This window comes from Sarcophilus harrisii, chromosome 5 (assembly GCF_902635505.1).
Source record: "Sarcophilus harrisii chromosome 5, mSarHar1.11, whole genome shotgun sequence".
In the NCBI taxonomy this organism is placed as follows: Eukaryota; Metazoa; Chordata; class Mammalia; order Dasyuromorphia; family Dasyuridae; genus Sarcophilus; species Sarcophilus harrisii.
Window position 1 is genome coordinate 199,805,106 of NC_045430.1, and position 144,179 is coordinate 199,949,284.

General features: G+C 37.9%; 4 protein-coding genes across 13 annotated transcripts; 3 read left to right on the plus strand and 1 right to left on the minus strand.

The window, feature by feature from the left end:
- Positions 1–12,497: 12,497 nt before the first annotated feature.
- ZNF775 (zinc finger protein 775) lies at positions 12,498–23,130 on the plus strand. Of its 3 annotated transcripts, none has more exons than XM_031939382.1 (4): positions 12,517–12,644; positions 13,928–14,081; positions 19,052–19,166; positions 20,695–23,130. In XM_031939382.1, exons 2-4 carry the CDS (start codon positions 14,049–14,051, stop codon positions 22,389–22,391), a joined length of 1,845 nt encoding a protein of 614 aa, XP_031795242.1. In that variant the 5' UTR covers positions 12,517–12,644; positions 13,928–14,048; the 3' UTR covers positions 22,392–23,130. The 3 variants fall into 3 exon arrangements, with proteins under 3 accessions (XP_023360745.1, XP_031795242.1, XP_023360744.1); XM_023504976.2 differs by having other exon boundaries at positions 12,518–12,644; positions 20,692–23,130; XM_023504977.2 differs by lacking the exon at positions 13,928–14,081 and having other exon boundaries at positions 12,498–12,644; positions 20,692–23,130.
- Positions 23,131–36,588: 13,458 nt separating this feature from the next.
- LOC111721136 (zinc finger protein 22-like) lies at positions 36,589–42,956 on the plus strand. Of its 6 annotated transcripts, XM_023504983.2 has the most exons (3): positions 38,185–38,273; positions 39,543–39,598; positions 41,815–42,956. In XM_023504983.2, exon 3 carries the CDS (start codon positions 41,829–41,831, stop codon positions 42,354–42,356), a length of 528 nt encoding a protein of 175 aa, XP_023360751.1. In that variant the 5' UTR covers positions 38,185–38,273; positions 39,543–39,598; positions 41,815–41,828; the 3' UTR covers positions 42,357–42,956. The 6 variants fall into 6 exon arrangements, with proteins under 6 accessions (XP_031795246.1, XP_031795245.1, XP_023360751.1 ...); XM_031939386.1 differs by lacking the exons at positions 38,185–38,273; positions 39,543–39,598 and adding an exon at positions 36,589–37,531; XM_031939385.1 differs by lacking the exon at positions 39,543–39,598 and having other exon boundaries at positions 37,652–38,273.
- Positions 42,957–43,447: 491 nt separating this feature from the next.
- Positions 43,448–78,284, minus strand: LOC100934201. 2 transcript variants are annotated; one of them, XM_023504980.2, is made up of 9 exons: positions 78,110–78,284; positions 73,445–73,507; positions 62,923–63,021; positions 59,703–59,780; positions 58,469–58,609; positions 55,962–56,042; positions 54,306–54,368; positions 54,049–54,156; positions 43,448–43,469 (listed from the first exon to the last, which is right to left on the minus strand). In XM_023504980.2, exons 1-8 carry the CDS (start codon positions 78,221–78,223, stop codon positions 54,049–54,051), a joined length of 747 nt encoding a protein of 248 aa, XP_023360748.1. In that variant the 5' UTR covers positions 78,224–78,284; the 3' UTR covers positions 43,448–43,469. The 2 variants fall into 2 exon arrangements, with proteins under 2 accessions (XP_023360748.1, XP_012406583.2); XM_012551129.3 differs by lacking the exon at positions 43,448–43,469 and adding an exon at positions 49,813–49,843.
- Positions 78,285–97,394: 19,110 nt separating this feature from the next.
- LOC100934456 (GTPase IMAP family member 1) lies at positions 97,395–116,788 on the plus strand. 2 transcript variants are annotated; one of them, XM_012551136.3, is made up of 4 exons: positions 97,395–97,496; positions 99,458–99,513; positions 110,455–110,512; positions 111,454–116,788. In XM_012551136.3, exons 2-4 carry the CDS (start codon positions 99,484–99,486, stop codon positions 112,350–112,352), a joined length of 987 nt encoding a protein of 328 aa, XP_012406590.2. In that variant the 5' UTR covers positions 97,395–97,496; positions 99,458–99,483; the 3' UTR covers positions 112,353–116,788. The 2 variants fall into 2 exon arrangements, with proteins under 2 accessions (XP_012406590.2, XP_003771804.2); XM_003771756.4 differs by lacking the exon at positions 99,458–99,513 and having other exon boundaries at positions 97,396–97,496.
- Positions 116,789–144,179: the final 27,391 nt, after the last annotated feature.

Here is a 144,179-nt window from a genome sequence, read left to right on the forward strand (position 1 = left end):
ATAATACTTGTGTGTGGCTGAGATAGGGTAGAGGAATAACTTGTGGGAGATGAGTAGGTTTAAGAATTGAGTGGTTAGGGTATTTGAGATTCAAAGTTTGTTTGAAAACCTCCCTAGTATGAGAACAGGAGTTGGGGAAGAAAGGAAAATTATAAATTATATATCCAATTTATTGAAGAAGGGAGAATGTCCTGATAGTCTGTAGACAAAAGCTACTAGCATTTTGATTGGATGGTAGACATGAATAACATGAACCTCAAAAGAAAGGAGGTTGTTGATTGGTGGAGGAGAACCTGAAAAAAGGCACTGGAAAGCAAGGAATATTCCAACTCTGCCTTGACTAGGAAGCTGAGGAGAATAATTGAAGGTTCAGCCAGTATTGGAGTGGCCAAGGAGGCTATGACATTAGAGGAAAGCCTAGTTTCTGTAAGAACTAGTAGATAAAAGGAATGGAAATTCCAGAGGGCACAGGGTAAGGGCTGGATGGTATTAGGTTGGGATGATAAAGATTCTAGAATATTAGAATTGTGCAAAACTAATTAATGGTAGGATCTAATAGACAATAGATCTAATGCCTTTTCAGTTATACCATGCTTTGTCCCAGGAATCAATAGACAACTTAAATTTTTTTGCTAATTAATAATAAGGCATCTGTGCCCCAGTTTTCTCATTTATAAAATGATAAGACTAATTTAAATGAGTAAGGTCCCTTATAGATCTAAATCCTGTGATGCCCTGTTCCCTTTTCTTCCTAAAGCCTTAGCTCCCCTGATCCTCCCTGAACTTTAAGGAACTGTTTTATTGACACTTATTGTTTGCATCTATGCTGACCCTTATGATGTTTTTAGTGATTACAAAATCTTTTAGTTAGGAGGCATGCTGTGGCTAATGTTTCTGTTGAAACACTAGAGTGAGGTTCTGGCTACTCCCAAACTCTGTTAACAGATTGCATAAGATCTGACTGCCTACTTAACAGTTTTTCATATCAAAAATCATAGGTTCTTTTTTGTCCTGTTTCTCTTCACCTTTTAGAATCTGGAGAAAGTTAACACTTAATTTACAAATCAAGAAAGTGTTTCTGTCACACCCTTCAACATTACTTACTTTAAAAACTTTTACAATGTTAATATACATTTTAAAAAATTAATGAAATCTCAAACTAATTGCATTTAAGGTTGTGATATAAAAATCCTGATCAGAGTCTTAAAAAAAATGATTTTGCAGTTTTAAATACATTGCCCAAGGTCTCCCACTGCATCCAGGCCATCTGCAGTCGTCCTGATCTATATCTGGTCTTGGACCCAGAAGATTCTGGAGGGGAAAGTGAGGCAGGTGACCTTGTACAGCCTTCCCTCACTTCAATTCACTTGCATGTTATAGTGTTGAAGTTTGGGGTCACAAACCTGTGTCACAAGGTGTCTCAAAAGAATTTGCAGGCTTGAACCCGTTTGCTCCGTCAAGGAGCAAAGTTTATTGTAATTGTACTGCCATTACAAAGCTGGTTGAATTCCAAAATAAATTAGCAAGTAAACAGAAGCAGAGAGACATATTTATCCAGTTTTCCATCACTGACATGCTAATTCTATGATCTAGAGGAGTTTTCTCTGGAATTTTGTTATCACTGCCCAGATTATCGGTTAGCAATGATTTGAGGAGTGGTGCATTCAGAATCAGACAGATTGAACCTGGGAGTTTCCAGAGACAGACTCCAAAACCAAGAAGATTTAGGATTTAGTGACTTATTGTTTGAATAGAAGCCTCCCCCTAAAACCAGGGGACCACAAAATCACAGTATGTCAATATCAACATCTCCCTGATGGCACCGTCCTCTGGGAAAAGGACAGAAGAACCACTAACAAGAAAGGAAAATGTGTAAATGCCCTGAACTTTCTGCTTCTCCTTCCTTCTCACACATTCACTTTAAAAGTAACTTTAAGCTACTGCTCTCTTGAAATGCTTTCTCAAAAGTCACTAGTGAACTCTCTTGCCAAAAACAGTCTTGATATGATGGAAAGGGCAGAGGCCTTGGAGCAACGAGGCTCTGAAGTGTTTGAACGTGGACAAACTGCTTAATGTCTCTGGGCCTTAGTTTCCCTAGACTTTTCTGTCAAGAGTCTTACTCTATATAAAGTTTGGGAGATTAACTATGCAATAAGGTAGGTGGTGCCTGGGATCAACCACTGACCCAAGGGAACAAAGGGTCCCTGAGGAGGGATAGGGCATCTTCATCTTAGGGGAATCAAAAACAACCTTGGGGAGGGCTCTTTGAAGTGGAGGGAAAGAAAGGTGCAGTGAGGATCCTTGAGTCCCACACTCTCGTGTTTGATAAGCGGAGTCTGAGGCCATGGAAATGAAACCCTGCACTCGGGCTGTGGGGAGTGAAAACCCATAAAATGGGTGGGTGTGAAGGGGAGCATCAGGGACCTGAGCTCGGCCTTCTTCAGGAACCTGGGGTGCCAGCCGAGGCTTCGCTGTTTTATTCCGGGGCGGGGCGGGGCACCACTTAGGGCCAGTCCCGTGGGATGGGGAGCGGCTAGGAGCGTCTGCGGGAGGCTGGCTGAGAGGATGCCACTAAATGTGGAGCGGGTACCGGACAACAAGGTCTGGCCCGGGGGCGCACTAGGAGTCTAGGCCTAGCCGACTGGAATGCGGCGGGTAGTAAAGGTGAATCTGGGTTAGAGGAGAGGATTCGTGGCTGAGGGCCCCCAGAAGGTGCCCGGCGGCTTCCTTTCGGCAAACCCTCCCTCCATTCCATTTTTAACAATGACTTTGTTTTGCCCGGGCATCCAGGGGCTTAAAGCCCGAGCCGCGGGGCCCCGCCCCGCCCCGCCCCTCCTCCCAGACCGGCTTCCCGGGGGCCGTAGGCGTTTGAGAACAAAGAGGATTGGCCTCTCTGGCCTTCTCCCATAGGGCCGCCCAGGCCGCCTGAGAGGGATCGCCAATAGCAGCGCGGTCGCCTGGGCCGCTCCGCCCCCCTGCCAATCAGCGCCGCGGGCCGGTGCTTCCCGCCCGCTACTCGGCCCGGCCCGGAGCGGCTGCGGGCTCACTTAAGCTGCCCAAGGCCGCGAGGAGGAGGCTGTGGCGGGCCCCGACGCCCGGCCCCGCTCCCACCCCTTCTCTCTGTCCGCGTCGGAGGGAGGGCGGACGGACTCCCCGCCTCCGGCACGTCCGCCCCTTTAATACCCAGGCAGACGTCCTCCTCTGCGGGGTGCGCTTGGGGGGCTTCTGAAAGCCCTCCCGGGAGAAGATGGGCGAGACCCGGGAGAAGATGGGCGAGACCCGGGAGAAGATGGGCGAGACCCGGGAGACCGGGAGGTGGAGGGCCCGTGGTTGGGCCTGGAGAATCTGGGGAGGTCCGGCCCGAGCAGGGGCCGGGTGGGGAGGCCATGGGGGCCGTACAGCAGAAAGAGGAGAGAGCGGGGCCCTGACTTCTGGAGGCTGCGCTTTCGGGGCTCTCTCCGGGAGAGAGGCCTTGTGGTCTTCCCTCTCCCCCAGAGTTCTTTTGGCGGTGCGTCTGAAGGGACCGGGACTTTTTAGCGTGCGAACTGGTGGAGTGGGAACGGGTCTGCACGGACTCATTCCTCATTGCTGTCCCGTACTGCCTGGGAGGCCTCGCACAAGTCCTTTCCCCACTGTAAGGGGGCATACTGACGTCCCTTCTTCCCCGCTTTCTTGTGTTGGCCTAGAGCACCTCAGAACTTAGCTTCTCGTCTAGTAAAATGCGTCTGGATTAGACATTTTAAAAGCAAATTTTTTTTTTAAGAAAATATTTTTTCTTCTCACTTCCTCCTGCCCCGTTAAAGAAAAAGAAAGAAAAACGCCCACAAAAATCGTTGTAACAAGTCATTCAAAACAAATTCCAGTTTAAAAAAATGTGCATCTTGTTCTGCACCCTGAGTCCATCCCCCTGTCCCTCAGAAGGTGATTTCTGAGGACCTGCTAATGCTGGAGTCTTTGATTTTCCACATCTTTGAGGAGGAAACTCAGGCTTGAAGAACCTTTAGAAAAAAATGTCAATTGGTGCAAATTTTTTATTATAAAATTGTTTTGAAATGAAAATTTTCACCCTATCTTTGCCTTGCAAATTTTTTTTTTAAAGTGTAGTGCAATTCTGTCTTGTGATTATTTTAAAATTCTTGTTCTTCTAGTGTTGAGTGATTTGCCTGACACTAGTACCAAAGCACAGGTTTTCTTACAACACTTATCTTTCAAAAGGGAAGGAAGTAGTGATTCTTCTTTATGAAAGGGAAAATATGTTTGTGCAAGTTCTCAGGAGATAGAATATGAGATGATGGAAGTACAAATTATGATGCGGGTGTGTATGGGGAGGAATGGTTATTACCTGAACTTGTCCCCTTAACTTCAGGTAAAAAATAGGAAGGGTGATGTCAGTGTTTGTTCTGCCTTTGGGAGTGGGGCATCCCTTGCCTCCCTAAAAGAGAAAGAAAAACACTTCTTTATGCCCTAGGACTAACTAAACTAAGAAAGTCAGTATCCTGAAGTTATCTTGAGAAAGGAAGGGGAAGTGAGCAGAATGAATTTTCAAGGATCTGAAGCTTATTAAAACTAGGGCAGAAGACAATCTAAAAAGAGATAGACGATTCCAGGATCTGGATTTGGAGCTAAGGGCTGGCATGCTGGGAGACTTCAAAATGGGCAAGGAATGAAGAGGTTAAAGTAGTTGACTCAGTAACAATTTGAAAATAGTTCCCCAGGGATTTCTGGGAATGGAAGGCCTCTTCCATGAGGGTAAATAACTTAACCTCCCTTCAAGATCTTACAGTACAGTTCTTACAGGGCAGGAAGGCAGGATATATGATAGTGCTAATAAGAATTATGGATGTGTACAATGCTTTTAATTTCTGCTTTTCTGTTCTTGGCTGGTTTTCACGTTATCACTGTGAGTGAGGTAGGAGGTTAGTTTTACTGTCAAGAAATGAAACCAAGGTCATGCAACTAAGAAACATTAGGACTAGAACTTTGTACTTAGTCTTTCTGTGGACAATATAGCCTCTCTTTTGAGATTTACCTTTGACCTTCCCCCATTCCTTTCCCCCAGGATTTGAGAGTTTAGCATTTGGCAGTCAGAAAAGACAGAAGGGATGGATTGGATATATAAAAGGAAGGAAAGGGGCGCCAGAAGAGTGGAGTAGGGTAGAATCTGGAGCATGTTGAGTGAGTTGGGTCTGGGAGAGTGGAAACCAGAATAATTCTATCTAGAGGATTCAAGAGGAAGGAATTACTGTTGGGCTAGGTTATCTTAGAAAGCGTGAAGAGATAGGAGGGATGAGGTAATATAATAAATCAATATATATAGCACTTTAAAGTTTACAAAGTTCTTTGCTTTACAAAATGTAGGGTAGAGCACATTTTATCCCCACTTTACAGATGAGGAAACTGAAACCTTATAGGGCTAAAGTGACTTGCCAAGTGACATAAGGGCTGGAGTCCCAGAGAGAGAAGAGAGAAGAAAATAGGCATTTAAATAGTGCCAAAATGTGCCAGGCACATTACAAAAGGTAGGTAACTATAATCTTCATTTTATAATTGAGGAAAGTGAGGCAAATAGAAACTAAGCGAATTGCCCCAAGCCACAGCCCCTAAGTCTGAATTTGAACTCACTTCTTGCCCAGCCCTTTATCCGTTGTGCAACCTAGCTGTCAACACTCTTTTCATAGTGCCTTTGGTATAGGGAGACTCGTGATCCAGTAGGAAAAAAGAGAGTTGTAGATAGCAGAGATCATTGGGACAGCTGGGTTGAGTATGTGAAGAATGTCTTTGTTCTACTTGTTAGTAAGGAATGTTACCATCTGGTAGAGAAACAAATACCCACAAATAGTCACTAAGCGCTTGGTTCTAAGGCCAGCCCTTCCAGTATAATCGTAAGATTTAAAAGTAAAAGGAATCAGAGACCTCACTGAGGATAACTTCCTTCTTTTGCAGATGAGAAAACAGAAACCTGAAGAAATGAAGGGATTGGCATTAGATTCCATGGGTTGGATAGTTAATAGCAGAGGAGGAATTTGAATGAAAGTGTCCAATCCCAATTCTTAGCTTTTTCTACTAGCCGATATTTTCTATGGGAAATGTTTTACACCATAAGCCTGTAAGGCTATGCCTTAGACCAAATCTGTCTGCAACTTGTTTTTATATCATATTGAGCTAGGAATGATTTTTACATCTGTAAGTAGTTTTGACAGGTGGAATGTGGTCCTTGCCAAAGTTTGCCAACTCCTGCCTTAGACTATGGGGCATAATTAGCCCAGAACTGAGGGAGCTCAATTTGCAGTTATCCAAGGGTTCAGGCTATCCTGATTGCCAACTGGTCCTCTGCCCTTATTTTTTAGGACCAACAAGAAAATCTTCCCATTAGCACAGATTAGAATTATTAGGGAATAAGCAAGGCTGAGCAGTCAGTGGAGTGAGGCTGGTGAACACTATTAACAGGTAAGTACAGAAAGCTTAAACAAGACTAAGTGTTTGAGTAGATGACATATGGGTCTAAACTGAGTTTATGTAGTGAGAACAAATCTTACATGCCTAGTGTTTTTTCTTTTGGACCTGAGTTAATTTCTAAGGTCTTTTCCAGATGAACAAGAACAATAAAATATCTCACACTTATATTTCCCTTTAAAGTTCTGAGTCTTGAGCTGGTGTTTATTTAGGTGGGGAAGGACTGATAAAGGCTTCTTGCAAAAGGTGGCATTTTGGTTCAGACTTGAAAGAAACTAGGAGGGAGGCAATTACAGGCATGGGAGACAGCCAGTGGAAATGTAGTTTGGAGAGACATGTCTTCTAGTAAGAATAAAAATAAGGCCAGTGTCGCTGGATCTTGAGGTTAAATTATGAGAAGCTTTAAAAGCCAAAAAGATTTTATATTTCATCCTGCATATAATAGCCACTGAAATTTATTGAATATAAAGGGACTTAAATGGTCAGACCTGTGCTTTACAATATCATTTTGGCAGCTGAGTGGGAAGAAATTCAAGGTGTTAAGAACAGGTAATGAGGGCCTTCATTATTAGAGTGTGGGCAGTGTCAGAAGAGGTGTTACAAAGGTAGAATTGGCAACAGTTTGCTTATGGAATATGAGAGAGTTAAGGATAGTGGTGTCCTTGACAGTAACCGGGAAATTAAGAAAGATGAAAGGTTTTGTGGGATGACTAATAAGTTCAGTTTTGGACATGGTGCATTCAAGATGTTTATGAGATATACAGTTTTAGATGTTCAATAATCAGTTGGAGATATGGGATTCTAGGTCAGTAGAGAAGTTAGGTCTAAATAAGTAGATCTGAAAATCATCTGCATACATATGATAGTTAAAACCACCTTTACTCTTGAGATCTCACCAAATTAAATTGTATACAGTGCAAAGAAAAGAGGGCCTAGGATAGAGCCTTGGGAACCACCAGGGGTTAGTAATCTGAAGAGTCAATGAAGGAAACAAAGAAGGCGCAGTCTTATAGCTAGGAGGAGAACCGGAAAGAGCAGTATCATAAAAACCAAGGGAATTCAATTTAATAAAAACCTACTTTATACCAGACATTGTCCCAAGTTGAAGAGTATATGAAGGAGAAAAAGTAATTGACTTTGTCAAAGGCTTATAGAGAGGTCAAGAAGGGGAAAGACTGAAAAATGACTATTATATTTGAATTAAGAGATCATGGATAACTTTGCATTTTTAAGTAGCATTTTATTTTTTTTCCAATAAAGATGATGTAAAGATGCAAAAGATGATTTTTAACAATTTTTAAAAATTTTGAGTTCCAAACTTTTCTTCCTTCCTCTTCTCCCCATTCCCAACAGTAAGCAATTTGATATAGGTTATGTGCAATCATGTAAAACATATTTCCATATTAGTCATGTTGTGAAAAAAAGAAACATCACAAAAAACCACACACACACAAAAGTAAAAACAGTATGTTTTAATCTTCCTTCAGACTTCATTAGTTCTTTCTCTGGATGTGGATAATATTTTACATAATGAGTTCTTTAGAATTGTCTTGGGTCATTATATTGCTGAGAAGAACAGTCATTCATAGTTGATCACCTCACAGTGTTGTCGATACTGTGTACAAAGTTCTCCTGGTTCTGCTTATTTCAGTTTGTACCATCAATTCATATATAAGTCTTTTCATGTTTTTCTGAAATCATTCCTTGTAGCACAATATTATATTACATTCACATACCACAATTTTTCCTTTTTTACTATCTCTTTAGGATACAGACCTAGTAGTGGTATTTCTGGGTCTAAAGGTATATGCACAGTTTGATTACCCTTTTGATATAGTTCCAAATTGCTCTCCAGAATGACTGGATCACTTTATTACTCCACGAACAGTGCATTAGTGTCCCAGTTTTCTCACATCCTGGTAACTTTGGATAAAGGGAAACAAGGGAAAAGGCTTAGTAGCTCTCCTCAGCAGACTTTCACTCTTGTTGGGGAAAAGCCTGAATACTTCACACAGTTTTGCACAATCAGTAGAATCCTGACTCTGTTGTTGCCAATTGTGTAAACTTAAAACAGACACTTAGCTTCTTTGGCCTCTGTATGTAAAAGGCATTTGAACTAAGTGCTTTCTCACCATAATTGGGCTCAATTCAAAGGAACTTTGGGAATAATTTGGTCCAATCTTGACAGGATCTGGAATCCCGTTTTCACCATCCATGGTGATAAGCCATTTTCTGCTAGAAGACCTCCAATGATGGAACCCTATGACTATCTCAGGTCGTGTAGGACACTTGGGGACAGCTCTAATTGTTAGGAAGTCCTTCTTTATGTTAAATTGAGATCTACCTTTCTGTAGATTCTATCTGTTGCTTCTAATTGTGGCCTCTGGGGATAAGCAGTAGTACCTGACTGAGAAAACAAAACTTAAACATGACCCAGTGTAACAGAAAGTCTGGGGAAATCATGCCTCTTTTCTTGTGTGCTTCACTAGTGTGTTAAGAGGGCATCCCTCATCAAAAGATGGTAACTCCAGGTTATCAGAACTGCTTATCAGCTGCCTTCATGAAGATAGATAAAATCACTAAGTGACTCACTAAGGCTCCATTTGGGGCCTGTGGATGATAGCCTCCATCAATGAGCTGTTTAGAATCTGAGGCTTCCTACAAGGAGCCCTGGACATAGCAGTATTGAAAATGCTAATGGGAGGAGGAACTCCATCACTGATGCTGTCATTGATGTTGGAAAGGTTCTGAAAAGATTATCTTCATATCCCAAGAGTCTGAGGGGAAGACCATGAAAGATGGCTCAGTTCTCAAGAATTCTGGGCTCTAATATCCAAGTGGCAAAACTTTGAGGTTCTGAGAATGACCAAAATAGAGATGGAGAATGGTTTCTTAAGATCATTCCCCCACTTGCTATTGTTCAAAGCTTAGAAACCATGTTCTAATGACAGTTTCATACTGTTCTCTTAGATACATGATAGCAAATATCATATTGCTGCAAATATAGACTACATGAGATCTTCAAAGGATAAAAAAAAAAAACCCATATATCTACACGGTGAAAATAACACTGATTACAGTCTTCTCTCAAGTTTTATATATAAGCTAGATTTGGTAGGAAAGCATAGTCTATTTTTGGCTCAAACAGAAGTAGTTATAAAATGTTGCAAGTGGAAAGGACTTTAAAAATCACCTTGTTTCCATCCTTTCCTAGGTTATTATTACAGAGAGGTGAATACTATATGTTATTCTAATTGGCCCCTCTACCTGTTCTGTTCCACCAGGAGAACGATTCAGTTTCATGGCACTTTGTATAGATGTGGCCCAAACAATATTATCCACCCACTAGAAAACTGTGAAGCAATGAAGTTTGTCTCTGGAACCTTTCCAGTTACCCTTTACAGCATGTTTCCATTCCCCCCCCCCTCCCCCCATCAGGAATCATTGCTCTCTTCACCTCCTATTTTGTTCTCAGAAGAATAGATATGTTAGTTGGCAAGAACCTACCCCTCCCAGGAGTACTTTGTCAAATTACAGCATTTTAGAATCGGAAAGGGTTTTAAGAGAGCATCTTGTCTAATCTCTTCAGGCCAAAGTCACTGGGCAAGTGATTAGGAGTCAGATTAGTTTACCCTGAGGTGGATTCTAATGGCAAAATTAGATCCAGGGTTTCCTAACTTCTAGTCCAGTGATCTTGTCATTCTGCTAAAAAGTTGCTTATTATTATTATTTTGAAAAAGCTTTGAGGTACAAAGTTTTGTATCTCAAAGAATCAAGATTAAGTGAATCTCGGGAGGGAAGGAGAGAGAAAGGGGGGAGAGGGAAAGAGAGACAGAGACACAGAGAGAAAATCAATATAGAAGGAAATCTGGAGCACTTTGAAGAGACTGGACTGATTGGAAGGTTTGTATTTGATATTGATGGGAACTCAAGTCATTTTGTCCTCTCCTTAAGGAGAAAATTCCTTAATCCACTTGAGAGGCTATCTCCCCAACTCCTCCCAAATTCCTTAAATACATCCTTTATTTCCCCAATTCTTTTCTGGTTTCTTCTTCCTTTTTTCTGTGTGTAAAAATATTTCCCAAAATCATATTTGGATTTTGTCTGTGATCTTTTCTTGTCAAAAAATGCCTTTCAACAGGGAATTGTAAATTTGTCATAATTTCCGTGACTTGTGTTTTGAATAGCTGTTGTCCTGAACCTAATCATCATGAGTGAAACTTAGAGATAACATTGTAAAGGTAAGTTTGGCCCAGATTGTGGAGTTCCTTGAATGCCATTGCCAATATACATTTGTAATCATAGCTGACATTTATATAACACTACTATAATTTACAAAGCAATTTGTGTACATTATCTCATTTGGTTCTCACCATAATACTGTGATGTATGTGTTATATATGAAATATGATTATTTTCATTTTCTATAAAAAGAAAATCAGGCTCAGAAAGTTTAAATGTTTGGTTTGAAGTGTCATTTGATAATACTGAGGAATTTAAACTCAGATCTTCTTCATGAAAGGTCATCTTTCTATGACATGAAATTGTCCACTTGTGGACTTTGGACTTTATCTTATAGGAAATGGGAAACCTTTAAAGGTTTCTAATTGGAATAGTGACCTGATAAAGTGATGTTTGTAGGGAAATTAATCTGTTACTACAGGTCTGTCTGTGAAGGACAAGCAAAGAGTTAAGTGTGGTAAAGGGTCAGCACTAGATTGGCTTTAGTGTGAATATTTGGGCCCCAGCAAGTCATTAAAGTTTTGTTGATGTCTTTTATTTTTATTTCACATTTATTTATAAATATATCTTTCTCTTCTTCTTTCTTTTCAGAATGAGCTTTCCCTTTTAATTAAGATTAAAAAACCCAAAGCAAATGGAATTCATAGCATCTGACAATATACTCAACATTCTACTTCCATAGGCCCCCCATCCTTCCACCTAAAGGAAGTGGCAAGCTTGGGTCATAATTATGCAACTTTTGGTTTTATTTTAATCCTTTCCATTTACATTGTTATATATATTTTTCTTCCATCTGCTTACTTTATATTCTGTATCAATTCACGTTAGTCTTCTCATGTTTCTTTGAATAGCTCATTTGTTGCTTTTGATGGCCAAAATATTCCATTAAATTCATGTGCTACAATTTTTTTAGCTATTCTCTAATTTGTAGATGTCCACTTTTTTTTTTTTTTTTACTGTTCTTAGACTTTCTAAGTTACAGAAGTCTTGTGAACCGTTATCTATGGAGAGAGTACTACTTTGGTGAAATTGCTGACCACTAATCTAGGAGCGCAAAATTTTTTTTGGGGGGGGGGGGTGCGATAGGGATGGAGGGGTATGAGTTTAGGAACTTAGATAATGTAGATATCGTTTGTTTTCAGACAGATTTGGTCCCCGACATTCATAAGAAGCATCCGTACTCTATGTCTGTGCAACACTTTGGAATATTGTCATAAAAGATACCTCATTTGATCCTTAGAGTGTTATTTATCTTCATCTATCGAGACAATTATTTAGGAGAGTCGACAAGACATCTCCCTAACACTGACACCTACTATGTGCTCGGCACACTGCTCAGAGTTAGGGATACAAAAAGAGGCAAAAGAAAAGCTCCTACTATGAAGGCACTTAAGCCCCTAATGAGGAAGACCACATACAACCAGATATCTCAGTCTTGGAGGGCTTGCGACTCCTAAAAGCCCTCCAACTACTGCTCTCCGGAGGGACCTTCCCAGAGGTAAGCCTGGGTAAAGGGGCGGGAGGGGAGCAATCCATCCCCATCCCAAGCTTTGGAAACAACCGAAGGGCTCCCGACAACCTTGACTAAGCCCTCCCCATCCATAGCCTGGATGCAGCCAAAGTTCCCAATGGGAAAGTTGGTCGGGGGATAAGGGTGGGGGCGAGGGGGGCGCTCTCCCAGCTGGCTCTGGGTGGAGCCGACTCTCTCGAAGCCAGCCAATAAGCTGGCGGGGGTGGGCCGTGGCCCAGCCTGCCGCTCTGTCATAGGTCAGGCCCCCGGGCCGGGGTGGGCAGCCCCGGGAGGCAGCCAATCCCGGCTCCTGCAGCGCGGGGAGGAGCCTGCTTCTCTCGGGGGCTTCATTCCACGGCTGCAGCTTCTCCCCTCGAACGAGCCTCGGCGGCCTCGCCCTCCCTCCCCCGCCGGCGCTGGCCTGACCGGTTGGGATCAGGTAACAGCACTGCCCGCCCCCCGACCCGCCCGGTCACTTCGTGTGCACGTGACCGCGGGGGCCTCCCCAGGGACTCGCTGTGGGGCGTGCACGCGCGCGTGGACCGATCTGCGTGTGTCTGGTGCTCGTGCGTGCTTGTGTGAGCCTTCGGGGCCGCGGGAGCCGTGGCCCTGTTTGTTTTCGCGCGTCTGCCCCTCGGCGTGGAATGGTGTCAAGTGCCCAGAGCCCCGACGTGGAGTTCCCGGGCTCCCAGCAGTCGGGGCTGGCGGCGTCCAGGAGGAGCGCTCGAGTCCGGCCCGGCCAGCGGCGGCTTTAGCGTGACCTTGACGCGCCCCTCCCCCTCCCCGGGCCTCAGTTTCCTGAGCTGTAAAGTGAGACGGTGGGAGCCGGCCTTCAGCTAGGCCACTTCCGACCCTGGTCCCACCACCCTGTGGGTGTATGGGGGCTGTGTTGATGTCTGTGAGCGTGTGTTCCGTGTGTGTGTGTGAGTGACACGAGATTCTGACGGGGCCAGAGTTTCCCCAGAGTGAGCGCCCCGAGGCAGCCGTGGGGGTGGCGGTGGGGGTGGGAGGGACAGGTCAGAGCTCCGGGGCTAAGCGCTTGCGCATGAGAGCGCACACACACACACACACACACACACTCGTGCACACGCACACACACGCACGCAGGCAGCCCGCGGTCACCAACAACAAAGATAAGGGTGATGGGGTGGCACCTAGTCACCGTGATGCCAGCCCAGGTCCCCATTCCTCAATGGCCAAATGCACATCTTCTCCTTCCCCCATGAGGGGGGTGGGCCGAAGGGGCGGGGCAGAAGTAGCCTTTAATCCCTCTCGCATCTTCTCAGTTCTTAGCCCTTGCACTTGGGGAATTTAGGATCCAGTTGGGTATTTAAGACCCAAAGATGTGGTTCACTTAGTGGTTTTTCCTATGGGCCCATTCTTATGCTTTCCCCCCCAGTAAGTGCTGAAAGGCAAGGCGAGGAATCAAGATCCTCCCCTGGAGGAGGTGAGACGAGCTAGATCTTGTGGAAAGATGTCTTCAGTTTTAGATTGACTGAGAAAGGGGAGCGTGCTGGATGCAGGGAAGATCTGGAGGGAGGAGTACAGGTGTGTCGGGAGGCATGGAGGAACTAGAGAAAAGTTCACCTTCTGTGGTAGTTTCCTCAGGGAAGGATGGCGGAACAAAAATGTGGGTGTGGGGTCTGAAAATAGGAGGGGTCTTTTTTGTGGGGAATAACAGCTTTTTTTTTTTTTTTTTTTTTTTTTTTTTTTTTTTTTAAGTTTGAGGGTACCGTTGGAGAGTAAAAGCTGACATTAAATCTAATATCCCATCCTATCTGTTGGCTTGGTTGGTGGCCTGCACCTTGGCAGGACAGAAAGAAGGGGTCGGCTCTAAGGAAGGATGTGGTCCAATCAGAGAAACAAGCTCAGAAAGGTGGGTGTGACTGAGTCAAGACTTCCTGCCTCATCCATTTCATTTCCTTGTACCTTTGGGGCCTGTAATGACCAGTCTAGGAGATGTAGCCTTTCTTTGCCCCACTCCCAACCCCATGCCCTCGTGCCACGCTCCAGCAGCCCTCACTGCTCTAGCGTGTGCCTGGCCCTTGCCATCTCTTCTGAAAATAAAGCCCCTTTGTTTCCTCTTCATCTCCCAGACCTCTCCTTGGTGTACAGTGCCTGCCACAGTCCCTTTGTGATCTTTCCAGGCGTTTCCATGGCAGCTGCCTTGGAGCTGGCCCCTGGGCTGAGGCCGCCTCCCAAAGGGGGAAAGGGGCGGGAGCAATGGAATGGGGTGGGAGGTTGGGACTGTAGTCTGAGGAGCTGGGTTTGGCTTGGGTGCTGGGATAGTATGCCTAGGGAGATCATGAATAATGCTCTGTGGGCCTGGCCCTCTAAAAAGATTCTATGAATGGTGGGGAAGGATGTGGGAGTAGAGGAGGTTTAAGCTGGGGTGGAGTGTGGGGCTAATGCTAAAAAGAGATTCAGATGCCCGGTGGGTGATTACTATGAACTATCTCACTTTCTTGATTTGAGGACATTTTATCTGGAAAACCAGAGTTCTGGTAGCCTCATTCCGTGATTTTTGGCCTGATCCAGCCTACTGGGTTGCATTTAGCTTCAGCTGTTAACAGGTTCAGGACAGTCACTGGGGGTTAGTCATCTGTGTTGGGAGCATTTGGGATTCTTTCCTTTTGTTACCTATCTCCAGGAGAGTATAAGATATTGATGGAGATCAGGATAGTGGTAGTGGTAGGCCTGATGGAGGATGCTGTTAGATGTGCAGGGAAAAGGTAGAAGAACAAGAGAATGGGAACCACCAAACTATCAGGGACGAAGTATATGAATAGTTAAGGCTGGTTCAGGGAGCAAGGTCTTGATTTTGACCATTCCTCAGATTTCCTGTTTTCAACAAGGCTCACACACAAATCTTCCTTTTCTCCACTTCTGTAGATATGGTATTTAGAATTCCTAATAACTCCCCATCCCTTTTTATTCTTCCTACTGTTACCTCTACCTTGAGTATGGTATTCCTTTATCCTTTTCTCTTTTGCTTCCTAGTTCTACTATTTATATCAGAACAAAATTAGTTCTCTGAAAGATCAGTTCCTATGGGTAAGGATTCTGTCCATGGGGCCAGACATCAAATTTCACAAATGTCTTCATGGGTTAAGAGTAGGTCTTGAAAACATGTAGCATTTCTTTGAATATTCAACTTAGGCATCTGTTATCTAGGAATGCAAACTCTTCTTGGGCCTTTTTGTTTCTTTACACACTGTAACCTCCTTCCTTCTCTGTTTTTGTCTGTTTCTGTCTCTGCCTCTGTGTGTGTGTCTCTTCCAATAATTCAACCTTCTGATGAATAAAGTAGAGCTTCCTTTGGGTTGTCTGAAACTTTGAAGACTTTGAAGATTTGGGAGGTTTAGTGAATGAGTTAATCTTTCTTTATATCCCTATCTTAATATTCATAGGATCTTAGAAATGAAAAGAAGCATTTTATTTTGTTTTTATTCTGAACTTAAGCATCAAATAAAATGAACATTTTCATATTTAAAATAGAAAAGAAAAAGAGTCTAGTTTCTAAAACAGAATTTCCATTCCATATATCTTTTTCTCTCCCCTTTTAAGTAAATAATAATTTAGCTTGTAACTTTCAAAGCTACCCTTGCCTGTATTTCCTTCTGACCTTCCTGTGTATGTGTGTGTGTGTGTGTGTATTTTAAAAACTTGCTTCAATGACCTTTTTAATCTTTTTTGAACCTTAGTGCTAGTTGTCCTCCTTTCCTCCCTCAATTAAAATTTTCCAAAATTGTAGAATTTTCCATATTGTAGAAAGATAGAGAAGGAAAAAGGAAGGAAGAGAAATATTAACTTTTATAAAAAATATGTAGTCAAAACAAATTCCCAATTGCATGTATCTGAAAATGTATGTCTCATTCTGTACTTTGATTCCATAATCTCTTTGTCAGGAAGTAGATTTCATTCTTCTTTATCTGGCCTCCGAAATTGTGGTTGGTCATTCCATTCAGAGTTCTTAAGTCAAAAGTTGTTTTTGTTTGACAGTAATATTTTTTTAAAGTTGTTGTTCTAATTCTGCTTACTTTACTCAGTATGAATTTATATAAATTTTCCAAGGTTTCTATGAAACTGTCTCTTTCATTTCTAAAAATGCAGGAATACTCCATTACATTCATACATAATATCTTCAGCCATTCTCCAACTGATGTACACATCTTTTATTTTCTAATTCTTTGCTCTAACAAAAAGAGCTGATATATGTATGGATCCTTTTCCCCTCTTTATACCTAGCATATAGGCCAAATAGTGCTATCTCTTCAAAGGGCATAAACCATTTAGGACCTTTTCAGGAATAGCTTCATTCTTGCAGAATGAAAGATTTAAAGCAACTTCTGTGTGGGAAAATGAAGAAATGCATATAGTTCTCAATATTTTTACAAAAACTATAGCCATGTATTAATGCACAAAAAAGTTATAAGTTAATAAGAATTATTATTAATAAGAAAAATTAAAGATGCTAAACATATCATTTACAGATAACAAAATTAAAATGGTGATTAATGCAGGGAACACAAACAATTTATACAAACCTAAGTAAAGACATACATAATATACATACATAACATCCTAAATAATGAATAGGTTAAGGAAAAAATAAAAATAACTTTATGAAAGAGAATGATAATGATGTGATATCTTGCACCATAATTTCTGGGATTTGGCTAAAGCAACATAGAAGATAAAATAAATTTCTAAAAATATATATATATGCAAAATAGAAAAACAGAAAACTCATGAACTGCAAAATTTTAAATTCAACAAACTCAAAATAAGTATGAAAGAGAGAAATTTGAAAATTAAAGTAGAAATAGAAACATAGGAAAACCAAACCAAACCAAAAAAAAAAAAAAAACCTCCTGAAACTATAAAATTGATATATAGTAAACAATAATTCTTTAAAAAGACTAACAAAAATGATAAAACTTTAGCTAACCCGATTAGAAGAAAGAAAATGAAATCAACATTATAAAAATATGAACAAGATGAAGTCACAACAAGCAGAAGAAATAAAATTATCAGTATTTTTATCCAGACAAACTGAAAAATTTAAAAGAGGAATTAACACCAAAAGGTTCAAAACACCCCAATTAACAAAATATCAGATTGAGATCTTAATTCTACTTCAGAAAAGAAAATTGAAGTAGTTCAAAATTAACTTCCAAAGAAAAAGATGCATTTATAGGCAAAATTCCCTCAAACTCTTGAATAATTAATATCCATACTATATTAATTAGTCTCAAAATTTGAGAGAGAAAAAACATTTATCAAACTCATTTTATAAGATAAATGTAGCTCTAATGCATAAACTAGGCAAACTTAAAGTAAAAACTATAGATCAATATTGTTAATGAATACATATTCAAAAGTTTCAGTTAAAATCTGGCAGAAAAGACTACAGCAATAAATCCCCCAAAACATTTACTAAAATCAAATTGGTTTTATTCTCGGGATTCAATAAATCATTCAACATTAGGAAACACAGCAAGACATCCAAAATAATATGATTAGATCAGTAGATGCAAGTGAAAAGGGAAAAAGAAAACTTTAACAAAGAACAACACTCATTTATACTAAAAAAAAAAAAAAAAAAAAAAAAAAAAAAAAATGCAAAGCATAGCCACATAGCACCTATTCCTATTTCCTATCTTATCCTTATCAAAAACTACAATCTGTATGGAACTGAAAATTTCTGGCTTTCATAGTAAATAAAAAGAGTAAAGCAAGAATGCCCCTTTCTCTACTGTTATTTGACATAGTTTTAGATGTGCTTAAAAGAGCAGAGATAAAAAGATAACTCAAGGCAAAAAGACAAGCAAAGAGGAGACCACAATAATCCTATTTGCTGGTGACATTGTTTACTCAAGAAGTCATAATTAGCCAAGAAATTAATTGAAATAATTGTTGACTTTAGAAAAGCAGCAGAAGCTCTGATGTTTTTATTGATACCTTTTGTTTTTATATCATATTTATTTCAAAATATATCATTCCTCATCTCCCCTACAAATTGAGCAAAGATTAGAAAAGGAAAAGAAAAACATGTTCAGCAAAACTAACCAGTGCATTGCTGTGTCTAATACTGTATGTCAGTACTAGTTCAGTTATTTGAAACCATTTTATTTTGTCCTCCTGAAATCTTCTCCTTAGGATAAATGTCCTCATTTTCTTCATTTGATCTTCGAAGCCATTTGCCATCTTGACTGTCCTTCCCTGGACATTCTTTACTACCAATTTCTTAAAATATGGCACTCTGAACTGCATATGGTATTCTAAAATTTGTATGAACTAGGACAAAATACAGTAGAACTTTCACTTGTTCTGGATAACCTACTTCTATTGGTATAGCCAAGGGCTATACCTTTGGGCTCTCCTTTGGGCTGCTTTGTCACACTATTGATTCTTACTGAGTCACTGAGAAGACCCCAGGTTTTTTCAAATATGTCACAACTTCCCAATTTGTACTTCTGAATTCGTTCTGAACCAAAGCATAAAACTTTACATTTGTCTTGGTTAAATTTCATTTTATTAGATTTAGCCTGACTTTCTAGCTTAACTTTATGAAAATTTCTTTGGATCCTAAGTTTTTTCCAATTTATTAACTGTTCTTCCTGACTTTGAGTCATTTGTAAATTTGGTAGTCATGTATGATTGTCTTGTTGTTCATGAGTTCTATGATATTTACAAAGATAATGAACTGTTATTAAACTTTGATCAAGAGGAATACAGGGGTTTGAAAACCTCTTGGAAAGGATCAAATGATAAATTATGTACATCTTAGATGTTATTATGTTGGTAAGTTTTAAAATCCATCATTTCTTTCCTGTCTCATAGGCCATCCAATTTTCCCAGTCCTCTGACCTATATGTTAAAGGACAGGGGTCAGAATTTGTGGTAATGACTCAAGAAGCATCTACAGACAGAGATTTCCCTCTGAGTTCTTGTTCAGGTAAGTAAGGGAATAAGCAAAGACTAGGACCTTGGCACCTTACCCAAATTCATTTCTCTCATTGTCTCTCTTAGTCCTCTGTTTCTTAACTCTACATTCACCTCTCAGCCTCTTTCAGCTAGATGCTTGCTATGTTGTCTGGATCTTTCCTTACCCAGAGGGTGGGAGAATGATAGGATTTAAAAAAAAAAACAACTCATTTTAAAACACACTTCTTCCATTTTCTATTATTCTGTTTTAGGTTTTCAGTAGAATCTATGTCCTGTATTTGATATAGGCACCTGGGCAAATTCATCTGGAGAAGTTTGACTCTAGTCATAGCATTGCCATTAACAACCATGAGACGTTGAACAAATCACTTCAACCCCCTGTATCTCAATTTTTGCTTATTTGGAGAACAGGGATAATAAAACTTTATGAGGGGTTACCACAGCAGAATCATAAAATAGATTCCCAGAGTGTCAGAGTTGGAAGAAACCTTCAATAGAACCCTACCCTGAAATAGGAATCCTCTCTCTGTCATTCTGAAAAGTGAACCTCATCTCTGCTGAAGCATAGCCAATGATAGAGAATGTATGACCCACCAATTGCCTCAATTTCCAGTTCTGAGTTGCCAGTTTTATCCCCAAAACAATGATTCCTTAAAAAGGTGTTAAACCAGTTCCCTGAAGGCCTTCACAGTAGGTATATCATTGACAGGTGGAGACAGGGCTGCCAAAAACCTGTCTCCCTACCTACCTAGTTCTCAGCTATGCAGCATTGCATCTATGCAGATGCAAAGGGGTATACACAGAATACAGCTGAAAAACAAGAAAGAATTCAAGAAAGCACCCAGAGGAATGAAGAAGGACGGCCCTTTATGAAATGATACAAAACAAAGGAAATAGCCTCTGGAAAACAATTATACAATAACACCTGTCTGAATCTGGCCTATTTTCCCTGGTGATGACAGGAAGCCAGTATAGGAAATTTGCTGAGAAGTGGTGTTTTGTTTTTGTGGTGGTTGTTAAACTTTTTCCTGGCCCACCAGCATGGGCTGTATTTTTTAAAGGTCTGTGTGTCCTTTCTGGGACCCTCCTTGGCCTGCTCAGACCCATAAAGTGAGCAGTGAGGTAGAACAGGCAAGAGATCCACTCTCCCTCTGCAGGACATGGTTTCAAATGCAGGGCCCAAATTTAACTTTTCTTTCTGTCTTTCTAGGCTTCAGTTTTCTTTCTCCTTTCCCCTTTCTCTCTACTTTTCCTTTCCATGCTCTTCTCCCTTTTGTCCTCTTCTTCATTCCTCCATGCCTCCTCATTCTCATCTTTTTATTTCCATCTTCCTTTCAGTTTTCTCTCTTCTCATTTTCTCCTCCACGTTCATAGTTCTCTCCTTTTTCCCCCTCCCATTCACCAGTCTTTCTCTGCTATCTTTCTTTCTCATTCCTATGCGCTTTTTATTCTTCCCCTCTTTCTACTTCATGCGTTCTGTTTTCTATTCGAGAATCAATTACTGAGAATCATTTCTGTCCATCTCCCCTTTTTAGCAGGTGACAGCAGCATCATGGTGAAGATCAAATGGGAGAAGCAGGAGTGGCTTCCCCAGGCCCTGGAGGCTCCTGCGATTCTGCCAGAGAAGGACAAGGAGAACATCTTCCAGCATGCTCTGGGTCATCCAGTTCGCCAGGCTTTGGGGAAATCTCGAGCCCCAGGAGGGTGGGAGGAGGCCCAAGGCCCTGGCCGAATTCCCAGTGCTCAGTGGTTGGGAGGGTCAGCTGGCCGTGGGTCCACAGCAGCCCCCACACCTCTTGGCCCACAGTTTCCAGTAGGGGAGGGACACTTTACATGTCCAGACTGTGGGAAGAGGTTTAGTTGGTGGTCTTCACTCAATATCCACCAACGTACTCATACAGGAGAGAAGCCTTATCACTGTGGCAAGTGTGGCAAGAGTTTCAGCCAGAAGCCAAACCTAGTTCGGCACCAGAGACACCACACTGGTGAACGTCCCTTCCACTGCTCTGAGTGCGAGAGGCGCTTTAGCCAGAAACAACATCTGCTCAAACACCAGAAGACGCACTCCCGCCCTGCAATTCATTCCTGCCCTGAGTGTGAGCGACGCTTCCGCCACAAAGTTGCCCTGCGTGTCCACCAGAGGACCCATGCCCGTGACCGTCAGCTGGCCCGCGCTGAGCTGCAGAAGCTGCTCAGAGACAAGGTTACCCGGAAGCCCCGCCGGCCTCCCTCAGCATCACGAGAACTGCCAGGGTGTCCCTGGGTGGAAGCTGGTGGAGGGTGGAGGCTGGGATCACCTGCTAAGGCTCGGACCTCTGCTGCTGGGTCCGGGGAGCAGCGCCAGTTCATCTGTAATGAGTGTGGGAAGAGTTTCACGTGGTGGTCATCTCTGAACATTCACCAACGGATCCATACAGGGGAGCAGCCGTATGCTTGCCCAGAGTGTGGGCGGCGCTTTAGCCAGAAGCCCAATCTGACTCGGCACCTCCGTAACCACACGGGCGAACGACCCCACCTGTGCCCTGATTGCGGCAGGGGCTTTCGTCAAAAGCAGCATCTGCTCAAACACCAGCGCACACACCGAGTTGGGGAGAAGGCTTCCCTGTGCCCTGGTTGTGGGGAGAGCTGCCCTAGCCGGGCAGCCCTGCGAGCCCACCAGAGGGCCCATGCTGCTGCCGAGCTGCTCCACGGGGCAGCCCTCCGGGGCCGGATGGTGGTGGCCGTGGCCAGTGTGGAACCAGGGTCAGGCTTAATGCCGGCTTCGGAGTATACCCTGGGCTTCCCTCTGCAGCCACCGCCAGCTTCCCAGGCCCTGCAAGGGAACGAGCTTGTCTTGCTGGACGGAGAGCCACGCTGGGGCCGGGGCCGGGGCCGGGGCCCAGTAGGCATGTCCCAGGCAGCAGGAGGAGCCCCTTCATCTGGCACTGCTGAGCAGCGTCAGTTCATCTGCAACGAGTGTGGCAAGAGCTTCACCTGGTGGTCTGCGCTCACCATCCACCAGCGGATTCACACGGGGGAGCGGCCCTACCCTTGCCCAGATTGTGGGCGTTGCTTCAGCCAAAAGCCCAACTTGACTCGGCACCAGCGGAACCATACAGGCGAGCGGCCTTATCTATGTGCTGATTGTGGCAAGGGCTTCAGCCAGAAGCAGCACTTGCTTAAACACCATCGTGTCCATAGAGCAAGGGGCCAGGTGGTGCTTGCTGCTGCGCACAGCATCAAGGAGGAACCTTAACGGATGGGGCTGAGACTCAGGAAGTCTCTGTACCAGGGGATTGTGTGCATGTGTGTGTAGGGGAGGGGGGGGATGGGCAGGGGTTATAGTTGACCTACTTGCTTGGACAGAAGACCCTTGAGAGCAGTAACTTTCCTGGTTTCTTCCTGACCCTAACTCAAGAGGCAGAGTTTTCTTCAATGCTTAGAAACTCATCCTCTAAACAGCAGGTGGATGAGTCCTGAAATGACCTGGTAACTTGAGTACAGTGGGGTTGGGGTAGGCCAGGTAACATTAACTCCAGTGATTGACTTCTCCCTGTTTTTCTTCCCATCCTTTTTTTTTCAGGGGACACACAGTGACTCTAGATGGAGGTAGCATCCTAGGGAGGAACGTTCACAAATACTTGTAGAAGTTCAAAGGCATGGGAAGCCTAGGATGAAGGCCAAATTGGTTTTAGCCAGGTACTAATGTGGACCATCCTGCTCTTTACTGGCCTAGAGAATGGGTACTCCAAAGAGAAGGAGTCTCCAAAGCTACACTAAGATGCATCATTAATATTGGAAGTCAGAAGTCTTCTAATGATACAGATGGGAAGAGGGATCTGTCCTAGCCTGTCCCACATAGACCTGTTGGAAGGCCTGGTCCAAGAGCAGTGAGGAGGTGCCTGATTGGGGTTTGATACTATAGAGCAGGGGTCCTCAAACTTTTAAAATAGAGGGCCAGTTCACTGTCCCTCAGACTGTTGGAGGCCCGGACAATAGTAAAAACAAAAACTTTGTTTTGTGGGCCTTTAAATAAAGAAACTTCATAGCCCTGGGTGAGGGGGATAAATGTCCTCAGCTGCCACATCTGGCCTGCGGGCCGTAGTTTGAGGACCCCTGCTATAGAGGTTCCAGAAGAATAGCAGTGTCACATATCATTTAGAGAACAAAATGGTACCCGAGGGAGGGTGAAGATAACTTACTTGGTTCTTTATCAAGAATGTTTCAGAACAGAATAATGAAGGATTGAATACTTCAAATGGTCTGAGTGCTCATTTCCTTTTCTCTCCCTTACCTCTACTTGCTAAATCTTCAGGACTCTTGAACTTATTTGTTTTCTTCCAAGAAGCTCCCCAAGAGAATTCTCTTTTTTTTTCTGCATATCATACATATACTCAGTGGGAAGCAATAATCCCTCTTCTTCCTTATTCCTGGCGAAAGGGACCAAAAATCCAGTTTACTCTTAACCATCTCAAGTCAAAGGCTGAAGATGCTGAGATATGCTGGTTGAGATGTTCTTTGATTTAGTGGCTGTCAGGCAGTGAGAGGGCAATCTAGGGGAAAGTAGGTGATTGGGGTTGGGTTTTAGTGGAATTCTTAATGGTCCTAGCTACTATTTGGGATTGGGAGTGGAGTAGAGGTGGAGTTGGCATTAGGTTAATAGAGATTGTTGGTACAACTTGCCCCAAGGGAGGATGCATGATCTTATGTTGTTGTTGTTGTTGTTTTGGGGGAGGGGGGTAGGGAGTTGGCCATAAATGGGTGGGACCTGTGGCTTCATTTTTATACTAAACTCCACAATATGGAACAATTTTCCACTGATATAGATTAGTAACTCATCTATAATGTAGTATCTTGAGGATTTGCCTGAACACCAAGAGATTAAATGACTTGCCCTGTATCCAACAGCCATTATGGACAAAAGCAAGATTTAAACGAATTTCCTAGCTCCAAAGTTTGTCTTCTATCCACTCTACTGTGATGCCCTTTAATTATGTTAATCTTTTACTAGTCATTTTCTCATTTCTCTTTTTTAATCAAGTTTATTGGCAAGTATTCTCACGAGAAAATGTGACCTTCCATATTGACCTCTGGCCCCAAGAATTCCACAATCCCAAACACTTTGGGGTATTGCAGATCTACTTCAGAGAGGATCTAGTTACGTTCTCTTCAGCGATGGGTGCTTGTCAGTTGGGCGGCTGGCACATTATACAGGAATTGGTGAGGGCCACTGGCTGCTGGTCAGTCTGGCATATAGTGATCCCTCAGGGTGAGTTCTCACTGCTCCTGACTGTGGCCAGAGCTATGGTAAGTAGGCGTCACAGAGGACAAAACCAAAGTGTTGGAGTCACTAGGTCCTATTAAGCAGTTTTATTTGCTAAAACCTCACAGGTATCAGTCCAAGATGAGAAAGATTCATTATTGGCATCATAGGGTGTTCCATGTAGGGAGTGAGGCAGTGGAGCAGAACAGATTGAGAAGAATTTTTCCTTGCTGAAATATAGCAAATGTTTTGTCAGTCAGGTACTGACCCATTTCTAATGACAATTTTTTTTTTCTTAAAGGGTGACGTAGATTACAGTGGTCATGATAGCTGGGCATGGTGGTTTTTGATCCATTGGTTACTTTGATCTGCCTGGACAAAGTCAATCTTCTGGTACTTCTGGTTCCATGTCTAAGAACAATTGGGCCTTGTTTAACTTGAAATTCACCTAGTCACAGTATCCTCATAAGGATCAGTCATGTTCCTACACTTCTTGTTTCTATCTCTTGACATGAGCATGTTAACAAGCCGTACAAATGGATTAAGTTTTTCCTTTGGAATACTCTTAAATATTTAGGGCAGGAAGTCTTAGCCTATGGAATAATGTTTATAAATGCCTACATTAAAATAAATTGTAGAAGAAAACAGTTATATTAAAATATAGTTGTGACCAGAAACAAAAACAACACAACAAAAAAAACCCTTCATATACGTAAAGGTTGAGAACCTTTGGGACTAGGGAAAACACATTCCTCTCATTCTCCAGCATCACATCCCTGAACAGAATTCTCTGATCTGGATTAGGGCATTGCTTCTCCTTGAGATTTGGAACCTTACCTTCAGAACTCTCTTCATACCTACTTTTCAGATTCTCAGTAAAACTCCTTCAAGCATGGTTCTCAAGCATGTCTCAGAGGACAGCCATGGAAATGTTCATAGGAAAGTCTTTCATTTTCTCTTCACAAGCTCCCTGTGAGGAAAATACAGTAGTTAGTTCCATTGAGGACCAGAGAAATGGGTTTTCTGGAGTCACAAAATGACCATGTGTGATTGTTAGCAATGGTAGCCTCCTACTTCCTCTAACTGGGAGACAAGGCTGGGATGCTCTTGATTCAGAAAATAATAGAATTGAATGCTAAGCAGCCTGAGGTTTTAGATCCATAAGGGCTGGAAGCTTCATGTAAGGGGCAGGATCTGAGTTGGAATTTGAAGGATGGATAGGTTTTGGACAGAGTAGACTATATAAAGGGATGAGGACATAATGCCCGAGTTATGTTTGGGAAGTCAGTGAATCACAGAATTATAGATGCTTGGAATTGGAAGGAATCTTAGAGGTTATTTATTGCCTTCACATGAATCCCCTTTTTGCTGCTCTTGATTGCTCAGACTTCTAGTTGCAGAGAATTCATGTCTCCCAGGTCTGGTTCTATTTCTTACATGACAACTTTTCAGATAACTGAAGGTTGTGACTGCATTCCCTCTTCAATTGTTTTGGTTCCTTGAACCTGTATATCCCATGGTTTCAAGGACCATTGCCATTCTGGTCACCAAACTCCATAGAGCCCAATTTTTAAAATGTCCTTTTTAAAATGTGCTCGGGATTAAAACACAATTTCTAGCTCCAAATACCATGGGACTAGTGTCTTTCTTATTTTGAATCATATAGATTCATTCAGAAAATACAGGCCAGTCTAACTGACTTTATTTTTTTTGATAGGTTTTGACAGTAGAAAAAGTATCTGCCAAACAAATGAACCAACCAACCAAGTACTAGGTTAAATATATCAAATTGTATGTTTTTATATTTTATATTTGATAAAGAAGTCTGTTCCAGGGGTAGTGAGCAAAGAAGTACTGACTCTTAGCAAAGCAGGCAAGCTTCATGGAGGAGATGAGATTTCAGAGGGTTTTTTTGGTTTATTTTTTTAATCAAAGGTAGTTTTACAGAATAGATGATTTTAAGCTGTTTGTCAAAGGGTCTACTCCACCCCTCCTACCCCACCCCACACCTCCTGCTAATTTTTACAAAACAGGCCCCTGTACTTATCTACTATCTATGAAAACAGAATTAAGATCTCCAGTACTTTAGAAAAAGAAGAGAGATGCTATAAATTGTTGGCTGCTGTGGTGATGGCAGTCACTACGAAAACCAACATTGGGGGATGATACTTTGCAACAGAAGCATCCGTATTCAGTGGGAAGGTCTGGTAAAACACTTGGCATTTATAATGATTTTGACATGGAGCAGAGAGGGGGACCCATTAAGACTTGGCAGGATGGAATTAGGCAAGCTCTTTTAAGAGCGCATCCTTCTTAAATACCGAGTTCACTAAAGATAAAAGTCCTCATGCTGTTTAAGGAGGGAGGATTGGAAAAACAAAATTGTATCAAAAATGTCCCACAGAACTGGGACAGAAAAGAAAGTACTGAATTATATTGCTCAGGAGATTTAGGTTTGGGTTTTGGGATTGGTAGTGAGGGGGACTGGGACTGGGAATGTCCTGGAATGATTTTCTTTCTACCAGTGGCAATTTGGATATCTCAAAGTATCCTCATCTTCCACTTTCTCATATTCTCCTCATCCAAGAATGCTGGTAGGATCACTTCTGCTGAGGAGGTTGGGAGGATGGTAGATACCTCTTCCCTCTGACAGCCAAAGAGAAGCAGCTGTCAAAGGAGCAAATGGCAAAAGTGAGGAGCTGAATAGACTTATGCTCATGTCAGATTGCAGTGGTGTCAAACTCAAATAGAAACACACTGAAAGTGGTGTATTGACTCAGAAAACCACAAATTACCATTACCCATGTTTTATATTTGTATTTATTTTGCTAAATATTTCCAGATTACAGTTAAATCTGGTTCTGAAAGCAGTGTGTTGTTTTGATGTTTGTGACCGACTGAATTCACTTAGACTTGACCCTAGAAGTAAGCTCCATGAGGGCTGGAGTGGGCAATTTGAACTTCCTGTTGCCTCCAGCTCTGAATGTGGTATCCTGCACATAGGAAGTCATAGAGATTTGTTTTCATCACCGACTCCCTCAGACAAAATATAAGAGGTCTTTAGGAATCACAAAATTGATATCCATATCCCCTACTCTGCTAGGATTAATCAGGTGGTGTTTATGTTTATGGATAAAGAGAATGAAGGACAGCTCTTAAAGTATAAAACATAGGACTTAGATTAGATGCTTGCTAAGATTCCAGCTCTGATTCTCTGATCCCTGGCTCTGACTTCTGCTTGCTTTCCACTGACTGTGGTGTTCTCTGGGAGCAGGTTTCTTGGGGAGGTTTCTGGAGGCAGCCCTAGTTTCGGTTCAAAGTAATAATCACCTCAAATGCAGCCAGCTGATAAAATCCAAACGTTTATTTTTCTCCTTCCCAGTCTTATCTCTTTCCTCGGCCCGTTAGCTTTCTTAGAAGACTCTTCCCCCTCCTTAGTTCCAAGAGCTCTTGCAGCTTGTCCTTTGTCACCTCCAGCTCCCTCTGAATCTTGGTTCTGAATCTTCACAACTATCGCCTCCACTCACTCCGGGCTCTCAGTCTCCCAGAGTGCTCTTTGGCCCTGAGAGCTTCTTGTTTATATGCTGTACACTGAGTACACACCAATCATTATTTCACTGGGAAACCATTATATGTTGTAAGATTAAATCAATTCTAAACTAGATTTAAACATAGTCTCCTCAATTCCACTTAGTACCTTGTTTCAAGTTCTGGCCCATAACATCTCCTTGTAGGATCAGATCAATCATACTGAACCATGCTAAATTAGATAATTATTGTCTCTATCAACTCTAATGACTTAACACTTTGTAAGGATTCCAACAACTGACCGGTGTATTCTCCTGTCCCTCTCTAGGTCCTGAAATGTTACCTGCCAGTAAGCTGTGACTCACTTTGTATCAGCAATTGAATGTTGCAAGTTAGGGGACTCAGCTGAACAGATACCCTATGTCAATGCCATGTTTCATTGGCTTTTTGTCAAGGGCTCTGAGAGCTTGTCAGGATGAGTGTTCAGATAAAACCCTACCTACAGTTTGGTAGATGACCTCACACTATTGCTGACATTAAAAAAGGGGGAAAAAAAATGGATCACTTGTGGCCAGTGTAGTATTGACCTCAGAATTTAGTTGGACTGAAATTCAGATTTCAAAAACAGAGTCCATCACTGGGCCTGTCCTCTCAGCCTTTCCTACTTGGTAGTATTTGCCAGAGCTTGTGCTTTACTGACATGCTTTTTGAAAACCCAGGGACTACCTTCAAGTCACTGGGAGGTATCAAAATTGGACTTCTGTGAAGGAGAAACTCAGATATTCCCCTATAAAACTTCCTACTAGACTAGTATCCCTTGAGGACTAGCAAAGGTTACCCATCCACATTCACTCCCCCAGGACAATTTCTTTCTCCTCAATGTTTGTCTCTTGGAGGCCCTTTAACTTCGGGCCCCAGACTCCCACAAGGGTGTGCTAGGTAGCTCCACCTTGCTCTTGCTCAGATCTCTGCCACCTGATGAGCTGGGCACCAGGAGCTTTCTCATTCAGCTCTGAAGGAACCCATGTTTAACTTGTGATTCCTTGAAACTGGTGGCCACTTTTTTTTCCCTTTTCAGCCAGATAATCTATGGAAACAGGTCAGGGTTAAACTCTACCTTGTGGATATGATCCCCAGGCAGAACATCTGGTGCTTGCAGGGACCATGCTGGGGGAGATCCTGCTCCTTTGTGACTGGGATCTGGGTCTCCAAGATGGGACCAGGCAGCCTGACTTAAAAGGCTGGTCTGCTCATAAAGTCCCTACAGACTAAACAAGCAAGAGAACCCTCTCTCTTGTCCATACTATTCTCAGTTTGCCTTTCAGGAATTATCTTCTCTTTGAAGGCTTCCCTCAGTGTATATCTTGACACATGAGCTCCTACATAAATATGCTGGTAGAGAACAGAGAGGGAACACAGTATGTTTTTTCCTGGACCCACCCTCCACACCTTCAGCAAAGGTGCCGAGTCACAGGGTAGCTGCCTGGCTGAGCTAGGTTTAGAATCCAAGACTTTCCTGCCCTCTTTCCATCAATTATGAGGCTTCAATATTATTATCTCAATATTCCCTTCCCCCGACAATCATCCATCTCTCTTTTATTTTTGGTATAAACTATTCTGAAAAGGGCTAAAAATATAGATGACGTCCTTGGGTATGCTGCTGTTTGTTCTTTTAAAAACCTTGTCAGTGAAGTGCCCTCCTTTTCACAGGATGAGAGATATCAGAACTGGAAATGAGCTTAGAGATTATCTGGTTCAACTCCCTCCTTGTATCAGGTGAAAGATTAGACGTCCCCAAGAAGGAAAACAATTACCCAAGATCTTCTAGAAAGTTCACATTAGAGTGACTTTAGAATCCACACCCCAGGGGCCCAAGGCTCCTTGTGCTATAACTGTGGTTCTGATCCCTGCCAAACCTCTTAACTGAAGATGAAAGATGTCAACGGACACCCCATCTATGCTTCAGCCTCTCCAAGCCCAAGAGAGGTTTTTGACTGGCCTTGTGCCTTAACACAGATCAGGAGGGAGGGTATCCTCACAAGAAGTGCTCCACAGACCTACTTTAAAGGTCACTGACTTTAACCTCCTTCCTAATGCAGAAATTTCATATATCATAAGCCAGACAGCCTCTGCTTGCACACTTCAAATGATGGAGAACTCCCTCTCCCCAGATGACCTATTTTAAGTCAGCAATGCTCTGGGAAGAATGATATCAGAAAGACACCCTCCCCCACTCCCATTTAAAATCCTCTTACTGATTTTTGAGGTTCCATATTAGAGATTCGATCATCAGGGTTAAGCTTTGCCCTTTCCTTGAAGATATCTTTTCAAAATATAATACCCTGAAGATAGGCTTTGGGGGAAGGACCACAAACTCCTAAGACTGAGCACTGATTTTGTAATCTAAGGGACTGGTTTCAAATCCTGACTCTGCAATTATAATGTGACCTTAAGCAAATCATTGACCCCTTCAGGGCCTGTAAAGTAAGATTCTGAAATCCCCCATGGACACTCTCCATCTATGAATGAACTTAGAAAAGGAAGGGAAGGGAACTCCAGCAGATAATGGGAGTCATTGAAGACTTTCGCTGAAGCTTTACAATTTTGTTGTAGGCTGATCCTGCTGGGTATGGATACACACACTATACCCATATAAACACATATGTGTGTGTGTGTGTGTGTGTGTGTTTATGTGTGAATCCTATATAATATACATGTGAAATACATGTATAGGTTCCCTGCTCAGTGTGTAAACTTTAGAGATGATCCCTAAGGATCTAGAAAGAAGGCAAGGAAATAATTTTCCCATCATGGGGATCATTCTTGAACAATTTAAGTGCCTGAGTCTCTTTTAACTATGCTATTGAGCTGAGAGGTCACATTCATCCGCATTTGAGAGAGACTATTGATGATATTTGAACTCTAGTTCTTTTTTTTTTTTTTTTTTTTCAAAATTATGACTTTTTATTGACAGAGCCTATGCCTGGGGAATTTTTTACAACATTATCCTTTGCACTCACTTCTGTTCCGACTTTTTCCCTCCCTCCCTCCACCCCCTCCCCCAGATGGCAAGCAGTCTTATACATGTTAAATATGTCGCAGTATATCCTAGATACAATATATGTGTGCAGAACCGAACAGTTCTCTTGTTGCACAGGAAGAATTGGATTCAGAAGGTAAAAAATAACCCGGGAAGAAAAACAAAAATGCAAACAGTTTATATTCATTCCCACAGCTTTGGGTGTAGCTGCTTCTGTCCATCATTGATCAATTGAAACTGAATTAGATCTCTTTGTCAAAGAAATCCACTTCCATCAGAATACATCCTCATACAGTATTGTTGTTGAGGTATATAATGATCTCCTGGTTCTGTTCATTTCACTTAGCATCAGTTCATGTAAGTCTCTCCAAGCTTCTCTGTATTCATCCTGCTGGTTATTTCTTACAGAACAATAATATTCCATAACATTCATATACCACAATTTACCCCACCGTTCTCCAATTGATGGGCATCCATTTATTTTCCAGTTCCTAGCCACTACAAACAGGGCTGCCACAAACATTTTGGTACATACAGATTCCTTTCCCTTCTTCAGTATCTCTTTGGAGTATAAGCCCAGTAGTAGCATTGCTGGATCAAAGGGTATGCACAGTTTGACAACTTTTTGAACATTGAACTCTAGTTCTTAAACCCAAACAGGACTAGATCATGAAAGTCCAATGTAGCTTTCCCATTCTGTGAATTTGTATCAGGTCCCTTTTTCAGGATTTCCATACTGCCAAAGGGCACAATAACCATAGCATAACTTACTGACTTGAATTCAACAATTTGACAAAAGTTAATAAGCATCGACAGTGTGCAGAGAACACTATGCTAGGCCCTTGGCTTGAGGATACCGACTTAAACTCCATGGAATGTTGGTGCTGGGAGGGTATTTCATAACAGTTTAACTCCTTTGTTTCTTGAATTAAAAATGTTTTTATTGATATATTTTGTTTTTATATTACCTTTATTTCTGAACATATTCCTCCCTTCCCCATACCATCTTTTCTTTTCTTTTCCTTTCTCTTCTTCTCACTTCCCAGACACTCAATTCTTATAACAAAGAATAAGAGAAAAAAAATTGTTCTGCAAAACTAATCCACAGATTAACCACTTCTGACATATGCAATATTCCAAATCCAGAGTTTCCCACCTCTGTAAAGAAGGAAAGAAGGTGTATTTTCTTACCTCTTTTGGGGGTAAGATTTGGCCATTATACTTATAGTGTTATGGGGCTTTTTGTTATTCTTTTTGTTTACACTGTAGAAGTCATACAGTACATATTGTTTTCCTGGTTCTGCTTATTATAGTTCAGATTCTATTCCACTGCAACTAACTATCACAATTTATTTAACTGTTTCCCAATCAATGGACAGCTATTTTGTTTTCAGACCATTTCATTTTTTAAAAAAAGTTTTATGCTTTTTTTAAACACTATAATCATTTCCCAACATACTTTCTCATCCTCCTTTGTTATAAAGAAAAAGTTAAGCAAAACCCAATTAACAGCATCTAAATTTGATATAGTGTGCAACATTGTACATCTTTAGTTTCCTACCTCTACTGAGAGAAAGGAAATTTCGTCCTGTGTTTTCAAGGATCAAGACCAGTCAATTCATCTGAGTTTGACAACATTTTAGTATGCCTTGATCCATCCATCCTTTCTTTTCATAGATGAGAAAACAAGCATACAGGATTTAAGTGACAGCTAATTTTGAAACTAGGTTTCAAGTCCCTTGATTTCCATTCCAATACTCTTTCCACTGAGACTCCCCACTTGGTGCTACTGAGACCAATATCTTTATATAAGTATCAGCTTTCAGGGTTCCAGAGCAAAGATATTCAGTTGACACTGCTAACAGCTAGATGGCACTTTCAGAGTAAAGCTAGTAGGAAGGCTTCCCCAGCGAATGCATCATAAGCCTGATCCTGATGTAAACATATTCAGCAAGTAGAATCCCAAGTTGATTTTGCCCCTAGAGCGAGGTCAACCCTAAGTTTCTTCTACCCAGAGCTTTAAAGGATTGTTAAATGGTGCAGTGGGTTGAGTACTAGGCCTGGCATTAGGAAGACTCATTTTTCTAAGTTCAAATCCAGCCTCTGATGTTTACTGTTTGTGTGACCCTGGACAGGTCACTTATCCCTGGAGAAGGAACTGGAGAAGGAAATGGTAAACCATACCACTCTTTGGCAAGAAAATCACAAATGGGGTCATGAAGGGTTGGACATCTGAAAAATGATTGAACAACAACATAAATAGCCATATTCAATATAGGAAGAAAGCCTGATTCACCTAAAGCTATATGGTTCTTATTCTTGGGGGAGTTTCCAGTCTATTGAGGTAGGGGGAAGCTGTGATACAAGTATGAATACAACAAACATAACATATGTAGGGCACTAAACAGAAGCGGCAAGGTCAACTTAACAAGATTTGAGAATGAGACCTTTGTCCTGGTCCTAGTAACCTATCCAAGATATGGACATTCCTGTTGACATTGAATTTAATACTCTGATGATGTCTTTATGAAGCATGAAGAATTCCTCTTGTACTGAGGTACTCTTGGTCTTTTGAAGAAGACTGCTTCATGGATATACTATAGGCAGCTGGCACAGTACAAAGAATATTGGCTTTAGAGTCAGGACCTAGGTTCAAACTCTTGATATCCTGTGTGATTTTGAACTTCACTTTAACTCATCTCTAAAGTGAAAGGCTCAAAAGTAAATGACCACTCATGTTTCTTCAAGCCCTGAATATATGATCTTATGATACTTTTAACTTCTGCAAGTTGATTAGAATCTGAATTCCTAGTAATATTCAGCTCGTAACCTAAACTGACATAAACTCAGAGACTTAACAAGGAAATGAGCCTGTAATTAGGTATAGAAAGGTGAAAGGTTGTACAGCTGCTCAATTACCCTGCCTGATGTTAGATCACTTTTGGTGCTATCTTCACTCACCAGGTTCTGTTCTCCTGCCCTATATTACAATCTTATTGTAGATGTGAGGTACATCTTTGAACTTGATCTTTAAAAAAGTTCAAGCAGATTCAGTACCCTTTTTGTCTATTGAGTCCTCCTCAGGGCACTTAAGAGTATTGTAAACAGTGCTGTTAGTGTTCTAAGGGGAAGGAAAAAAAAAATCAAAGGACTGAAGAAAGAAGAAACAAAATATAAGATAACAGCTTTCAATAATGACTGACCTGGAATAGAGGTCAAGGAGAAATATTTTAAGAATCTTTGGACTTCATGAAAACCAATTTTTTTTAAAGGATGGATACTATATTTCAAGAAATCAGAAATGAAAATTGTCTAAATATATCAGAACCAGAAAGCAGAGTAAAGATGGAGAGAAACCATTAATTACTTCTTCTAAAAACAAAACCAAAAGGAAAAGTCCTGGGAATATCATATCAAATCTAGCGTCCCCATATCAAAGAAAAAAAAATACTGCAAGAATCTAGAAAAGAGCAGTTCAAGGAAAAAGAAACCACAATCAAGATTTCTCATAACTGGTATATATGAGGACAAATATGGATCATGATGATCAAACAGATATCAGATGAACTTTATTCTTATCTGAAATAGACAAAAGAAGGCTGAACACATCATAGTCAACCAGGAAAGATTCAGGTATGGGGAGAGAAATGGTTGAGAGAGGATAATACATATAATAATAAAGGGAATAACTTCAAGAAAATAAATTTTTTGATTCTGAAGAGAGGGCAGAGAGCAGAAGCAAAGAACTAGAATCTAGGGGGAATGGACAAGCAAAAAGTTGTATAAGAATGCAATGGGAACATTATTATACTGTAAGAAATTAGGATACTATTTCAGAGAAAACTATCAGAATAGAAGGATTTATGAGATACATGGAAAAGGTGAGAACTGGAAGTGGGATGATTGTAGAATGAATATAAAATATGCTCACAAGAAAGATGATTTTGAGGCAATTTACTTATGTGACTTTTTTTCACAAATTTGGAGCTGAAAGGCATCCCAGAGACTTAAGTTGAATTCCTTTAATCATACAGAGGAAACTGAGGTCCAGAGAAACAGGCTTAAAGTCATGCAGATAGTATGTGAAAAAGTCAAAATTTGAACCTAAGTCCTCTAAAACCTCATTACACGTTATTTCCTCTGTACCATACTACTTCTTGGTATGTCCTTAGAAATGGAAAATTTAAGAGAAGGGTCATATTTCTGAGAGAAGAAAAAGAATTCACATGTAGACTTCTTGAATTCAAGTTTTATATTATAGACATCCAGATAAAGATATCTGATGGGGAATTGAAAATATTGGGCCAGAGATTAGGAGAAAGATTGAAGGGGAAGATAAAGGTTTGGGATTCATCTTCAAATGTTAACTGAAGCTACAGGAGTAGATGAGAACATAGTGAAAGAAAAGATAGCAGCCAAGGATGGAACCTTGGAGGAGTCTTACTTTTAAAGTGCAGGAGAAAGATGAATTGCCAGTGAAAGAAACAGGAAAAACATAGGTAAAGTAGGAAGTAGAATATCATATTATCAAATCAAGGGGGAAAGAAAGTATCTGGAAGGACAAAGTAGTCTCTGGTAGATTGATAGATACCAGAGTAAATATGAGAGATAAGGGAGAAGAAGGGAGTTGAAGGTAATCCTGTATTGGTGGGAATGGGAGATTGGATGGATGGATGTTATCACCAGAGCTAGGAATGGTGAAATCAGAAGAAAGAGGAGGATTAGGGAGAACGATAATAGATTTGGCTTGAACTATAGTATAGACTTTGGGGTTTATTCTCCCATCCATTCTCACATCGACAGATCGAGTTTTCAAAGAGTAGCTGCTTCTGCTCCTCTCAGGGTCCTAGCAGGGAACACTAGGGTTTGGAGTATTTAATACTAATGTTTATAAGCCCCCATTTGATAAGTTTCCCCACCAGTTAACATCTCTCCAATATTAATTAATTAACAGGTAACATTAACTAATTTTTACAAAGAACTATTTGCTATGAAAATATAGCAGGAAAGGGGCAGCTAGGTGGTGCAGTAGATAGAGCACCAGCCTTGAAGTCAGGAGGACTTGAGTTCAAATGTGACCTCAGACACTTCCCAGATGTGTGACCGTGGGCAAGTCACTTAACGCCAACTTACCTCAGCAAAAAAGAAAAAGAAAATATAGCAGGAAGTGAAAGACAAAACTCTCAAAAGTTATCACTTTGGTCCTTAGGAAGAGTTGGCTCCAATTTAAAGTGGTAGCTACTAAACACTCCTTCCCCATAAAGTTCACTTCTAAATGGTCATAACCAATAAATTTCTCCCTTGCTTGTAGGACCCAGGCAAACAGCCTTGGCTTCTGGATCAATCTACCTCTGGAATGAATCTATTTATAAACTCCCTTTTTGGGAAACTTTCTGGTGGCTTTCAAAATTCTCAAGGTCATAACCTTGTCCTTTCTGTCTCCATTACTCCTTTACCAAGATTAGATAAGAAGGAACACAACTGAGACAAATAATAGAGAGTACCATGTGTTCAAGGTTATGTATTGTTACTTCCTGTGATTTCCAGGAGGCTCACCATATTTCTTATCTCACTAACATACCACTAGAGAAAGAAAGTTTGGTTATCAGCTTTTTAAAGATACTCAGTTGCTGCTCAGTAGCCACTTAAAAGATTTGTTTTGGGTTTTTTTTGTCTCCACTTGGTAAATCAACAGGAAAGAAACAGCACCTTTATATGCTCTGAAGTGAGTTGGGGGGTGGGGTAAAAAGGCTCTTCTATCCAGCATTTCCAAAAGCAGGTTCATCAAATCACCACATAGATATTATGGAAGTTCTAAGGATATATCCCTCACTAACTGGTCTCCCATTACAGAACATTTTGAGTTTGAATTGCCTAAAGGACATCTGGGTAGAGAAATCTTATAAACAATTGACGATGCAGGTCTGGAGCTCAGAAAACAAAGGGACTGGTGATTTAATTTTAGGATCATCTGCACAGGGAATCTGCACAAGAATGAAATTTCCAAGGGAGAGTGTAGAGAGCAGAGGCGTTGAAAGAGTCTCTCCCTTCCTCCCTTCTTTTCTTGTCTTTCTCTCTCCTTCCTCTGTCCACATAGGGTATCATACCCCTACTACTGCATCTTTTCCCTCTTTTTTCACCTCTGAAGCCTCCCAAGGTATCTTGGAGTTGTTTGGACAGATTTCTTTCTTAAGCATATAGGCCTTAAACCAAAACCAAGTTGATTTTCATTGGCTACCAAGCGGTCTTAGGCCAAGCCCCATTTTGTCATTGTTTGGGTCCTGATTGACACAAACTGAATGTAAATTGAAATCCTTTCTACTTTGTCCAGGAACCCTGAAGGTCTTCCCCTCCCATATTTATTTATTTATTTAGATTGAGGATTTTGTTTGTTTGTTTTGAGTAGGTCCTTGCCTCCAATGATATCAAGATTTAATCACTAAATGGGTGCGGCCTCAGTTAAAATGAGATCTGTGAAAGATCTTAGCTTAAAAAGGCCAAGGTCTCCTGTTGCATCCAGTGCCATCTGCTGATCTACATCCTGCCACTGGACCCAGAAAGTGAGGTAGGTGATTTTGCACAGCTCTCCCCGAATATCAAGGTATCCTTTTTCTGATATATCATGATTCTCTTTCAGAATGAAGGACAAACAATAACGAGGTATATAGATGAAAGATCATTAGCAGTAATAAGGCTATTAGTGGACTTAAAGAGACAATTTATAAACCATACTGCAAAGTGCTGAAAAATATAAACTCCCATTTCTAGGAGTTTGGCAGCAAAGAGAAGAGATAGGAGCAAAAGCTAAAAAAAGTAGTGGGGTCAAGGGACAATTTTCTTTTGGAGTGTATTTGTAAGCTGAAAAAGGAGCCTGCAGAGAAGGAATTATTCGAGTATTCATGAGAGAGAGGAATATTAATGAAGCAAGGGCAGGAAGCCAAAGCTGACTTATCAGAGGAGGGACCTATGGGGTAGAAAGAAAAAATGAGAATTGGAATTTCGGTGATAGTAGGATACACTCTTGGCAATTGATTGGATGAGAGAGAGAAAGTTTTAAGATAAGTGAAGTGTTGAGGTTTAGATGAAGTTAGTTAGTTTTTGGGAAATTGGAGACATTGCTTTTTTTTCCCTCTTAGGCTGGAGGGAAGAAGAGGACATTTAATGCCAGGAAGGAAAGCTAGTTCAGATTTATGAAGCTTTATGTCTCTAGTTTAGGGATCATTTTAGAGAATAGTGAAGGATGAAAGCCCTGAGACTGAAGGACAGGCCCTCTGGATTCACTCCAAGCAGGGAATCTAGTGTCACTGGTGAGTAAATCCTAAAAGCCCAGATCTGGTGCCTTCATTGAATTCCTCTAAATTCTGGCCTGATACGAGATGAACCAGGAAGCTGGCTTTATAAAATGGAGATGAGAATTTGACCTAGCTGGTAAGGAATTTGGGTGCATATGTGTGTGGGGGTGGGGGAAGGGGAATTTTGAAACAAAAATGGAAAGGAAAAATCCTTTCTACTCTGAGTGGGCAGAGGAGGTTTGAGTGCCCATAAGTACGTAATGGCAGGATTTCTCTGAAGTTAAGAATTCGTTAGGGTTAAGGATTTTAGGCTGTCACCTGAGGTTTCTCCACAATTTATTTTGGCCCCAACGGGAGAATGACCTTGGGAGTTCCAGCTCTCCCTCCGGGGGACTATTGGTCCAATCTGTTGTACCATAAAGCGTTTTAGATTTTGAGAAAGAAGACTTCTTTTCTCATCTGTGTGACCTTGGTCACTAACTTTTATGGCCTCAGTTTCTCCATCTGTTAAAACAAGATGCACTAAATGACTCTTCCGCTGGAAATAATATGATTTCTGGATCCCAGGGATCCCTTTCTCCCAGTAATCCCCCGCTTTGGGATGCTGGTCGCCCCTCCCCCGTCGCCAGCTCTCCTCCCTTCTGCGGTCCAGCTTTTGGGGCCAGCTAGACCTCTGGGCGGTTGGGGCTGTCGGGTAGGCGTGCGTCGGGGGGAGAGCCCCGGACTCGGCCCACGGACGGCAGAATCACGTAAGTCCCAGCTCCAGCCGGGGACCGCTGCGGTAGTTACCGTATTTACCAAGGATGCGCCGAGGAGGGGGTGGGTGGACTGAGGCTGTCACTGCGGAAGCCTTACCGTATTTGCCGAGAGTCGCGCGGAGAGCCTCCCTAGCCCTGAAGAGCCGAGGGGGCTTTTGCAGCAGGAGATTCCCTTATCTACCTAAAGCTGCCTGAGGTCGCTGCGGGTGGGTTACCGTAATTATTGAGTGCAGCGCTGGGGCCTGGGGCCTGGGCTTGAGAGGGCGGCTCGTAGCACGGCTACAGCCTCCTTTTTTTGCTGGAGGCTTGCTGCTGAGGGTGGGGTGCCGTGGGTGGGCCAGCGGTCCTACGGAGCTGCAAGTCAAAGGCAGGGCAGGCCCGCGTACCTGGAGAAGGGTGCCTGCGGGAGGGCTATTGTATTAAAAAGGAAAGCTTAGCTGGAGGTTTACCGTATTTACCGCAAATTTACCTTGAAGCGGTGGGAACCAGCTCTGGCTCCTAAAGTTACCGTATTTCCCGCACGCAGCGCAGCTTCTCGTGGGGTCGGAACCAGGAGGAGGAGCTGGGACACAATCCAGACTTGTGAGTTTGGGACGGAGGGACGGGCACAGGAGTTGGGGGCAGAAGTCGGGAATCGCCGCCAGCTCTTCCTCGGACGAACGCCGAGAGAGAAGACCATCCTCGGGCTGCAGGGGTTGGGGTGGGAGGAGACATGATAGGGAGATCTAAATGGTGCAGGAACTGATGCAACGGAAGGACTGGGGACCTTTCAAAGGAGCTGTCTGCTCCCAAAATTTGGGTTCGTGCCTGGGAGAGGCCTCCTGGGTCTCTGTCCCGCCGACGCTCCCAATATCCCGGCTCATCTCTGCTTCCCTCCCTTCTCCCCCACTTTACACATGGGAAGATGGAGAAGGGAAGAATATATAGCAGTGGTTATGGGGGATGAAAAATCCAGGACTCTTTAATCCCAAACTCTGGAGTCTGACCTTCAAGATTAAACCGCAGAATTTTGGGAAGCGAAGCGGGTATGGCCGGTAGTGTCGGGTACATAATAAATGCTTGTTGACGAATTCCAGGAAAGGCTGGAGAGCGAGAGTATAGGGGAAAGCTTGGGACCGGAGCTGGATCTTCTACCTTGAACAAGTGATTTTTGTCTTGTATCACCAGGGCTTAGCACACAGTAGGCACTTAATAAGTGTTTACTGAATTGAATTTGTTGAATTGAACTCAGTTTTCTTATTTGGAAAATGGGAATAAATAACCCCTGCGTGCTTTGAAGTAGGAAAGAAAATACAATGCTAAAAGAAGTACAAAGGACCTTTTTGTAACTGTCATAATTGTAATGATAACTAGAATTTATACAATGCTGTATATACCTGAACTCATTCAATTCTTGCAACAGCCCTGTGAAGGTAGATGCTATTGTTAACCCCATTCACAATTGAGGAAACTGAGCCCTGCAAGGTTAAATGACTTGGTTAGTATCATACAGTTAATACATGTCTGAGGCAGGGTTCTAACTTGAACTTAGAACTTGAATCTTCTTAACTCCAACTCCCACACTCTTGCTACTGCCCATGATAATAAAAAAATTTTAATATTTTTACTATACTGGAGTACATACCCTGTGGGAGAGAGGGCCTTTGAGACTTCAAACTGATAAATGAAGGAATCCCAAGGATTAATTTGAGTTAATCTATAAATATTTATTGACTCCTCTAATGAATGCTCACTTCTGGTAGCATTGAGGGTACTAAGAAACACAAGGCATCATCACTTCATCTTCAGGGATAACAATGGAGTCTTTAGTTGTAACGGACATAATATGAAGAGTTACTTTACAAATAGTATAATGCAATGGAGGGAGTTTGGCCTTGAAGCTAGGAGGCAATCAGTCCACAAGCAGTGTTGGGCACTATGCAAGATGCTTGAGGATATGCATTTAAGCTCTGCTTAATACAAATCTATTATACTTTCCCTATGACTTTGGACAAGTCAGTTAACCATGATATACTTCAGAAACCCTTTTTTGTAGTTTATTTGTTGAAATTGTTTTATATTCAACCAAAAAAATTTACTTTCTTTTTTCCTCCTTTCTCATCATTAGTTTTTTAAAAAGGAAAAAATCCTATGCACAAAAAATATGCATAGTCAAGCAAAACATTCCTTCATTGGCCACATCCAAAAATATAGGTTTCATGTAAACTCATTCGAAGGCCATCCATCATCTCCCTGTCAAAAGCTGGGCAGCATGCTTCATCTCTCCTCTGGATTCATGAGTGGTCCTTGAATTGAAAGATTTTCTAAGAATAGAATCTAGAGATGAATTGTTATCCTGCATTAGGTAGGGAGATTCTTCACAAGGAGTTCCCATGATAATTGGAATCACAAGCCCAGATCATCAACAACAACTACTACAATACACATTCTCTCTGGTTCTTTCTTTCTTTACCTGTAAAATGATGGCCTTAATCTAGACCAGGAAAAGGAACCCTGTGGGATCACTGACTTAGAAAACCACAAATTAACATTATCTTGCAGTATATTTTAATTCTATTAAACATTTCCAAATTAGATTTAATCTGCGACTGGGGATATTTAGGGTGAGGTCGACAACTGTATTGTAGACAATATAAAGTCTGTTCTAGAATCAACTGGTATGATTTCATATGTAAAATATTAATAGCTTCTTTAGGAAACGTAAGCAGGGAAATTTTCCTGGTCTGGACTAGTCAGAAGCCAGAGGAAGAGAGGAACCATTCCATTTTCCTAAACCCTTTCTCTCTGTGTCTCCCCAGAAGTTGGTGACTTAATGAATGGAACCCTTGAACTGTTGGAAGTGCCCATGTCGGACCTGTCCCCCCTAGGAGGAGAGCCTCCCGAGGCTGATGAGGAGAGTCCCAGTGATGATCAGGGGCTCGTTATCCACCACCCAGCAGAGGAACAGGCCTACCGATGTCTCTTGTGTGGGCAGACCTTCCCTCAGCAGTCTAGCCTAGTTCGGCACCATAAGGCTCACACTGGAATGAATGGAGCAGGGAGGGCTTTGTATGTTTGCCCTGAGTGTGGCAAGGCCTTCAGCATCCAGCACAACCTCTCTGTCCACCAACGCATCCACACAGGTGAGCGTCCTTTCTCGTGTCCTGAGTGTGGACGGCGATTCAGCCTCAAACAGAATCTGCTCACCCATCGGCGCATCCATAGTGGCAAGAAACCTTACCAGTGTGCTCAGTGCAGGCGCTGTTTCCGAGAGGCCCGCTTCCTCCTTAACCATCAGCGTACCCATGCCAGAATGTCCCCTACCCCACCCCAATGCTCTGAGGTCTCTGAGCAGCAGTGATGTTACTTCAACCCTTGCTGGAGCTGGAGCTTTGCCCAAGAAGGCTCTCTCCAGACTTATGCATTCAACGATGGCTGTGGAACTGAGGGGCACCTAAACTAAGCTCAGTGTTCCTCCACCTAGAATATCCTCTGTAATAAGACCATACAAAGACGGTTTACTGGATTCACATCTGCTGTGTTCTGCTTTCCAACCCCTAACTATAGGAAAAGATGAGAGAGTAGGTCCATGATGGTGGTGAGAAGTCCAAGAGAGTGGAAGGACTGGATCTTGTAGGTGTATATGGGCTATCTAGTGGCTGCTATTCCCTGGAATTCCTTGGTGTCCCAAGCCTTTGAAGATTCCCATCTTACTGAGCATAGCTGCTTTGGTCAGAACTATTACTCCTGCTATTATCATCTCATTTGTAGCAAATGTGGGAACAAAGAGGTCTGAGACTTGAGACTCTGGGGTATAGAGCTTCAATCTGTGGTGTCATGTGGGAGGAGGGCTGAGAGATGGAAGTTCAAATCGGTATAATTCACTTCACTTTTATAGAATATATTTTTCAGTGTGCTTAAAGATTGTACAAATAAAGGATTACTGTACTTTGCCCCTCCATTTATAACTCATTTTCCTTCATTTTTCTCCCTTCCCACTTAATTTGGTTGTGCCACTTATTTCCTGTGTGAGCTTGGGGAAATAATTTGTTTCTAAATATCTCCAATATCCCCATCAACTCTTAAATCATAAAAACTTGGCACTATGAGCCTTTCCCTTTCCTATTCCCAACTCCATGCATCCTGGTCCCACTGCCCACTGGGATGGGGGATAAAAATTCTATTCGGAATTACCATTAAGAATTATTCATGTGCAGGGTATAATTGTACAATAATTGTATAATGGTAACAGATGAAAGGTTTGTACAATTATACCCTGCATCTGTTACCAGGAAAGACTGAGACTGGGGGTTCAACTGAATTGTAGCATTCTAAGATGCATCAGGGCTAAAACTTAACCAGGTATAAATCTGCTCCCATTATGTAGACTGCTAAGGAGGGGCCCAGGTCAGAAATGGAAAAGGTCAAAGCTTTCATGTAGATCAGTAGTTGGGTTGGTCCTTGTTCTTCCAGCCTACAAGAAATATGGAAATAGCCTTTAATTGATGTATGTATGGATATACTATATATGCATATATATACATATACATGGAATAATAAAGACATGTGAGGTATTGACATTAATGTGAGGACATGCAAGAGATGCAAATGCTAATAGTACCAAGGCATCCCTTCCTTCCTTTCTTCCTTTGTTCATGTAACCAAAAATTTTTTTTCTTCCTAGATATAGGAGCTTAGTCTTTCCTAAAGGGGTATTGGTCATAGTGGATATGGCTTGTTATCAATTTACAATCATAGTCAAAGTGATTACTGCAATAAACTTTTCTTTTTCATATTCAGAATGTTTTGGCATCCTGGGACCTTATAAATCTTGGGATTTAGAGAGATCAGGGTTTATTATAAATGTTTATGAATATAACCCTGCCTTTGATCTTACCCAGAAGTGTTACCTTGGAAACCTGAGGTACTGAAAGGGTTTGTTTATAGGCAGACAGACATTTCCCAGAGTTCTTAAAGTACTTGTAATTTTGAACATGATAGTTCTGAGAAGGATGGTGACTATGCTGGAGATTTGGATGATATTTCTGGGATGGTCTGAGCTAGGAACTTTATAATGGCTGCTGGCCTTCCACCAGTAGACAGATTTGAATGGAGATTATAGAAACTGATTATGGATGAGAGTAGAGTGGGAACTAAACTAGACTATATTAAATTGAGTGGAACCAAGAAATTATGGAAAGATTAGTTCAGATGGGCACACTTTGTCCTTAACACTTTATTTTACTATCTTCTTCTTGCTGCTTAGGTAGGCTGCTCTCCATTTACCAATCTAATCTGTTATTCTTTCAACTCCATTGTTGAAGGGAAGGGGGCAATAAGAGGAGAAAGGACAATTTTTTTCCTTATTGGTTTTGATCAATGCATCTATCTTTTAGACATTTGGTCCCCCAGTTGCTAACTTTTATCCTTCATGCTTTTTGAAATAGTTATCAAAAAACTTAATGGACATTGGCCCAAGCTGGTTTAGTTATTGGATGTGTATAACTAAGGAGTGAGAAAGGGGAACCTGTTTTTTAAAAGGAAGGGCAGGATATTTTTTTTTTCCATTAGGAGGAGATCAGAAGAGGACATGGAAAGAGTATAATATTTTTATTACTGTTCAAAACATATATGAATTCTGATCATGGGATCAGTGGGAGAGAGAAGAAAGAAGAAAAGAGTGATTGGGGGGGGGGGGTAGAGAAAGAGACACAGTGAGATAGAAAGAATTACATCTGATTTCTGAGAGGCTTACTCTTTCCATTAAACAAATTTTATCTCCTTTGTTTTCTATCTCTGGCTTTGAGGTAAGGGCCAGTCTCCCTGCTGAGGATTATACCTGTGACTGAAGTTAGAGATAGTAGAAATGGCAGCTGGCTATTAAGGAACCAGCCTGGGAAATCCAGTGGATTGACCTATCCAATTAGAGACTTTGTCCTGTGAGGAAGTAGACCAATCTAGCCACTAATGGAGTGACTTGCTTGAGAACTCAAAAGAGGAGTCCCAGGAATTGTGAATCACTCTTTATTACGTGTGTATTATATATGGGCTATCTTCGTACTTCTCCCACTGTAGTCTTGTAATGGGAAGGAAAGCCCTAGCTACATTAATGCACCAAAAGCTAGCAGGGGGCTCATCAGGAAATGATTTAAGTATAGGTTTGGGGTTGGACATATCGCTTGTGTGCAATTTGAGGCTCACCCTCGGTAAATTCAGAGGCTCATTATCCAAAGGTTAGCCACTAGGTGATAACCTTTTTTGAACACAATGATTTATAAACTATTGAGGCCTAAAAGGTTGACATCAGCAATAGTATAGAGTACTGACATGAATGAAATCATGTATTTCCATTACACAAGGGAAGTTGAGAAAGGATTTGTGTGTAGTGATACTACCCAGCTAATGAAGAAGAGGAAGGAAAGGAGGGAAAAAAAGTAATAAATGGCCTAATTAATCCATAAGTTGGATATAGTAGTGCCATAAATAGACATTATATATATATATATATATATAGCCATAAATAGAAGCACTCCTGCCTTACCTGGACACATGAAGTAAAGCTAATATACTGGCCATGTGATAAAGTGGATTGAGATTAGGGAAGTACTTAGAGTGTAAGTTTTTTAAAGGTAAGAACCACTTTGATTTTGTCTATTTCAACTGCTTACCTAATGCCCAACATTAAGTAGATAATTAATGAATGTCTTTTGATTGGTTGACTAACTTGCCACAGGATCAGAATTAGCATCCTTATATCTCCTGGGCCCTGTTTTCTCTTTGGCAAGAGGGCTTTATAGATCAGTCTAACATAATAAATAAAGGAACTCTGGGGATCAGAAAGCTCCGAGTTTGTCATGCTTCTGAGATATACTGATTATCAGTGAGAAAGTCAATCTCCCAGCCTTTAGGCAGTTCTCACAGATATATATAAAGTTGGACTATAAAGTATAGAACAGAAGCAGATCTGCATTGGATATGGGAGGTTCCTTACCTCAAGTTACTTATACCAAAGAACACACACACCTGAAAAAAAAAATCTTTTGTTTTATTTTATTCAAGGAGGTGTTGTCAGGATCTAATAGTTGTTTGTCCTGTATTCTTGAAGAGGACCAAGACATCTGGGAGATGATGTAATGACATGCAGATGAATTGGATTTGAGTGAGGGAGAGCTATGCAAGGTCATCAGCCTCACTTTTCCCTCCAGAGCCATCCGGATTCTGTGGTCCAGATAAAGATCTGGTAACTGAAGATGGTTCTGGATGCAGTGGGAGACCTTGGCCTTTTTAAGCTAAGATCTCTAACAAGTAGTTTGACTGAGGCCACAGCCATTCAGTGAATTAAGCTTGGAAGCAATTGAGGCAGAGAGTGGCTTCTTTCACGTAGTTAAAAAAAAATCCAAATAAATCATCCAAATTTTTAAAATCCCCTTTTTTTGGGAGGGGAGGGGAAGGGAAGGGAAGACCCTCTGGCCAAAACAGAAATGATTGTTATTTACATTCATTCTGAGTCAATCAGGACCCAAATGATTAAATGGGGCTTGGCCCAGAACCTTATTGATGGCCAATCAATGAGAATCAGATTGGTTTTGGTTTAAGGCTTTAGCCCTTAAGAAATCTAGCCAGTAAAGCCAAAGATATCTTTTGAATTTTCAGCATTTTAAAGTTTGCAAAATACTTAACATTTGCTATCTCACTTAGTTCTTCTTGAAGTAAAGTGTGAACTCATTGTGCACACAAAAGAATGGATGAATTCTGTCTCCTGGCGGCTGTCAAGTGAGTAAGAAGAAATGCTGTAAGCTTCCAGGTGGAGGGAGACAGCAGCAGTAGCAGTAGCCTGTTTTTCTTAGCTCAAACTGGCATTTTTTGGCAGAATCCAGGTCTCCACTAGCTTGTTGTAAAAGTGTTAATGGACGATAATAGTAATGGATTCACCTCTCCACAGAATCTAAGAATTGGAGATTTGAAATGGATTGTAGAAGTCAGAGTCCAACCTGAACTTAAACCAGAATTCTTCATACAACAACCTTGACCATTAGTTAATGATTAAGGCTAGGCAACAATTGAGGCAAAAATTTCTCCTTTCACCTAGTTAAAAAAATTCAAATAAATCAATAAATCTGGGAGGGGAAGACCTCAGAGTTTCTGACCAAAGCTGGCTGCCACTGACCATGACTTCCCTTCACCGGCTCAGATGGCTAGCTGATTCGTTCGCCAGCTCCTCATTCCTCAGGGGGAATGAGCAGGGAGGCTGGTGTTCTTTCCTTTGGTCCTGAGTCAAGGTCAGAGTCAGGGATCAAGGTCGGACTCTTTTCCTGGCTGGGGACCAAGGAAACTTGGAGGAGGCTGGAGGTAGGCACTCCAGAAATTTGAATCCGGGACAAACTCGGAATCCAAGGGAGCGCGGTTCTGGCATCCAGGAAACCCAAGGCTAGACAATTCTCCCCAAATCCTGCCTGGAGTCCGTTTCGACTGCAGTTCCGAGCCAGAGCAAGGGAACCGCATATCCCCAAGAGCTTTTTCTAAGCCCAGCCTAAAAGGGACTTCGCCCCATCTCCTGTTTGCCCCTCTGCTTGGCCTCCAAAAGGGAGGAGGGATACTACAACTCTCGGCATCCCCGTCCGAACCTGCCTTTCATCCGACTGTTGGGGAAGGGGTTTTGGCCATCCATTTGCCTGTGCGTGGTCGTGGTCAACCTTTACCGAAGGGCCGCTGCAGTTGCCAGGAGCTATCCAATTAGAGAGCCCCCGGGCTTTCCCGGGACAATCCCGAATACAGAGCAGGTCCCATCCGCCCTCTGGTGGCCTCCTTCCGTCACAGTCTAGGTCCAGCCTCCCTTTTCAGATAATTACTCGCCTCCACACACTTTATTGCACAGTCTGTCAGTGATCTACTTGTTGATCTTCATACACGGCTCCCTGCCCCTCCCCCGTCTCATTTCCTATCTCCCCATCTTTTGCACCTTTGCAGAGACTATCGTCCCCCGATCCGAAATGCATCACCTCCCCTTCCCCCCCCCCCCCCCCCCCCCCCCCCCCCCCCCCCCCCCGCCTTTTTTTTTTGTTTGATGAACAATCCTATCTTTCATCAAATCTAAGCTCTAGTGATAATCCCTGCTCAAAACTTTCTTGCTCCCTCCCCTGTACCTGCAAGATTCTCTTTCCCCTCATTATTTTGCGTTTTAGATTGCACAGTATCTACTGCTATATGCACATGTAACTTCCCTATAAAGAATATAAACTTGAGGATGGGAACTAAATCAAGTGAGACGTAAAGTGACTTTGCAAAATTTAAAGCGCTATCTATTTAAATGCTATTATTATTATCATTCATTCATTCATCTATCTACTTATTTATTTTCTGTTATCTCCCCATCCCCCAACCCTGCTCATTGGAGATTTATTGATTGCTTGGTTGATTCTTTAGCTCAGGGGTTCTTAAACTTTTTCCACTTGCCACACCTTTTTTTCCACTACCAAGAAAATTTTTCCACCAGTTTGGGTATGTAGGTATAAAAAATAGTTATCCAAATCAAATATTTATTAATAATAAATCATAATTTTGCCACCTCACATTCTATGAACCAAACCCACATCTTAAGAAGCTTTGCTCTGGTCTCATAAAGAAAAGAAATTGCTCACACACCTCAGCTGAGGTTCCCAGCACGCCTCTGCTACTTAGAGCCACTCTTTTGATCAGCCCTTGGTTAGGTCCTGACCGACTCAGACTGAAGTAAATAGCAATCATTTCTCTTCTGGCCAGAAACCTTGAGGGTCTTCCCCTCCCAGATTCATTCATCCATTTAGATTTATTATTATTATTATTTTTGGAACTAGGTAAAAGAAGATTCTTGCCTTAATTACTGCCTTGCCTTAATCACTGAACGTGTGCTGCCTTAGTCAAACTGAGACCTGTTGAAGACTTTTACTTAAAAAGACCAAGGTCTCCCATTTTATCTAGAGCCATTTCCAGTCATCTTGATCTATATGCTGCCACTGAACCCAGATGGCTCTGGAGGGGAAAGTGAGGCAAGTTACCTTGCACAGCCCTCCCTCGCTTAAATCCAATTCCCTTGCATGTCATGGCATCACCTCCCTGATGTCATGGTCCTCTTGCAGAATGAAGGACAAACAATGAGGTTGAAAAGGAAGCAGCTAGTCTTAAACCTTCCACTTAGCAGACTTTATGATTGAAAGGGACCTTGGAGATTTTTTAATTCAAATTCCCCCTTCCCTCTTTTTTTTTTTTTTTTTTTTTTAAAGAGTAGATAGTTAAGCTCATAGAGATTTAGAAATTTTTCATGTCCAATTTTTCATAGATAATAAGACAGAATCAGATTAACATTTAGGTTTTCCAATCCAAATTCACTCTTCTTTCCATTACATCAAGAAGTATATTGGAGTCAGCTCCTCCAGGCTCTGAAAGCTGATGGTTAAATTTTCAGTATGAATATTTCTCCTTCAGAAACGACTTTGGTGATTGTCCACACTTAAGAAAATGTTAATAATGCAGATTAAATTTAAACGCATAGTACACACTTTTTTTTTTGTTGAGGGGGTAAAGAGCCTCTTTTTAAACATTTGTCATTGTACATCCTGCTAAGACCACATTATCTTTTCTAAGGTCTGTCTTCTTCAGCTTTAATATAACAGAATCTTGAAGTTGGAAGAGAATTTAAGAAGTCAATCCATGACCCAATGAAGTACCTCTGGCTTTTGTTATGACTCACCAAGAACAGAATTACAAACAGCAATGAATAGATGATAGGGAAGATTTTTTTTTTGGTGGGGAAGTTGGGATTGCAAATTGAAGGCTTTTTGATGTCATTGCTCTGCCTGTTTAGATGTTACCCTGAACAAACAAAGACATAAGGAAAGAATTTTAGTTATTTTAGATAAGTCATGGGAATGGTAGTTTACCCCCTCTCCCTCCAAATCTTAGAGTATATTGAGAAAAGCATGTCTAGAGCCAAGGAGGTCATGTTTCATTGTTAGATCAGTTGTGAGGCCATATTTTTGAAGAGTATTTGCATACCAGGGCAAGAGATCTTAGATTTGGACTGAGAGGTGCCTTACAATTCCCTGAATTTATAAGTGTCTTTCACAAACATGTACATTGGAGGACAATCAGGATAGTGGAGGTGTTTGAAATTATATCATATTAGGATGGATTGGATGAACAGAGGATTTTTAACCTGAATAAGAGAATGTTATGGATAATACCTACTTCACAAAGTTGTTATGAGGATTAAATGAGATTACATATACATATGTATATAATCAAGGCTTTCCCCACATGCAGCATGGGATTATCATGTGCTTCTCTAAGTAGGACTTTAATTCTTTCCAGGAAGGAAAGCAGGAACTTGGGGTTTTTCTCTCCTCAGAGAGAAGTTGTAATGGGCTAGAATTATATCTATTTGCTCTCTTAAATATTATTTGTCTAGGGATATGGCTTTAAGGTCCACACTAAATATTGATCTGTTTCATTAATGTTGAAAACAGAAGAAGGAAAGAATGTTCTCTTCTCCCCCTATCACTGATTTACTTGAGAGTTGGAGAAAGGCTGACAAGACACTCTGGTATTATCAACAAAATTGTATGGGGGTAGTGGAAACAATAAAATACTACCTGGGTTATTTGCTCCCTCTGTGACCTTAATCATGTAACTTTGCCTGTTTAGAGTTCAGATTCTTCCTATGTAAAATGGAGGGAGTTGGACTACCTAACTTAGGGGTCTTTCCAGCTTTAAATTCTGATCTACTGTAATCTGCAAAATTTAAAATATTATACATACAATTAGCAAGAGTATCTATTAGTAATTAGAGGATGGCCACTAGAAGGGAAATCATAGTCTCAACTTAAGAACATATTACTACATAATTCAGAATGAAGGAGCTCTCCATTTCTTTCTTCAGCTCACTCTACAGATAAAGAAACTTTTGCCAGGTTCACACAACTAGTAAGTGTGTCTGGTGCCAGATTTGAATTCAGGAAGATGAATCTCCCTTTCTCCAGGCTTGGCATTCTATTCACTGCCACCTAGCTGCTCCATGCAATTCTTAGAGGATGATAAAAACTAACACCAAATCTATAACATTACCAAAAAGCTTGGGTATTTTGGAACCTTATTCCTAATAACAAATCTCCCTTGAGTCTCCCTTGGAGGCATCTTGCCTCTTGCAGACAAAGGATGAACTTGTGAAAATATAGGCCTTTTGGATGGGGAGAAGCAGTTTGGATTCAATAGAAAGACAAATAAAAAGTTTTAAGAATTTTCCCTTTTTCTTTCTGCATGAGATGAAAACCCAAGTTTCTGTTGCTCTGTGCTGAATATATTTCCATTAGATTGAAAATTGCCAGCAGGGAAAAATTGAGGCTTTTTAAAGGAAGCTGGTAAAGAGTCACGTCCATGTGGTCTCTTAAAATTATTTGATGATTTGTTGACCAGTAGTCTTCAAATTCTGTTCGCCTCATTTGAAAACTTTATCATAAGTTATTCCCATGACCTAAGTCAATTTGGTCAATTGCCTGTTCGACTTGACTTAATTTCCTAGAGAAATGAGTGAAGTATCTCACCCATGAAAATTCTAACACATTCAATTCAATTTGATTCAATTCCGTTTAAGAAACACCAGTTAAATAGTTGTTATTTTCATTGCACTGTTTTTCTGCTGATACAAATGCCATAGGCGTGAGTTGTTAGGAGTTGAAGCAACTCATTTTCCCCCTTTCTTTCTCCAGCAATTTATAGGGAATTTGCACAAGGGAGAATGAAACTTCCAGGTTAGTGATCTTAAGCTGGGGAGAGAAGTCTAAGGCCACGAAGTAAAAGAAGGACTTGTTTTTTGGGTGAAAGAAATAAGGTGCCCAGAATGGAGAAATATGCTGAGAAAAGGCAGAAGTAAGGATGGTTGTGGACTGGAAAGAAAGGCCCATTGCAGGCCAAAGGAACTGTGTAAAGAAGGAGGTAAGTGGGGGATATAGGCTTTGGAAATGTAACTATATCATAGATGCTACAAAGATCATCAGATCTGTGATTTCAATTAAGAAGCAAGTCCTTCACTAAATGAATTGGGTTTGTGGGATTGGGACTCAAACCTCTAGAGAGGGAAACAGAATTTACCAGTAGGGCTCTCTATTATTACTTAATCAAGAATTCAGAGATGAGTTCTTTCTGTGTTAAACCAATCTGTTCTATGTTTAATACATTTATTAGTTCATGGATTTTCAGGGTAGTTGAAGACACTTTGAGAAACATAAGCCAGATTTTGATGTTCCTAGGGATTATTATTGTTGAGAGACCCTCAAGTTTGAACTGATCTGGCTTCTGTTTACACAAAGACAAAATCAAAATAGTGCTTTCCCTAGAGTAGTTAATAGTCAATTGGAATGTGGCCTGGTCTTCTGGGAGTTTCTCATTCTTTTCTGGGGAAGTTATATGACCCTGTTTTGTGAGGGTGATCAAGAAAAGGGAGATCTTTTTTTTTTTTTATGAACTAAAAGAGGTAGTAAAACTCAGGAATGGTGCAAAGAAACTGAAAGTAAGGAGAGAGAAATCAAGAACCTTTTTTTCTTCCTAATCCAATTGTATCATCTTAACTTCATTGTAGATAGTGATTAATTAAAGTATATAAGGTATTTAAGAAAGATTATGCACCTCTGCTGAGCTCTTTTTAGGAATGTTCATCCATATTTGATGTCTACCTCTTACCCAACTCTCATCTGAGGTTCCAAGAAGCTATAGTGTGCACAGAGGCCACACCTTAATAAAACCATCTTGGTAGATGGGCTAAACCAGACTGAGGGTCACTGATGAGTCTCAAACTCTTCAGACTTGTGAAGACTTTCCCAGCACTGAGTAGATGAGAACACTTTGTTCCAAAAGCCATGAAGGTGGCTAAAGCAATCACTGTGGAGCACTTAGAACCTGGTCTGCCATCAAAGATGCTGCATCCCAATCCATCCCCAGTTACCCTGACTTTTTTCTTGACATTGGACTTTAATGACTCAGGAAGAGAGAACAAGGCTAACAATTTTATGCAATTTTGCCTCACTTCAATCCAATTCATGCACTAGTCAAGACATTACCATATGATGTCATTAGTCCTCTGAAAATGAAGCACAAACAAGAACATATGGTGACTGGTTCCTGCTGCTATCCAGAGGGAACAGAACATAGGATTTTTTATTTCCCACCTATATGCTTCAGTTTAAGTAAAATATTTCTTGTAGTGGTGCTCTGTTCCTGCTGGGCATTGTATTAGGTCTGAAAGTAAAAGTAGAGTTCAGTGGGATATCCACCAGGCAGTAACTTCCCTTTGCTTGGCCATCAAGTCGTTGCTCAATCTGGCATCAAGACTCTATCTGTCTATCTTTGGTTCTGACCTAGAATTTTATCTGTGGTATGGAAACTTTTTCTGAAGGGAGAGATTCAGACTAGGTATTATCTGTAGTTTAAGAGTCTTAAAGTTGCCTTGTAATACCAACGGGTCAAATGACTTGTCCATACTCACATAACTAAGACTTGAATCCAAGTGTCCTTGACTCTAAACTGTCTCATTTCTCCTCATCAAATGTGCAAACATTATTATAATCAGGTTGTTTTTCTCACTATTTCTATTCCACACTCCTCCCACTCTTTGGAATTCTAAACCAATTGTCATGGCCATTTTAGGCATTTTCAGAATGTTTCAAAAGTTGAGACTCCTTTGGCTCTTGCTTAAATAGTATATAATGTTCTCTGTTTCAGAGTTGTAGTGCCTTAGCTCCCCATGTAGACTGCAAGCTGCTTGAAGGCAGGGACTACATTGTATTACCCACAGGACTTAAAATATGGCTAGGAAGCTTGTTATCTTCAAGGTAGGGGCCTAGATTGGAAACCTGTTTGACTTGTGGGGGAGACAGGAAAGGTTTCTATAGGGAATTTATTAAGTCTGAGAGCAAGCTGCCCTCTGGTTTCACAGGAAACTGCAGAAAGGTGAGTACATTTCATCTCTCTGGAACCAGGGTTCCTTAGGACTTGATCACAATGATCAGTGCTGCTAGATTTCTTACTCATGAAGGAGACGCTTCTCCAACTTCTCCCTCTCTTCTCTCAAGGGCCTGGAGGGTTTCATCCTCTTCACAGCATATAGAACACCACCCTCCTCTGAGGTCCCCAGCCTGGTGGAAGAAGAGAGGACAAGGGAAGAATTTCAGGCAGGTTAGACTACTTGGCTTTCATAGGCCCTCCCACATGCCGGCCAGTTGTCAAAGCTCCTTCAGAAAACCCAGTTATTCTCACTTTAGCGCTTAGGAAAAGATGTCCATACCTGTTGTGTGACTTCCTTAGCTTGAGAGCCACTATGAGTGTCATTATGAAACATCATCATCACCTGAAGAGAATGGACAATAATTTTCTTGAGGATTTGAGAAGAAGCAGAGAACTAAGCAGAAAGAAAGTTAGGAAGCACACAAAATCATCACCTCCCCCCCCCCCCCCCCCCCCACCTTGGTGCTCCATCTGAGCAGTGGTACAATGGATAGAGTACTGAGCTTAAAGTTGGGAAGATTAATTTTCCTGAGTTCAAATCTGGTCACAGATATTTACTAGCTGGGTGATCTTGGGCAAGTCTTGTTTCAGTTTCCTCATCTGTAAAATGAGGTGGAGAATGAAATGGTGAACTTCTCTAGTATCTTTGCCAAGAAAAAAACCAAAAAGAGTTATTAAGAATTGGACATGACTGAACAACAAATATGTTCTGAAAGAAGGGAATAAGGAGAGATTTATGGAATATAGATTTGTAGATTTGGAGTTTGAGAATCCTGACTCTTTTGTGTGAACATGACTGGGTCACTCCTCTCCTGGAGATCTCAGTTTTTTCATTTGTAAAATGAGGAGGTTGATTAATATGATCTTGAGCATTCCTCTCAACTGTGTAATTGTGATTCTGAGGAAGTTACCCTTTTGGGTTGGGGCTGATGTTTGCAGAGTCCCTTATATCATAGCATGGCAGTGGCCGACAATTCTACTTATAAGATAAGTGTAAGTATAAGGATATGTCCATATTTCTCCTCCAATTCCCTTTAGAACTCAGACAAACCAAAGTACCAAACTCATGCAAGCAGCCAGAAAGGGTTTGCAAATCACCAAATCAAATGGTCTATATTGTTTCAGACTCTAGCTTTGAAGCACTGCAGAGATATGACCCCAAGTCCTTCCTACCCCAAGATTTCCCTCCCTCTTCCTTGCCCAAATCCTTCCTCCTTAAGCCTGCCTCCTCCTTTTCCAGTCCCAACCTCTTTGGCCAGATCTTCTTCTATTGGTTCTGCTGCATATCCTATTCCAGAGATCTCATTACCCTTGACTTGGGAAACAGTAATGACCCCTTGCTACATAGGCTGCCTAACTTCAGGTTCCCTTCCCCTTTCTCCCCACTTCCCCATTAGCTCCCCCAGATCCCCTACCCTCCCATTTCCTTTTCAGATTCTTTAGGAGAGCTAGGTGGTATACTAGGTAGACCTGAGTTCAAATGTAGCCTCAGATGCTTAACACCTATGTGACTGGGCAAGTCATTTAATTTTTCCTTGCCTCATTTTCCTTATCTGTAAAGTGAGGGTAATAAATAAAACTTAATTTGGAGAGTTTTTCTGATCCATTACATTCACGTAATATAATTTGTTTAGCCATCCCAACTAGGAGGCTGACCCTTAGTTTCTAGTTTGAGGCTACTCCAAAAAGAGTTGCTATAAATATTTTTGTACGTATAGATCCTTTTCTCTCCTTTGATTTCTTGGAATTATAGACCTAGTAGTGGTATAGAGTTTGACAAATTTAGTAACTTTCTGGGGATAGTTCCATGGCACTTAGCTACACAGCTGTGGGTGGGCAACTATCCCACAGGGAAAGTAAATTGGAGCCCTTCTTTTTCCTTAGGATTCATCTTTCCCCTTTATTTTTCCTTTCATTACTGCTAATTCCTCCTTACCACATTGATGGAACTGTTTTCAGGTGGGGGAGCCAGCCTACCAAGAATTGTCCACCGACCAGGTTTTCTCTTCCTGAGAAGCTGTAATTCAAATCAGTCAAAACTTACTGAACATTTTGCCTTCGTAAGCCCAAAGAAGATGTAGAAAAGTAGAAGGTCCTATCTTGATTTCCCAATAAGATGGGAAGGCAGCATGTGCCTACCCCCAAACAGGGGATGATTAAAGATTAAATTGTGTGCTACAGGACCTCGGTGAAGGAGAGACCATTATGGACTGGAGTGAACTTTGAGCTGGAGCGTGAGTCCTGCTAGCAATTGGGATTGAGTTGGACAAACAGACAAATGTTTGAGAGATAGAGGAACAAGGACAATCTAAGTGTAGAATTATTCCTGGGATACTTTGGAGTCTTGTTTTGTCAAGACAGAATGAGGAAGGGATTGGTTAGGAGATCCATGAGCATAATGGATAGAATGCTGGGCTTCGAGCCAGCAAGACCTGAGTTTGAATCCTGTCTCAGACATTTACTAGTTATGTAAACTTGGACAAATAGCTCAACATGTCTGAGTTTCATTTTCCCATCTGTAAAATAGGGATAATGAGAGCAACTACTTTGAAGAGTTGTTTTGAGATTTAAATGTTGGCAAACCTTAAAACTATATAAATGCTAGTGATTATTCATATTATTATAGGAACATGGGGGGAAGGGGAAAATATCTGAGATGAACTTTGATGCCCTGAGGGAAAGAGACTGCTACTGAAGGAAAAGAGAGCAGGGATAGGAGCTAAAGGAGGGAACCTAGACCGGTGGAAAAAGAAAGAACAGGAGAGAATGTCCTTGCTGATGTCAGACTATTCAGCTCCTCTGATCACTAAAGGGATTACAGCCTCTGGTTACTCTCATCCAGCCATATATCCTGGGACCTGAATTTCAGGTACCTCTCCTTCCCACCCTCATCCCCAAAGTCCTCCACCCTCTCATTTTTCTCTTGGGACTTTTCAGGATGACTGATACAGTGGACAGAACATTCTGCCTCAAGTCATGAAGACCTGAGTTTAAATCCAAATTCAGACACTTTCTTAATGTGACTCTGGTTAAGTCATTAAACTTGTGATCATTTACCATTGACGCATGACTCTAATTATTTATAAATTTGACATAGTTTCCTTTATATTTGAGAAATGAGGCTTTATCAGAGAAACTTGCTTCAAAATTCTTTTTACAATTACTATTGCTAACTGTATTTCCCCCTATTTATTCTATTCTCTCTTTCCTTTCACCCTGTCCCTCCTCAAAAGTGTTTTGCTATTGATCACTCCCTCCCCCAATATGCCCTCTTTTCTATCACCCTCTCTCCCTTCTGTATTGCATCCCTCTCCTATTTTCTTGCAGAATAAAATAGATTTCTATACCCATATTGAGTGTTTGTTATTTCCTCTTTGAGACATTTTTGATGAGAATAAGGTTCACTCACTCCTCCTTTCCTCCCTCTCTACCTCTCCACTGTAAAAGCTTTTTCTTACTTCTTTTTATGGCAGACAATTTACACCATTCCACTTCTTCTTTTCTCTTTCTCCTTGGATAAATCATTTAACCTCTCAGTTGCCTCATCTGTAAAATGCTGATAATAATAGCAGTGCTATTGTAAGGATCAAGTGCTTAACACAGTGTCCGGCACACAGTAGGCAGTAAATGGATATTAGTTATAATGAATCTGGTGTTGTGCTCCTGTGTTCTCTGGCCATGTTTTGGTATAGCATTATTTCCTTCTTTGCCCATTAATGTGGAGTGGTAGTGTGTATGGAAAGAACCTTTGAAGTCTCCTGAATTATCTCTAAAATCAAACCTGGGAAAATACAGGACTAGATTTGGATTCTAGCTCCCATAATTACTAGTTCTGTGTTTTTGGCAAGTGTTTCACTCCTCAAGGGTTTTGTAAAATGAGGGAATTGGACTATATAATCCCAGTCAAACAAATAATCAATTAGTTATCCAATCAACAGGCAGCTATTACATGCAAGTTGCTGATGTTTGCCTCTAGGGAATCAAAGGCTTAAATATATAACAATTTCTGATCTCAAGAAGCTTACATTCTATCAGGGAGATGACATGTGCATAGCAGATGCAGAAAGAAAGATACATAAAATTCACACAAAATAAATATGAAGGACAAATATAAGATAGGGAGAAAAAACATTAGAAGTTGTGACTTTACATGTATACTTATTGTGTATCTAATTTATATTTTAATATATTTAACATCTACTGGTCATCCTGCCATCTAGGGGAGGGGGTAGGGGGGTAAGAGGTGAAAAATTGGAACAAGAGGTTTGGCAATTGTTAATGCTGTAAAGTTACCCATGCATATATCCTGTAAATAAAAGGCTATTTAAAAAAAAAAAAAAAAAGAAGTTGTGACTTTAGCATTCTGATTCTCTGCTCTCTTGCCTCACTTCCCTTTCCCTCCCAACAATCCTCTGAAATAATTGTTTTTGAGGTTATTCTTACCTTGGATGTTTCTCTTGATTGGCTGCTTAGATTTGGCTTCTCTTTCTTGCTCTCTTCACAGCAGCCATCACAGAGATCTCTGATAATGCTGGCATTTAGATTCCAATTGATGAAATCCATTTCTGAGCTCCTATTCATAGTCTGTACATTGAAAGAAGACAGTTAAAAAGAGTTTGGTTGAGGTTTCCCTTCATGGGCAGAAGCATATCAATCCTGCAGGTCACTAGTTCCACCACTGTTGTCAAACATGCTCTGTTCTGTTCTCCTATTCAGTCCATTTAGAGCCATGCCATTTTCTAGATATTATTATAAAGTCCATAGAAGCAGGGAAATTCCTTAAGTACTGTAATTTAGTTTGCCATGTTGATATTAAAAGAAGAGGGAGGAAGTAGGTCTGCCCTCTTGCATTTCTTCTTTCTTTTCTGCCTTCCTCCTCTTTTATTTTCTTTGCTTCTCCCTCTTAGTAGGAGATCAGGTCCAAACTGGGAGTATCTTAACATATTGGATATATCTGGATTTTCTCTTTATTGGCTTCCTGGCTGTCTTTCAGAGTGTCTCTTTACAACTTTCTCCTCCTTCTTTCAATTCCCTGGATATCATTTATCCTCCTGCATAGAATCATGTATTTAGATCTGAGAGGGAACCATTATTAGAAACCATTATTCTACAGATGAGAATCTCAGACACAAAGGGACTGATTTATCCAGAGTCACATAGCTCATGTTGAAAGTAGGATTTGACCCATAAGTCCAGTACCCCTGATATTCTGCCATGATACCTCTCAGTGAAGTAGTACTGTGGTTATGACTCCTTAAGACCAGATTTTCCAACTAACTGTGCCCAGCAAACAAAAGACATATCCAGAGGTAGTTTAGGCTTTATGTAGCTAGCTAGTCAGGTGTGCACATGAATGAAAATGGAATGATAGTGGTCATGTCTAACTATGACGAGGGACTATAAAGAAATAGGATAGGAGAGGACTTCATTGAGTTTAACCTCTTTGGTTTATAGGTGACAAGGCAATTTAAGTTCTTTCCTTAAGGTCACAAAATTAGTAAATTTGGAGGTAAAAGAGCCTTTCTGCTGGGTTCCTTGACTGCTTGTGATTGTTCCAGGAGTCCTGGCAGGAATCACTGGGCCACTTTCCCTTTCAAGTCATGGAGTTTGGGGTATTTCTGCCTAAGCCTGGTTTGTGGGCCACAGCTTGAGCTGAGATGGCTAGGGAGTCCCTTACCTCTGTCTGGTTAAGCAACTGGAGGAGGATGGTTCTTGGAAGGTTCAGAGTACTCAGAGGCTTTTTGTAGGGATCAGTCTGTTAAAGGGAAAGCAAGAGGGAAATGTTAGGAGGCCATGGTACTGAGGCAGTATTTTTTACGGACAGGAAGTGAGAGTATATTACTTTATTATCTTATTTTCCTATCCCATTTCCTCTAGCACATCCTGATCACAACTTTTATTATCAACTCATTCTTCCTCAAATAGTGAATGATGTGCATACATACTCTTATACTTATGTTTTATCTGCTTATTAGTATAATGCTGTCTACCCTGATAGATTGTAAATTCTCTGAGGTCTTGGACTGCTTCATTTTTTTACTTTGCATCCCCAGCACCTATGCTTGTTGGTTGATTGTACAGATACTTTCTTATCTTTCTTTCCATACAAACACATATTATATATACATGTGTATACCCATGTATTATATAAGTGCAATGTGCTTTAAGAGATAGAATCTCAAAATGTCTAGAGAAAGGCCTTTACCGCTTGGAGTGGGTCCTGTATGGGTGATTGATGGGAGGGCATGGACAAAAGGTTGCTCATGATGAGAATGCATAGATGGATAACGACCCAAACCACAAGGAAGGAATGTCCACCATTATGTGGACACAAATCTAATGATATAAAAGCTTTCATGAACACAAACATTTTCGCATATTTCATTTAATACTGAGATACTTCTTAGCAATTCAGTGAAGCAGATAATCTGGATTGCATGGATGAGAAAATTCAGGCTCAGGCTAAAGTCACACATAGCTCCAGATCTTTTGTTCCCAAATCCAACACTATTTCTATTAGTCTTCTTTTGTAACTCCCTGGGAAGAGAATCTTTAGGTACTAATAAGAAGAGAGCGATAGGGGTGGATAGTGTTTTGGGGTAAGAGAAGATTGAGAATTCTCAGGTCACAATTCCTACCCTTCTCTAACTTACTGGATGTTTCCACTGCGAAGTTGAAAGGTTATTCTTAGCACTTAGCACAGTGCTTAACTAATAAATGCTTACTTATTGATTGACTATTCCCTAGAAATAACTCACATTTTAATTTCTGCAATGTCCAAAAATTAGGTTATTTCTGCTTTCAACAAGGCCTCGTTAATGTTTCAGACAAAGCTGGGGTGCACAGAATCATAGAATTTGATGGCTTGCTCATACACATAAAGAATTTCCACTGTAACATATCCAACAATCCTTCTCCTTCCTTCTCTAAAGCCCAAGGTTAGGATGGTGGAAGCCAGTCACTTTGTTTTCCTGAGACCCAAGTTCTAAGATGTTTGGTCCTTGGTTTCCCTTTGCATTAGCAAAAATGACAGAGTGGAAGAAAGCAGTACAGGCATAGCTCTTTCATACAATTGTTCTATAAAAACCTAAAACACATCAGATTAAATACTAATCAAGAAACCTGAGAAAAAGTCATAGTGATGTCCAGCTCCAATGTGTTACAAAGGGTGTGTGAAGCAGAGAGCCAGGCGGAAGATTGACTTATACAGTCTTCAAATTTATTGGTCAGAGAGACAAATATATATATGTATGTATATATTTATATATGTATACATATATACATATATATATTTCCAAAGAGTGTATACATAATACACTCTTTGATATTCTGTATCAACTTTAACAAACCTAATCCCCTGAAATGCAAATAGTTAGAGGAGGATTTTGGCTACTTAGAATTGTAAATAGTTGTGATACATACACATCAGGACAAAATATCAATGTCTTCAATACATTTCTTCTAAATGTCTTTTATCTCCATTGTGGAATGCCTTTTCCTGTGCTAAGTTCAAAGGTATGTTTTTGAGTTTGCATTTTGTTCCATTCACAGGCATTCTTTAATCAATGTATTAAACAAGTCTGTCTCTGCAAATGTTTATTGGAAAGGGAATCAGTGAACCAAGTTACTGTTGGTTTCAAAACCTGAAATGGACTCTTACTTCCTGGTCCTTTACAGGTTGTTTCTCCAGCTCAGGTCAGCATAAGGAGATAAAAACATTAGAAAACACTGAGATGGAGTCTAGCTAGGAGGGCTCATGTGGAATCTTCTAGCATAACAACTGGCCCTATGAAATGGAGCAAAAGAAATCTTAGATTTAGGACAAAAGGGTTTGATGTTTAGGACCTGGTTTTGTTTATGGTTCAGGAACAAAGACCAACTGGTTGCTCTGTAGATTACATCCCAGAATTGGATTAAAGAAATGAGAAGTCGTGGGATTGAGTTTGCCTACTGGACAAAGAGCAAGAACAGAAGTGAGAAATGGCTGTGTGGCTCTGACCCCAGTAACTGGGATTAAATCCAACTCCCAGGCTAATGTGAAGCCTACAGGGGAATAACAAGGTGGGGAGTTTAAGTGAGGATCTTACAGTTCTGAACACGTAGGACTTTTTAGCTAGCTGATAGTGGCTTAGTCTGGTAGTAATTTATTGGAATTTTAACCAGAAGTTCTCAGTTGTATTTCTTATACCTAAACCCAGAACAGGAGCTAGCAAAGTTTAGTTCAGAATTCACCCTGGATTATACTACTTTGGAAACACTAAAACCTTGTAGATCCCCAACTTGATTTAATTCTGATATCCTTGAAGAATACAGCAGTGAAGCAGAGAAAGTTGAAACTAGGTACAAAAGAATACAAAATAGAACCAAGTGAGACCGAAAAATTCCCTCCAAAAGTTCAATATTCCCAGCAAAGCAATCTGGAAAATAAAGATAGAAGAATGAGTAAACAAACAAACAAAAAGAATCCCACCCATCATCAATAAATCCCTGTATTATGGAAATAGATGTCTAAGGCAAAAACTCAGAAGATGACTTCAAAACAGCTTCAAAAAAATCCTATTGTAAAAACTCGAGCAATTCAATTAGAATTCCTATCAAGAGTTGAAAAATGATTCTTATAAATGAAAGCAAAGTGCTAATGGAAACAAAAAATTGGCAAAGAAATGAGAGCTATGAAGGAAACACTTGGAAAGAGAATAACATAGCACACGTGGCATAAAATCTTACTCAGGTAACAGATTTATTGAAAATTACAATAGGCCAAAATTAATGACTCCATGAAACAATAAAAAATATTAAAGTCAAAAGATTGAAAAAAAGAAGAAAACGTAATATATTTTGTATTTAAAAAACTGAAATGGAAAACATATCAGAGAAATAATTTTCAGCTTTCTTACCTCTCTTTGTCTTTTTTCTTCTCTTCCTTTCTTAGAGCTATTCAAATGGTGCATCGTAGGTTTACTTGAAACTATAAAAACTTGACTAGTATTAGTCCCCTGAGAACCAAGAAGACAAGTTCAATGTTAGATTTGGGGAGATGAGTCAGCCCTTATTATTAGCAGAATGTCAGAAGTTCTGACTTGAAGGGGATTTCTGTTTTTGATGTGGGGAAATTCTAAGAATCAAAGCTGTTGTCAAAAAGCAAGATGTTTCCCTTAGTGTATGTGAGATCCCAAACAAATAGTGATAATTTTAAGGGAGGGAGAAGAAGGGTTGGTGAAAAATTGGGTCTTGTATTGTTATGCCCCAGTTTTCTTTTATTATCCTGAGTCATTTACTTCATTACTGCTGGTCTTAAGCAAAATTTATTGAGTAATGCAGAGGCATATTGGTAAATATTTAAAAACTTGGATGCTCTGAAAAAAAAATGGGAACACACATTTTTAAGCTTAATTTGCATCATTAATACTTTGTTAAACCTAGAAAATCAACAAAACAACAAATTAGGCTTTTATCTATCATGATTGACAATTTTTTGTAAATATGTAAATGCTTTCACTAAAAATTTAACAGTAGGCACAAGCTGATCAGAGTTAGTTCCAGCACATTTCTATGTAACTCTGACTCACTCCTGGCAACAACAGAAGCACAATGCTTCCTTCTCTCAGAACTAAATAAATCTAACCATAAAATGAACAAAAAAGAAGTTCAGGAGGTGAACAGAATTTTAGAAAAGTTAGGTATTATAGACCTCTGAAGAAAATTGAATGGTATAGAAAGACATATTCCTTTTTTCAGCTGTACCTGGTATCTACATAAAAATTGACCTTAATATTAGGATATAAAAACCTTAATATGAAATGCATAAAGATAGAAATATTAAATGCACCTTTTTCAAATCATGATGAAATAAAAATTATGTGTAACAAAGGTCCATGGAAAAATAGACTAAAAATTAATTGGAAACTAAATAATCTAATTTTAAAAAATAAAAGGGTCAAACAAGAAATCACAGAAGCACAATGCTGTCTTTTGGACTCACAGAGACAGAAGAAAAAAATTTCCTATCTCTACAAAATAATTTTTTGGGAATTTAATTGGTATAGTACTCAGTAGGCCAATCAATTTAGTTAGTAGTGCTATCTTAATTATATATTGGCTCAGCCTATCCATGGACAATTAATTCTTTCCCAAGTATTTTGTTTTATATTTATTTATACAAAGTGTTTTATAGTTAAATTCATATAGTTCCTATGTAAATCTTGGTAGATACACTCCCCAATATTTTTTTAGATTTTGTAGTTATTTTGACTGGAGTTTCTCTTTCTAGTTTTCCCTCCTGGGTTTATTCGGTAATACTACTGATGCTTTATGTAGATTTACATTATGTCCTGCAACTTTGCTGAAGTTATTATTTAAATTAATTTTTAGTTGACTCTCTGTGGCTAATTTTTAATTAACTACGTACTATATCATATCAATAACACAAAGTAATAATTTTGTTTTCTCGTTATATTTATTTCATCAATTTCCTTTCCTTTTCTTATTATGGTAACTAGCATTCCCAGTACTGGATCAAAAGGTCATTTACTTTCATGGAATTTTCTGTAAATTGTTTTTTGACTCACTTATTCTTTAGAATTATGTTCTTTAATTTCTAATTACTTGTTAATTCTTTAAGGACCTTTTGTCAATTATAATTTTACTGCATTGTTATTAGCAAGCTATGTTTATCATTTCTGCTTTTCTACAATAACTTTTTGGTGAACTTTTGAAAATTGATTCTTTTATTTTAGCATTTTATTTTTCCCCAGTTACATGTAAAAACAATTTTCAACTTTTTTTGGTTTTTTGCTGAGGCAATTGAGGATAAATGACTTGCCTAGGGTCACACAGATAGGAAATATTAAGTGTCTGAGGTTAGATTTAAACCCAGGTCCTCTCCACTTCAGGGCTGGTGTTTTAGCTGTCGTTTAGCATTTCTTTTCAAAACTTCAGGTTCCAATTTTTTTCCCTTCCTCCTTCTCTACCCCCATTTCCATTAAGAAAGCAAGCAATTCCATATAGATTATACATTTGTAGTCATGCAAAACATTTCCATAATAGCCATGTTGTAAAAGAAAACATGGACCAAAAACTCTCCCAAACCCTTTGAGAAAAATAAAGTTTAAAAAAGGGTGCTTCCATCTGCATTTAGATATTAGCAGTTCTTTCTCTGGAGTGTGGATAGCATTTTTCAGAGTTGTCTTAGATCATAGTATTGTTGAGAATAGCTAAATCATTCACCCTGATCATCATAGAACATTGTTGTTACTTTGTGCACATTATATTTCACTTTGTATCAGCTCCTGTAAGTCTTTCAAGGTATTTCTGAAAGCATCCTGCACATATCTGATCCCAATGCTGGTCAATTTTTGTAAAGATACTATATAATACTTCCAGGTATTACCATTCAGCAATCATCTGGAACTAATTACATATAATTTTTCTAAAATTCTATTTAGGTCCTTTTGAAAAATTTTAAAAATTATATTTGTATGGGTCAAAAAGGGGTATAGTAGGGTACCTTACTATTTATTTTCTTATCTATTTTTCCTCTTTTTCTATGGACTTTTCCTTTAAGTATTTATATGCTATGTTATTACATACATGTGTTAAATATTGATATTGATTTATTATGTATAGTATATTTAAGCATAATGTGTTTACTCTGCTTATTTCTTTTTGTTTTATTTAGACTTCAATCCCTGCTTTTTTGAGATCATCTGAAGCATAATAGATTTGTTTCAGCTTCCCTTTCAGATTCTACTTTCTAATCCATTCTATTATTTTTCTCCCTATATGGTGGCTGAGTTCATCCCATTTTCATTTAGACTCATTATTGCTAATTGTGTGTTCTCCTCCATCTTAGTCCTTTAAATTTTTGCTTCTTTTTTGTACATACTACCCTTTCAACAAATAAGAGACGACAGAAGAGAGGGAATTTGCCTGACATTTGCAATCTTAAATGTAAAACAATCTATTTTTTTCTCTGTTGCATCTTTTCTCCTAACCTCACCTTTCTTTCAGAAAAGCCAGGGAGGAAAGAATGACAAGGAAAACTGACACCTTAGAATACAAGGTGAAAAACCCTCTTCAAGTATTGAGAAATTTTTACTCTTTCTTCTTTTAATTTGAATTCTTCTTTCATATCCCTTATTTCAATATTCAAATTTGTTTTGCTTATGATTATTCTCTTCTCTATCCTGTTCTACCTCTAAAATTCCTCTCCAAAAATATTCCTCTCAACCATTCCTCTGTTCCTTACCTTTCATCTTTTTGAGTTTAAAGTATTTCTATATAGAGATATAGGTGTAAAATTGCATTCAATTTTCCTTTAACTCAGAGGTATTGAACAACACCAGGCATCTTGAGCCAGATTAAAACATAATTGGGACACATTTAACAAAATAAGCAAAAATAGAAAAAGACAGAGATAACATTACATTTTAAAATTAAGTTAATGTGTGGTTCCATTTCTATTTGAGTTTAATACCATTACTCCAAATGATTCAGATGAAAGTAAGGATCATAGGATGTTTACATCCCCCACTCCTACTTCCATGATGATAAAGTTTTTGTATGATGTACTTGTATCATACAACAGTGATTTCCCTTTTCCTTTTATCTTTATTTTAGTCTCTCCTTTCTCCTAAGACTAATAAAATGGAACAAAACCATCCACAGACCCTCTGTCATCTTAACCTCTCTTTTTCATCTTTAAAGATAATAGTATTATTAGAAGGCATTTGCTTTTTATCCTTTTATTGTTATGTAAATGACTCATACACTTTTTTAAATTAAACAAAATATGTACCTTTCTATATTTTTCATATATATATTTCCATTTCTAAACTCTTATGTTCTACATCTTTTGTTTCATTTACTTTGGGCTCTCATAATCTTTGTGTTCAGGTCACTTTTTCCTCTTAGAATTTACCTGGATTTGTGGGGGCACTATTCTTTTTGTTGTTGTTGTTGTTATTTATTTATTTATTTATTTATTTTTAAAATTTTAAAAGCCTTTTATTTACAGGTTATATGTATGGGTAACTTTACAGCATTGACAATTGCCAAACCTCTTGTTCCAATTTTTCCCCTCCTTCCCCCCTCCATCCTCCCCCAGATGGCAGGATGACCAGTAGATGTTAAATATATTAAAATATAAATTAGATACACAATAAGTATACATGACCAAACCGTTATTTTGCTGTACAAAAAGAATCAGACTCTGAAATATTGTACAATTAGCTTGTGAAGGAAATCAAAAATGCAGGTGGGCATAAATATAGGGATTGGGAATTCAATGCATTGGTTTTTAGTCATCTCCCAGAATTCTTTTGCTGGGTGTAGCTGGTTCAGTTCATTACTGCTCCATTGGAACTGATTTGGTTCATCTCATTGCTGAGAATGGCCAGGTCCATCAGAATTGGTCATCATATTGTTGTTGAAGTATATAATGATCTCTTGGCCCTGCTCGTTTCACTCAGCATCAGTTCGTGTAAGTTTCTCCAGGCCTTTCTGAAATCATCCTGTTGGTCATTTCTTTTTTTATTTTATTTTATTTTTTTTATTATTATTTTTTTATGAAATAACTTTTTATTGACAGAACCCATGCCCGGGTAATTTTTTACAACATTATCCCTTGCACTCACTTCTGTTCCGATTTTTCCCCTCCCTTCCTTCACCCTCTCCCCAAGATGGCAAGCAGTCCTATACATGTTAGATTACAGTAGATCTTGGATACAATATATGTGTGCAGAACCGAACAGTTTTCTTGTTGCTCAGGGAGAATTGGATTTAGAAGGTATAAATAACCTGGGAAGAACACAAATGCAAGCAGTTTACATTCATTTCCTAGTGTTCTTTCTTTGGGTGTAGCTGCTTCTGTCCATCCTTGATCAATTGAAACTAAGTTAGATCTTGTCTTTGTTGAAGAAATCCACTTCCTTCAGAATACATCCTCATACAGTATCGTTGTTGAGGTATATATGATTTCCTGGTTCTGCTCATTTCGCTTAGCATCAGTTCACGTAAGTCTCGCCAATCCTCTCTGTATTCGTCCTGCTGGTCATTTCTTAACGAACAATAATATTCCATAATATTAATATACCACAATTTATTCAGCCATTCTCCAATTGATGGGCATCCACTCAGTTTCCAGTTTCTGGCCACTACAAAGAGGGCTGGGGGACACTATTCTTGAAAGAAGAAAGTAAACCTTGAAGAAGTTTACTTTCTTTGGTGACTCTCAAATCAAGGTGTTTCCTCTCAGTGCTCAGAGTTATCCTTGATTTGCTCATTGGGAAAGGGCTGTGTTTGGGTTGTTGTGGAGGCCACCTAGTCTTTAGTATAATAGACCAATTAAGCACCTAATTCAAAGTACAACAAGGCTACTTTGGTACTAAGGTTCTGTCTGGGAGCTTCCTCTTGTGACACACAAGGCTCTGGGATCTTTCCTTATTATAGATTCTGCCTGGAGTTGATCCCTGCTGCTCCTGTTATTGAGCTCAGGGATCACTCTAATGCTGGGATCACAGAACATGTTTCAGGGACTATTTAATTGGATTTTTTCAGGGACCTTTCTTCCACAGCTTAGCTTTGGCCACAGATAGCCTACTGGACCTGCTTGGAATGACTTGTCTGGTTCTCTCTGCTAAACTAGGGTTGAATTCAGGCCTGTTGAGACTGGAAAGACCTCAGGCTCTGTTTTTCTTAGATCAGAAGTGCAGGTCCAGACTCCTCCTATGGACTGGAAAGTCTTGAGATTGCTGCGCTCTTTTCATACTGGGCTCAGACATATAGCCACAGATTTAGGAAAGGCTCTAGTGCTGTTTGGCTTAGACAGGGAATTCCCAGAATTCCTCAAAGTTTCTCTCCTGCAGCAGTGGCCAAGGGAGCAGGTTCAAATTTAGCTGGGCCTGGGCTTTAAGGAGTTAAGTCAAGAAGTGTTGAAACTGCCAAGAAGACTTCAGAATCCTTTTGTGCTCTACCTTTGATCTGTGCCACTGGTCTATCCCAGGATCTCTGTCAGACTCCTGAGGTCAGTGTCCACTTAGTTTAGTAGAGTGGTACATTACTAATCCTGCATGGAATTTTTTAAGGGATCAGAGTCTTCCTACAATCTTACCTGGTTATTTATGTTTTATTATTTTCTCATATCTCAGTGCAGTACATATCTATTTCTGATCATACATTTCCTGAGCAATATCTTTTCTAACATTTATGTGGCATAAGCTATTTTCAGAAATATGATCATCTCTCATTGCCTTTTGAATCACCTGAATTTCTTTTTCTTTTTGAGATTTTGGTGTTCCAATATTCATAATCTTGTAGCAACATCAGAAGAACATTTGTGTTGAAAAGTGGGCCTTTGCACCCAATTTTAACTCATCCTGTTTTCTCCTTTCTTAATTCTGGGCCCACCTAATTTTCCATCTTTGTTGCCTCTCCTCAATATATGTGCTGATCTACTAACTAAATGGATTTTCTATCAAACTATATAATATAATCTGAGCAAAAGGCATTTTTTAGGTATATAGTTTTCTTTGTATGAATTTTAGGCTTACTTCTTTTGGATAACGATGACTTTCATTGATGAGGTTATGTAATATTCTGGGGCTTGGCACAATCAGTGCAGTATTTCCCATAAACTATTTCATCCTATATATGGAAACTGTATTCTATTTGGATAGTATACGAGACATGGGACAGTACATATCACTTTGTTTTAAGCCTTGAATGATATGAGAGTCACTAAAAAGTAATATGTCTGCATTTGTTAAGCAATCTTTTAAGAAACATGCATAATTCCTTACTGAAGAAGAAACTCTAAATTTGTGTTTTGTTTGATTGAGTCAAATTCTTTTTTGCTATCAATGAACAATAAATATAGTGGAATCTTGTATGACCAAAAAGATGTGAGATCTTGTAAATAATAAATGAACAACGAGGCAATCAAATCTGTTAGCATTTTTAAAAATTAATGCAGGCTTTTTACTAGAAGGTCTCAAAAATGCCCAATTGTTATTTCCAACTTCATCTTCCTCAGTGCCATTTTTTTGCATAGCTCATAGAGGATGGAAGTGTTAAAAGTCCAAATGTTATGTTCCTTTGTTACTGATGACAAAAATAAATCATTATAGAAAACAATGAGCAGCAGTCACCAAAACCATTTGGTATTGGCTAAGAAATAGATTAGTTGATCAGTGGAACAGGTTAGTTTCACAAGACAGAATAGTCAACTATAGCAATCTAGTGTTTGACAAACCCAAAGATCCTCACTTTTGGGATAAGAATTCATTATTTGACAAAAACTGCTGGGATAACTGGAAATTAGTATGGCAGAAATTAGGCATGGATCCACACTTAACACCGTATACCAAGATAAGATCAAAATGGGTCCATGATTTAGATATAAAGAACGAGATTATAAATAAATTGGAGGAACATAGGATAGTTTATCTCTCAGACCTGTGGAGGAGGAAGAACTAGACGAACTAGAGACCATTATTGATCACAAAATAGAAAATTTTGATTACATCTAATTAAAAAGCTTCTGTACAAACAAAACTAATGCAAACAAGATTAGAAGGGAAGCAACAAACTGGGAAAACACCTTCACAGTTAAAGGTTCTGATAAAGGCCTCATTTCCAAAATATATAGAGAATTGACTCTAATTTATAAGAAACCGAACCATTCTCCAATTGACAAATGGTCAAAGGATATGAACAGACAATTTTCAGATGATGAAATTGAAACTATTACCACTCATATGAAAGAGTGTTCCAAATCATTATTAAGCAGAGAAATGCAAATTAAGACAACTCTGAGATACCACTACACACCTGTCAGATTGGTTAAGATGACAGGAAAAAATAATGATGATTGTTGGAGGGGATGCGGGAAAACTGGGACATTGATACATTGTTGGTGGAGTTGTGAATGAATCCAACCATTTTGGAGAGTAATCTGGAATTAAGCCCAAAAAGTTATCAAACTGTGCATACCCTTTGACCCAGCAGTGCTACTACTGGGCTTATATCCCAAGGAGATACTAAAGAAGGGAAAGGGACCAGTATGTGCCAAAATGTTTGTGGCAGCCCTGTTTGTAGTGGCTAGAAACTGGAAAATGAATGGATGCCCATCAATTGGAGAATGGTTGGGTAAATTGTGGTATATGAATGTTATGGAATATTATTGTTCTGTTAAGAAATGACCAGCAGGATGAATACAGAGAGGCTTGGAAAGACTTACATGAACTAAGTGAAATGAGCAGAACCAGGAGATCATTATATACTTCAACAACGATACTGTATGAAGATGTAATCTGATGGAAGTGGATTTCTTTGACAAAGAAACCTAATTCAGTTTCAATTGATCAATGATGGACAGAAGCAGCTACACCCAAAGCAAAAACACTGGGAAATGAATGTAAATTGTTTGCATTTTTTTTTTCTTCCCGGGTTATTTTTACCTTCTGAATCCAATTCTCCCTGTGCAACAAGAGAACTGTTTGGTTCTGTACACATACATTGTATCTAGGATATACTACAACATATTCAACATATATAGGACTGCTTGCCATCTAGGGGAGGGGGTGGAGGGTGGGAGGGAAAAATCGGAACAGAAGTGAGCGCAAGGGATAATGTTGTAAAAAAATTACCCTGGCATGGGTTCTGTCAATAAAAACTTATAAAAAAAATAAACATATATGCAACAAAAATAAAATAAAATAAAATAAAAAATAAAGATACAAAAAAGAAGAAAACAATGAGAGATGTATTCCACTTTTTTGCATCTACTTTTTGCCCTCCTGCTAATTTTATTCATGAGTAGTTGTAGGATTTTTTGAGCAATTTGTATCTCATACAGTTATTGCAAATATATCTTGTTGTTTTTGCTTTCATGATAAGATTATGTCAACTTCTTTGCTTGTCTCTCCAAAGGGAATCTGTGAGTCACTACTCCATTTAGTGCACCTTTCTTTTGTCTTCTGTTTTTCTTTTTTTTGAGAATGTCAATATGAGAATGTCCAGTTCTTTCAATAGTATGTTAAATTGTTGGCCACTGGACAAAGACAAGTTTCAAGTACCTGCATTCAGTTTAATATTTATAGATGAACTACAAATTCTTTGATTCTTGTCACCTTCAACCAAATGTTCTGCTACTTCATCACCCTCACAGTTTAGGTGGAAGGGATTCACAGTGGACTGAGGGTCATTTTATGCTTTTTTTTTTGAATCATTGATTGCTATGGCCCTCTAACATCCATAACTTGGTGGTCAGTCTCTTAAAGAGAATTCTTTTGGTCATAGAACAGTAGACTTGAGTTATCACTGGGGCTTTATTAGCGTGATAGAACTTGTCAGAACTCTCATGCTTTTTTCTTTTTCTTTTTGGATACACTTTGAGTGTAATCATTAGCCATGGCAGCCAGGCTCTGCAGAAGCCATGGGGCATTAGAATGCAATTAACAAGTGAGAGAGTCAGCTAGGCTATGCAGCCCAATACAAGTCCAACATCACTTCAAGAATCAAAGTAACAACTAGACTAATAGAAAGGCTAATGCTAGAAATATAAAAGGTAACAGAATCTAGTGATTAGCCAGGAAAATGTGATTTTAGTTTGGAAATAATGAGTTAAGGTCAAGGGGGCTCTGTGCTAAACAGGGTCAGGATAACTTTGAAGGAGAAATAGCAGCTTCAGCTAATAGCATTTATATGGTGCTTTAAGGTTAGCAATGCATTTTACCATATTATTTCATTTGATCTTTTCAACAGTCCTCTGAGGTAAGTGAGGCCAGTTTTACAGATGAAGAAATTGAGACTTAAAGATTAGTATCTGAGGCAAAATTAGAATTCACTTTCTCCTGATTCAAAGACCAGTGCTCTATCAATCTACTGTATCACTTTGCTTCACCTGAAGAATTAACCCTAATCAGTGGCATTTTATGGCAGCAGTGTGCTCCCTGCATGCCACTTCCCTGTCCATCTCTGCTCAGCGGAAGGCCAATGTAGTCATATATAAATGGATTAATTGGTTTACTCTCTTTGATGAGGGAAATTATATAACCAGGTTGGGCTTATCTTCATCCCATGGCAGCATAGGAATATTGTTCCAAAGCATATTGTTATGGTTTGGGGGGGATGGTAACATCCCCCAAACACAGAATAGGAACTTTACCTAGCTTTTTTCCTTCTCAAGACTGAACTATTTCATGGTTCTGGAGCACAACTCATTTTGGGATGGGTAATTCAAACCCTGAGAGGTTGATGAACTCTTGTCTCCCCACTAATACTCTCCATTTCCCCCAGAGTTTATGGCTCCCTCCACAGCCTGCCCTCCCCCAATGCCATCATCCACAGCTCTTTTCCAGTTCCTCAACTTCTGTTATGACCTTTAACCCTTTTTGACTTTCAACCCATTTTCAAACTTACTTCACTCAATCCTGTGTAAGCACCAGTTATAAAGAATTGTCTCTTCATTTTCTTGGGCTTGTCCTGTAGGAATGGAGAAGGGAGGTAGAGCTTGTACACATGTTAAAGTGAATGGGGATTATGGGAACCCTGGGTATGAGTCTCAAGGAAGTTTATAATAATGTTTGAATATTTTCTCATTGGTCATCAGACTCAGCACCAAAAATGAAGGCGTGAATCTTCATCCCCCAAGCACTTCTCAATACCTGACATACAGGCATTAAAATTGAATTAATTGAATTTTTAAAATTGAATTAATATGTGTTTTGAGGGCTGCTATATTATTTTTGTCTTTGTAGCCTCAGCATCTTGCACATTGCCTGCCACATAGTGAACATTTAAAATAGGGTTAATATTTTATTGATTGATTTTACATACACTTTTCTGTCTCCTCTCTTGTTTCTGTCTCTTTCTGCCTCCTTTCTTCCCTCTCTTTCACCCTCTCCCCTCTCTTTCCTTATAGATCTCCTTCTCTATTTTGCCTTTTTCTGTTTTTCTATATGACTTTTCCATATTCTCTCTTTCTCCTTCTCTCCACTCTTTCTTTGTATATGCACACAAAAGAGAGGCATTGAATATAGTTACTGTGTTAGAACAATTATCAACAGTAGTGACAAAATCACTGGTACCTCTGTGCCTTGTGTTTTTGTACTTCCAGTACCCCAAATTTGACAAGAAAGGAAATAAATTCTAGTGTTTACTGTGAATTTGCACATAACAAAGAAAAGCAATTCACCAATAAACATTTATTAAATACTCATTATGTATCAGACACATTAGAATGTATATTAAAACATACACATGCATATAGAAACACATATATGTGTACCCAAAGATGCATCTACATAATATATATATGTATGCATATATACATATATATACATGCACATATATATTCATATTAAAACATATAAAATAAATACATAGTAGAAGGAAGGTAATTTTAGAAGGGATGGCACCAAAAGATGAAAGAACCAGGGAAGGAAGAGAAAAGGGGGAATGACCTCCTAGAGGAAGTAGCACTGGAGTCTTAAAGAAAATCAAGGATTCTTAGAATCAGATTTTGGAATGCAGGCATTCCAAGCATTGGGAATAGACAGTATAAAGGATTTTATACTTCCATTTACAATGGAAGATGGAGTATCTTGTGTAAAGAACAGAAAGTAGGTCAGTGTGGCTGGACTGTAGAATGCATGGAGGAAAGTAGAACGGAAGAAGATTGGAAAGGTAGGAAGGAACCATTTTGTAAAGAGCTTCAAATGTCAAATGATTTTGCATTTGATCGTAGGGGCAATAAGAAGTGACTGAAATTTATTGGGGGGGGGGCAGGATGCTGTTGCCAGACATCTGTCATAGGAAAATTACTTTGGCAGCTGTGTGGAGACTGGATTGGAGTGAAGAGAAACTTGAGGCAGGGAGACCAGTTTGAAGGTTATTGTGTTCAGTCAACAAGTGATGAAGTTTGAACTAAGATGATAGTTATATGAAGGTAGGGAGAGTTATTGAAGAACTGTTGTAGAGAAAGAATTGTAAGATTTGGCAACTGTTCATATATGTGGAGTGTTTGAGGAGAGGATTTGAGGGCAAAGACAAGATTCTAAACTTGGGTATTGCTCTTGATAATAATAGAGCAATTCAGAAGAGGAGAAAGTTAGGGGGAAGGATAGAAGAAAAGTTGTTTTGTACATTTTGATTTTGAGATAACCATAAGATTTCTAGCTCAAATTGTCCATCAGGCAGTGGGTGAATCATGAAGAACCTCAGGAGAGATTAGAGTTGGATAAATAGATTTAGGAATCATCAGCCTAGAGAGGACAATCATGGATACTACTCAAATGAGAGTGTAGAAAGAAAAACCAAGAGAGGCATCTTGGGGTAGAATCTTGGGAAGAACACTCATAGTTAGTGGATATGGCAAACAAAAGATTCAATAAAGGAAAATGATCAGAGAATAGACACAAAAGGGAGAGGGACAGGGAGAAGGAGAGGGAGAGGGAAAGGGAGAGAGGGGAAAGGAGAGAGAGAGGGGATTCAGAAACAGAGAGAGACAGAGAGAAAGAGATGAGAGTGAAAGAGAAAAAGAGAGAGAGAAAAGGGACAGACAGATACACTCATATACACATACACAAACTCAGACAGAAGCAGAAGCAGAGGCAGAAGAGGGTCAGTCATAGAAACCCAAAGAAAAGAGAAAAGAGAATCCAGGATGAGAAGGTAGTCAGCAGTGTCAAGAATTTCAGATGGGCCAAGAATGCTGAGCCTGGAGAAGAGGCTGTCATATTAAGCAATTAAGAGATTGGTAGTAAATTAGGAGAGAAGAGAAATCAGATGCCAAATTGTAGAAGGCTTCACAGAACTGAGAAGAGTAAGCAGAAGCACTGATTGTGGATGCTTTTTTCAAGGAAAGTGTTTAGCTGAGCAGGGGAGGAAAGATATCAGAAAATACCAAATAAACACAGCAGGATCTGATGAGAGTTTCAAGGATGGCACAGATTTGGGCCTGCTTAAAAGCTGGAGCTGGTCTCAGGGGCAGCTCCACTCTCTTATACCTACCAATGGGCTTGACAAAATGAAACTGCAAAATACTCATTGAATGTCAGTTTACAACTATCTTTTGCTTTCCTAGTCCCATCTTCACCTCCTTGGCAGTTTGAGTTTTTCTTTTACCTCCCTCTGATTCTTCCCAGCTGGATGTTTTCACACTGGGGTTTATCCAGTGCTCTCTGGATCTGAATGAGGGAATGAAGGGCTTAGGCCTCATAAAATACTAGCACACAATAATGAAGTTTGGAATTTTAATGGGAGCCTGCACTCTGGGAAGCTCAAAAGGGAATTTAGAGCCTTGAATTATCTCATATGTAGTAAGTTGAATTGTTGAGAAATCTAGCTCTGATCACTTTATCCCATAACTCTCAGCATTTCCTCTTTCCCCTACTCGGCTAGTTCTGAACTTGTTCAGTGTAGTCTTAGTTTGATAACTTTGGAGGAATTCCATATTCTACCAGTTGCTCCTCATTTATTCCTCCTTCCTAATTGCATCTGTTCCTTATTTCCATAGAGATCTATTTTCCTGAGATACAGCTGGGCTTAGGAAGGAAGAGAAGGGAATAACTATTTACACAGTGCCTATGAATACCAGGCACTGTGTTAAACATTTAAAAAAATACACTTGATTATAATAGATTGAATATTATATAACATTGTATAAAATAGTCTACATAATCAATGTTATATATTACATTTACATAACATATTACCTATGTGATTATAATGATGTCTCAATAGGAGACACTGACAGAGATTCCCCTTTCTTACCTAGGTTTGTCTGTGTCTAATTCTGGGGGTAATTGAATTTCAACATGTTAGAATAATATAGTCCATAGACAAGAATTCTTACCATACAATTAGGTCAGACATTTATTGTTGGTTAGTTGGGAGGACCTTAGTGGCTAGGCCTGAGGACTCAACTTGTCAGTGAAGGTTTGTGGTGGGGAGGAAGGATTCAGAACTCTTGGATTACAGAAATAAATTCTCTTATAAGTTTTTGTTCCAAGATGTATTATCCCTTTCCTAACTCTCCTCTCCCTACCCATCCTCTAAGGTCCATCTCTAAGCCCAGATAAGGTAGTATAATAAGCCTCTTATTAATATACTACACTAATATTATCAATATTTCAAAGACTGGAGATTTCATTGATGTGAGTAATCCCTCTCCCATTTCAGATAGAGAAAGCTCCACAATTTAATCAATGAATTGCTGGAAAATAAATTTAATACCTGGTGACCAATCTGGACATGAGACTCCCAATATTGACTAAAGCTGGCCCTAAAGAAAATGAACACTATTTGGGCAAAAATTTTCCAGCTTGGGAAAATCTGTTAGAAGTGTGCTCTTCCAGAGCCCAGAGTCCCCTGCAGAAATTAATGAAGCTCTACACTATAGCCTGACAGGAAGATGTTATACTTAGTTCCCCAATATGCTCAGAAAATTCAGTTAAATTCCATATTTCAATTTCTGGTAGTAAAATGAAATCAACCCATTATTTGATTTGTGGGATTGCTGGTTAGAAGAAACAGAAAGTCACAGTTTCTAGCATCTTTGGATCCTATAACTTGCCGAAGAGGAATAGATATCAAGCACCTTTTCAGAGGGGACAAGGCTTTGTGTTTATTGAAGATAAGGGATATGTACATGAGGGATCCCTAGATTAGAGGTTAAAAGCTGGTAAATATTTAACTAGGACACATTTTAAAGTTTAATTTGCATTATCAATGTTCTTTCTATTATTTTCTTAAGTTTAGACCTTCTACAAAACAATCAAGCACTAATTTGCAGTGCTTCCAGATTCTCTAGGTGTAAATGTTCACATTGAAAATTAAATAATCTGCACCCCTGGGCATTTCAACTGCTTCCAACACTTGGAACTTCTGGGTTAGGCGTTAGTGGGTCTGCCAGAATCTTTTTTCTCTCAAATAACTTTAAGAACGGTGAGAAAGTGGGGATTCTTGTATTTTCTGTCTTCCTTCCAGTCTCAGACTCTACTTCTGCCTCCCTGCCAGCCTTCACCCTCAGCAGACACTCCATTCTTCCCACCTCCTAGGGCCTCAATCCCGACAATCACATACCTGTACCTCCTTTTTCTCCTCGATTTGTTCTCTCCCCATGGAGACTTTTCCCAGGGGAGTCCCAGCCACTCCCAGGGCAATCCCTGCCACCAAGCTCAGAAGCCACAGTCTCATTTTAGCCTCTTTACAGCTAGGTGCAGAGCCAGCTTAGACTAGCATTCTGGCTCCTCCCTGGGATAGGACAGTGACCTGGCCTTTGGTTGTTTTGCTGTTCTTTGTGGGAGGTGTCAGAGTTTTAATTATAAACCATCTTTCATTTCTCTAATTTCACGAAAGACCTTTACAGAGATGGAATTATAGGGATACTCATGGCTCCTGGGACAAGCATAGGTAGTCAGTGAAGGCAGGCAAAGTTTTCATTGAGTTTGTGTCCGATGCTTGGTTTTTGCTTGTAGATATTTTGGAGCCATTTTCTTCTGGATTTGTGTCTTCAATGTTGGATTATTCTAGGCTCTTAGAGACAGACTGGAAATTTGCAGACTTTGAATGCTCTTAAAGAAGTCTGATCCAGAGCAAAGTCTGATTTCTACCCCCTTGGTTTGAGCCTCAGATTCACTTGGAATAACTGAATATAACTGAATGATAAGATGCTTCTGGGCTCAGCTCCCATCAGTCAGCTAGAATGTTTTGTATGTTCTGGATGATGGAATTATAGGTTTCCTTTAGCCTGGGATTCCTGCCCTAGTTATTCCTCTACTACCCCAGCACCTCTCTTTTTGGGAATACTAACTCTGAGGCAGGTCTTTTTTTCAAGTCCACCCTGGATCTCTAACCTGGAACTGGGTGACAAAGTTATCATTTGACCCCTCACCCTGTTGCAGTAGCTTCATATAGATCTGGGGGTACCCTAGTATGGGTCTTCCTTTTACCTTGGTATACAGCCTTTTTTGAACATGAGTGCTCCTTCTGGTGTGCTTCCGGCATAACCTGTCTCCAGACCTTTCTGTCTGTCTCCCTATGTCAACTTTTTCTTGATCTCCCCACCAAGATATGGTCTAGTGCATTTTTTAAGTGTATGGGAGCTTGGTACATTGCTCTCTCACATTCCACCATCTTGCCTCTGTCTCTGGACGCATTCTCTTGGAAAGAAATTACTGGTAATGACTGATAATGGCTTAAAGCTACACAGGGAAAAAGCATCAGGATTCCTAGAGATGTCAGACTCCCTCCATGGATTCCCTTTCTATGTCTGTGCTCTGATCTCTGGAGAGAGAAGGAAAAGTGGGCTGCAGAAAATTTACCGGAAAAGATATCATTGGGCTGTACCCTACTACAATGCAAGGGAGAAAAAACTGAATTAGGAGTCAGAGGAATCCTCCCCTCTCATTCCACCAGTTTCTTCATCTGTAAAATGAGGGGGTTGGATTATATGGCCTCTAAATTCTCTTAGGATCTTGTGATTTTGTGACTCAAAAAACAGTTACAAAGACCCAGAGAGAAGTCAGAGGGAATGACTTAGTTTTCTTACTCAGGGAAAAGAATAAGAAGGTGAAAATTTGTAAACAGAGAATTGCTCTCCTAGTTGGAACCTCTGCTACTTTGTTGCCCTGGACATTGAGTCCTTCCACTCATAGTGGAGGAGTGGAGGATTTGTCTTGGCAAGAGAAGATATAGAAGGGGAAAGGACATGGAAATGCTAAGAATAACTACATTTGTGTAATTGCTAGAGGTATAGGGCAGATGCCCTATTCCTTATCCATGCAACAAACTCTATTAACTCCCAGCCAGGAACCGTAGTCCCTGTCTGGATGTTGAGGTTGTGAATTATTAACAGCAAGTGCCATAGTACAGCTAGGTCATGGAATCCTTAGGAGCCCCTGATCCCAGGGTTTAGGGAAGGAGTAAAGCTGGGCTTAGAGCTGGGGTTTGAGATGGATTGAGAGGTATCCTTTAAGTGAGCAAGGCTGAATGAAGGGTCTAAACTCTATTGAGCTACGTAGTAACCAGGGCATCACTGGAAAAGACTGTGTAATGGAGGATGAAGAAAAGAGATGCAAATTGTGATCAAACAAGGGAAAGTGATAACAATGTATACATTTGACTGAAGGCAAAGGGGTAGACCAGGGAGAGAGGAGAAAGCTTCAGCCTCTGCCTATAGAAGTTGAGGGGATTGAGATCTGACATGAAGCATTCAAAAAAAAAATTTTTTTTTTGTCCTGTCCTATTCTTTGTGATTCCTGGCAAAGTTATTGGGGGTGGTTTGCCATTTCCTTCTCAATAATTTTACAGATGAGAAAACTGAGGCAAAAAGGATTAAATGATTTGCCTAAGGTCACATAGTGTTTCCGGTTAGATCTGAATTCAGATCTTTCTGATTTCAGGCTCAATGTTCTACCTGCTCACCACCTAGTTGCCCCACGAAGATTCTAGCCATTGCTAGAAGGAGTTTAATGAACATGGACCCTCTTCAGATTATTTATTTAGGGGGAGGATTATGGGTTTAACTGTTGTTAATTGGCCACTGGATCTTGGGAATGTGAGTAGGAGAGGAGAGGTAGAATCTTATTTTCATACTTGAAGTTGATGTGATTTTCATGGAATGACTGCTCCCTCCACTGGTAAACACTGCAACATCTCTACCCTTAGCAGATCATGGATTCTTAACCCATGATCTGATGAAATTGTTTTTGTTTTTGTTTGTATTTAACATTATGATAGCTCTGTTCTAATAAAATTTATCATAGTGCTATGTATTTTATTTTACCAATTTAAAAACATTATTTGAATACTGAGTTTAAAGGCTTTACCAGTTTGGCAAAGGGGTCTGTGACATAAAAATGCTTAAGACTTACTCCAATATATACTTTTTGAGAACATCTGTAGGGCAAGAATTCATCTTTCAGTGATGAACCTCTAGAAAACTAAGGTAACAGATGTTACAGGGCCAGGATGCAAAGCTTTTCTGCCTTCATAGAATAGAATAATTTACATTCTGTTGATATGACCTTCAAGAACCCAGAATCAACTCCATGTCTTGATGAGATATTAGATAGATATTAGATTAGGACTTTAGTAAAGGAATCGAACACCTATAAAATGCTAATGCTGATCTATACATTATCATAGTGTCAGGTTCCATTCCTCCAGATGTCATATCTATAAGGTAATAGTTTCCAATGTTATTTGTTCCTGGAACCTTTTTCAAGAATAATAACAAGCTATATTTTGAACCCTCAGGATAATTTAATGTAGTATTACTACATGTGAATACTCTTTTATCTTAATAAATTGCTTATGATGATTGCAATGTTTTGCCCTTCAAATTTCCAAAATAAAATTTGCATTCTATGATTCATTATAAATAAAATGTTATTCTATACATAATTGTGAAAATTCTAAGATTATAAAAACTATAAAAATGTTACAAATATTTTATGTGGGATATTCTTTAAGAATTAAAAGAAGCAATCTAGCAAGACTATATATGATTATTATCTATAAAATTTCATATTATATATCTTTATCTTTTACATTTTATTGAGTATAATAACACTTTAGTGAAATAGCTTAGAAGGTGTTTAACAAAACATAATAATCATATATAAATTTAACTTAAATGTTGGACTTTTTAATATATACAAAGGCTTGCAATATTTAACTCAAAACCAGACAAGCTGTCTTAAATGTGGTTCAGCATTATGTTTATTTTTTAATTTAAATTTAAGACAGGAATATAGTGAACATACTTACATAGTAGACAATAATGGGGAAATTTTACAAATTCTCTTGCTGCAAGATAGAATTTTTGTATTTATTTTAACCAAACATTTATGATTATAATTTTTAAATGCTACTTTCAGTTCAAAATCTGTTTACATGTCAATTAAATTTTCATTTTCAACTAATATTAGTTCATCAGATAAGGGAAGTAAAGAATCTACCAAAAGGATTGCAAATCCAATTTAATTTATTGAGAATTTCAGGAAAATTAAAAGCCATTTCTAAATATTTCAGATAATCATGGGTGTCTTTCTTGACAGTGTGATCAAAAGACAATTTTCTAAAGAGAAATTCCATAATTCACAAAGCATGCAGTTCTGTTCTCAACTGTGTGGTTCTAAATTTTTAGTTTCTTAATCATATTTTTTATTTGTCCTAAACATTGGTTGTGTTTGTATTTATACCCTGTAATGATGTTTTGAGTTAATTTCTTTATTTTAAAAAAATCTGTTATGTTAATATTTGTAGCACATCGTATCACTTTTATATTTTTTCAGATAAAAAAAAAAGATGGTTAGTGCAAAGGACAACTGATTCTTCTTTCATTTGTAGTAGATGAATAATAACTCTGCTACCAGAAAGTCACTTCATACCTTTGTGCTAGAAGTTGAATATGCTCCTGCCATCTCGCTACATAAAAAACAAACAATTGAGAATTAATGGTTTTTGATTTTATAAAATTTATTATTTTGGCAGCCTCACTCAGTTCACTTGAAAGTTATTGTGGTTTTTTGAAAGCTCAAACTTATTTGTGTGTGCTACAGTGTTTCCATATTACACTTGTATTAAGTTTTTAAACATATAAAACAGTACCTCAAAATCCCCCAGTTACTGATTTTGTTGTATCTGTGCATATTCTATAACAAGAGAATAAACTGATTTGTTTTACTTCAGAGTATGAATTAATTAGATCAAAAAATGTCTACCAGCTGTTTATCTTGTTACCTGATTACAAAATAGTATATTTTTTTCCACTTTCCTATCATGTAATTATCTTACAAATACAATTAAAGTTGTCAGGTATAAACAACAATGGTCTTTTCTAATTGCAAACTATAAATGTCACTTTTTGGAACACTTTCTATAATGACTGATTCAATATAATCAGACATATTGAGTATCCAATGAAACAATGTATTATTATTAGAAACTTTTTCATGGATTCATCTCCAAATTAACACTTGAAAATTGTTTTGACACATGGAAAAATTAATTTTCTCACAATGATATCAGTCCATTGTTTTTTGTACTTTCATAATTAAATATGATCCTTAAATTGAATTTTTACTTTTTTGTTTATTCATAGCAATAAAAGAATCAATATTGTAGGTTTTCAAATTTTATTCTTTTTATTTAAAAATCAATAATTTTATCAATGAAACTTTTATGTTTTGATTGTAAATTTTGAGGCAAAGGAGAAATTATCTTATTTATAAGAAATCAAAAAATTACATATACAGTCACACTATTCCTTATAACATTATTCCCCCAAAATGAAAAAAAAAGTACAAATTCTTGCTTATGTTTCTTTATTCATTAAATTATTTCAACTACTCTTTGAATACAGTTGTCTAATTTCCAGGGTTATGCTGGAGATAGCTTGAACTGACTTTTGAGAGCTGATTATTAAATTTTCATTGTGAATATTTATACCTTGGAAATTAATAAATGCATCTCTTTATGTTTTGTTTAATGTCTAGACTTAAAAATTATGGAGAAAAATTTAATAATGCAGATTAAATGTACTTCAAATTGTAAGTACATTTTTCTCCCCAAAGAATCAGTTTTTAAACATTTACCAGTATATTCTTGTGTCTAGACAGTTTTGAGTCCACCTCTAGTATAGAGCTGTCTTACTCCACCACTCCCAAATACAATACAGCATAGAAGATGTTAATTTATAGCGTTCTAAGTCAATATGTGGCTCACAAGACTCCATTTCTATTTGAGTTTGATACCATTGATCAGATCCACATCTCATTCTTCATAATAATATAAAAATACTTTATCAAAGCTTTGCTAAGATCTAGGAAAACCATATCTACAACATTCCCTTCAGTTACTAGCTTAATAATCTTGTTAAAATTTGAAAATAAGGTAAGGCTGGCATGAATTGTTTAAAGCTTAAAAAAAATCCTAATAAAGATTTAATTTTTTTCTGCCACTCACATATGTTCCATTGAGGGGAAAATAAAACTCTTATAACAAATATGCATTATTAAGTAAAACAAATTCCTATGCTGTTCATGCCCAAAAATATTTCATTCTTTATCTTACCAAATCACCCTTTTTTTTTAACTCTCTCTTTTTTTTTTTTTAGCTTTTTAAAATTTTTTATTCTAGCTTTTTATTGACAGAACATATGCATGGGTAATTTTTCAACATTGTCCCTTGTAATCACTTCTTTTCCAGCTTTTTCCTTCCTTCCCTCCATCCCTTCTTCTAGATGGCAGGCAGTCTCAGACATGTTAAATATGTAAAAGTATATCTTAAATGCAATTTATGTGTACATATTTGTACAGTTCTCTTGTTGCACAAGAAAAATCACATTCAGAAAGGTTAAAAATAAACTGGGAAGAAAAACAAAAATGCAAGTAATCCACATTCATTTCCCAGTATTCTTTCTCTGGGTATAGCTGATTCTCTCCATCATTAATCAATTAAAACTGAATTGGATCGTCTCATTGCTGAAGATATCCACTTCCATCAGAATTTATACTTATATAGTATTGTTGTTGAAGTCTATAATGCAAATCACCCTTTCTTTTAGAAGATGAGTAGCTTGTTTCCTTGTCAGTCCTCTGGAATTGTGATTATAAGACAATACAAGAGTATATAAATAAATATTTAACAACCAGAGAGGAAAATGTATGCACATTTTAATTTTCACCTGCATTTTTAACATTTTCTTAAGTCTAGACCAACAAGAAAACAGCACATCAAACTCTGATTTGTAGATTTCAAGATTTAAATACTCAAATTGAAAATTTAACCATGGGCTCTTCAAACTCATTCCAGACTACTCTTAAGGGAAGAAGATGTTTTCAGTTATGTAAAACAATCCGGTCTAGGATCTCAGTGACTTGACACAACTTCCCAAGTATCAGTTCTTCTGTTTATAGCTCCCATTTATATAGCACTTTAAGATTTGAATATCACATTTAATTTTATAAATATCACATTTATAAATATCACATTTAATTTTCACAACAATTCTATGAGATAGGTGGTATTATTATTATCATCCCCATTTTATGGTTAAAGAAACTGAGGCAGACAGAGGTGAAGTGATTTGTACAGCCTCACCCAGTTTAAGTGTCTGAGACTGAATCTAAGCTCAAGTCTCCCTGAATCCAGGTCTGGCAGTCTATCTACTGGGCTATTTAATTGTCTCTGTCTGGAAATTGTCTGAAGAATTTTTCCTTTTAGTACTTTCACCTTTCACTTCTTGTTCAGTTTCCTTGATCACTGAACTCATTTGAGACCATCATTTCCCAGATCCTTTCTTGAGCCTGATCTGTGATACCTGATCTTTGTTGATTGATTACCTGTCTTCTTGCCTCCATCACCACTTGGGGCTTTGGATTTGGTTCTGATTCTGGGTTTCTCACCTTATCTCCTTTCCCATCCCTCACTATAAATAGATACTCACTTTTTGGACTTTTACTTTAATAGAATATGGCCATTTATATATAATGTCCAGACTAGATCTCTGGAGTATATTGGTACCAGCCCGAGTCCTTGATCTTAGGAGAGGAGTGAAGAGATGGGACCCACATGGATGGTCAAACATGGTGTCTGTTTATTCCAAATTTTCTCAGCCTTATATATCCTAATATCCTTACATAACTTTAGCATACTGTGCATGTGTTAATTATATATTATGGATGCAGGACCATATAAATAACTTGCTATTATGTGTAAATGTCTCTTTGCCACTTGGTATAACTCTGCCTTAATTACAACATAGATTGTCATGCCCCCTTACTTCTCAGGAAGGCCAGGAGCCCTTAAGGGGAGATGGGGAGCTGAACCAGACACTGTCAGCAGGGTTTCTTTTACTGGACTAAAGGGTCTTATGCCTTGCCCAGGGTTCCCCACTATCTGTGGCCCTCTACATTTATATCACTCTTTAATTTTTTGGCATTACAGGCAAATTATAGTAGGCTAGGACATAATACACCACATAGAGAGAAGACACAGTAACTGTAATGTCCTGTCGCTTGATACACACAGTACATGTTGACCTTATTATGTATTAAAATTTTAATTTATCATCCTGTAGAGATTATGTGTGTAGTTATTCTTCATTTCCCTCCTCATTCCCTCTACTATCTTGTTTCTTCTTATAGTCTGTAGCAATTTGATCTACTTTTCTTTCCTGCTCTCACTAACTCAACATACATCTTATCCTTAAGACTTTCAGGAGGCATAATTAGCAAATAATGTAGTGGCTTATTGTTTTTTAGGCATGTTTGAATGAAAAATGGTAATAGAGTATTTCAGACTGTTCTATATTTTTTTCATTAAAATTAATGGAAATAGCATTTTTGCAATAAGATTTCTACTTAATTCATGGAATGGAATGTGTGTATGTGTGTGTGTTTATAGCAAATCAAGACCATAGACAGAATGACTTGAGGAATACAAGTTAAGGAGAATATTGATTTCTTTCTTTCTTTTTTTTTGTTATAGTTTTTTATTTACAAGATATATGCATGGGTAATTTTTCAGCACTGACAATTGCAAAACCTTTTGTTACAATTTTTCCCCTTCTTCCCCTCACCCCTTTCCTCAGATGCCACGTTGACTAATATGTTATGTTATATGTTATATATGTTAAATACAAATATATGTATACGTGTCCATACAGTTATTTTGCTGTACAAAAAGAATCAGACTTTGAAATAGTGTACAATTAACCTGTGAAGGAAATAAAAAATGCAGGCGGACAAAAATAGAGGGATTAAGAATTCTATGTAGTGATTCACATTCATTTCCCAGAGTTCTTCCGCTGGGTGTAGCTTGTTCAGTTCATTACTGCTCCATTGGAACTGATTTGGTTCATCTCATTGCTGGAGAGGGCCATGTCCATCAGAATTGATCATCATATAGTATTGTTGCTGAAGTATATAATGATCTCCTGGTCCTGCTCATTTCACTCAGCATCAGTTCTTGTAAGTCTCTCCAGGCCTTTTCTGAAATCATCCTGTTGGTCATTTTTTACAGAACAATAATAGAGAATATTAATTTCTGAAGAAAATATCTCTGGTTTTTTTGAAAAGGCATAAATATATAGGCACAGATATGTTTTATTTTAGATATGTATAAAGATATATGTGGATTATAAGTCTGTAACAAATAACAGACATGTTGAAACTGGAAAGAGTATTGAATTGGGTTGCCTCATTTAAGATTTTTAGGTCTAGTGTCACATATAAAAGTGAGGTGCATCTGCATGAATATATTTATTTATAGTGCTGATTTGCTTTTGTCTAGTTAAAAATCCTTTCAAGGGGCTTGAATAAATTCAATGCAATAGCTGAGATAGCCATCAGATGGCACTTTTCTCAAACGGTAATTCCAGTATGGGGACCATGAATATAGGATATCCACCTTTTAAAAGGGTGCCATATGCCTTCTAGCCATTAGAGGGCAATCAAGCCTGTCAAGTCCTGTTTTTTTTTTTTTTTTTTTGTGTGTGTGTGGTTTTTTTTTTTTTCCCCACAAAGATGCTGCTTTTGTGTTTGACTTCAAAACAGTTTCATTCCTTGTTCCTTAGTGCCAACGTAGAGGATGAAATGAAATTTTCGATGAGAATTTTCTCTTTCAGGTGACCTTTGTTAGTGGCCATAGTTTAGAAATTTAGTCTCTGATCACTGCAAGTTTATTTTTGTTAGAATAAAATGAAAAGTAAAATAGGCAATTCTTTCCTTCACTTGATCTGTTATTTCTTTCTTCTTGCTAACTCAACTCATGTATCTTATCTTTTCTCACTTTCAGTAAGTATAATGGGCAAACAGTAATTTAGATTTTAAAAAATTTGGATTTAAATGGAAAAGGGTGATGGGGTATCCAGGAATATTCCATATTTTTTCTCATTAAAAATAAATGGAAATAGCATTTTTGTAATACAGATTTTTTTTTTTTTACAGTAAGGGTAGTTTTCATGGAATAGCTTTAGTAGTGATAGTTAAAACTGACCAGATACCAGGCACACTGTGTCACTGACCTTTGCTAATACAGGGATGTTCCTGGGAAGGGTCAGAATTATATCAGAAACTGTCACTGAAGTAAGCCTTCAATTAAGGCTGCTGAGTTGCCTTGTAGCCAGGATTACTTTTGGTATAACTGAAATCCTACTGGGATAGAAGAACAGGAACAGGTGAATCTGGTATATAAGCCTGGGTTAAGTCCAAGATTGGCCCTCCTAAAGGAATCAAGCATTGTCAATGTCATTGACAGCATAGAACATTCTGCAGCTAGAGAAGCTAGCAGAGGAACTAGTCAGTCCTATTGCATCTGCTATCCAAGATTTGAGTATATCATATCCATTAAGGACTATTCCATGTCTTCACAGGATATCTCTTCACTGATAACTTTCTGACAAAATCCTGTATTAGATCAAGACAAGGAATTGGATAAAGCCCTAGGTTCAAAGCCATGTTCAAAATGAGCATGGCTGCTGGCATGGCTACTTTTTTCGATGAGGTTCAGGGGGGTGAAGGGAAGGGCAGGAAAGACCTGAGTAAAGGCTTCATCTCTCCTGGATTTCATCTAACTTTTCTGTCCAGAATAAGGAACATCATCCTGTGACTGAAAATGCTAGGGACTTTAGGGCCAAAATTAGTAGAGTTGTTACCAGTGGCTTGCCAGAGAATTAGGGTTCCTTGTAAAATTTGCTGTGAGAAAAAAGAATCTCTGAAACTAGAACCTATGAATAATCACCAGAAAGCAAAAGAAGGACCAAGAAAAGTCTGTTCCAAGTACTACAACATGTTGCCTTTTGAGGATATTGGGCTTGATAGAAATATGGAGATGTAAATGGAGTTTAAAATCTGCTAGAAATATATCATAGAAACAGCAGTTAGTTGGAGGTTGAAGAATATGGCCTCCAAGGTTTTTTTCTTTTAAAATATTTTATTGTTGCCCAATGATTGCTATTACTTTCTACTGATGTCCCCTTCCCTCCTCCCCATAGAACACTTTCTTGTGATAAATCAATATGATCAAATAGAGTAAATCAACATATTTGTTTCTGAAAAATGTATGTTTTTTTTTAACACCTATAATCCATCATCTATTTCTTGAAAGGTTGTAGATATGTTTTATTATCAGACTTTTGAAGTTTTTCCTCTGTGTTACTGTGTTCAATACATAACTAGATTCCAATTTTGCAAATTTTACCCGTCATGAGCCTTGGATGATTGATGTGTTTGGTGGAAACTCAGGAGAGTTGATGTGTAAGGTTTTTGACCCAAACTTCTTTGGTATCGTTTCATTAATTTTTTTATTCCTTTGTTCTGAATCAGTTGCTCTCAAGTTTCTCTTAGTTCTTCACATTCACCATTTTTCTTGGGGGGAGAGGGAGTTGTAACAATATTCTATTACATTAATAGATAATTTGTTTAGCCATTCATCAATTGATGGACACTTATTACAAAAAATGTGGATATGAATATTTTTTGTATATATGACTTCTTCTTCCCCCTTTTTAATGTTCTTAGGGTGTGTGGTAGTGCTATTATTGAATCAAATTTTAATTTAAACTAAATTAACTAAAAACTAAAAAAAAAAACTAAATTAAAATTTAGTAATGTTCTAAACATGTTTTTGAGAATGGTTAAACCAATTCACAGTTTCCCAACTTCTCCTCCATGTTCATCATTTTCATCTTTTATTATTTTTCTATTTAACAAGGGTGAAATACAATCTTAGAGTTATTTTAATTTGAATTAATCATATTATTAGTAATTTGAAACATCCTTTCATACATTATTATTTGCATTTCTTCTTTTGAAACCTACCTATTTATATCCTTTGACTACTCATCTATCTATCGGGGAATACTGTTCATTCTTTTATATCTTTTTCAATTATTTAGATATATTGGATATTAAAATGTAAGATCATATTAGAATATAAACTTCTTGTAAGTAGGGATTGATTTTTTCTTTTCTTTTTTTTTTTTTTTTTTATCCTTAGGTCCTTGATTAGTGTCTAGTACAAAGCAGATATCTCTGGAGTCAGGGTGCCATCATGTTGGCAAAGAACAGCACATCCAAGAAAGAAGCAGCAGGTCAATGCTCCTATGAAGATCAGTAGTGGGGCTTATAAGTGTTCCTTAAACTTTTAGCCTTCAAAAAAATGTACAGGAAAGGATTCTGGGAAGATGGCAGAGTAGTTTAGAAAACCCCAAGTTCTCCAGATTTTCTCCACAAATAAGGCAAAATAACAGTTCAAGGTCAACACAAAGAGGTGAGAATAAACAAGAGTTGGGACAGAACAGTGGTGATCTTGGGGCAATTGGAAAACATCCAAAGATAAATCTCAGGATGAATGTTTGACTTAAGTGTAAACACCTCCAGGCTAGCTCCATTGAAATAGCAAGTTGCCACACCTCGAGCTAGCTGAGTTGGAAGTAGCCTCAGGCTCAGCCACAGGAATTTTCATCTCCTGTACAATATAGGGAGTTTGGTGTCTAAATTTGGGGAACTGAGAGAATCTCTGCTGATAAGGGATGCCACATTCAGCTGTATTGTGGAGAAGTAGCCCTGGTGGGAAGGAAGCATTTCATACTTGCCTGTTGAGTGCAGAACTGTGGATCAGAGAAGCTGCCAGCTGTGGCCATTTAAAGGAGGGCAGAATTCTTGGTTTCAGTTCTAGATCAGAGGAGAGAACTGAAGGAGGATCAGAGGCACAACATATCATACTCCAGGACTAGAGATGGTTATACCAACTAGCTGTTATAATATATAAAAAAAATAAGCAGACAAAGAGAAAGAACCCATTTATAGACAATTACAATGGGAATAAAGAAGACTAGGTAGTATTCATCTTCAGATGAGGATATACAAAGCAAAGCAAAGCAAAAAAATCTTTCCTCTTTTTTTAAAATAATAGCTTTTTATTTCCAAAATATATGCAAAGATAGTTTTCAGCATTGACTCTTGCAAAACATTGTGCTCCATATTTTTCTCTCTTCTTTCCCCCTCCCCATGACACCAAACAATCCAATATATGTTAAACATGAGCACTTCTTCTAATTTCCACATTTATCATTCTACAAAAGAAAAATCAGATCAAAAATGAAAAAAAAAATGAGAAAGAAAACAAAAAGCATGCAAACAACAACAAAAAAGGTGAAAATTCTATGTTCTATCTATTCTATGTGGCAAGTTAAGTAATAGCAATTCAGCGTAGCAGGTAAAAATAAAGCAAAAGTCAGGGAGAAAAGGAAATAAGGATGTAATATTGTTTTGTTGTAGAAAATGATGAGTTAGTGGATTTAAAAATATATGGAAAGACTTGGTATGAAGAAGATGTTATTTACCTTCAGGAAGAGAGATCAAACAGATAGAGTATAATCTTACATATATGTTATGAATGTATACATGTATGATTATAGATATATGTTTATATATGTATCATGTGCCTACATGCATTGCATATATGTACATATATACGTATATGTGTATTTATAAATATATTCATGATTAATTATAGCCTTTTTGGGGAAAGGAAAGGGAAAGAAAGGGGGAAAAGAATGAAGAAGACAAAAGAAAACCTACAAGGGAGCAAAGAAAAGATGGACAGCTCTGAACAACATTTATAATATTAATTCTATAGGCTTTCATGAAATAGAAATTTATTGTTTTATATTTTGAATCCCCTCTTAAGTTCTGCTGTTCACATGGCAATTTTAGATTTTTATGTCTTTCAAATTTGGGCTTAGCCAAATGTTATTTTTCCTTTTTCCTTTTTTTTTGGTGGTTTTAAAAGTTGTATTTATTTTTCAATTAAGAAGCATTTTTTTTCCTGCCCTCCTTATTTTTTCACTCTTGATACAAAGGAAAGAAAAACAAAATCCATATAACAATTACTTATAGTCAAGCTAAATAAATTTACACATTGTCTTTTTTCCAAAATGTATATTTTATTTTATATCTAGAATCCATCATCTCACATCTCTGTCAGAAGGACGGTACTATATTTTATCACTGGTCCTGTCCATTGAAATCATAATTGGTCATTGAATTGGCAGGAGTTTTTATATTTTTCAAAATTGTTTGTCTTTCCAGTGTTGTCCTTTATTATAATATTGTTCTAGTCCTGCTCACTTCACTTTACATATAAATCTTTCTTTCAAGGTTTCTGTGAAGCCATTCATTTAATCTTTTATGACATAAGAGTATATTATTACATTCATAATTTGTTTATTTACTCCTTAATTGTCACAATTGTTTAGTTGTTTCAATCATGTCTGGATCCCCATTTGGGCACCCCCATTTGGGGTTTTCTTGGCCATAGAAACTGGAATGGTATGCCATTTCCTTCTCCAGCTCATTTTACAAATGAGGAAAATGAGGCAGAATTAAACGACTTGTCAAGGATACCCCTTCTGGTAAGGATCTGAGGCCATATTTGAACTCATGAAGATGAGTCTTCCTGATGTCAGGTCCAGCACTCTTTCCACTGCACAACCCAGCTGCCCTCCTCAAATGATGAACACTTCCTTATTTCCTAGTTCTTTGCCACAACAAAAAGCTGCTATAAGTAGTTTTGTACACATGAGTACATGTACACAAATAGGTACAGGACACATACCTATCCTGTTTCTTTTATATCTTTGTATACAAAAACACTCTACTGATATTACTTGGGGGTCATAGGGTTTATGGTTGAGGCATTTTAGTGGCACAATCTAAGCTGCTTTTCAGGATGATTGGACCAATTTATAGATCTTTTAATAGCGAATCAGTTCCCTCATCTTTCATTCTTCCCTTTTCTTTCTGTTTTCCTGTTGAGTTAAATTTATTTCTGAACCTAATTGTGCGTGTGTGTACATGTATTATATGTGGTACATTTAGTATGTATGTTAATATTTTCTCCTTTGATCAGTTCAGATAAGATTAAGGTTTGAATATAACATATTCCCTTTATTTCTTCTTCCTTTTTTGAATTGATTTCTACTTTTACATCCTCATTAATGAGAAATAATTTTTCTTATCCTTCCTTTCCCTCTTCTGCATCTCTGTATTCCTATTGCTTTCCCTTTTCTATTTTTCTTTTAATAGGCATAAGAAAATAATTCCCAGATCTTCTAATTAAATTCCCACTATGAGCCCTGATGATTAGGCATGTATATCATTTCCCCATATTAGAATATAAATAGTTTATCTTTATTCCCTTATGATTAATTGCTTAGGTTAACTTGGAATGTATATTTTAATTCCTGTTTTGAATTTCAAATTTTTCATATTGATTTGATTTTTTACCTTAGGAATGCTTGGAAATCCTCTATTTTATTAAAAAAAAATATCATTTATTTATCATTATTCTCTTGTAGGACCATACTCAGATTTTTTTCTGGTTATTTTTGTTTATAAACCTATATCCATCACCTTCTGGATATCTATATTGACCTTGGAATATTATATTCCAAACTTTTTGTTACTTTTTAAGGGGGGCTATAATCTTGTGTAATCTTGACTTTGTCTCTCGTGTGTAAATTCTTTGTGGCTGCTTGCAGTTTTTTTTTTCCTTCATCTTCTAAACTCTGTATTTTGATTATAATGTTCCTGGAAGTTGTTTGGGAGATTTCTTTTAGGAGGTAACTAGTGAATTTTTTTCTAATTCTGCTTTCCCTTCTGCTTCTAAATCACAAATCTTTTGTGATTTTTTGAAATATAATGTTGAGGTCCTTGGGGCATGTGTGTGTGTGTGTAAGAGACATTGTTTTTATATAGCCCAATGATTCTTAAATTATCTCTCCATTTATTTTTTATGTCAGTTGTTTTTATTATGAAGTACATTACATTTTCTTTAATTTTTTTTTTTTGTTTTTGTTTTGTGGAATCATTATCTTTTATTTGTTCGTTCTAATTTTCAAATACTCTGTTGCTTGGGTAAGTGCTTGTACTGTTTGCAGGTAAATTTCCTTTTTAACTTTTCTTTTCCTCTGACTTATTTTCAATTTTTTCCTCTAGCATTTTCATTTCATTTTAAAAATATTTTTTTATTTTTGCATATTTTTTCTTCATCTCAGGAATTCCCATTGAACTGCCATTCAGTCTTCTTTGAGGCTTTGCCTGTAGAGATTTGTAATCATTGTCTTCTTATTTGTTCCTTGAATGTCTTTGTCACAATAATAGCTTTTTGTGCTAATATCATTTTTTGTTTTCTCATTCTTCCAGATTCAAAAAATTGAGTCATTTTTTCCTGCCTGAGTTGGCATAGGGAAAAAGACACAGAGCTATGGACAGGGTCTGTCCATGAAATTATATCACAGGGCCATGTTGTTCATGAGGGAAAGGGGAGGTCCCGTATCCCAGGCAGAAAGGCCCTAATTTGTTCAGGATACAGGAGCAGGTGGCAAGTGGCAGCTCTATCATTCATTACCCATTGCCACGTCATAGATCTGGGAAAGAGTAAAGATAGGAAGTATGTCTATGAGTATGTTTTTGAGTGTTTTTCCAGGATGATGTGTATTTTTATGAAGTATGGCCCCTAAGCTGTGTACTGAACAAGCTCAGAAGCCAATTGTATGGCTCTGAATTGAAAAGAAGGATGGGAAGTGTCAATTCCATTCTCCACCTCAATCTGAGGCCTTCAGTGGAATAATCAGGAGAGGAATCCAAACAAAAGTGCAGCCTGCGGTTTTGGCACATTTTTCCAGCAGAGCTTTCTAGTTGACTGATAATAAATGAATCCAATAACAGTCTGCAAGAACCCTAACTAGAATAATCCCATAAGTACATTAGTGAAAGACAAACTCAAGTAAAGGACTTGTAGAGTTCATACTAGGAGGTCAAGAATCAGACTTTTCCATAGATAAAACCATATTAGGAACATTTAAAGCTTGTAAATCTGCAAAGGTTGGAATCAAATAGACAGACTCCTCATATCTGTTTTGGTAAGAGGATAACTGCTGGAGAGAAGAAATTACTCACAGAATTTACAGACTAGACATAAGAGCTAAAAACTATTCTCACAATAGGGGAAAAGTAGGGGAAATAAAATAGATGGACACACAGATCCCAAGTTCAGTGACTATGTAAGGAAGAGAGACCCACTTTGACTTCCATCATCTTTTGTATTACATTATTTGTATTACATGTAATTAATTAAAACTATATTCAAATAAGAATGATAGATGTGGGATTAAAAATTAATTGAAGGAGTGTGGGAGCAAAATCAAGATGGTAGACTATCAAGAATAAGAATGATCACTCTAACTTATCATATAAATCTAGACAATTCACCAGGGAGAGTCCTTCACCTGACCTTCTTAATGTGTTCCCTGGATATAGATTAGATCATTGCCTAGGTTCAAAAAATAGATTCAATTCTTCCTTCTGATCCCCACTGGCTGTATTGAGCCTGGGCATATTAAAGTTCTCAGTACCTTAAGCAGTTCTTAAGAATTACAGAGAAGCTGACAGACTTCATTGGTATAGGCAATTTCTCAGCATGAATTCCTCATATCAGTGAAATCAAAGGTCTGGAATGGATAGATAGATAGGTAGATAAATAGATAATGTATATATTATTTTTATACATACACACACGACATTTATGTGTAATGTCATTAAAAATCTTGATAAGAAATTTTAGTATTAGATAATTGTGTGCAATTTACTTTTTATGTTCTAATCATTTTTCCATTTGCCCAGAACAAGTAATAATTATCCATTTTGACAGGCCAAATAAACTTGTAGACAACACCAAATTGAGAGGGATTGCTCCTGTGATGGATTACAGAATCAGAACCTCAACAAATTTTGGTGGACTGGAACTATGAGCCAAATCTAACAAAATGAAATTTAATGAAGACAAATCTGAATTCTTACATTCGGGTTAAAAAAGAAAAACAAAATCCAGTTTATATGTATAAGAGTAACAGCTAGATAAATCTGAGTTTTCATGGAATCAAAACTCAACATAGGTTAACAGCAAATGGAACACTGGACTCTGATGTGGGGGATGTTGAACTGCAAGGTAAATCAACCAAGTTAGAATTTATTTTGTTACCTAAGTTGTTACATACAATTTACTTAGGTATAAATACAATTTTTTCTTCATGAATAGGAGACTTTTAAAAATTGTAACTAGGTGTGGAGTTTAAAAAATGTTCTCTGGAAGTATAATACACTCTGAATTCCTGTGACTTATTAGCATACAGCTGCCTGTAGCGAGGTTGCTGTACTCCATCCTCCATTGAGATTCTTTCAGTACCACAGCAGAGGTTTTTAAGCTCCTCTCTGAGTTTCTCCCTTTCTTTTGAAAGAGTTCTTGTTTCTTTGTTCTCTACCTCTCATTTGAGATAAAGATCAGCATGTACACCAGTAACTTCATGCCTTTTTCTTGAATTGCGGGGAGGGAATCATCCCAGTTGAACTAGCCTAATGCTCCTTCTCCTAATCCAGTCTAATCCAGCACACATTTGCTAAATATCTTCATATCTAAAAATCTAAGAACACACTCTTAGAAAAACCTGAAGGATAATTATAAATATTTAAAGAGCACATAGTGAGAGTAATATAAAGCCGAGGCTTAGCAGGACAAAAAGGATGATAGGATAAGGGAATGAGAAACTAAAAAAAAAAAAAAAAAAAAAAAAAAAAAAAGACAGTATAGAATTGAATTGCTTCAACAAAGGCTCCTCATTAGGATATTGCCCTCACAGGGTTGTTTTGAGGGAAACAGTTTATAAATCTTAGGGTGCTACTTAAATGTGAGTTACTGTTCTTACTATTATTGCTATTTATATGCAGATGTTCCCACGAACAGAGTAATTGGAGACATGTTCAATAACCATTGAGTGAAGAAAAGGGAAGAAGAGCACAGTGACCAAAACATTTTTTGGGGGGAATGTTAGCCCTGTGTCGATAACAGAGATAACTGGGATAATTTCTTCTTGGTATCCCCTCTCTCCTGCACCCCATCACTCACTATATGGTCTCTGGAGGCTCTCAGTGAATATTATTGGGTAAATTTGCATAAAGGTCTTGGAGATAAAGCTCTATCTCCTGTAATAATGGAAAAAAATATTGGATTTGGAATTAGAGGGTCATGGTTCAGAACCCAGATCTGCTACTTCCCACCTCTATGACCTTCGGCTTGTCACAAGTCCTCTAAATAATTTTGACAATGAGAAATTAAGCATTGCAGATGGCATTTAAGAATTAGGTAGACCTTGTAGAGCTCACAGATCATCTAGAAACACTACCAATTTTTTCATTTCAAATAGAAATTTTCATTATATCATATTGCCTCATGGGGGCTCCAGAGTTCATTGAATAAGGTCACTTCCTGAACTTCATGATGTAAAGAAAACTTAGTTTTAGAAGCAAAAGTGAAAGCAATCTTTTAAGACTGCTTTACTAGCCCAGTGGAGAAGATAGTTTCTACCTACCTCTCTGGGAGAAGGTGAACCTGGGGAAAGGTATGGAAAATTCCAAGAAAAGGAGGGAGAAATTTGATGGGTTAGAGGAGTCAGGGAGAGGCAACACTGAAAGAACTGGAGCAGGGATTTGGGGGCTTGGATTGTGGGAAGAAGACTGAATCAATTTAATGTTGTGTTTTGCTAATTCTCTTTATGAACGGGAAGAGGATTGTCAGCTTTCTCTTCCTTCTTAGTAACTTTCTTTATTTTTTTAAATTAAATTTTAATGAAGGAAATGTTGCAAAAATTGTTGCCACAATTTTTAGAAAGAACATTATAATTACTCCTCCCCTGAATAAGTGTCTAGCACTGCATATATACAACAAATAAATGTTGTTCCCATTTATTTTGATGCATTTCTTATATTCCTGTCAGTGTCTACTTCTGCTCCAACATGTCTAGAAAAGTAAATGATGTTTTGGATCTTTACACTACTATCTTAAGATGCTTCCTGGGGTTCACTCAAAAAAAAAGAAAAAAGAAGAAGAGTCTATCTAAAGCCAACCAGTATTAGCTTAATTGATTATCACGTGGCAACTAGATAATAGGTAACAGCCAACCTGCTAAGTTTAAGATTTGTCTGTCTGTCTGTCTGTCTATCTATCTATCTATCTATCTATTATCCATCTAGTTATCTAGCTATAATATAGCTATGGACATATGTTAAGTATATATATATATATATATATATATATATACACACACACATATATATTAAATGCAGTAAATAAAGGAGTTTAGTAGAAGGAGAATTGAATATAAAGGTGGGATACCTACAGTAACTTCAGATCCTCCCTTAAATACTAACTATATGGCCATAGGCAACTTTCTGATTTTCATTTTCCTCATTTGTTAATTAGGGATAATGGTACCCATACTATGTGTTTTAAAATGTTGCTGAAAAGAAAACATTTTTAAAAGCCTTAAAACATTAAATAGGAGCTAAGATATTTCAGAATTGTTAGGATATTCTTCTGTTATGTCCCTGTATGTCCTTGATGAGATTTTGGTGATACCCTAATGAAACTAGATTTGTTTTGGGCACTTCATGAGAAGACCTGAGTATCCCTCTATCATCCTTGGAGTTGTGTGTGTGTGTGTGTGTGTGTGTGTGTGTGTGTGTGTGTATTAACTTAAATTTTGAATCTTTCTTTTTTTCATGATATTATGGTATGATGGAATAAGAACTCTTTCTTTTGCCTAGTTACCCTAGCTATTGTGAAAGTAATTAGTCCTTCACACAGAAAATCTCTCCCAGTTGTGTAAGACAATTCTACTTTGCTTTCAAGATTCAGCTCAATTCACCAGCTATTTACAAAGCTTTTATGAGTGCATTTTATGAGCAAGACATTGTTAGACTCCGTGGAAGAGTGTGGGAGTGGGAGACTGAGGCACAAGTCCTTTAGGAGTTTAGAATCTGACACACAGATAACTCCAATTTAAGCTAAAGAACAAGATCTGGGAAAGCTTTATAGAGGAGGTGGTCCAGAGCCTTCACTGACCACTTGGAACCTTACTGATAACCCTACCCCTGAAATCCCTGACGTTAACAATTTATATCACACAGTTGAGAGCTTGTTTTTATCTGTATATATCTCATCTCCTCAAGAAGACGGCCAGCTTGGGGCAACTAGGTGGTGCAGTGGATAGAGTACCAGCCCTGAGGTCAAGAGGACCTAAGTGTCTGGTCTCAGATACTTAACACTTCCTACCTGTGTGACCCTGAGCAAGTCACTTAACCCCAGTTGCCTCAGTTAAAAAAAAAAAAGATTGCCAGCTTCTTGAAGACAGGGGACATTTTCCATATTTCATTTATATCTTCTGCAGGACTAACCATAGTTATAGGAACATAGGTACACAATAGATACTAAATAAAAATCTGTTGATTAAATGTTCATATTGCTATAAATGTCAAATGCAGACACATATTTCCCTTTGTCTCTCTTCTTCCCCATGTCCAGACCTGATATCTCACCACTATTCTAAGATGGGATCCACCTTAAGTTCTGTCAGTTCAGTGAGTATCTCTTTCTTCAATTTCTCATACTCTGGTGATTAGGTATCAGAGATAGACTCCACAGAGGCATAGAATGCCTATATTAGTAGAGCTAGTCCAAAGTCAATGTGTTTCTTTCCTTTCTCCATTTGCCTTCTACGCGTCTCAAAACAGATGAAGATTAGCTTTTGAAACCTTTTGGAAACCACAGAACAATTTTCTGTATCATGCCAAAGGCATATTTTGATGAAAGTAATCTAATCAATCCTATTTTATTTGATAGGAATTCCCCCCCGCCCAATTCCATATTTAATGACCCAATAACAACTTTTTGAGGACACATTAGTTCTATGTTGATTTCTAAGTAAATTATGAAGGTAAAACTTGGAATATAAAATTTAGTAAAGTGTCATAAACTCTGTTCTCAGCTGAATTAGGAAGTAAGAGACGAGGGTTTCTTGGGATTTTACAGCTCCAGTTTTGAGCCTTTATCTTTTAAGAACCCCCTTTTGTGCTTTGTGAGTTTTCCTGGATGAGCTAGAACTCCCCATTAAGAACCCCACAAAATAGGCAGATCTTCACCTCTTCTCTGTTAGTCATGCTTACCCACCAGTTGTGCCAACACTGGTTGATTCTGACAGCAGATCATCTGACTAATTTATCAAACAGAAGGCAATAATTATGGATAATGATTTAGTGAGATTCCCTTTTTTGAAAACATCTTTTGCTTATTTTTAAGTTTTTCAGTGCTTGAAGTTGGAGATGAGTGAAAGTGGGAGATATCTTGGGGCCTTATCAATTCCTTTCCTTCTTCCTCTAAAAAAGGAAATTGTACCATTAAATCAACTCCTAAGCCTGCTTATGTAAAAAGACAGTGCTGTCTAATAAGAGTGATCAAGTCATTGATTAGTAAACTATTAAAAATGGAAGGAACATTAGGAGTCATTTTGTCCAACCTCTTCAGTAAATAGATGAGGAAACAGATCCAGTGAGCAGAAGCATGTGCCTCAAATGCTCTTTATGGCACGAGGCTCTTTATGACAAACTCCAGATGAATAGTACAAAGTGCCACATGAAAACACCATTAATCTTGCCATCACCCACCAGTGTTCCATGTCCATGTTCAAGAATTTTTAAAAATCTCATCACAATTGGTTGTCATTCTACCTCTCCCTCTTCCTTGTACCTGTTTGTCTTCTTTATCTTCACTGTGACCCCCAGTCCTCATACCCTTCAGTGTTTTCCAGACAACCACCCCCTATACTGACTATGCTCTCTTCCCTTCTCTGTTTAGATCCTTTGATGAACCAATTCAAGTATACATTGTTTTATTTTTTTTTAGTCCCTTGTCCTCTTATACTGTCATGTATCTTGTTTTGACAAGCTTTAGCCTTGTATTACTCCCATCATATTCTGCCTTTGCTTATAATCTTATAAGCTGATTGATCTTATAAGCTTATAAGCAGCTGAAAGAAGCTGGGGAACACTCCAAACTATGCTGATGGAGTCCATGCTACATTTATATTATATATTCTTAACTGGAACCTCACTACAAGACAATATATCCCCTCTAATAAATCCACTATCCCAGTTTCTATGAGGGCTTTTCCAAAACTTTTCATCACTCCTTAAATCTTCCTTGACTCTTTCTCCATAGATCTTCATCTATTTCATGCCCACTAAACCTGGCTATTCCTCAAGAATCTCTGATAGTATTTGACCTAATCTCATTATTTTTCCTGGATTCCATAATCATGTCTTTTCTGATGATTCCCAGATCTACTTGTCTAGCCTTAACCTCTTTCTTGATATCCAGTCTCACTTCTACATCTTTCTATTGGTCATCTATCTACTTCTATTGGGTATTTCATAGACATCATAAATCTACTATGTTCAAAACTGAACTAATATTTCCTTCTTAAACTTTCTTTTCTTCCTAATTTTCCTTTACTTTTAGAATATTGTCCTATCACCCAGACTTGCACACTATCATCCTTGATTCCTTACTTTCTTGGCCTCTCATCCAATCTGTTGCCTAGTTCAGTCATTTCTAGTTGCATAAAATCTCTTGTATTTATGTTCACTTTTCTTGTCTGGCCCATCACCTTGGTACAATCTCTCCTCATTTCATTCTTAACTATTGCAGTAGTCTTCTTGTTAGCCTCTCCAAACCATGCTTGTCCCTGGTCCAGTTCATTCTCCACTCAGATTTCAAATTAACCTTTTTAAGTGCAGGTCTTTCCATATCATTCCCCTATCCTATAAAATCCAATTGCTCTCTAATCATTTTTAGGATCAAATATATAATATTTTGTTTGGCATTCAAAACCTCTTATAACCTGGTCCTTTCCCTCTTTTCCAGTCCTTTTCCATCTTTTTCTCCCCCACATACTCTGTGATGTAATGACACTGACCTCCTTTCTGATTCTCCCACAAACACTACCTTCAGACTCCAGGAATTTTCACTGGCTGATCCTCATGTGTGAAATATTTTCGACACCTTATTTCCATCTCCTGTCCTCCCTAGCCTCTTTCAAGTTGAAGCTAAAATCCAGCCTTCTCCATGAAGCCTTCTGTAGTCCATCATAATTTTAGTTCTTTTTTTCTGGTAATAATCTCCAGTTTTTCAGTCCATACCTTATCTGTACACAGATGTTTGCCTGTTGTCTCTCTCTCTTTATACTGTGAGCCCTTGGAGAGCAGGGACTAATTTTTTGTTTTTCTTTTTATTTCCTATACCAAACATAGTGTCTGGAATATAGTAGATATCTAATAAATTCTTGTTGACTGAATGATAAAGTTCTGTGGGGATTCAAAGGAGGGAGAAATCACTTTTAGCTGGAATGATCAGTAAAAATTCCAAGGAAGATATAGCTTTTTAGATAAACTTTGAAAGATGGGCAAGATTTGATAGGGGAAACTGGAAGGCTACATTCTACGTGTAAAGAAGGACAGGAGCAAAAGTTTCAAATAACCTTGTGGAATGATGATTCATTTTGTGTGTATTGTATAATATGAGGGGATTAGTGGGAAGGAAACCATAAAGGCAGATCATTACCAACTTTCATGGAGAGCCTCAAATGTCTGATTGAAGTAGACTTAGTACCACAGATTGCTAGCAGTATGTGTTCTTTTTTGATCAGGACCTTATTATGATTAGACCTGCATATTAGAAGGATTCATCAAGGAGCTCTGTGAAGGAAGTATTAGAGAGAAGAGAGACTATTGGTGAGAAGTCTACCAAGGAAGTTATATCAACAGTCCAGGCAGGAGATTATGAATAGTAATTAACCAGGTTAATAACAATGAAAGAATGGAGCTGAGAGGTGGTAAAGGAGTCCTACTTTCCTTATCACTTAAATAAGTTGAGCTTTCTGAGTGTTTTTTTTTTTTTTTTTTAAACTTAGTGGCACCTGTATGGTGTCTTGAGAGGCTCCGGAATTGGGAAGAATGAGGAGTAAATTCTCTCTCCTTGACTAGCAATGGAAACCCTCCCAATAGCTCTCTGGGACACAGGGATTTATCTGGCTATCTGCCTAAACCAAACAAATAGCACATGAGTCTATGATTCATAATCTTATTAGGGATCTTAGAGATCACCTCCTTTATTTTTACAGATGGGGAAACTGAGGCTCAGATAGGTAACATGATTTGCCCAGAGTTACATATTGAGTTAATGGCAGAGACAAAAGTAAAACAACTTATTCTGCTCCTAAGATAAATGCATTTCCCCCAATTTCAAAACTATCCCCCAATCTCTATAAATGGGCATAAAAGGAGCTGTTGTTTTTTAGACAGAATGGGGGATTTGTTGTGATTGTTGCCACTGGCCTGCTATGTGATCTTGAGCAAACTGCTCTTTGGGTTTTTTATTTCCTTTTATGTCAAATGGGAAAATAATGCTTTGCCAATCCACTTACTCAAAGTGTACTCACCATCCTCTAGATGTAAGAGGTGGTGAGAGCTGTCTGAATAGAGCTGTCCATAGTGACAGGGATATAGGAAGATACTGAAAAGCTGGATCAAGGCTCCCCTTGAGCAGAGTCAGATAGATTCTCCTTACCCATTTCCAAGTTAGCCTTAGTGATCAAATTGGCTGGTCTGCTCTGATTAGAACTCGTTAACCAGTGGACAAAACCATGGATTTTTTAAATACAAATTTTTAGAAAGATAGAACTATAAGGCAAAGTATTGGAACTTTATCTGGAGTACACACAGAGGGTGAGTTCCCCCAGTGCCTTGGGGCACTAAGTTTATATTAAACTTGTGCCTAGCAATGTTACTTGTATGCTTCTTTATATTAAGAAAGGAGTTATTTGGCTAAGGTGGGGGAGCATATATTTACAATTTCACATATAACATAGAGGATTTTAGAAATTTAAATTGTGGAAACAGGTGATAAAGCAATGTCTTCTGCTGTCCCCATTTTTCTATTCTCCATTTCCCCATAGCAACTCTTATTATGGGGATATCATAAGTTTCAAACCTTATAATATGACATCAAAATAAATTAAACAATAATATTAACAAAAAAAATTATAATTATCACAGGTCATTGCTAGGAACATCTCTATAGGAAAAAAAGTAGGTATTGTTAGAAACAGGATCAGACTCACACAGATGTTAACAGCCACCCACCTGTGTGATCTGAGGAACAATGTATCTGTTCCCCAAACTCTTATCCTTAATGGCTTATCCTCTTGTCTGTAATAATGCCATTAAAATTTCATTCCTTTGGGTAAAACCATTGCATCTGCAGGCAGGGGTTTTAAAAATATTTATGGCCCAGGAAAGGATAACAATCAGCTATTTTCTGCAATCAATATGTTAGTATTAATTAGTTTTTCACAGATTACCAAGTCAATTACCTCTCTAGACATTAAGGAATGGAAGATAAGGCAATAAAGTTTTGATAGAGAGAGAAGGAAAGATTCAGAACCTTTAGCCATTGTAGGGGAAGATCTGGGCAGGCAAGTTCAACCTGACAACTCTGGATGTTTATTTCAGGAAGATCAAAGAAAGAAATGCAACTTATTAAAGAGACATCAGAGAGCACCGAAAAGGAATGTTGCTGACTTTATGGCTTTGACAGGGGTTGCTCTAAGCCAGAGAATTAAGGGGAGAAAGTGTATGAACCTGTCCTCCTCTTTAGTCCTGGGCTAGGAACGGAGACCCATAGAGTCAGAAACCAATGATTAAGCCAATAGTTTCACACAAATTAAATTCACTTTCAAGAACATTGATGTTAATTCAAATTGATGTTAAATTCAAGAACTAGATGTAGTTGTTGCATAAGTGAGATAATCATTGGAAAAATTACATTTACATAATAAATACCCAGTGTTGTGTTAGATACTATGGAGATAGAAGACAAGGAGAAGATATGGTCCCTGCTTTGGATCTAACGGGGAAAAAGACGAATATAAATGACTTAGAACAATGCCCTTTTTAAGTACTGCCTATGTGTCTGGTACTCATTTAGACACTGGTAACACAAAGACAAAAATGAAGCCCTTAAGAAGCTTGCCTTCTGAAAAGGGAGAAAATCTGGGTTTAAAGCAAGAAACAGCTTCACATGGTGGATGGAACTTTGGACTTGGAATCAAGAAGACCTGGATTCAGATTCCGCTTCAGAAACTTGCTGTGTGATTCCCAATTAGTTATACCTATCTTTATCTCACTTTCTTCATATGGAAAATGAGGGGCTCAGACTCTGTGACTGCTAAGATCCTTTTCATCAATAGATCTATTAATCTAAGAAGCAAATGTCAAACAAAAACCAGACAGTTTTAGGGAAGGATCCATCATAAATCTAAATTACAAAAGGTCTTATAAAATAGGTGGTATTTCAGCTGTGCATGGAAGAAATAAGGATTTCTAAGAAGTCGAGGTGGGGACAAAGTACATTTTGGGGATGTGAGAGACAGGCCTGTAAGCCCATATGGTACAAACTGTGATTTTTGTTATCTCCTCTCACACATGGAAGTTTTCAAGTCCATCTCTAGAGGAAATTTATTTCTCATTAATTACCTTGCTTGTAATTAGAAAAAAATTACCAGTAGTTTGAAGTGTGCCTCAAATGTTATAATTAAATAACAGTGACCATATAGCAAGCATTGAAACGAAACTGACAGTAGTTATAACTTGGTATCTTTCCCATTAAGCTTTGACTCATCAATTTACAGCTCACATTCATATAGTGGTGTAGGTTTTGCAAAGTATTTTATAAATTTTGCCTCATTTTATTTTCACAACAATCCTGAGAGATAGATATTATTATCTACATTTTGCAGAAGAAGAGACTGAGACAGATAGAGCTTAAGTGACTAACCTAGGGTCACAGAGCTAGTAAGTATCTGAAACTAATTTTAATCTCAAGTCTTTCTGAATCCAGGAAAAATGCTTTTATCAGATTTTCCTTATGTCAGGCCTAGTACTTTATTCACTATGCTACCCAGAAGCCTTAATTATGAATCTTAATTTTTTAAATTTCCGGATCACATGGAATGTTAATTTGTAACTGTTCTGTGATTTTAGGGAAAAGTTTGGATCTGCTCCTATAAATGACGCTCTTGGACTCAATCAAAGTGAAAGTAAAATTTAATCATACAATACATGGAATAGAATGCTTACAATAACAACTAATACAGCAAATAATACATAAAAGACAAAGAATAATGAGGATTATGATTAGGGAGGAAAAAGAGAAAAAGAGAGTCCGTCACCGATTCGAGGGAGCTCTAAAGTGACTGGAGGCCCCATTCTGCAGCCTTCAACTCAATGGGGAAAAGTGGGTCCCAGGCAGATGAATATCTCTGTGGGTGAGGCTCCAAATAGAGAATGCTTTACTCGCCTTTTATAGGAGTCAGGACAAAGAAGGCTTTGAGCCAAATAAAGACATTATATAAGACAGGGAAGTACCAACAAGGGCTCCAGGTGGTTGTGGTCAAATGTTGCATCAACAAGGGAGCCAGTCCTTATCGACAGCAACTGTTCGAAGGAGTGGCGAGTTCCTGGAATCATGTAGTTGGAGCTAAAACACATGTGGTACATTCCCAGCTTATAGGTCAAGTTCTCACGGGAGAAAGAGCTAAAACACCTGTTCTTATGGGTTAGGGAATGGTCAAGTTCCCACAGGAGAAGGAGCGAAAACATATGCTCTTATAGGTTAGGGAATGGTCAAATTCTCACAGGAGAAGGAGCTAAAACATATGCTCTTATGGGTGAGAGAATAGTCGGTCAAGTTCTCACAGAAGTCACATCATACCTTGATTAGGTTCACATGGTTCACATGGGGATTAGATTCACATGGGGAAAGTCATTCACATGGAGATTGGGTTAACATGGTTCGGATGGAGATTAGGTTCACATGGGGAAAGTCACATTCTTACAATGATTTGAAATGAACTTACTAATAATATGGAGATTTCCTATTCAGTAACTCAGCTCACTTCTGTTTACCTTGGATCAAAAGTCAGTCCTAAAAGTATACACAATTTTAAGGTTCTGAGGATATAGCCTAACTAAGCACCTAAAGTTTGGTCATTTCTACAATTTCCCTCCTGTGACCCCATATAGGGTCATGACTCATAGTTTAAGAAGTCCTGACCTAAATGTTGTGGTTTTCTGTCAGACAAATCTATCTTCCCACAGATTCCTGATGACTGCATCAACTATGAGCCTGAAAATTCCTTAAGCATTGTCCTGTTTAGAAAAACTAGAAATGGAAAAGGTGCATTGGAAAATGCTATCCTTAGAGAAAAAAGCTTTGTATTTGAAATTTTATCTGATTCAGTGACCAAGAAATGTAAAACTGTTATCCTGAAATGAATGTCCAACAAAGACCTTGTGCTCATAGTTATGCCTGGGCTCTTTGACACAAAGAACAGCCTGCAGACTACTTGAGATGAGATCAGTCACTGTTTTCCTCAGTCGGAGCACTATACAGATGAGGAACCACAATCTGTTGGCTGCATCAAAGGGCTCTGGACTCTCTGTCACAAAGTATATGGTATTCTTGTTTATTAGCAAAGATGATCTGAGAAGTCAGACCCTTATGAGTTCTTGAAAAGCTCTAGTTCTTATTCTGAATGCTCCTTGAAGAATGTAAAGGGCAATACTGTGCATTCAATAACTGTTATGGGTCAGAACTCTGTACTTAAAACAAGGATTCTTACAAGGTGCTAACTAAGTGGAATGATAAGACATGCTAGTTTAGCATGGTGCTTAATAGTTCTCTAAGTTGGGTATGATTGATTTAATCTCACAACAAGTAATGGTTCTCTAGTGATATAATGATTGGTTTATACTCAGTATACTGTAAACGATCTAATTATAATATTGCATATAAGCTGGGACAAACTCAGCCAGAGTGGGACTCAGAGACAGATTCACTTCATCTCACATTACTGTGGTGGCTGGCCTCCTGCATTTCCCTCACTGAGACCAAGGCTGGTCTGAAAGGCTCTCCAGCCCCAGGCAAGGAGACAATAAAGAATTTAGACTTTATCCCTGGCTATTCTCATGGTGATTACTCTACTGAAATGAAGGCTGGTACAGAGATCTCCAGAAAATTAACCAGAACACTGCAAATAACAAAGTCCAAGGCACTGAAAAGGAAGGCCAAATAAAAGAGCTAAATACAAAAGAGAAAATAGTGCAGAATAATGAAGGAGTATATTTTTCAGCTGTCATTTACAAAACAACTGAGGAAATAATGAAAAAAGAGAAAATGACCTGAAGGAAATGTACATTAAATATTTTTTAAAAGTTTTAAAAACAAACACAAAAATATGCTGAACTAGCAAACCTCTCAGATGAAGACAAAGCCCCTAAAGAGGCTAAAATAAGAGAGATACAGAAAAAATATGTTGAAGATATTAATAAAATAAGAGCAGAGATACAGCAAGAGACAGATATTTTAGGAAAAGTGGCAGCACATATTAGAAATTTGATTTTTAATATTTCCCATGGTTAAAGGAGTTCAAGCAGGTGCTTTAAAAAAAATGAACCTACTTTCTTTTGTTTATAGCTATCTCTAATTTTATGTAAACTTTATGTACAGAATTGGGTCCTGATTCCCTTTCTATGAAACAAAGATAAGAATTTCTTTTTTAGACTGTAATATGCTATAAATGAAAGACTGGAGCTCTCGCTAGTAATGTGCCACACTATAGTCCCTAGAATCCAACTCCTTTCTTCTTTTGTCTTAGTTTTTACTAGTCACATGTCTAGAGACCCATGTCCCAATTGTAAAATCTGGAGCTCAGCCACCTCAAATCCTCTATGAAAGCAGATAAGTAATGAATCACAAATAGATGTAGATATTTAAGTTAGTAAAGGAGGACCAGAACTTTTCTGGGCATGGGAGAAAAGTCTGAGGTTTCAGGAGAACCAGAAATTGGTGGATGATATTCTCATTTATTTCCTGTTTTGTTTCTTTATTTTGTCAAATTGTTTCAAAGCTTCTTTGTTCCTGACTTTCCAGGATCTGACTGTTAGTCCCAGAATCGTTCTGGTCTACAATTAATTCCATGTTTCCTTTGTACACTTTTTTTTCCTGAGGCAATTGGGGTTAAATGATTTGCTGGGGGTCATGCAACTAGGAAATGTTAAGTGTCTGAGATCAGATCTGAACTCTTGACTTCAGGATTGGGAAAAGCTGGATGTGTTCACAGTTCCATCAACAATGTACCAGTGTCCCAATTTTCCCACATTCCCTCCAACATACATCATTATTTTTTCCTGTTATCTTAGCCAATCTGAGAGGTGTGCAGTGGTATCTCAGAATTGTCTTAATTTGTATTTCTCTGATCAATAGTAATCTGGAGCACCTTTTTATATGACTAGAAATAGTTTCAATTTCTTTATTTGAAAATTGTCTGTTCATATTCTTTGACCATTTATCAATTGGAGAATGGCTTGAACTCTTACAATTTTGAGTTAATTCTCTATATATTTTAGAAATGAAGCCTTTGTCAGGACCTTTGGATGTAAAAATGTTTTCCCAGTTTATTGCTTCCCTTCTAATCTTGTTTGTATTTGTTTTGTTTATATAAAACTTTTTAACTTAATATAATCAAAATGATTTATTTTATGATCAATAATGGTCTCTAGTTCTTCTTTAGTCACAAATTCCTCCCTCCTCCACAGATCTGAGAGGTAAACTATCCTATGTTCTTCTAATTTGTTTATAATATCATTTTTTATGTCTATATCATGAACTCATTTTGACCTTATCTTGGTATATGGTGTTAGGTGTGGGTCAATGCCTAGTTCCTGCCATACTACTTTCCAATATTCCTAGCAGTTTTTGTCAAATAGTGATTTTTTTTTTTTTGCTGAGGCAGTTGGGGTTAAGTGACTTACCCAAGGTAGCACAGCTAGGAAGTGTTAAGTGTCTGAGACCAGATTTGAACTCGGGTCCTCCTGTCTTTAGAGCTGGTGGTTTATCCACTGTACCATCTAGCTGCTTCCAAATAGTGAATTCTTATCCCCCAAACTGGGGTCTTTGGGTTTGTCAAACACTAGATTACTATAGTCATTGACTATAGTAGACATTTTTATTTTATATATAGGCATTTTTATTTTAAAAGATGAAAATTCTTACCTAAATGAATGAATCAAATTCCATAAATTTTAGGTACCCATTGATGGAACAGAGGATGATAGAGCTAGAAGGATTCTGAGAGATTATTTAGTGCAGGTTACAGATGAGGAAAGTGAGACTGAGACAGAAAGATGAACTTGTTCAAGTTCTGAAGGATTAGAGATAAGGCCTCCTATATCCCATTTCAGTGTACTTCCTATTATGCATAAAAAACTTAGTCCATGAGACATCTTTAACTGACTGCCAATCATACTCATTGTCTCTATCCTGCCCTTTATCTGTCCATTCAAAATGCTAAGAGGAATGACTCACCTAAAGTTTCCCCTATTTATTTAAATCTTATGTTTCTGTAGCTGTTCCAGGTAAACATGAGAGGAAGAAAAATGGCAAAAGATGAAGAAAATTCATATGGTAAGGAATGTTTTTTGAAAAGCAAATGTCTACTTTGAGCTAGAATTTTAGGAGACAGAAAACTGCGTGGTGTGGTTGCTCCCACCCCAAGATATCAAGGCTAACAGGAAATACCTACTTCTTCCTAGAGTAATAAGATCTTTATTTTTCATGTTCTCTGTCAGCTCATGTGTTTGAGAGGGATTCAAGATTAGTAACACAACCACCACAATATTAGCAATAAGTAGCAAAGCTTAGCCTTTTAAAGGTTGTGAATCCACATTATCTTATTTCATTCCCTTATAATATGTTGTTATTATCCCAAGTGAGGAACCTGATGTTGAGATCATTTAGGAGATTTGCCCAGGGTCATAAACATAGGTAGTTAGTTCTTGAGGAAAGATTTGAATTCAGGTCTTCCTAGCTCCATGAAGAGCACATTGTGTCACTTAGCTGTCTCTGTCATATATTATCACTTTTTATTGCCTAACAGAAAAGTCATATTTAAAGCTTATGTATTCATAATGTAGTTCATTATGTAGCTTATGATCAAGGTATATATCTATGGATTCAAAGAATGTAAGAACTGGAGGAGACTGTAGAAATAATTTTGGGCAAGTAAATTGAATTGACAAGTAAGGAAACCAAAACTCAGAGAGGAGAAGGGATTCAGTATTGGAGGGTTTACAAGGTGTCACTGGAAGAATTAGGTCTAGAGCCTAGGCTACAAGACGGAGCATTGCTGAAGGGAGCCAAGCCTAAGTGACAAGGGCAATTCTACATTCTGGCTGAGGACACTGAGAAGAAGATAGAGGAATCAGTTCTTAGAACTAGTTTCACAGTGAGTATTCTATCGTTAAATTGGGGGGTTTGTTGTTAAATGGAGAAATTGAGCCCCAGCTAGTACCCAGATCATTTCCAAAGGTAGATTTGAGTTGCTAATAATAGTTTGCTTCTTACAGACTCAGAAGAGGAAAGGAAGTCCCTACAAGAGCCCAAGCTGAGGTTAATACTGGTGGGGAAAACAGGGTCTGGAAAAAGTGCAACAGGGAACAGCATTCTTGGCGAGAATGTGTTTGTATCCAAGCTTCAGGCAATGCCAGTGACCAAAATCTGCAGCAAAAGGAGCCGGAGCTGGCATAGAGGAGAGATTGAAATCATTGATACTCCTGATATCTTTAGCCTAGAAGCATCTCCTGAAGATCCAATTTCTCGAGAAATCATTCGATGTTACCTCCTCTCCTCCCCGGGGCCCCATGCACTAGTCCTGGTAACCCAGCTAGGTCGCTACACTAAGGAGGACCAGGACGCCATGAAGAAGGTGAAGGAGATCTTTGGGAATAAAGTCATACAGCACACAGTGGTCATCTTCACCCGCAAGGAGGATCTTGGGAGTGATTCCCTGAAGGATTACCTCAGGTTCACAGATAACAAGGCCCTGAAAGAGCTGGTTGCACAGTGTGGGGGCCGGGTCTGTGCCTTCAACAATCGGGCCACGGGGAGGGAGCAGGAAGAGCAAGTGAAGAAACTAATGGATATAGTGGAGAGCATAGTACAGAAGAAAAGGGGTATACATTACACTAATGAGGTTTACAGCTTAGTGGAAGAGCTCCAAGAGAGCAGTGCAGAGGAGAAGTTCAGAAGAATTGGGGAGAAACTGGCTAAGTTTAAGGAAGAGAATAAGAGGGCCCAGAGATCAAGGGCAGGAGTCTTCCTCATTTTCAGAGTTTTGAATGAATCAAGAAAATCTCATCCTATGCTATGGAAATTCAGCATCACTGTTATTGGTTTCTGTTTCCTGTGGCTAGTGACCCCCAGAAGTCTTTTTAATAGCTTGTGGGACACCACCAGTCATGAATAGCTTGCTATCATCTTTAATAGTCATCAGGAGAAATTGGTCAAGAAAAATGCCTTCTGAATATGATCATCTCATGGCTATCTATTATCTTTTTGTAAATCTATCTAAAGCATAGCATGAAAAGTTTAATTCATATCTCATCTACTTTAGGAAACCTTCCCAGCAATGCTGGGAAGTGAATGCATTTAAAATAGCAATGGATTTATAGTCAGATCATTTAGATTCAAAATTTAGTTCTACCCCTCATGAACTCTCTGAATTCTGACACATTATTTAATTTCAATGCATTTCAATTTCCTCATCTGTCAATTGAAAGGGTGGGAGGGCTAGATGATTTTTAAGGTCTCTTCCAGCTCTAAATCTATGAAATCCCTTCCCTGACTTCCTTTAATACATGGATCTACTTGCTATTTTATACTGCTTGGTTTCATAGGCATTTGATCTTCATAATCCTTCTTTAGACTCTGCAAGGCTATAGCTACAATTGCCCACATTTGTACAGAACTTAAATGTTTCTCCACAACTCTTTGAGGCAAGTAATGTAAGTATATTATTTATATATTTTTTTCTAGATGAGGAAAATGACTTAGAGAAGTCAACTTGCTCCCAGTAACACAGATGCAAATGTTAGAGCCAGATCTTCCAATTTCAGACATAGAGTGTTCTTTCTACTTTCCTACACTACTTCTCCTCTATTTTTTCACAGATCCCAGGACAGGGTTAGGTATGTAGGAGATAGGCAGTAAACACTGGTTGGATTTCACTAAAGTCTATCATTTCTATAAATATACTATGTAACCTAAAGTCTCTTGGCTGACCATTATCAAAGGGAATTGATGATTATGAATATAAATCCCATGTAATTTATATTCATTGAGAGTGATTTACGCATCTAGCCATGTAAACTTTAGGGATTCTTATCCTAATTCTGATCCCAGTTTCACTAATGAGCTATTTCCTCAGAAGTGAGGGTATCTATGTCTCTTCCTTAGGAGTGGGATCTCAATCCTGAGAGAATGAAAGAATGTCTTTCTTTAATATTATTTGCTCAAGCCCCCATTCTGGTGTCTACTCGCTATCAATTGCCAGTTATATTTATTATATCTTTTATATTATTGATATCCTTTAGTGATTGACACTTCAGTATCATGTAAGAAATTACTAGCAGTTAGCTTTTAGGAAGAGATATTTACTGAGAAGATATATCAAGGGCAGAAGTTACAGGGACTTTATGCCTAATACCTGGGTTCACACTTTTTCCTATAATTACTCTACCCTTGTGGAGAGTGGGTTTAACTCCAAAACAATTTCTGCCAAACATTTTCAGCGCTAAGTTCCCTTATGAATGTGAAAGGCAATGGAAGAATCATGGTCATTCCCTCTTTGCTGCATTAGATCAGCTGCTATATCAGGCAAGCACATGTCACTCAGATCCCTGATCCCACCTTTCTCAACTGTCTGCAAAATGTGGCATGGACCCTGGCTTCCAGATCTTTTGTAGCTCCTTCTCCCAGCCAAGCAGCCTATTCTAAGATCCCTTCATCCAAGAGCAAGAAAGTGCAAAGTGCCAAAGAACATGATTCCCATGAGATCAAGTGGGGAACTAAGTAGCTGGCAGAAGAAGGCCGCTGCCCCTACTGCTATTGCTTCCCTTGGGACTAGCAGAACCATGCACTCTTGGCTTCTTGGGAGCTTTAAATCAGAGATGGGCTGAAGTCTCTTTTATTTAGAGGAGGTTCATTGCAGCTCATCATCCTTGTTCACTACCAAGAAAAAGAACAATTTGAGCTGTGCTCTTAGCAGTCTTGTATTCACTCTCACATTCACCTCAGCAGCATATCAAAAATCAGTCTTTTCACCTTATGGTTAATGGACCAGAAATAGAATACTTGGAAATGCTCCAAAGTCAGGTGGGAAACTAGCTTGTGCTGAGCATGCTGGACATGCTCTCAAGGATTGGACTCTCACTGGCCTATCTCCATTACAAAACTATTAGTGGCTTCTCATCTTCAGAGATATGAATTTAAATCCATCTCTTTCCAAGTGTTCTTAACACACCTGTCTTTTCTCTATGTGTTCTCAATGTGTATTCTATCTTCCTACTGAAGCTGTGTATGTCTTTTGGAGAGTGTGCTCCAGGTTTATGGGCAATCTAATGTTTTGTTGATACTTTTCTTGCAAGTCATTTCATTAAAGACCTTTGCTTTGAACTAATTAGATCATTTAGCTGATTATTAAAAGTAAATTTATGGTAGTAGTGGTGGGAGCATAAGATATTATTTTAGAGGTGTAGGCCCACTAAGTGCTAGGAATATGGGCTAGACATTTGCTATGATTTGGCAGGTCTTACCATATTTTGCATCAGCTTTTATTGTGATTAACTTCAGGACACTCAGGGACAAACAAATTTAGTGATGATTATATGTTTCAGTAAAATTTACATATGTATATATATGTATACATATACCCATATATATGTATATACACATATATGCAATATTTATCATAAGTTCATAAAAAGAATTCAAACATGTAAGTAAATAGGAACTGCCTAATATAGAAGATAGCTCTTCTTAAGATATGACAAGCCATGCATTTGATGTAGAATTATACTGAATTTAAAAACAATGACTTGAAAAACAAAGAAATAGTCTCATAGCTTTTGAGGAACTCAAGAAGGGCTTTAAAGGTTAATTTTAATAGTTTTCACATCACTTTTCTCAATAAAGTTTTGTTTCCTTATTTAAATGAAACACTTATTCATCACTAAAATCATTATTTTAAAATTCAATAAGTGTTTTAACTCAATAAAAATGTTCATTTTATTTGAAGTCTCATATTAGCTTTTGTTTGCCTTGGGTAGATATCAATCTGGGAATTTACAATACGTTTGCAAAATAGTCTATTTTGCATGAATACTCTATTTGTTTATTTACAACAATGAACAAAAATTATATTTTAGAACAACCTCTGAGCAATCTTCTAAAAATAATATCTATATTTTAAATGTTCAGTCAAATGATTAATTCTAACAATAGTCCTTGTTCCCATGAATTTTCTTCCTTGGATCCTCTAGCAGTTCAACAAGTAAGTCAAACATTTTGTTAACTTGAGAGTAGAAGACTACACCTCTAGATGCCAGAGTCACATCAGAAAAATTTTTTCTCTTTCTCCCCTATCTCTCCAAACCTGCTCCTCACATATATCCAGGCCACAAGGATCTTCATTCCCATCTGAGAACAGTGATTTAGGAAGCAATATTTCAAACTGATACTTATGTTAGACTGTTGGGGAAGGGTGATAATGAAAAGATGCATCTTGTTTCTCAACATCTTGCAGAATATATAGGGTATGGACACAAGAGACTGATGATGTGGGGGACACACTTTGAATCAGCTCCTCTAACTCCTTCCATTTCTGAGAGACCACCTCTGACTGAAGGAACATGAATCAATCCAATCGTTGCTTCTGGATGCCTCAAGAATATATATACTAACTCTTCCCAGGACGATAAGTCTAGGAATTGAGATGGAATTTTTCTTCTAAGAGGCTGTGTCTGAAGGCTCTTCACTACACAATTGCTTCTATCTGTGTAGTCAAATGATTTCCTAGAGAAAGACGATTTGAATAAAGTATTTCTCTATCCTAGGTCTAAGGTGGAACCAGTTGTAACTGGCTCTCAAGAGCTTGATTATTAAATTTTTAGCATGAGTATTTATTCTTTGGAAATCAACACTTATTACAAATCAGGGCTCAATTTGCTATTCTTGGTTGTCTAGATTTTAGAAAATATCCGTGATATAAACTGTAGAGAAGACAAAAAGAAGGTAATAACAGGAAGAACTGTTTTTGTTCAAATAATATCAACTTATTTTTATAAAGAAACACATTATAAAGTCAATTTTATGAAGTGAAAGTCTATCAAGAATTGAGAAAATGAAGATGTTATTCTATCACATCTGGAAATCAACATCAAAAGGACAGTGGGAGAGAGATTTCCTTTTTCTTTTTTAAAAAGAAAATTATTGTAACTTTTATCTTGTGAAGAAAACAAAAAAAAAATTCTTCCCAAAAGAACTTCTTATCCCAAGTGAACTAAATATCATGGGGGTCATTTTCAAAAAATGAAGAGAAGTAATCTCTCACAGTGTCACTTTTCAGATGACTGTGTATGCCATTCAAATGCCAATTTTGTAAATAATTAAGTTTTGTCTTATTGTTGATTTCAGTGTTAACAAATTGTATATTTGTGCTTTGATTAAACAATTATTCTCAGTCTCTTTAGGGTTAATAGCTACTTTTGAATTTGTCATTCTATCTTTTTTTAAGGTAATTAGAGTAGAAATAAAATTTCTTTATATCCTTTAGTTTAGATGTCTGTAATTCTCAGTAACATTGTAAAGCAAGTGTCAAATGCTCCCAAATATGACTAAACCAGATAAAAATATATTGGAAAATATTGAAAAAAATAAATAAAACTACAATCTAACAGTTATTGTTAATTGTGGCTCTGTAGAGATTTGTTCTTATTTGAGTTTGACTTCATTGCAAAGATAATTTGTTGTTAATAGCTACCTCCTGTTTCCTCTGGATAACTCTCTTTTTTCCCCTTCCTCACAATCACAATCACAGTTCTGTTACCTGAGTTCTTTGTGACCCACTTTGTGACCCTGCCCAGAATGTAGCATGGAGCTAGGCAGCTGTTTACTATTCAATAGGCGATTTTTTAATAAATAAATGAAAAGATGGAACTCATCCAGATGCATCACCTGATCAAAAAGTCAAATAGCATTTTCTAGACACTTACTATGTACCATGCACTATGCTAAACTAGTATGTAATGTCAGGATTTTAGTTGCTTTCCCATAAAGGACAACCTGAATTTTGTTTGGTTCCTCCACCGCTTTCTACCACACCACCTAAGTTATTATATGTCAGGCAGTGTATTTAGATGTCATGCTCATCAAATTTGTGAATGACATGAAATTGGGATACTTTAAATTTGTTAACAAATCTCCTTATTTAAGCGCCTTTCCCGGGTTCTCGTAGTATTGCTATGTTATCCAGCCTCCTCATCCTTCCCTGCCTAAATATCCATCTGGGCTTAGTATCCCAAATAGTTTCCTTTGTTTATTTATTACAACACCTCCTTATAACAACTCTTGCATATCCTAGATTTTTTCCCCTTAAGATTCTTTTCTGTGATCTCTTGGTTGACCTGTCAAATTAATCTTTGATAAGGTGTTAACTATTTATTTCATTATTGATTCAATTTAGTTAACAAAAATCTATTAAACAGCAATATACACAAGGCCTTCTGAGTTCCAAAGATAGATAAGATGTTTGCCTTCAGGGAGCTTACAATCTCTCATATAAGATAAGATATGAACATATATGACTATAAAACAAAATAGAATGTGATAATTCATTAGATATTTAATAACAAAGTGCCACTTGTGTTCAGAGTCTGAAGAGATAATTCTACCTAGCAAGAATAAGGAAAACATCATAGAGGAGGAAATTAATTGTACTGTGTTCCATCTTATTTTGATCAATCTCTCTTCTCTTCCCTGTCTCTCTCCACATGTACTCCATCTCACTCTTCCCATTCCCCATATTTTACTGACATATCTAGTAGAGAGGTAGGCACAAATACTACCCAACTCAGCTCAGTCATGAATTTCTTTATCAGCAACTATTCCCCTTTAATATTGACTATCTTGTCTCTTCTTACAGTAACATAAATTTTTAAGTGATTTGCCTAGACTGATACAGTTAATATCAGAGCCAGACCCTAGCAGGTCTTCTGTCTACATTATCAATACTTTTCCCATAATTTTATGCTGACTCTCAACTTTCTGTTGCCTTTCACTTCCTCTCCCCTGACCCCATTTTAAGTGATCTCAAGGGTTTGGGGAGAATGCAAATGAAAAGTAAATACCCTTCCCCTGAAACCTTGTATTTGTTGTTTCACTGGTTCAGCCATGGCAGATTCTTCCTGATCCCATTTAGGGTTTTCTTGGCAAAGATACTGGAATGTTTGTTTGTTTGTTTTTTGCCATTTCCTTCTTTAGCTCATTTTACAAACAAGGAAATTGAGGCAAAAAGAGTTAAGTGACTTGCCCAGAGTCACTCAACTAGTAAATATAAAGCCTTAGGATCTCCGGCTTAATGTGTTGTTCGGTCAAAGTATATTTGTATTTTCAATGTCTTGCAAGGCATTGAAGGAACAATATTGATGGAATTTCAGCCCTGTGCAAGGTGAGTGAGGGATAGATTTGAGAGTCAAAGGAAACTTTCCTGGTACTCTGACATCATATCATCTAGATCACCAGTCTTTATATAAGGCCAGCTTCAATTGCTCATAGAGTTAGTATTACTCTTTTTTAGTCAAAAGTCTTTATTATGAAAAATTCTCACCATCTCCTTGGGCCACCTGTTTGGCAGCAATTTCTGTGTTGCTACATGGCTCTTCATCTTCTGTTCTCCCTTCTATCTGAAGAAAGAACCAGAAATGAAACAGAAATTAATTTTTCTCCTAAGATCCAGGATACACTGACTTTTACTTTCCAGAAATTTATTTGGCAAGTTTTTTTTTGACATTCTATGGAACTGAATAAGAAGAAATAAGGGAGACTTGTTAACTATGGCTTTCTATCTGTTTTGGAAAATGAGAGATTCTGTTTTCTCCTTTCTTGCTCTAATTTTTCAAAGTTTGAAAAGCTTCATAGAATGGGTGGGATATGTGAATCCAGGTATATGACAAGGATTTGGAGGAGAAGAGAGGAGATAAACATTCTCAGAGAGGGAGAAGACAGTATGGACAAGAATGGGTCAGTCAAATATGGGGGAGCAATGAGGAGACAGGTTGAGGCACACATAAGAAAGTGTGTTGGAAATACAGACAAAAAGATTGGATAAATAACATAAATATTCATCATGTTCTATAAGATTCACAAGGAATTTTTTCTTGCAACAAGCCTGTGAGATTGTAGTGGAAATATAATTATGCCATTTTACAGATCATAGGCTGTAGAGTAGAAGGAATTTTACATATCACCCAAGTACAAACCTTTCTGTTTATAGATGAAGAAAACTGATTTTAAACAAGTTAAACAAGTTGCCCAGTGTTATACAGGTAGTAAATAGCAAAGTTGGGATTTAAACTCAGGTTTTAAAAGCTGCTTCCTTTTCTCTCCAGGCTTGTCTAAACCATTAAAAAAAATTAACACTGCTACTTTGGAAATATTTCAATAGGATAATATATTAGTCAGATATTCCCCACACTTCTTGATAAGCTTCTCATAATTCTTTGGCTATTTGAATCCATGGTATAGAAGACATCTTTAAGGAAGAGAGGTATATTGTGTGGTGGAGGTAATAAGTAACTACATTCTTTTTTAAAAATAATTTTTAAAAATTATACCTTTTTATTTACAAGATATATGTATAGGTAATTTTTCAGCATTGACATTTGCAAATCGTTTTGTTCCAACTTTTCCCCTCCTTTCCCTGACCCCTTCCTCTAGATGGCAGGTTGACCAATACATGTTAAATATGTTAAAGTATAAGTTAAATACAATATATGTCCAAACAGTTAATTTGCTGTATAAAAAGAGTCAAACTTTGAAATAGTGTACAATTAGCCTGTGAAGGAAATAAAAAATGCAGATAGACAAAAATAGAGGGATTAGGAATTCTATGTAATGGTTCATAGTCAATTCCCAGAGTTCTTTCCCTGGGTGTAGCTGGTGCAATTCATTACTGCTCTGTTAGAACTGATTTCATTCATCTCATTGTTGAAGAGGGCCACGTCCATCAGAACTGATCATCATATAATATTGTTGTTGAAGTATATAATAATCTTCTGATCCTGCTTATTTCATTCAGCATCAGTTCATGTAAGTCTCTCCAAGCCTTTCTGAAATCATCCTGCTGGTCATTTCTTACCGAACAATAATATTCCATAATATTCATATACCACAATGCATTTAGCCATTCTCCAATTGATGGACATCCACTCAGTTTCCAGTTTCTGGCCACTACAAAGAGGGCTGCCCCGAACATTCTTGCACAAACAGGTTCCTTTCCCTTAAGATCTCTTTGGGATATAAGCCCAGTAGTAACACTGCTAGATCAAAGGGTACGCACAGTTTGATAACTTTTTGAGCATAGTTCCAAATTACTCTCCAGAATGGTTGGATGTATTCACAGTTCCACCAACAATGTATCAGTGTCCCAGTTTTCCCACATCCCCTCCAGCATTCCACATTATCTTTCCCTGTCATTCTAGCCAATCTGACAGGTGTGTAGTGGTATCTCAGAGTTGTCTTAATTTGCATTTCTCTGATTAATAATGACTTGGAGCATCTTTTCATATGGCTAGAAATAGTTTCAATTTCTTCATCTGAGAATTGTCTGTTCATATTCTTTGACCATTTCTCAGTTGGAGAAAGGCTTGATTTCTTATAAATTAGAATCAATTCTCTATATATTTTGGAGATGAGGCCTTATCAGAACTTTTGACTGTAAAAATGTTTTCCCAGTTTATTGCTTCCCTTCTAATCTTGTCTGCATTAGTTTTTTTTTTTTTTTTTTTTAATTTAATAGCCTTTTATTTACAGGATATATACATGGGTAACTTTACAGCATTAACAATTGCCAAACCTCTTGTTCCAATTTTTCACCTCTTACCCCCCACCCCTCCCTAAATGGCAGGATGACCAGTAGATGTTAAATATATTAAAATATAACTTAGATACATAATAAGTATACATGACAAAACATTATTTTGCTGTATAAAAAGAGTCAAACTTTGAAATAGTGTACAATTAGCCTGTGAAGGAAATAAAAAATGCAGATAGACAAAAATAGAGGGATTAGGAATTCTATGTAATGGTTCATAGTCAATTCCCAGAGTTCTTTCCCTGGGTGTAGCTGGTGCAATTCATTACTGCTCTGTTAGAACTGATTTCATTCATCTCATTGTTGAAGAGGGCCACGTCCATCAGAACTGATCATCATATAATATTGTTGTTGAAGTATATAATAATCTTCTGATCCTGCTTATTTCATTCAGCATCAGTTCATGTAAGTCTCTCCAAGCCTTTCTGAAATCATCCTGCTGGTCATTTCTTACCGAACAATAATATTCCATAATATTCATATACCACAATGCATTTAGCCATTCTCCAATTGATGGACATCCACTCAGTTTCCAGTTTCTGGCCACTACAAAGAGGGCTGCCCCGAACATTCTTGCACAAACAGGTTCCTTTCCCTTAAGATCTCTTTGGGATATAAGCCCAGTAGTAACACTGCTAGATCAAAGGGTACGCACAGTTTGATAACTTTTTGAGCATAGTTCCAAATTGCTCTCCAGAATGGCTGGATGTATTCACAATTCCACCAACAATATATCAGTGTCCCAGTTTTCCCACATCCCCTCCAGCATTCCACATTATCTTTCCCTGTCATTCTAGCCAATCTGACAGGTGTGTAGTGGTATCTCAGAGTTGTCTTAATTTGCATTTCTCTGATTAATAATGACTTGGAGCATCTTTTCATATGGCTAGAAATAGTTTCAATTTCTTCATCTGAGAATTGTCTGTTCATATTCTTTGACCATTTCTCAGTTGGAGAAAGGCTTGATTTCTTATAAATTAGAATCAATTCTCTATATATTTTGGAGATGAGGCCTTATCAGAACTTTTGACTGTAAAAATGTTTTCCCAGTTTATTGCTTCCCTTCTAATCTTGTCTGCATTAGTTTTGTTTGTACAAAAAATAAGTAACTACATTTTAAGGCCAAGGGACAGCAATGCAAAAGTACAGAATGAGATAATAGATGTACAATGCTGTGTAAAATCAAGATGCTTAAGTGCCATTTATGAAGACAGCCTTGGTCCTCCTGTTTCCATTGCTATTCCACTGCCAGGAAACTGTTATTTTTTTTTTTTTAATAGGGTGACCCTCTCCTTCCTATACCTCCCAACAACTTGCTCTCAAATAATTAATACATTTTTAGTTCTGTCAGCTTCTACCAAGCTGACACACCAAAGGACTGATAAACACTTTGAGACTGTTGATTCATCCTTCCTCACAGAAAATTCTCTAGTTCCTACTCTAAGTTGAATTAGGTAGGGTGACCAGCTTGAACTTTGACCACCATCCTGGCAGCTCTCCTGCTTCCTTCATTCCTTCACTAAGATCAAGGCTGGTCTTGAGATCCTCCAGAGAGCTAGTCCAGACACTACATTTTGGTGCCCGAACAGAGATTTCCAGAAGGTCTCTACATTTTGGAATTGTTCTCTTGCCTCATGACGCAGGCAGCCTTCTACCTATACATTATCAATGCTTTCTGTTTTATTTCCTTGAGCTTAAGAATAAACTTCAATACACCATTTTCCTTAATCTTTTTAGCTTCTGTCATGTCCTAGGCACCAAGCCAATGCTTTCTCTAAGAAATAGATCCCCCAGGTTCAGGGTATTTTATGGGCCACATTCCCTAAAACTGTAACTTAGAAACTCCACCAATGTGGTCAGCTAGAAGATGTAATTAGTTTGGAGAAAAGGTATTTAATGACAAAAAATACCCTTATTTTGGGACACACTCTGATAATTTGACATGATGTCAGTAAAAAGAGTAGATATATACAGGGTATATCACTGTTGGGTAAATAATAATATGTGGCCAACCACATGTCAGTCTGTGGGGCTATTCATTTCTTTGACATTGCAGACCCAATGTCTTCTAGTGATATCATTGTGCTGCTCCTGCTTAGCCTGTTGCTTGTTGGGTCTAGGCTCTGTTGCCTACAGCTCCTGGCTCAGCTCAATCCTTGGCAATTTCTTCCTTAAGAGAAGAGCAGATGCTTCCATTCTCTTTTGACTTAAAGCCTTAAAGGTTCTTCCTACTCCTTTTAGAAAAGATAGAAACCCTTGTTTTGGACCATCAAAAAGCCTTTCCTTGGATTTTTCAGTTTTATCCTCATACAGGATCTTGGTTAGAGACTTCTCATCTTTCCAATGTGACATTCTCAGCTCCAAGTGATTGGCTCAGATGCAAGCAAACAGTGGTCTTGGCACTCTTTGAATTCTCCCTTAGAATGATTTTATATTTATAAAAAAACCTAGTTTTATTATATTTTAAATTATAAAATCTAAAAGAGAACAGTCTGACTGTAGTTTATCCAACCCTACCATAGAACAAAGAGTTAGGATCCTCCCAGTTAGTAAAAATTCTTGGTCTTTTTCTTTGGACTCCTCTTTCTGGTTTAGTGACCCAGCTTTCATTTAGACAGCAAATCCTAGCTTGTGGCAAGTATTATATTTACCTTCCAATCTTAATCTTTAAAAGCTAGACCGTAAACCAGGTAAGGGTTACTGGTACCTATGTAATGACCCTCTGTAGCTTGTAGTTAAGGTTTCCCCAGTTTTGAATCTTAAGTCTCTTCTGTTTTCCTATGTAGATGAGTGGGTGGAGAAAAGGAAAAGAGACCAACTCTCATGCAGGTAGCAGGCCTCCTTCACCTGTTCAGTCACATTCCAGGCTTTTAGACTGCCAGACAGGGCCAAGACCCATTTCTTGCCACTTCAGTAAATCTCAGGAAGGCTTTAGCAACATTTCTTCCCAGTCTTATTCCCTATTACTTCCCTCTGTGCTGGCCAAACTGGCCTTTGTACTCTTCCTCATCTTCCCCATGCTTGGAATGAATATATTCCCTCTGTACTTTCCCCTCCAACAGTTCCTAATTCCCATCAAAAGTCGGTTCAAACTTTGTCTTCTATATGATCTTTCCTCGTGCACTTTGCTGTTTGTGCTTTTTTGAAATTAAACAGTATCTGACTTGATTGATACTTAGTTTCTATTTTATATAAACTTATATGTGTTTGTGACTCTGGCTAAAATGTAAACTTTGCTTTTGTTTTTGTATCCTCTATTTATTAATGCTTAAAGAATGCTTGCTAATTGATCGATTGCAGTAGAAAAGCAGTTACTATCATAGAAAATGTTATCCCTTTCTTCCTTTACATTAATTCAAATTAAAATATGATATCTGTGTACTGATATTATTTCTCCCTTTACAAGATTACAAGATTAAAAACTCCTTCAGGCATGAACTGTTTTTTTCATCTTTATATGCTATTGCATTGTACAAGGTGTCCCCAAAGTCTTAAGACAGTTTTAAACTTTGGTAGCTATTAAAGCTCCTTCAAGACTTTTGGGACAACACATACACACACACACACACACACACACACACACACACAAATATATTCACTATATGTATGCATTTGTTGTTCATTTATTTCAGTCACTTCTGATTCTTTGGGACCTATTAGTTGGTGCTTAGACCTAATTAGACCTAATGCTATAATTAGAAATACATTAGAAATAGGTATCTTGGTATACACCATGTACAATTAACTAATTAACTAATACATTAGAAATAGGTATCTTGGTATACACCATGTACAATTGACCTAAGGGAGGTTAACAATGTGTTGGAAGATATGGGCCCTTAACAATTGAACCTGCCTTCCCCCAATATGATTCCCAAACACTGGCCTTTATGGATAATAGATATTAAAGACTGTTTTTACTCTATACCTTTGCACCCCAAGGATCCAAAGTATTTTGCTTTTTCTGTTCCCACAATAAATTTTCTGAGACCAGTACAGGGATATCAGTGAATGGTACTGCCCCAAGGAATAAAGAACAGTCCTACAATTTGACAATGGTATGTAGATAAGGCTGTAAAGGAAGTGAGACAGCAATACCCTGACTCTTACATGTTGAATTATATGGATGATATTCTTTGCAGCTATCCTGACTCCAATATATTATAACAAATATTGAAGGTTATAACAGAGGCCCTACAAACCTTGGGACTTAAAATAGCCCCAGATAAGGTTCCAAAAAAAGCCTCATATCAATATTTAGTATTTGAAGTAAGTCACAACATTATCATGTAAAGGGTGCCAGAGATAAAATTAAATGACATAAATACATTAAATGCCTTGCAGGAAATGAGAGGGGATATACAATGGTTGAGGCCATGAGCTGTTATTCCTAATACTTTCATGCAACCCTTATATGAAATATTGAAAAGCTACCCTTGCCTAGACTTCATCTAGGCGATGGTCCCAAGAGGCCATACCTAACATTCAGGAGATTATAAGGTTACATATCACTCAAACTGGATGGCTAAATGTTCATAAAACTATTGAAGCTTCTGTATTTATTGCCCCAGAACAACCACTAGAAGTGATATATAAAAGAGATAGCATTATTGAGTGGATATGTATGTCAAAAATTAAGAAGGTGATAGAACCCTATTTGGGTAGTGTTAATGAAATTATTAGAAAGGTGCTGGTCCACATTTTACAAATCAGTGGTAAAAAGGGTGTAGCCTGATCAACTTGGATAAGAGTTGATTGGAGTTCCTATTGGCACATGATGAGTTGTACACCGAACTGCTGGAAGTAGGTGAAATTAAAGCAGGGAGAGAACTTCACCTATGAAAGCTGGCCTTGAATTATTACCAGATTTGCTCCTGTAGCCAGCTCCATTGTTTTCACAGTCACTACAGAGGATCATAAAGCAGCCGTTTTATGCTCTTCTATGCAAATTAAAAATGTCTATTCCACTTCTTATGCTTCTATGATGACCACGTATTTTAAAATCAGCCAGAGTCAGGAATTCAGGTTAAGGGAAAATCTTCGATCTTTATTTTTTGTGGAGGTGAAGGGGGGTAGCGATAGGGATGTGAGCGGCTGCAACAAGAACCTGACCAGCAGCCTCTCTGCCTCTCTCTCTCCACCCCTCTCACTCCCACCCACCAAAATCGTCCCTATGTCATTTCCTATACAATACATCAGAACTCGCACAAAGAGTGGGCAGGGGCCATTCTTTCTCCAAGCATATATTAATAGAGTATGGTCCAATTACTATTTAGTCTCACATGCTTGGGACCTAAGTGCATCAACTCGAGCTTCAGCCCATTACATGCTTCCACTCAAAAGAACAAGTTGTATGCTATCATCCAAGCCCTTATGCTAGAATCCCTCATAAATATTATATCTAATAGCCAATATGCTGTGGGAGTAGTACAAAAAATAGAAACAGGAAGCATAAAAGAAGCACTGTCAGAGATCACTGACCTTTTTAAACTTTCTCAAAGCATAGTTCAACAACATGTTAATCCCTTTTTTATTACACATGTGAGATCTCATATTGTTGGGCAAGAACTGATATTTAAGGGCATCAGGGAAGTTGATGTATCCCTGGGAACATATATGGTTATCTCCCTTTTAGAAAATGCAGAAAAAGCCCATATTGATTATCATATTTCCATGAAGTCTCTTAGAAATATCATATAAAGAAGAAAGAAGCAAGACAAAACGGTGAAAAGATGCATAACCTGTCTCACCCCTTCAAAAAGGTGTTAATCCATGAGGGGATAAACCTAATAAAATTTGGTAAATGGTAAATTTGGTAAAATAGCAGTTTCTTCTCAATCATGGCACATGTTAAATATTTAGCATACTATATAACTCCATAAGTCAAGCCACTGTGGAATATACAAATCAGACTATAAAAATGTTCCTACAAAAACAAAAAGAGGGGAATTAGAGTGCTCTGAGTAACATAAGGATTGCTCTAAGATTGCTTTTGTTTTTTGTTGTCATCTTTACTAATTGGGTAAATTTGCTAAGGAAAATCAAACCCACTTAAGATTAATTATTATCTCCACTCTGCATGTCATTCTCTCTACTCAACACTTAATGCCTTTTAAACATTATGATGCTTGCACCCTAGGTCACCTGAGCACTCCTTTCACTGTGTATAATGCCACTATTCTATCCACTACCCTTATTCCTTTGAGGGGACAAAAGAAAGGATTTGGGGAAAATGTTCTTTGGTATTTATCCTAGGAAAAGCTGTCTGGATGTGAGACATTTATCATAGTCTCTTCTAACCCCTCCACATCTTCTTCTGGGTTACTGTCCCTAGTAATCCCCATACTAATTCTACTTTTAATTATTCTTTTTTTTTTTTTTTGCTCATTTTTGGCCACTGCATTTTTAACCTACTTGTGAGATTTGTTTCCTCCAGAATTTCCAACTAATTATTCCGCTTGAATATGATGGGTAACTGATTCTGATAACACCTGCTGGGTGCTGCTGCCATCTTCAAGTCTCATGCCTTTCTCCTCAACCTAAACCCCACTAAGCAAGGACAGCTCTACACTCCCTATCAGCATGAAGCATTTCCAGAAGATGAGATCTCTGTCCCTTTGCCCCAAATGAATTTGGGGTTCAAACTGCTTGAGGGGGGAAAATGATGAAACATAGCTTCTAGGGGAATAAATATTTATCATATTTTCTATATTAGCCAATCTGATACATGTAAGGTATATTTAAAAAAACAAAAGTTGAAAGGACCTATTAGTAAAAAACAACTATTTATATCACCTTCCTTTTTTTATTCTAAGAACAGGAAATTGAGAGAATGTTCATGCATTAGAGAATGACTGAAGAATTTGTGGTATATGATTGTTGTAAAATATTATTGTGTTGTAAGAAATGACAAGCAGGATGATATCAGAAAAAGATAGACTCACATGAACTGATACTGAAGTGAGCAGAACACCCGGAGAGCATTGTGTACAGTAACAGCAATATTGTATGATGCTTAACTATGAAAGATTATTCTTAGCAATCTAAAGATGAAAAAATCCCAAAGAACTCATCATGAAGAATACTGTTTACCTCTAGAGAAAGAACTGATATTGTCTGGATACACATTGAAGCATACTATTTTTCACTTTATTTCTTAATGTCCTTCATTCTTCTATTTTCTGAATATTCTTGTATGAAATGAGATATGGAAATATTTTACATGAATGAACATGTATAACCAGTATCAGACTATTTCCTGACTTGTGGAACAAAGGCAGGAGAGAACAGAAAAAATCTGGAATTCAAAGCTTTAGAAAATCAAAGAAACAAGTGTTAAAAAATTATTTTGGCATATAATGGAGGGAATGAAATAACATTTTAAAAAGAGGTGAATGACCAAAATAAATTCTAATCTGACCTTTAGATGGTTGAATTCAGAAAGCACCTAAAATTGGAAGAACATAATTTTTAGGAGCTAGAGTCAATGGCAGAGAGACTAATCATTCTTAACTTAAGAACTGTGGAGGAAGGGTCATATGTAACATATAGCCTTCCTGCAATAGGAGCTAGTCTTTTAGTCATGAGCACTTGGGACAATCCAGAATCTCATGTGAGGGGGGGGAAATCATTGTTATATGTATAACTTTTCATAATATGGGCACTTTTATTATCTCCTCTGATTCTAATAGTTGTCAACATAATAAAGGGAAAGAATAGAGGATTTGAAACCAAAAGACTTGGAGTTGAATCTTTCCTTTCCAATTTACTTCTGACAGTGAGGCCTCTTCTATAAAGTGAGAGGAGTTGGGCTAAATTTTTTGCATGATAGCTTTTGGCTCTTAATCCCATTATCTTTATGCTAGGTAGAGCAGAGAATGTTGTCTTAAGATATAAAACTTGTGTGGAGTACTTGAAGCATTTCCTCCCACACAGACACTTAAAAGGCACAAAAAATCTAACATTTAAACTTCTGTAACACAGAACTCCATCCCATCAATTAATTTTCTTTCTATTCAATAGAATTTATCATTACTTATATTATTTTCATTGCAAGATTTTCAAAAGTTAATGTGCCATTCTTGACTTCCTTTAACCTCATTCACATTTCTGCCTCTTCATGTCAAGCAATATCTCTGATTATCCTTGTTTTCACAAATCAGAAAACACACCCAGTAAAGTCAAGTCACTTGTCAACAGTCATTGACAAAGTCAGGATTAAGATTCAAAATTCCTTTACAATTTTGTAATTTTTTCCATATGTTATATCCTCTAAACCTTGGGAAGGAGGTCTGAGTGTTGGTAGTCTGGAACCAGGTAACCTTCTATTCATAATTAGTTGGTACAATTCAGAATCTCATAGTGGGAGCTATTTCTTACCCCTCTTACATATCCCCTTTTCCCACTCTCTCATTTCTACTAGTCTATTTACTTTCTTTACTTTGTACCTTTAGATTCCAAGAACTATTTCTCTTTCCTTTCACATCAATCCCTGCCACCTTTCTCTCCCTGGTTTTGTCCCCCTTGTAGTGAAAGTGAGAATTCCTCCCACTTGATTCCCCCTCTGGTACACTGGGCAACAGAAAATTAAAACCAAGAGAAAAATATGAATCTGCATGCGTTCTTTGTTTACATGAACTTTCTGGGTCCTTCCCCAGATTAGATTACTCCTGGCACAAAATAGGTTTCATTTTCTCCTCAGTCACAAGATTTCTTTTTGTAAGAGTATTTATTATGCAACAGTTTCTGAGAAAGGAAAAAGAAGGCTGCTGATCCAAGAGATACAAGCAAGAGTACAATTGATTAATCTGATGAGATATTGCATTATTTTCTATTTTTGATTCTTTTGACAGGTTTATTATTACTTGATGTCTCCTGGAGTCATAAGCTTTCATTTGCCAATTGTAATTTTAAAGGAATTTTTTTCTTCAGTGAGATTTTGTGAAAATCTCACTTTTTCCCATTTGGTCTATTCTGTTTTTTCAGTTCTTTTCTTCAGTGAATCAATCTCTCTCTCTCTCTCTCTGTCTCTCTCTCTCTCACCATTAAGCCAGTTCTGCTTTGTAAGAGGTTATTTTCTTCAGTAAGTTTCTGTGTCTCTTTTTACCAAGCTGTTAATTGCCTTTTCAAAATTTTCTTGCATCACTTTTATTTTTTTCTCACAAATTTTCCCTCTACCACTATCTCTTTCTTTAATTCTTCCATAAATTCTTATTGGGCCTGACTTGAATTAGTGTTTTTCTTTAGGTTTAGTTTATAGGTATTGTTTACAATCTTTTCTCCTTTGAATTTATGTTTTGGTCTTCTCTGCTCACCTGGGGCTAGGAGGACACTGTCCTATGCTTCAGGCTTTTTTGTACTTCTATTTTCAGAGCTAGTTGTGAGGAGTATGAAAGTTTTTGATGCTTCCAAGATTGGGTATTTTAATTGTGATCCAGGGAGATGGGTGATCACTACTTTTCTGGTGTATATTTAGGTAAGGAAGCATTCCTGATCGACTGCAGATGCATGAACTAGTACTTTTCTTAACCTTGGAGTGCTGGCCAGAGCCTTTACCCACTTGTAACTAATCATTAATGCTAGTCTCTGCCTTTAAAGAGCAACCAAGAACTATGTATGGGCAATAAAGTTGTCAATCAGCACCAGGTAAAGAAGTAATCAGCAAGGACAGGAAATAAGAATTACATGCAAACATAATAATAATGACCAGGAATAGAATTTATTAGGGAAAAAAAAGCAGGGGTAGTTGTCATAGATATCACAAAAAGATAAAGCTAAAATAGATTTAATCAAAAAAGAGAAAGAGAAAAACCACACTATATGTCAGTCATATTAATAAATATTGTTTTAGACCATTTAAAAGGACTAGACAATATAAGTTTGGAATATTACTGTGGTGTAGGAAAGGATGAGTTAATTAGTAGATTTAGAGAAAGATGGAAAGTCTTAGGCTTTTCCACCTTTAGAGAAACATGGGACAAACAAGCATAGAATGATCTTATATAGAGGCATATAAATGTATCCATATAAGTTTATAGATATTTATGTACATATTTATATGCACACACATGCACATATAGTATGTGTATATAGTACATATATGCATATGTAAATATATCCATGCTTAAGAGTAGCCTTGTTGGGGGAGATGGTACTAGGTAAAAAAAATAAAGTAAAAAGTGCATAACAGAGAAAAAAAAGAAAACCTACAAAGAAAAAAAAAGATGGATAGTTCTGAACAGGCGTGTAGTATTTATTATATAAACTTTATGGAAATGGAAATCTATTGTTTCTTGTTTTGAATCTTCTCTTATGTTGTGTTGAGCCCATGATAGTATTTTTACTCCACTTATTCATAGATTTGACAGGCAAAACCATCCCATGCTCCACTAATTTGCTTCTGGTATCAGCCTTTATATCTAAATCATGTATTCATTTTGATCATTTCTTGATATCTTGTGTGAGATGTTGGTTTATGCCTAGTTTTTTGCCAGTTTCCCAGCAATTTTAGTCAAATAGTGAGTTCTTGTCATCAAAATTGGTATTTTTGCACTTATCAAGTGTGTGGTACATCATTTAATAAAAAAGCTGGAGAGATATCTAGAAGGAAAGCGAAGTTTATTATACGTTCTCGAGAATCGGGCATCCCACCCATTGAGCAGACAATCGAAGGAAGGAAGCCCCGTAGGGGGCAGGGTCAACACTTTTTATCCCTAATGCAAATACCCCCTCCCACCACTGACCCTCATCCTTATTGGCTGAGGATCTTACATTCTAAACTCGGGAACTACCCAAGAAATTGAACTTGACCAATAAGTACATAGTTGCCCATATTTGACCTAACAGAAAGACACTGATGTCATAGGAGGATAACAAGGGGATTTAAGTATGCCCTTAGGGGATAGCAGGGAGGGAACTCAAGTATGCCCTTCACTTGATGCTTAAAGTCCTTCAGGCCTACTCAAACTTTGAAATAGATGGAAGCCTTACTCGATTTTCACAACTGTCTTAAAAGATCTCACCTCATCTCGTTCATCAAGCATTATATTCTTTAATCTTTACTTACTGTGTATTATGTATCTAGACTATTCCACTGATCCATCACTCTATTTCTTAGCCAGTTCCAGATTCTTTTGATGATTACCAGTTTGACATCTGTTTTGCTAGACCATCTGTCACATTTTTTTTCATGAATTTCCTTAAAAGTTTTTACTTTTTTTTCCCTTCCAGGTAATTTTTTTTGTTATTATTTTTTCGAATAAAATAATTTTTGATAGTTTGATTTGTATGCTATTGAATAGGTGGATTAATTTATGTAGAATTGATGTGGGAAAGATTCCAATCTTTGATTCCCAACCCCCCCTAGTTAATGTAAATTACCCTTTGACTCACAAATCCTGGTCCCTTTGAATTCCAATAGAAGATCGGGACCTGTCCCAGCCCCATCCCAGCCCCATCCGGATCTGAGCCAACTTTGGGGCTACACCCAAAAGCCCCTGGAGCTAAGTCTCCTACTATAAAAGGGCCACGCTGGGAACCCCTCTTTGCAGAGATTCCAAACATGGTAGCCATGTGAGGACCCTCTGTCCACTGGACCCTCTGTCCGGTGTCCTCTTTATCTCTACCTTCACCTATCTCCTGCTTCTAAACTTAATAATAAACCTCTTTTATCAATCTAGCTCTCGGGCTAATAAATGCTTTTATTGGGGACTCTGCGCCGCTACTAGACCTCATTTACCGCCCTATCCTTGCGCCGAATCCAAGGCGGTTGCAGGGGAGCTTTGTTTGACTCCCTGTACCCCAAACCTGCCACTAGACCTTAACTAAACCCTAATTTCATTTAGATACCCCAAATCTAGACCTCAACATTTGATCTACACCTCAACAGAATTGTCATTTTTTTATTGGCTCTGCCTACCCCCGAAACAATATTTTTCCAGTTTTTAAGATTTTACCTTGTTAGTGTGAAAAAGTGTTTTGTAATTGCATTCATATAGCTTCTAGATTTGTCTTAACAGACTCTCAAGTATTTTATTGTCTACAGTTAATTTAAATGAAATTTCCTTTTTTATTTCTTTATTATTGGAGTTTGCTGGTAATATATAGAAATGCCGATGATTTATGCGAGCTTGTTTTATATCCTATAGCTTTGTTAAATTTTTTCATTATTTCAATTAGGTTTTTTTAGTAGAATTGTTGAGGGGTGAGACACCCTTGTTTCTCACCAGCCTTGGGGATCCCCAGGCCACTGTTGAAGGTTTTGTGAAAGAATTCACAGTCCCAGTTTCCAAGCTGAGGTTTGGAGAAAAAGTGTTTGACACTGAGTGGTTCTCAGTGGGCTATTCCTGATTAGGAAAATAGCAGGAAAGTAGCAGGGAATTGAGAGGCAGAGTTTAATTTTATTTAGCCTCTGTGGTCCGGGGCTAAGGAACAATCTCAGGATGACTTAAGAGTGATGGTCTAGACTCAAACTACAGCCTGCGGGCCAGAAGCAGCAGCTGAGGACCTTTATCTCCCTCACCCAGGGCTATGAAGTTTCTTTCTTTAAAGGCCCACAAAACAAAGTTTTTGTTTTTACTATATTCTAGCCCTCCAACAGTCTGAGGGGCAGTGAACTGGCCCCCTATTTACAAAGTTTGAGGACCCCTGGTCTAGAGCATGAATTAAGGATAGAGAGTGGTAACCTGAAGAGCAATCTCCAGGTGAATTAAGAGTGGGGGTGGGGGTGAGCTGGTACTAGAAGATTCAGGATTTTCTGACCCAGGCCCCCAGCAAAGATAAGGGGACCAAAGAGTCCTATTTACATCAGAATCTCTAGGATTCTCCAAATATACCATTATATCATCTGCAAAAACTGATAGTTTTGCCCATTTTCATTCCTTTAATTTACTCCTGATCTTTTCATTACAAATCATAAGTCTTCCTCATAGCAGATTGCCCCATGAGGGCACCAGTGTTCACTGATTAAAAATCTACCCTGATGTTTCTGAACTTAAGACAATTTTTGGTTTGGGGAGCAAAAGTGAGAGCAATACCTAATTGCTTTACCAGCCCAGATGAGAAGACCATTTTTACCTTTCTGAGAGGTGAGCCTCGTTAGGGGTTAGAAAATAGCAGGGGACCTGGGGAAAGATTTGATGAATTAAAAGAGCTGAAAGGAAAAGGGAAGGAATTTCAGGATTCAACATCTTGAGAAGTGTGAGTCACTTTAATACATGTTTAGGCAAATTTTCTTCCCTTTAAGGGATTAGTAGTCTGCTTATCTTCCATTTAATAGCTTTCTTTCACTAAACATTAAGAAAATCAAATAGATTTTGTAATGATTATTAGAAAATTTTTTCTCCCTCTTATTTTCCTGTCCTGTGAATAATGGTTTAGGACTGCACATATTCACTGGTGCCCTGCACTGACTATAAATATGGATAAATGTGTGTAGGAAAAGTAGTGACCACAAAAACAATCAGAGACTCTCAAAGTAAGAAAAAGCAAAAATTGGGTTTAATATGATCTTGTGAGAAAGGGCATCTCCCATCTGACAAAAGATGTTTGTCAGTAAAGGAGTGGAATGTACAAACTGCAAAACACAAGATTAAAAAGAAAAGATGCCTTCCCCCACCCCACTCCCACTCCCTTTGGCCTTTTCTCCCATTGTTTGGGGGAGTCCAGACTTATACTTTAAACCTGGAAATCTATCCCAAAAACAAAAGAATATATTGCCTTTAAAAGAAATACTTCCATGCTATGGTGGGAAACAGGAAGGGAATGTTCCTTTAAGACAATCAAACACCTGAAGCTATTTAACTATAGTTCAACTTGTTATTGCAAAAGTCTCAAGTCACAATCGGAGAATAGTTTAAGGCCATATTCCCACGAGAGGGTCTTTACTCAGTTTATCTTACACACTAGGAAGATATGGGTTTGGATTTTGGAACAGATATTTGCAAGTTGTATTTCCTTTTGGCTTTGGTTTTCTCATTTATAAAATAAGTTATATCTTATAAGAAGTTGGAATTGATGATCTCTAAAATCCTTTCCTGTGCTAAATCATGTTTCTATGATGCTTAATACTGTAGCAGTGAATTAGAGCTGATCTGCTCTGCTCTATTCTAGAATCTAAATGGCAGCTTTGTACACTGAAGAGTCATGGAACAAGACTGAGATGTCTAGGACAGCAGGACTATCTTCTGTTCTATTTGGACAACTTCATCCACACCATCATAGAGCTTCAGGAATAAGACAGCATTAAAGGGAAAGAGACTGGCTGGTTGCCAGGCTGCTCAGTTTTAGCCTCCCAGAGTGTCTGATCCTTAGTGCAGGCATCAAAGGTCTGTGGTAAAGGTCAGCTTTCTAAGTTAAAAACTTGAATGTTTTCTATATTATGTATGTATGAGTAATTGGCACTGGGGATGTAATCTGGGGACTGATTCTTACAAACTAAATTTGAAAGAGATTAATTACTAAATTAGAATGACAATTGGTTTCAAATAGGAGATTCTTCTGGTAAGAAAACAACTATCAATGTTCAAAGCTGACAGTCCCAGTCAGCAGTTCCATACAGAAGAGCAAATTGTAGATCAGAAGGTGTTTGGGGAGAATGGACTTAAGTCAAAGGAAGCAAGGGCTTTTTTTGACCTAGATTTCTTCACCCCTACATTTTCTTTCCTCTGTCCTCTTTCAGAGAACAAACCCATAAAACAAATACATTAAAAAAAAAAAGAAATAGAAGAAAGAATGAAATCATCAAAACTGATGTACATATTGGAAAAATTTGGTATTATATGTTATATCCCACATTTGAGAATTCTGACATCTAATGTCTCTTTTTTCAAGGCCAAAATTGGAAGTCATTATTTCATATCATTTGGTTTTAATTGCTTTGGGATGGTTTGTTATTACTAACAGCCGATTTTTTGGTTGGCAATTATATATGTGATTTTCCTAAGGTTCAAGATGCAAGGCCCATGTGACAAAATCACAAGGCCAATGGCATTCTCTTTTGCTAAAAGGTACCTTTAGTCATGAGAAAAAGTCTAAATAAAATCCAAAGATGATTTTGCAATATGTTTTGGAGGGTGATAACTTTTTATAGTTCAGGGGGCAGAAGGGAAATAAAGGTGGGATATGGGGAATGACAAAGATGTTTATTGAGATGTTGAAAGACTGTCTTAAAGATGCTAACAAGTTATTCTGGGAAAACTGAGTTCCCATTAAGGTTGTCTGGGAATTCCCCTCCTGATTGGGGAGAACTAACTTCCTTTTTGAAAGCAAATATGGTTGGTATTCACATTGTGACTGTCTTATTCATTTATTATTTTTACTGAGGCAATTGGGGTAAAGTGACTTGCCCAGTGTCATACAGTTAGAAAGTGTTAAGTGTCTGAGACCAGATTTGAACTCAGGTCCTTCCTGACTTTCTTAACTATGATAATAAGACATGCTGGGAAAAGCTGACCCATTTATGTACTGATTAAGATTAATAATAGGAGCAGGATGGGCTTGTTTTAGCATATACTAAAGAGGAGAGAATAAGCTGGTTTTAGAGTTCACATTAATAATATTGATAGAATTGGATTTTTTCCTTAAATTGTTCAAAAAAGCATTTATCTAAAACCATCAGCAAGCATAATTTATAATGGGGATAAGCTAGAAGCCTTCTTAGTAAGATCAGGTATGAAACAAAGATGCTCACCATTACCAGCATTGGAAATTCTAGCAATAGAAATGAGAGAAGAAAAAGAAATAGAAGGAAGCAGAATAGGAATGAAGTAATAAAGTTATCTCTTTTTGCAGATGATATGATGATATACTTAGAAAATCCTAAAGACTCAACTAAAAAGTTAGTTGAAACAATTAAAATTTTAGCAAGGTAGTAAGATATTAAGTAAGTTCACATGATCATCAGCATTTCTCCATATATCACATAGAGAGGGATTTTAGCTGAGATTTGAAGGAAGCCCGGAAAGCCAAAAGATGGAAAGAGAATTCCAGGGAGGAAGGAAAGCCTGTGAAAATTCAAAGACGTGGGAGATAGAGTATTTTGTTAAGTAACAGCAAGAAGGCCCATGTCATTCTATTGTAGAGAAAATTAAAGTTTTAAAAGACTGGAAATGTAGGAAGGAGCCAATTTCCTAAGGACTTTAAATACCAAGGAGAGGAATTTCTATTTTGATGGTAAGAATAAAAGGGAGCAACTAGAATTTTTTGAAAGACTGACATGATCAAATGTATGCTGTAGAAAGATCAGGGACAATTGAGTAGAATATGAAGTTCTGATCTTGAAGGAAAGGGGAGAAATGTTCAATGGTTCAGGTCTGAGGTGAGGAAATTCCTTCTATCAAGGTAAATGAGCACTTTATTTATACCTCTGATTCTTAAAGTTTTCCCTAGAGAAAGTTTAAGAAATTTTCCAGGATCACATAGAAAGTATATATTTACATGAACAGGGCTAGGATATCCTGGCTCCAAGACGAGATCTCTATACACTACATTATATTGACTCTTTTAAATGAATAAGTAGTGTAATTAAATGACATTGTGAATTTTGTAAGAAAATAAAGTGTTCAGTTCAGTTGATTACCCTTTTCACTAATTTTTAAAAGTTATAGATGTAGGCTACTCTTTTCTCACTTATTCATGGATCTAAATGAGAAAGTTATTTCTTTTACTATTGATTCAAAAGTTAGTCCAAGACAATGTATAACTCTGGGATTCTGGGACTTCAGCCAGATTGGGATAAAAAGTCCCTTGCAAATGAATGTCTTATTTTCAATAATGTCCCTTTTAAAGTTCCCTTCCATGTCTGTTAACTATTATATAAGAGTTCTGAATTGGTCAATTTCTTCCCACAGTTCTTTGATGATTCCCTGAGAATTGTACTGGTTGGAAAAACTGGAAATAGAAAATGTGCGTCAGGCAATATCATCCTCAGGAAGAAAGTTTTTGAATCTAAATTTGCATCACATGTAGTGACCAAGACATATAAAAAAGCAGTTGGAACCCCAGAAGGGAAAAAAAGTTAGTTACTGACATACCTAGATGGTGAGACACAGGGAAGAGCTCAGAAACTACTTGTAATGAGATCAGTCCCTGTGGCATCTATTGCTCCTCAGGATCCCATGCCATCATTCTCATTCAGTAATTAGATTGATACACTGATGAAGCAAAACACACTGTCTCTTAGATTAAGGAAATTTTTTGGGAACTTGGCCATGAACTACATGGGTCATCTTGTTCACCTGGAAAGATGACTTGGAAGATGAGTCCCTAAGTGGCTTTGTGAAAAACTCTGATGAGAATCTCCAAAGTTCAGGAAAGGAGAACATATTGCAAGCATCCAGAAAGAAAAAAACAATTCACATATAGTGGAGCCATAGTCAGGATAACACAAGATTCAGCAGCTTCTATATAAAAGGATCAAGGGGCTTGAAATGTAATGATTTGGAGAACAAAGGAGCTAGTATTACAATTAAGAATCACTTACTCAGAAAAACTGTGTGTATTCCTTCAGGGATTCATGAAGCATACCTTCTATCTCCAGAGAAAGAACTAATATTGTCTGGATGCACCTTAAATATACTATTTTTCATTTTATTTTTTAATGTCCTTTATTCTTCTATTTTCTGAATATTCTTGAACAAAATGAGATCTGGAAATATCTTGCATGAATGCATATGTATAACCAGTATCAAACTGTTTCCTATCTTGTGGATTGAAGGCAGGAGAGAACAAAAGGAATATGGAATTCAAAATTTTATAAAATCAAAGAAACAAATGCTAAAAAATTTTTTTCACATATCATGGTGTGTGTGTGGGGGGTTTATAAAATAACATTTAAAAAAGTGATTGGCCAAAAAAAAATTTAATCTGACCTTTAAGTGGTTAAATTCAGAAAGCACCTAAATTTGGGAGAACATAATCATTGGAGTATATAGTCAATGGCAGAGAAATTAACTACTCCTTATGGGAGAACTGTGGAGGAAGGATCATATGTAACATATGTATACCCTTCCTGCAATAGAAGCTAGTCTTCTAGTCATAAATGACTTGGGACAGTTCAGAATCTCATATGAGGGAATAATTTTTGTACGTATTACTTTGCATAGTGTAGGCACTTTTATTATTTCCTCTGATTCTAATAGTTGTCAACATAATAAAGGGAAAGAATAATGGATTTGAAACCAAAAGACTTGGGGTTGAATCTTTCTTCTCCAATTTACTATTGACAGTGAGGCCTCTTTCATAAAATGAGAGAGCTGGGCTAAATTTTCTACATGATGGCTTTTGGCTCTTAATCCTATTATTCCTATGCTAGGTAGAGAAGGGAATATTGTCTCAGATGTATTTTTTTTGTTTGTTTGTTATTTATTTATTTATTTATTTATTTTTTATTTAATAGCCTTTTATTTACAGGATATATACATGGTAACTTTACAGCATTAGACAATTTCTTCAAAACCTCTTGTTCCAATTTTTCACCTCTTACCCCCACCCCTCCCTAGATGGCAGGATGACCGTAGATAGTTAAATATATTAAAATATAAGATTAGATACACAATAAGTATACCTGACCAAAACAGTTATTTTGCATGTAGAAAAAGAATCAGACTCTAAATATTGTACAGATTAGCTTTGTGAAGGATAATCAAAATGCAGGTATGCATAAATATGGGATTAGAGATTCAATGTAATTGGTTTTAGTCATCTCCCAGAGTTTTTTCTGGCATAGCTAGTTCAGTTCATTACATGCTCACATTAGAAATGATTTGGTTGATCTCGTTGCTGCTGAAAGGGCCCTGATCCATCAGAACTGGTCAATGCATATAGTATTGATTGTTGAAGTATATAATGATCTCCTGGTACCTGCTCATTTAACGTCATATCAGTTCATGTAAAGTCTCTCAGGCCTTTCTGAAATTATCCTTTGGTCATTTCTTACAGAGACGTAATAGTTCCATAATTTTCATATACCACAATTTATTCAACATTCTCCAACTAGATGGACATTCCATTCAGATTTCAGTTTTTAACCACTACAAAGGGCTCTCACAAACATTCGTGCACATACAGGTCCTTTCCCTTCTTTATAATCTCTTTGGGATATAATCCAGTAGTAACACTGCTGGATCAAAGGGTATGCACAGTTTGATAACTTTTTGAGCATAGTTCAAACTACTCTCAAAATGGTTGGATTGTTCACAACTCCACCAACAATGCATCAATGTCCCAGTTTTCCCACATCCCTCAACAATCATCATTATTTTTTCCTGTCATCTTAGCCAATCTGACAGGTGTGTAGTGGTATCTTAGAGTTGTCTTAATTTGCATTTCTCTGATTAATAATGACTTGGAGCATCTTTTCATATGACTAGAAATAGTTTCAATTTCTTCATCTGAGAATTGTCTGTTCATATCCTTTGACCATTTTCAATTGGAGAATGGCTTGATTTTTATAAATTAGAGTTAATTCTCTATATATTTTGGAAATGAGGCCTTTATCAGAACCTTTGACTGTAAAAATATTTTCCCAGTTTATTGCTTCCCTTCTAATCTTGTCTGCATTAGTTTTGTTTGTACAAAAACTTTTCAGTTTAGTTAATCGAAATTTTCTATTTGTGATCAGTAATGATCTCTAGTTCTGCTTGGTCATAAAGACCTTCCCCTTCCACAGGTCTGAGAGGTAAACTATCCTATGTTCCTCTAATTTATTAATAATTTCATTCTTTATGCCTAGGTCATGAACCCATTTTGACCTTATCTTGGTGTGCTGGCGTTAAGTGTGGATCAATGTCTAGTTTCTGCCATATTAGTTTCCAATTTTCCCAGCAATTTTTATCAAACAGTAGGTTCTTATCCCAAAAGCTGGGATCTTTGGTTTATCAAAGAACTAGGTTGCTATATTTGTTGACTGTTTTTCCTTGAACCTAATCTATTCCACTGATCAACTAATTTATTCTTAGCCAATACCAAATAGTTTTGGTAACTGCTGCTCTATAATATAATTTTAGATCTGGTATCAGCTAAGCCACCATCATTTGATTTTTTTCATTAATTCCTTGAAATTCTTGATCTTTTGTTTTTCCACATGAACTTTGTTTATTTTTTTCTAGGTCATTAAAATAGTTTTTGGGAGTCTGATTGGTATGGCTAGCTAAATAAATAGATTAGTTTAGGTAATATTGTCATCTTTATTATATTTGCTGCCCTATCCAAGAGCATTTAATATTTTCCACTTGGTTAGATCAGACTTAATTTGTGTGAAAAGTGGTCTGTAATTTTGCTCATAAAGTTTCTGATTTTCCCTTGGCAGATAGATTCCTAAATATTTTATATTATCAGTAGTTACTTTAAATGAATTTCTCTTTGTAACTCTGACTGTTGGATTTTGTTAGTGATATATAAGAATGCTGATGACTTATGTGGGTTTATTTTATAACCAGCAACTTTCTAAAGTTGTGGATTATTTCTAATACTTTTAGCAGAATCTCTGGGGTTCTCTAAGTATACCATCATGTCATCGGCAAAAGTGATAATTCGCTTCCTCATTGCCTATTCTTATTCCTTTAATCTCTTTCTCAGCTCTTATTACTATAGCTAGCGTTTCTAATACAATATTAAATAGTAACTGTGATAGTGGGCAGCCTTGTTTCCTCCAGATCTTATTAGGAATGGTTGCAGTTTGTCTCATTACATATGATGCTTACTGATGGTTTTAAATAGATGCTGCTGATTATTTTAAGGAAAAGTCCATTTATTCCTATACTCTCAAGTGTTTTAATAGGAATGGATGTTGGATTTTATCAAATGCTTTTTCTGCATCTATTGAGATGATCATATGGTTTTTGTTAATTTGGTTATGACATGGCAATTATATTGATAGTTTTCTAATATTGAACCAGCCCTGCATTCCTGGTATAAATCCTACTTGGTCATAGTGTATTATCTTGGAGATGATTTTCTGTAGTCTTTTGCTAATATCTTATTTAAGATTTTAGCATCAATATTCATTAGGAGATTGGTCTATAATTTTCTTTCTCTGTTTTCAGCCTACCTGGTTTAGGTATCAGTACCATGTCTGTGTCATAGAAGGAATTTGGTAGGACTCCTTCATTCCCTATTTTATTAAATAATTAAATAATTTTATTAAATAATTTATTAAATAAATAGCATTGGGGCCAATTGTTCTTTAAATGTTTGGTAAAATTCACATGTAAATCCATCTGGTCCTGGGGATTTTTTCTTAGGGAGTTGTTTAATTGCCTGTTCTATTTCTTTTCTGAAATGGGACTATTCAACAATTTACTTCCTCCTCTGTTAGTCTGGGAAGTCTGTATTTTGGAGGTAGTCATCCATTTCACTAGGTTATCAAATTTATTGGCATAAAGTTGAGCAAAATAACTCCTTATTATTTCTCTAATTTCCTCTTCATTGGTGGAAAGTTCTCCCTTTTCATTTTAAGACTACTAATTTCATTTTTCCTCCCTCCTTTTCTAATCAGTTTGCAAAGGCTTATCTATTTTATTGGCTTTTCATAGAACCAACTCTTAGTTTTATTAATTAGTTCAACAGTTTTTTTACTTTCAATATTTTTTAATTTCTCCTTTTAATTTTAAATTTCAATTTAGATTATTGATTGAGGGTGTTTTAATTTGGTCTTTTTAGTTTTTTAGTTGCAAGCCCAATTCATTAATCTTTTCTTTCTCTGTTTTATTCAAGTAAGCCTCTAAGGATATAAAATTCCCTCTTATTACAGCTTTGGCTTGCATCCACAAATTTTGGTATGATGTCTCATCATTTGTCATTATCTTGAGTGAAATTATTAATTGTATCTATAATTTTGTCTTCACCCAATCATTCTTTAAGATGAGATTGTTTAGTTTCCAATTACTTTTGGTCTATTCCCCTAACTTTATGTTGAATGTAGTTTTTATTGCATCATGATCTGAAAAGAAAGCATTTACTATTTCTGCTTTCTTGCATTTAATTTTGAGGTCTTTATGTCCTAATATATGGTCAATTTTTGAATAGGTTCCATGAACTGCTGAGAAGAAAGTATATTCTCTTCTATCTCCATTCAATTTTCTCCAAAGATCCAACATACTGATTTTTCTAATATTCTATTTACTTCTTTAATTTCTTTCTTATTTGTTTTGTGGTTTGATTTGTCTAATTCTAGAGTGCAAGGTTGAGATCTCCACTATTACAGTTTGTTGTCTGATTTCTTCTTGCAACTCTCTTAACTTTCCTTTAGGAGTTGAGTGCCATACCACTTGGTGCATATATATGTTTAATATTGATATTGCTTCGTTGTTTATGCTACCCTTTAGCAGGATGTGGTTTCCTTCTTATCTCTTTTAATTAGATCAATTTTTTCTTTTGCTTGATCTGAGATAGGATGGCTACCTCTTTTTTGACTTCACCTGAAGCATAATAGATTTTGCTCCAGCCTTTTACCTTTACTCTATATGTATCCCCTGCTTTAAATGTGTTTCTTGTAAACAACATATTGTAGGAGTTCTGACTTTTGATCCAGTCTGCTATCTGCCTCCTCTTTATGGAGTTCATCCATTCACATTTATGGTTAAATTACTAAGTCTGTATTTCCTGCCATCCCTAATAACCCCAGATTGTGCTTTGCTTGTCTTGCCTCCCCAACCCTCTTTCCCCTTTTAAACATGTACCCCTCTTGTATCACGATAGCTTATCCTCTTTGTAATCCCTCCCTCCCCCTTTGGTCTTTCCCCTTCCTTCCCTTATTACTCTTTTTCTTTTCCTTTTCCTCTCCCGTTTTTAATGAAGTGAGAGAATTTTCTCTAAAACAAATGTCAATTATTTTTTCTTTGAGCCAACTCTGATGAGGTAAGATTCACACAGTGTTCCTCCCCCTCTCTAAATTCCTCAGATATGATAAGTTTCCTTAGCCTCTTTGTGGGATGTGGTTTCCCTCTTTTATCCCTCCTTCCACCTTATTCTGCCATCATCCCTTTTCATATCTCTTCCCTTTTTTATGTTATATCAGTACAATCAAATTATACATGTATTCTTTTTGTATATCCATACAGAAATACAATTCTCAAGAGTTATTTTTACCTTTTCTGCATCTCTTGAGTTCTATTCTTGGAGATCAAATTTTTGTTTAGTTCTGGTTTT

Bases quoted from the DNA above. Each gene is read 5' to 3' on its own strand.
- ZNF775 (XM_023504976.2), top strand. From the start codon at position 14,049: ATGTGGTCCAATCAGAGAAACAAGCTCAGAAAG. The intron at 14,082-19,051 runs GTGGGTGTGACT...CCTGTCTCATAG, and splicing joins AGAGAAACAAGCTCAGAAAG to GCCATCCAATTTTCCCAGTC. The intron at 19,167-20,691 runs GTAAGTAAGGGA...TCCCCTTTTTAG, and splicing joins CCCTCTGAGTTCTTGTTCAG to CAGGTGACAGCAGCATCATG.
- LOC111721136 (XM_031939384.1), top strand. From the start codon at position 38,860: ATGCTGGTCGCCCCTCCCCCGTCGCCAGCTCTCCTCCCTTCTGCGGTC. The intron at 39,008-41,814 runs GTAAGTCCCAGC...GTGTCTCCCCAG, and splicing joins CCCACGGACGGCAGAATCAC to AAGTTGGTGACTTAATGAAT.
- LOC100934201 (XM_023504980.2), bottom strand. From the start codon at position 78,223: ATGAGACTGTGGCTTCTGAGCTTGGTGGCAGGGATTGCCCTGGGAGTG. The intron at 63,022-73,444 runs GTAAGTTTGAAA...CTTGGTTCTCAG, and splicing joins CTTACACAGGATTGAGTGAA to GGGACTAATACTAGTCAAGT. The intron at 54,157-54,305 runs GTATGGACATCT...TTCTTCCACCAG, and splicing joins CTAAGGAAGTCACACAACAG to GCTGGGGACCTCAGAGGAGG.
- LOC100934456 (XM_012551136.3), top strand. From the start codon at position 99,484: ATGGGATCCACCTTAAGTTCTGTCAGTTCA. The intron at 99,514-110,454 runs GTGAGTATCTCT...ATGTTTCTGTAG, and splicing joins CCTTAAGTTCTGTCAGTTCA to CTGTTCCAGGTAAACATGAG. The intron at 110,513-111,453 runs GTAAGGAATGTT...TGCTTCTTACAG, and splicing joins AGATGAAGAAAATTCATATG to ACTCAGAAGAGGAAAGGAAG.